This window comes from Phalacrocorax aristotelis, chromosome 11 (assembly GCF_949628215.1).
Source record: "Phalacrocorax aristotelis chromosome 11, bGulAri2.1, whole genome shotgun sequence".
Taxonomy (NCBI): Eukaryota; Metazoa; Chordata; class Aves; order Suliformes; family Phalacrocoracidae; genus Phalacrocorax; species Phalacrocorax aristotelis.
This window is the reverse complement of record NC_134286.1, coordinates 20,668,581-20,812,759: the sequence shown is the minus strand read 5'-3', so window position 1 is coordinate 20,812,759 and position 144,179 is coordinate 20,668,581. Positions and strand designations below refer to the sequence as shown.

At 44.4% G+C, this 144,179-nt stretch overlaps 2 protein-coding genes across 2 annotated transcripts in view; one reads left to right on the top strand and one right to left on the bottom strand.

Moving 5' to 3' along the window:
* The window catches only part of CAPN6 (calpain 6), a 65,225-nt gene extending 14,604 nt beyond the window's left edge, over positions 1-50,621 (top strand). The window contains exons 4-14 of the mRNA XM_075107231.1: positions 25,608-25,739; positions 26,132-26,340; positions 26,724-26,916; positions 30,271-30,464; positions 32,178-32,255; positions 33,493-33,688; positions 36,795-36,917; positions 38,613-38,815; positions 39,486-39,607; positions 48,012-48,148; positions 49,677-50,621. Of these exons, the coding sequence (XP_074963332.1) occupies positions 25,608-25,739; positions 26,132-26,340; positions 26,724-26,916; positions 30,271-30,464; positions 32,178-32,255; positions 33,493-33,688; positions 36,795-36,917; positions 38,613-38,815; positions 39,486-39,607; positions 48,012-48,148; positions 49,677-49,859 (1,770 nt within the window). The 3' untranslated portion in view covers positions 49,860-50,621. The remainder of the gene's footprint in view (positions 1-25,607; positions 25,740-26,131; positions 26,341-26,723; positions 26,917-30,270; positions 30,465-32,177; positions 32,256-33,492; positions 33,689-36,794; positions 36,918-38,612; positions 38,816-39,485; positions 39,608-48,011; positions 48,149-49,676) is intronic.
* A 15,253-nt stretch (positions 50,622-65,874) lies between these two features.
* Positions 65,875-141,838, bottom strand: PAK3 (p21 (RAC1) activated kinase 3). Its single transcript, XM_075107232.1, has 15 exons — positions 141,755-141,838; positions 103,328-103,524; positions 96,990-97,090; positions 92,100-92,253; positions 90,260-90,297; positions 87,543-87,674; positions 86,413-86,575; positions 81,638-81,701; positions 77,841-77,889; positions 75,035-75,147; positions 74,073-74,190; positions 73,143-73,242; positions 72,514-72,710; positions 67,680-67,817; positions 65,875-66,143 (listed from the first exon to the last, which is right to left on the bottom strand). Exons 2-15 carry the CDS (start codon positions 103,500-103,502, stop codon positions 66,054-66,056), a joined length of 1,632 nt encoding a protein of 543 aa, XP_074963333.1. The 5' UTR covers positions 103,503-103,524; positions 141,755-141,838; the 3' UTR covers positions 65,875-66,053.
* Between the last annotated feature and the right edge of the window lie 2,341 nt (positions 141,839-144,179).

Below are 144,179 nucleotides of genomic sequence, written 5' to 3'. Positions count from 1 at the left end.
AGGGGCTGATCAGAACTGTCCCCAGACAGAAGGGCTCAGTCCGTGAGCAAGGATTTATAAATGGCTGATTTTGCACAGCCATTTTTCAAGAAGCACTTCTAGAACCTAACGCAGAGCTGAGGGACTACCTTTTTAGAACTAGCCCCCCACCATTTAGATCAAAAGCAATGATGTAAGACACAAAACACCTGAAATTTTCTGTGGGGACAACCTGCTGGTTTGTTAGAAAAAGGGGAAGGAAGACTCCCCCCCAACCACCACCTGGTGGACATTTTTTCTGCCCATTGTTATCAGTGTCAAAGCTGATCTTGCTCTTTTCCTGTGATTTCCCTGGAGTTTCCATCCCCTCTGCCAGGCTGAAGCAGCGCTAGGGGCAGCTGTCTCCTGCCAAGAGATAGGAGAAGCCTCTTGCCCCCCTGCGATCTCCGATCTCCGCTGGCCCTGGGATGTCCTCTGCCACCTGTCCTGGTTACCACCTTACTGAGGGCAAACACTGCCTCTGTGTGGTGGTCCTGGTCAGCAGAGGCTCTTAGCAGCAAGCAGCTCTAGTGAAAATACCCGGGAGTGACAGTCGCTCTGCTGAAAGGATATTTTGTCTGTCTTATTTTTAACTAAATCTTCTATTTGTCTCAATTTTTTCACTGAGCACTGACCTTGCAAAAAGTATTAAATCCCAAGGACATCTTTGTCAGTGTTAAACAAATAGCAGCGATCCCCTAACCAAGGCAGGCATCCATGTGGGGAAAGAGTGGATAAGCTTGCTTCAGAGATAAGTGATGTTCTTAAGTTATTCATAAAGGAAAATAATAGTCTGATGCTACAGAATGAGAGTCTTATCATGTGTTTTCTTGGTTTCCCTGCTTGACCCTCTGTTTTGTAAGCCCTGTTTTTGCTTTCATTGCATCTTCTCTTTATGAAAGGGCTATGATTGTATCCTTGTGTTCTGGAAAGATGGAGCCAGTTCTTTTTCAGTAAGACAGCACAGAAAGAAACTGTGTGACAGTATTGCTGAACTGCTTCCCAAGAAACCTCTCTTGTGTCCTGGGCCACAGGAGGGACTACTGATGTGTTTGGTTGAATCCCCATTAACTCACTGGTGCCGAAGGTCAGGTACCTGCCTGGAAGTGGAGAATTGGATACTCATGGCCCACTGCCTGCCCCGTGTTCCTAGAAACACTGTGTGCCACGGGCCCAATCCTCCACTCTTCTCACTAATTTTCCAATGCTTTCAGGGGTGGTTATCACCATGCAAGTGAAAAGGATCAGGAAATAAGGCACTGTGTTCTGGAATGATACAGCAATGGGAATAAACAGAACTAGTGTCTCCCCAGTTTCCAAATTGGGGAGTGTGGGATGAGCAGGTTGGTGACTTATCCAGGGCTGTCTGAGGGACCAAGGTGCCAGAGAACTCAGGAGCTCCGACTTCTGCACCTGCACGTATTTCTTGAAGGTGGCACCAGCTTTTGTTTGCTTCTAACTGGTGGCAAACAGTCAGTTGTTTCCGGAGCTAAAACTTCTTCATATTTGCAAGTGCTGATTTGAATCTTGGAAACCTCCCCTGCCTCTATACCTGTATTAGAAGATTTTTGCCCTCCTTTGGAAGGCAGAGAAGGCTCGGGCCATGCCTGCCTGAGCACTTAGCCTGGGCTAGCTTTACGTCTTTTGCACTAATGTTCTTTATTCCACATATGTTCTCAGCAGCAGGATTTATGGTCATGGTAAGCAGTCCTCCAGAATGTTTAACAGTATCCAGTCCTCAGAAATTTTGTGGAATGAGTGTCATGAAAGACTTGGCTATCAGGTGTAAGCACACCTGGGTTAAATGCCCCTGAGAGGTAATGTATGGCTTCATCATTTGATTCCTCTGTCTCTTCTGTAACTGCATTGCTGCAGTCTAACCCTATTTTCCAGTCTGACTGTGAACAAGACCAGAGATGTCTGCTTATGTTTGGGACTACGTATCAGGAGCCCAGTAACGCGTGCAGGAGACGAACTGGAGAAGGAGGTACCCTGGCACTGCATCTGGATTTGAGCAGTTGCCAGATGGTGCACTGCAAGAACAGTTTTGGGACATGGAGCGGAGTGACAGCTCGTTGTACCCTGGGATATTTGCCAGGATGGGCCGGGGATAATCCAGAGCTGGAGGAGAGAGGAGGTCAAAGGGGAATACCATAAACTGGCATGACAAAGTGATGTGAACTCTTAGCAGTACAGTGTAGTTACATTGCTGCCTTCTGCGTGACAAACTGATTTGATGGTAACAGCCCTGTGAATAGCAACACTTCTGTGGTTTGCCAGATTCCCTCCCCACGCCCCCCAGCTCCCTTCTGGAGCATAACTCTTGATTTAATGATCACTTTTTCAGATCTGAACGTGCTTTCTTGTCCCTTCAGCCTCTTCTTTCCAGTTAAAGATATGGGCCAAAGCCAGTGCTCTTGCTTAATCAGAATAGAGGTCCCTCCCCACCCCCCCTCTTCGCCCTCAAGCTTTGCGAGATCTGATTATTGTTCTTCTGTGAAAATATGACTTATTCTGCAATGGCTGCTGACACAGCCTGAAACAGCTGAAGTTTTGGGGTTTGATTCCCTGTCTATGCCCAGAATCGTCCACGTTTCTCTGTGTTGGTGGTTATTGACTCTTGTTGAAGTGCAGGTGAGCACAGGGTGCGAAGCCCTGTGTGCTGTGACATCTGTGTTTGTACTTGAAATACTGGCACATGTGGAATGTGCCTGAATCTGAGAGGTGAGAAAATGTGTTTCCAAGTGTGGTGGTGAGCCTCTGCTGAGCTTTGAGGGAGCTCACAAATCCTTCTATGTGCCTCAAATGTATGGAGGTGTTGATGGGAATACAAAGGTTGTATGTTGTGTGAGCCACACACCAGTGTCTTGCAGCTTATTTGTTGTGCTTCTCCGGAACATGTTTGTAGCAGAAAAGGACTGTGAAAGACTCCGCCTTGTACTAACATGAATTAAATCTTAACTGGCTTCTTTTTCCATTTGCGTCTGTCACGTCCTAGATCATTACACCGTGGGTGTTGTCCTCCGCAGACAGACCAAGCGAGTCTGAGGTACCAACTGTAACCTTCAGTAGGTGACTTTCAGACATTGCTCTCCATTACTGGGGTTGTATGGGGCTACTAGAGGATTACAGGACTTCCCAGATTACACCAGTTATCATTTTAACAAGCACTTTTGTATGCAGTAATTAGCTGTGCTTATACATGACTGCAGTAGCCGGGAGGCTATTTGCCATTGTTACAAATAGTTTTACTTGCCATTAAAAGCAGATTTAGCTTGTGATCTTGAGCTCCAGCTTGTTTTCAGCTATGGAAAACATAAGTCAGATGTTTCTTTGCTAAACATACATGCGTGCATATATAAAGGGAGGGGTTGGAGTTCACCTAAATTTTTATAGAAGAGCGTAAGCCATACAGACACAAAAGGTGTATAAAAGGTAACTGACAAAGAAGGCTCTGACCTGAGTTTACACTGTTCATCTTAAAGAAATAGGAAAGAAACTAAGAGCTAAACTCTGGGAAGCAGTCTTCCCTGGAAGATGATTGGAGAGGTTGATGGGAAGGTTTCTGTACACATTAATCATGTTTTCTAGGTTAAAATTCTGGAGGCGGAGAGAAGACAGTGTAGTCCTCTAGACATGATGCAACCTTCTGTTAGGATGGAGGGGGTGGGTGAGGGGACAACAACAGTAGGCAGGAAGCCACCAGAAGAAAATTATTTTTAAATGATGGTGAATGATTTTTTTCTTTCTTCATCAGCTATGTACACAATGAACTGTGTACCCCACAACCTCCTGCAAATGAAGTCTAGCACCGCTGAATGTTTTATTTGATAAAGTGTCACAGCATCCTCAGTGCTTGGTTATACCGAGCTTGGCTGAAGCCATCTGCCGTTCTCATGCAGGTGCCGATCGGCAGAGAAGTAGCTGCTTGCCAAGGGCTGGCTGCTGTAGCCCCTGCACTGGCAGTAAAGACAGGCTGCTCCTGGGGAGGAAGGTGTTAAATCCATCCCAGCTGTGGGAGCTCAGATGTTGGCACAGCTCCCAAAGATGCATGTGGCAACACAAAAGCATGCTCTTCACACGCGTTGCCCCGGCAACTGCACATTCAAATGGCAGGGATTGGCAGTCGGATGCGCAGAAGATGATGCAGTTGCAATTAAGTTGAATTGTCTTCAGGTTGTTGGATTTAATTTTGAGCTAAGGGGGAAGGGGTGGGGTGATGGGTGAGCATTAGTGGTATTAACAATGAACTGCCACTCATTTGAGAGCCTGGTGTAAGCAGGACTCCATCATGTTGTGTGTTCCTTTAAGGGTAAAAATAGCGCTGGCACTTGGCTTCTGAACCTTGTTTTTTTGGTCGGAGAGGCTAAAAAATCTGCCTCAAGAACTTTATTTGTTTATTGAGGGTAGATTTAGTGGAGTTAGCAATCTTCTGTACATCTCAGCTATTGCTGTTCTTACATCTTGGTGATCCACAGACTGGAACAGTAGGGTTTACAGAGACCCTGTGGAATTGGGCTGCTAGAAGTAGGTGTCCAAAAAGGTCTTTCAAATTCAGGTCAAAACAAGTCTTATCCTTACTGGACAACTGAAATTCTGGATCAGCTGGATTCACAACCTGCTTTCTTGCTGTCTTATTTGGTGAAATCAGTTGATTTGGATCACTTTCACCAGCAGTGGGAAATGTAATGTTGAAATGTTCAGGTGGGGTGGTTGCCACGTGGTTTTGCCCTGGAGTGCTGAGACAGAGGTGGTCAACTATGATTTGGTGCATGAGAGGTACATGTGAATCCACTGAAATTCAAAACATTACAAAGCACTTAGCGGCACCCTGGTATGTCTTCAGGATATTGAGACTTCAGTAGATTGAGTATATAATGTTTCCCATGCTTTTAAAGCCCAGGAACACTTAGGCAAAAGCAAGAACGCTTAAAATCATAGAGTGGTTTGGGTTGGAAGGGACCTTTAGAGGTCATCTAGCCCAAGCCCCCTGCAGCGAGCAGGGACATCTTTAACTAGATCAGGACCAACTTAACCGACATGATCAGTTTAACTTAACCAATCGTTGCTTAAAATGGTTCATGCAACTGGTTTTATTCACTATCAGTTACAAGGTCCTGATCTTGTCTCTAGTTGCACTTCAGAAATGGTTTTCAAGCCAACTGAATGTTTGTGACAAGTCTAGACAGTAAAGTGCCCTCTATTCATGGGGCTTAAGTGATGTGAATGATCAGGTAAACGTGGGGTGCTAAAAACACAAGAGAAATAGCATCAGGAAGTACTGTCTTGGATGCTTTTTCTGCTCCTGGAAAAAGCATAAACACTAAACCCTCTGCTGGTATTTTGAAGGGGATATTGAAATCTAAATGTTAGAGAAATATTTAGGATGGGCTAGATCAATCTTTTAGCCATTGGTTTAGATATTAATAACTTCATCTACTGATTTGCACCTGAAGAGAATTTCAGTTTATGTGTATGAGAATATTTTCAGCTGAAATAGGTACTTTGTGCACACCATACAGTGAAATGCTGTGAAGGGTATGTTGATGTGCTTCCTGTATATGTTCTCTCCCTTATGTGAGTGCATCACATTTAGGTGGGTTGGCTTGGAGACTGAAAACATGCAGTTGTGATGGTGGTTTCTGTTCTGATATGGAATGAAAAGGGACCTGCTGAAAATTTTCAAGGAAGAAAATATGTGGACACAAGCAGACAAGCAATTCTTTGCATTCCATCAAAGTCCAGTGCTTTAAAATGTTGCATGGGATCTTATGGACCAGATCTTCCTTTTGGCGCTTCTCATGCATAGAGACCATTATTTAGTGTAATTCTAAAGAAGCTATTTAAATAAAATACCTCAAGGCTTGTATAATTATGTTGTAGAATAATATAAACTGCTTCTTGCATGCGTGAAGAAAAAAGTGAGATATTACTTTAGAATTTGCTTTCCTGTCCTCTTATATTGTCAGTGGTAACAGTGATAACCGAAATACGGTGATAAACCTAAGTAACAGTGCTAACAACTTAAATACATGTATTATGTACTGATCTACATCAAAACCTAACTGGAATCCATTGGAACTGGAGTTCTTGTTCTAGCAACTGGGAACATATGCTGTCATATAGAGGACCGCAATGTGAAGAACATTGTCATTATTGCTGCTACCCTAATATGATCCTGCAATAATTTTATAATTAATAATAGTCCTGGCTGTTCCAAGTAATTGGTCTTTTTAAGGAGCAAACACTGTTTGAAAAAAAGGGAGGGAGGGAACATTCAGTTGAAGCATTTTTTTTTTAATGTTGCAACTTTCCTCCAAATACAACAATAAAAATTAAATATTTCTTGACATTTTTTCTTGGAGGCAAAGAAACATTTTCTAGCTGTAAAGGGAACTTCCACTGCTGATCTTCTAAGGTACTTGGAACAGCATGTTCTGATGATGTCCGGCCAAGTAATTCTCTGAAAACATCAGGGCTTTGTTTTGTTGCTTTCTTTCTCCCATTATTATTTTCTCCTAAGGTTTTACATTTGGTTTGTGGTTTTTGGGGTTGGGGGTTTTGTGGGTTTTTTTGGTTTGGGTTTTTTTTCTACTGAATGTATTCTGAAAAGAAAATGACTTTTCCCTTTGCAAGGGAACATAGCTTCACATGTTCCTCCCCTCCCTGTCTGTTCTGCGTTGCTGTTCTTCCGCCTTCCTCCGTGTATGACATTTCTTTGCTCATATTATCTGCAGAAATAAAGGAAGCAAACCGTGCAGGCAAGTCATCCAAACTGCTGCTGTTTGTGGTGGTATAGCTGATGATCTAGACATTCTGAGGAGACACACGCTGGGCTTTTCCAGCCCTTTTCTCTGTGCTTCAAGACCTATTTTTAGGACTCAATCATAATTGCCTTGAACAATAAATAGGTCTGGTGTGGTGTGGGTACCAGAGCGTAGCATGCGTGTGTGTTTCTAGCTCTTCTTACAGTGATTTACTTTGAGTTTGAGGGAAAGGGGTGCTTCTCTGAGGAGGAAGGAGGTAAAATACCAAATGAGTGTCATCCGTTTCAGGCAGGAGAGTGCTCAGACTGGGTGTTCACAACTTGTATCGAGATGCTGTTGCTTCTGTATCTAGGATGTGCTCCATCCTGCTGCCTCAGAAACTGGGCAGATGGAGCTGGTAGCCAAAGTGAGTTAAGATCAGAAGGAAAGACCAGAACCAGTGTGATACCCTTTAGCAGCACCCTGGCAGATGAAGGTAGAGCTACATGCAGCTGTTTCATACAGTCCGTTGCCCTTACTTGGCCAAGAAATGGCAAAGGTGGGGTTTTTTTGGGGGGTGCACATGTGTGTTTCACAACTGGGAGGAAGGGTATTTTTTTTCCAGCTGGCTAGAAAAGGAAGAAACAAACAGGAGTGTGTTTGTTACATTAGCCATGTAAAACATGGTTGACAGCTCACATCATCTGAAAGCAGCATGGGGCAACACAAAGACTCCAAAGGAGGCGCTGATGAGCGTACAATTTAGTCTTCTGTGTTTAAGATTAACGTTATTATTCATCTGTTCTTGTTAGCTAATCTTTTACGGTGTCAACTCCTGTAGAGCAAAGGGAAGGGCCTTTACTGCCAGAGTAGAAGGGGCAGCTGCCACAGGATATCGCCCCTCAAGCACTTGAGGGCACATTGGGTTGATCACAGTAAAAGGGCAGAAGCCTGGATGGGAGACCGTCCTGGGTCAAAGTGCCCAGGCCCTGGCGACTGTGCTAGTTTATGTTTGACGTGACACTGATCTTTTCGCAGTGGCCGTGACACGCTCTGCTGCAAGTCCTGCCTCCTCTTCCAGAAGGCACTTTAATTGGCGTTTATTGTCAGAGGTTTGGGTTGGAAAATGCGTGTTGACTTCATCTGCAGATTTGCCCTGTTATTATTCTAAAGTAACCGCAGTAACTAAAACATCAAAGAATAATTAACAGGCTTCTCCCTGGAAGTTTCCTGTGCCTTGAACCCTGCAAGAATCCTGTTAACAGTAAATATTTTGTATTTGATTGCATTTTGCTAGAGAGAGAATTTTAAAGGTGAAGCAATATAAAATTCATATACAACTATAAATTTCACCAATATAAACCCCCAGCAACCTGAAATCTTGGTTCATTTGCAATAGCATTTCCACCTATGACAGCACCAACCTGATTTCTCATATAAATATGAAGCCTATATGATGGGCTGTGTGTGCCAGAGTCACTATGCAGTAAGAGGTTTTGTGTCTGGTCCCAATGACTGTTAAAAACTGCAAGTGCTTCACATTCACAGGTCTCCACCCAGAGCAGGCAGGCATGGATGAACGTACATGGATGTACATACGTGAACATCTGGCAGGGACCTGGGAAGCAGAATGGTGCAGTGGGAAGAAGAATGAAGCAGTGCTTTGGGCTTGAATTGTCACACTGGGGCAAATCTGTGGCATCTTGAAGGCAGAGACCCAGAATTTGTGCTATAACATTTGAGTCGTGTTATCTTTATAAGGGGGATCTAAATTTTTTTTCTCATTGAGGTGAGTCAGTGTTTGCATGTGCTGAATAGCGATGGGAGCACAGTAATACTCCAGATGGGCAGTACAGCCATCTGCTTTTCTGGAAGATGGTTCCAAGAAGCACGGAGAAGTTATTGGGCAGAGCAGTCATCAAATGTAAAGGGCTGTCGCAGATGTGTTGTTAAGCACTTTCTGAATTGTTTTCTTCCTGTAATGAGGAAGAGCTGTGTGGGGTGCCCTGAGGACTCTTCTCACATAGCTGAACAAACAAGTAGGGATCTCTTAACTCCCTTAATCCGTTCTGGCAGTTATTGCTGGCAGTGGCCAGGATTCAAGTCTCGGAGGGGTATGTCCAGCTGTGTGACCTTTGTCTATGTCCCATTTTCCTAGACCAGAATCTGCAGTTCACAACAAGGCTGAGGGGTACGGGGGAGTTCAGTGTGCTGTGGCTCAGCCATGCTCTAAATAAGAAGCCCCAAAAACTTTACAGTATTTCATTCAGATGGGCTCCATTTCTGTGTTTGAGAAGCTTCAGCAGAAACAGGAACAGGAACTCTGCTTTGTTCTAGGTTTTTGTGTTTCTCCTCACCTTTCTGCAGCAGACTGGGGATGCACGGCTCTGGCAGCATGCTTAGCTCTGAAGAGGCCCTGATTGTGCTTCTGGGTGTTAAAAAATCTGAAAAATGAAAACATGGGAGAACTTAGTGCTCCAGAACTTGCGAGGGCACGTCCTCAATTTTTGAGACAGGTGTTTAATATAAGAAGTGTTACTGGGTCTAAAACAGATACTGTTTTATTGTCCTAAGGATGTTATTTTAGAAAGCATCCATTTCTAAACAATAGGAATTTATGAACATAGTTAAATTCACTCTCATTCCCATCAGTGCTGTAAAGTGGTATGCTTCAACATTAATAATGTATTTTGGGGTGAAACCCTGGCCCCTTTCAAAGTCTTGGGATTTTTGCTGTGGTCTGGATTATCACCTTGCCTGTGCCCCAGTGGGTTGAGTATGGGAGGCACTGTGAAAACATTGGCATGTTTCCATCTTGGTTTCTGAGTGGATAAACCGTTCCTCCCAGAATATTTTGTCCTAATGTTTTCATCTGGGGAAGTTGTGACATGTTTCTTCTGGAATTGCCAAAATGTTCCCAGAATATAGCTGTTGCTCACTCACCCTTATTTTATTAATTCCATAATTTTATTTTTATTTTGCCTGTAAAATCTTGTTAAGATGGAGCTTACCCAGAAAAAGATATGAGCAAGGAACTATAATGCCTTCAGCCACCAGCAAATACCCCATATCTAACCTCTCCATTACAGTCTGGTGACTGAGAGGACCCTGTATAACATGAACTTGATGGCTCAATCCTGTTTCTGGTGTAATTTCAGAAAATTCTTTGTTCTTAGTTCTGCTCTTCTGTGTTGGCTGTGTCATGACAAGAAGCAAAACCAACAGTGGCACCTTGCCACCATCGTTGCCCTCCCTCCTCCGGAAAGCTGTGGGAGAGCTGGGAGTTTGGTGAATGCCCTAATACGCAGCCGCACCCTTCTTCCCCCTTGCCTCGCAGGTACCACGGCAGTGAGAGACATGGGTTCCCCTTTTTTGTGGCCATATCCTTATATACACTCACCCTTCAGTGAGTGTTGCATTTACCTCAATATGACGGAGAGGCAGTGTTTTGAAAGTGGCATCTTTCTCAACAGTATTATTCACCCAAGTCTTCCAGGGATATAATTATAAGCAAACATTTGTAAATGAGATGCATGTGTGCCAAGCAGACAGCTCTCCAGATGCCAGTATTTTGTTATCTCCTCTCTTGGCAGTTTTTCCAGTTTATATTTCCCTCCTTCAGATTGGATGGAGGCTTTCTTATGTTGTTGCCTCTAAAGAAAAAATACTAAACGACCTCAGTGGCATTTCTAGAACATAAACAGTACAATTCCAAGGCTCTGAATGTCTCTTTAAAGTTTAAAACGTCAGGTTTTATTTAGTTGGTTCAATCATCATTAGATGAAAATTGGTTTCTCAGAGAGTCAGTTTCTATTTGTCCCGAGGCAATACGATGACGGTAAGAATGACATGGTAAAATTTATTTTGAGCCTGTAAAACAAAAAGCTCACATTCTCAGCTAGCATAAGTCTTCTTACAGTAATTGTTAGTTCATTGATTTAGTCTTCCTAAAGAATTAAATGTCTGGCTTCTCTGAAGGAAAAATTATAGCCCAAACATGCCAGTTGCAAAGAAAATTAAGGTACTGTTCTGTCAGCACTCTTCCTCAACAGTGGAAAGCATCCACATCCAAAAAATACTTTGTATGTTAAGAGCTTTATGCTTTTCTCATTTTATTTCCATATTTAAGAGAATAATTAGGATGAGTAAAGTCCTGGAATTTGAGGTTTTGTAAGCCATTATATCTTAGATTTGCAAAATAATTTGTTTGAATTTAATGCTGTTTCCCTGTGATTTAAATGTATGTTTCCTTCAAGATAAATTCTATTTAAAAATTGAAGATGTATGTTTTCCTGGCTAAAAAGAAGCTTTTAAAAATCCTTCACAGCTGAAAAAACCTTTTAGAACTGCTGCCTTGCCTGTATGTGGCATTGTTTCTAACTTAATAAAAAAGGCTGAAACCTTTTGAATTTGCATCTTTTCAAGTTTGCAGGAAATAAAATATTCTTTCTCAGGAAAGTACACTGTCTTTGTTAAGAGCAAGTGTTATCTTCCAATTTTTATGCGTGAAGTAGAATTTTGCCTTCGCATATTTGAGTTTCAAGCTCAATTAACCGAAACGTGTTGTAGTGCGGGAGTCAGGATCTGAAATTTGGCCGGTGTTGCAGGTGTCAGAAGCCATCTTGACCTACTCGTGCATCAGGAAATGGAATCTCTGTCCTTGGAGATATTCAAAAGCCATCTGGGCGTTGACCTTGGCAGCCTGCTCTAGGTGACCCTGCCGGAGGAGGGGGGTTGGACAAGGTGACTTCCAGAGGCCCCTTCAAACCCAACTATTCTGTGGTCAGGGAAAGGGGAGCTGGGCCGTGGGGGATTTCAGTGCAGAGCCTAATGAGCGTGCACTTAGTGTGGGGTCTGGGACTCCCTTGTTGGGTTGGATGATGAGTGTCCGTATGGTCCGCTTACTTTCATCTCAGTTTTCTCATGTTGAGGCCAATTGGTTCCTGTATGCAGCCATCCACGTGCATGTATTTATATGATACATGTATATACCTACATCTATACATGCTCTTTAAATTGGGAAGGCAGGCCCTACTTATCTTCATTCCTCAAGTGCAGAATACCTTTAGCCTCATTAGAGGCTCACAGAATCCTCAAAAACTCACTCCCTAACTCCCATACCTGTTTCACCAGAAATAATGAAACATACAGCTTTATGTGGATGCTTATGTAATTGGCCGCAACATTTTGGGTGGAAAGCTGGCCCTGGAAAAGAGCAGAACTGGCCTTATTAACTAAAAAGGCTTTCAGGACTGGGCCTGTCTGCTAAAGAGTGTCTATACCATATCAGGCACATTGAGGTCTGATTTTTGCCAGGAGACAGCATTTTCTAGTCTGATACAGCAAGTAAACAATTAAACAGGTTTTTTTTCCTAAGACTGTACCAAGCCTTCAGTCCTGTGATGGTGAGCAAAAAACTAAATCTCATTTAGCAATGACCCAGCATTGGGCTGAGCTTTGGTCTGCAATTTGAGAGTTTTATTGCTGCTTCAACTTTACCACAGGTCCAAGTACTTGTGGGACTGAAGAAGAACGTGAATGCAGAGCTTTGCTGTTCCTGGGCCACTAGGATAACCCTATAGACGACTGGGTCCATTTGTAAAGACTTTGTGCAGAACTCATCTTGCTGCAGTTTTTGTGCTGCAGTTGCACAACTTGTACAACAAACTTGTTGAACAACAAATGCACTGTTGTCCATTTTGTCCTTCCTTCAGATAAAGGGCATTTAAGCCTTTGACATCTAATTTTCCTCCCTAAATGGAGATGTGAATCTAGTACCATTCTCTGGACTCTCCTCCCTTCTCTCTCACTCACTGACTCTGATCTCCACAAATGAAAGTTCTTAGAAGTGAGAGCTGTCTGAAAGCTGCTTTCACATTTGGGCACATAATCTAATCGGTAAACATGTCTAGGCTTTAAGAGGAATAATTCAAATGTAATCCAAACGTTTCAAATGTAATCCAACCATGGCATTTTTCATCCCTGGTCTTAATGGTCTTTCTCTGTCCCTAAAAACGTGATGAATCTCTCGTGAACAAAACCAAAGCAGTATCTGTCTATAGACTGCATGGCCTTGCACCTCTGCTTGTATAAAGCAACATCACCCTTTTGGCTTAGCTAAAGTGATGATGATTTACAGCTGAGAATCTGGCTTGCATCTCTACATTTGAATTGAGTGAAAACTGCAGACACTAAGGGAGGTGGTGTGCTTGGAAGAGACAGGGACACCACACTAAGTTACTTCTGCAGACATTTCAAATCTGCAAAAAATTAAAATTAAAAATCCCCTCTAGCGAACATAATGGCTGCCCTGCAAATACTTAAATTGTAAGACAAGAAGAAAAGCAACATTGGCAAACCTCAGCATTATTAGAAACAGGCCCTTCTCCTTGCCTTTTGAGAGTTAAGATATGTTTCCCTATGTTTTCCACTAACTTTACTTTGACTTTTAGACCCTGACTGAATAAAATAATTAATGTGATTGATAGTGTGGGGGTGGGGTTACAAGGTGACTCATGACTTTCTCTTGGAAGTGGTCTGTGTGTTGAGTACTAGCAGAGAGGTTACATAAATGAGCCAAAATTATTTCAGTGTCCCTGATGGGTTTTAGAGTTCCAGCTGCCTGAGATGGTTTTCCTGGTACATCATAAAGAAATTAAAGCTGACAGGAGAGGAGCAGTGCTGGAACTGGAGTGGTTCTCCAGCACTTAAAGGTGGAGCATGTGCTTTAAGATTAGTTGGAACTTGATGTCTGGTCAAGTTCATGATTGAGTTATCAACACCTCTCAAACTTCTCTTCCTTTGAGACAAGCAGACTATTTCTCACAACAGAAGATCTTGGGAGGTTTCTGTCGTCTCAGATGGTGGGAGGCTTGACGTTCTCACAGCAGTTCCTAGATGTTCATAGAGAATCTCCATCTTTAAAGGAAATTTTATGGTGCTTTGAACACATTGTAATAGGAATGAAAGGTCTGGATCCCTTCTGTTTTACCCAGAATGTAACTTCAGATTCATAACCGCAAATCGAACAGCTTGCGCTCTCTGGAGAAGTGTTATGAGACTGGCCACTGTGAATATTCCTGTGGCTGGTAGTAGTCATTGTAAAAGATAAGTGGGAGCTTACTGGGATTGCCAGGATTTGTAAACTGGTAAATCAGTAGGGTAATTTCTCAGTGATGGCACTGACTCATCTGTTGGACATGACTGATCTTTGTTCAGTTCCTGTTAATTTGATGATTTTCTAAACAGACAGTGCTACAGAGCCTGTTTTTTCTTATATGTGTATATGATCCTCTTCTTGAAGATAAGGAATCCCATGTGATCCTTAATGAAATACCATCCATTCTGATACGCACCCTGGTCTTTGTACTAACTTTATTTGAACTGATGAAGATGCAGCTCCATTAGCAGTGAATTTTGTGATAAAATGATTATGGATCTTCTGTTTGCCATATTGGCTTTATCTTTTCTGATAGGTGAGTAACATCTTTGTCTTAGGCTGGCATCAGGCAAATGTAATTTTAGTGTTTATCAAAGAAATTTGTCTGAAATGAAGTAGTGAATTCAAATCAATATATATCACATCAGGAAAACCAAAAATAAACTCAATAAATTCAATGAAAGTGCTATGTAACGAAACAGCATGATATAAATAAGAAAAAAGGTTTCTCGTTATGTCTTTCCAAGCAAGAGGTCTCTTAAGCATCTAAAAAATTTAAACACAGAGGTGAAACTGACTGCGCTTCAACTGGGATAAAATCATGACCAAGTAAACGTTCTGGCTATACCCAGGCAGAATGACTCCTCCCAAGGAGCCAAAGGCTTTTGTCAATGTATCTGTCTGCCTGAATCTGCTTTAGTCTTTGTTTTGGGTTGAAACAGAAGAAAATCCTGGATCACGATAGGGAAAACCTTGACAGTGATCGTGAGGTTGGAGTCACTCACACTGGATATGAAAGTAAGTAGAGTTACCTCCCAGGCTGAACGTGGCAGGAGGACAGGGTATCTCCAGCCTTGACATTAAGTAGCCAAGTAATTTTGGTCATATTTAGGGGATGCTTTGTGATCTGCAAGACCAACTAGTGTTGATGGAGAATGTTGAGCACTTAGCAACTTGCCATCAGGCTCTTTGTTCCTTTTGGCCTTTCCGCCCTCCGCAGAGGAAGCACAACTACAGTTACGTTGTCTCCAAGTCTGTGTCTCTCTCTTCCCCCAACAATGCTTTACAATTGACCAGTTTCAACCCAGTTTGGTAAATCGATAGATGTCTTGGTGAAACTACATGTGCTATGAAAACAGGAGCTGAGTGGGAGGAGGATACTCTGGGAAAAGTCTTATCGTTTGTTAGACATCAGAGCGCCCACAAGAGAGGGAGGTATCAGAAAGCAAGCTTCCTAAACAGATCTGTGAGATGTGGAAGCAGTTTTCTTATTGATTCCTTCTGAAACGTGTTGAGTTGGTAACAGAATGTGAGGAAGAAAAGCAAATGTGAGAACATAATGAAAGAGGCAGAACTAGAAAGGAGCGTGCCTGGTTAAAGTGTGAAAGCGAATTCATGGGTATAGTGGCACTACTGGCCATCATTTGGCATCAGCAGCTGCAGAGATGGCATATTAGTCACATAATTAATTACCCTTAAAACATTTACCCTTTAGCACCTAATATGGTTAAATTTCAAAAACTTTCTGAAGTTTTGAGATAGAAGGAAAAGGACTTATCCAAAAATGTTTTATTCATTTCAGTCCTCTAGCAGCACTCTATCCCAGGCAAAATAAGAGCTAACCTACATGGAGGGAAAAGCATGTGCTTGATAGCCTGGCAGGTATGACAACTGTGACTTTGCTGAAGTATCTTACTTTGGAAATCACTCTTGTGAGTTTTTCAGTTTCATCGCTCAAAACTGAAGAAACTTAATCTCATGTGCGATAACTTTATTGGTAAATGAACATCTTTCCAAGATAAGGTTTTAAAAGATGTTTTAGCAATAGAAGCTGCTGTTTATTTTCAAGATGTGTAAATAAAATTCATCTGGTAGTTTCTGTGAATTTATGAGAGATGATCTGCTGATTTGGCTGAGTCATAAAAGTGCTTTTAGTATTCAGGAGTAAAACGAATGCTGCTGTGTCATTTTTGATGCAACATTTTTTTATAGCTCGAGTTGGAAGTCTCAGGCAAGCAGCGAAATTCCTTAAAACGAGAAGGTGGTTGGTTGTTCAGACTGTCAAACAGGCATAGCATATTTTGGGTTCTCTCTCTGCACTGGCCTATTTGTTTTCTATTAAAAAAATCAAAATCAAAAATTTTATATATATTCAAGTCATCTAATAGTTTATGATCAGGGTTTTATATGCAAGTTTACAGTTCTTCTTTTTATGTTATGAAGCAAATAACTAGTCCAGAATGGTGTGGCACGTATCATGATTCCAAAAGTGAGCCTGGGAGGTTACAATGGTTACTCTGTGCACTGTTATCCCAGGCATTAAATTTTTTTTGCTTTAAGCAAATAAGTGGGGGAGAACACCTCAGGGTGCTCTGAAAAGAGATGAGGAGACTGGGAGAAGAGGATAAAGGATTTTTATCTTCAGGAAGGTGTCTGAGATAAATGCCACAATGTAGGCTGAAACCAAACCCTGCTGGAAAAGAGACGGGGAAAGGAGGAAATTGTTGCTAAAGAGGTTTATGTTCTTTCATATTGTGGTTTATACTTATGCTTTTTAACCTTTAAAGTCTGTGTATTGCAGTTGGACAAGGAAGAAATATCTCCTTTCAAGTAAAACAAATCATCTACAGCTTAATCTGAATTTTTGCTTCAGACAGTTTGTTTTTGCACACAATGCCCGATGTAATAACGAAAAACATCCACGATGCAATAACAAAACAACAACAAAAAAAGGGTGACTTTGCTGAAATTTGTCTAATACTCTCTTGTAAACAGCATATTCCCTTCCTCCGAAAAGGCAGTGATGAAGAATTTGGTCTGCATTGGTTACCAGCCCCTTGAGACACAGCATAAGGTCAGACTGGACAAGCCTAGAAAGGCCATGGCCACTGAGCCAAAATGAGGCTTGTTATCAGGCAAAGAAAATAGCTGCCTCCCCACCCAGAGATGAGCAGTCAGGCATACAGACCTGGCAATTGTTTATTCCGCGCTGGTCCAGCGCTGAATATTTCAGTGTTGTGAAAAATGGTGTGTGACGTTTTCCAACCTCCTTTTTGTATGGTTTTTATTTCCCATCTTAGGAAACTAGTTCAAGAACTTGACTGGAAAACATGTTTAGAGGAAGCAGTGAAAAAACATAGCTAAATGGTGGGTGGCCTTTTAGTCTGATGAACCGTGAGTGAACTTATAGCCCATGTCTGACCTCCGCCACACTAGTGTGTGCCTTGAAGACATGTCGGGGAGTCACTCTAAACTGACTGTCTTTGAACTTGGCCATCCCTCTGTTACTTGCATTTAATTCAGAGACGTTTCCACTGCTTTGGTAGGTTGCTCTTCACAGAAATAGTTAGGCTGGCTTATGCCGCCTGTTTCTCAAAAGAACTGTACCTTCAGTTTTTCTTGAAAATGCCCTCAATTTCTTTCCTTTCTGCTAGAGAAAAAAGGCCAACTGGTCTGCGGTCCCTGGACTGCTGGGCACCCATATGGAGCAGTTACAACTTGCTAAGTAGCACTCCCAAAAAAACGGTAACCACACGCATGCAGACTAACTGCATAGCTCACGTGCGATGAGCCCGACTTGTCTGGGGCCCATCCCCATATGTGGTGTATCCCCTTGCTGTCACACGCATTCTAATCTCTAATAATGATATTGACCTCATTTATGGTTCATTGTATTAAATACTAGGGAACAGATTTGTAATGTACTTACTCCTGATGGTGGACAGCTCATCCAACAAAAGCTCTTTGGTGCTTACACTTACAGTAGCAAGTGTTGAATATCATCCAGCCCCAAGTAATATATCTACTCTAGCTACCTGTTCTTCATGGAGCATCACCGTCTCAACAACACAGTTAATTCTTGTAAAAGCATTTTACAAGAAATCTTCAGCTTAGTGTCCCCAAAATGGTGGTTTTTCTGATGGAAAACAATTACTTTTTTTCAAGAAATCAAAAGATATAAATTTTTAGCCAATAAAAATGATGCTTTGATTAAATTATTCTCACCAAATTATGTCAAACTTGTAGTAGCTTTGGAATAGCAGGGAATGAAGTTCCATAGAGGTTGGAATCGCGAATGAGTGAGATGTGGAAGAAACAAGATATTTCAGAAAAGGGGGTAACATTAACCAACCAAAAGTGGTCTCAGGCTTTTCAGCATCTGTGTTTGCTAAACCAACTGTAATCTTTGGGAGATTTTAACTTCAGAGCCCCAGTTTTAAAAATCTCATATAAAACAACCTCTGAAATTGTTCTATTCTACATTTTAACCTGTGCTACTTTGGATGCGCTTCCTATAACCAGCTGGGCTGCTTTTGTGATATGTATTACTGGGTTTATTTGATGAGAACCTCATCACAAAGCATAACATTTTGTGTAGCAACTGTTTAAATGAAATATTACTTTGATTTATATGATCAATAGAGAGATAGCCCTCTCTCCAGCAATATCTATCACACTATGAGAGAGGTGGCAAGGTAATGACTGTAAAGTGCCCTTTGCAAGAGCTTGTGTTCTGGTTACAGTGGAGTTTAGACACCTAGGTGAGAGAGCATGACTTTTTCCTGAGGTGAACCCGGTCCTAAGAACAGCATCTCTGCTGCTCATGAGGAAAAGTAAGACAAATTGTAGTACTGAATTTAGAGAAGGGAATAGGTACTAGGGGAAGAAGGCAGGAGAAAAAGGCTGTTGTCTGGTAAGTTCAGCGATGAAAAAAGTGTTATCCTCAAACAAGGCAGCTTTTCTGTAAAAACAAAGTATTATGAATGTGCTGCAGTTCTGTAGAATGTTGACCATTGTAGAATGTAGAAGCTTCACAAACTAAGATAGTGCTCCAAGAGACGGTATGTTATACTTCTGAGAGGGTCCTGGGAGAACAGAAAGTCTTTCATCATAGGCTTCAGAGATTTCTGGGATGAAATGGCAGAGGACTCTAAGAACTGCAGTAAACACTTTGTTATTGAGGTTCAGAAAAAGGTCAGCCCTAAGGCACATCATTTGTACCCTTCCAGCAACCGTCAGCATTCTGGATGAGAGCAGCTTCAGCGCTCCAAGGGTCAGGTGAAACCTACAGGCAGCCAAGATACACACCATGTTGCCCAACGTTTGTTTTTTTTTTTTCTTCCAAAACACTGATTCAGATCCTCCCCAAATACACGTGTCCCATAGGCAGGGCAAGGCTGAAACCCATGGCCTTCACTATTAGTCACCGCTAGCTCCAAACTGAAAATGGAAAAAAAGAACACTATAAAAATGTCTGTGATGCATTTGGTTTTGTAACAGGATTTATTGGAGAGGGAGGAGGGCGAAGAAGCATTTCTCAATCTCCAGATATCTGAGTTTTCTTTTACACAAGGCTGGAACAAACTGGCATACTCTTCCCCTTGCATATGCACAGTTGGGTTTCTTTTTTAAGCAGCATTGGGCATTGTCTTGCTCTCAGGAACTGATGTTGCTGGACAACAGGTATGAAGTCTACAGAGGAATTACACATCCTGAGCTCAGGGTGTACAGGCAGAAACCTGAGGTCTAGATCTTCCTCTTGTTGATTTGCATGGCATACCAGCACTGATGGGAAAGTCACTTCCTGATCTCAGCAAGGGCTGTTTCACTCAGGGTCATATGACCCTGGTTTTCTTTTGATGGAGGTTTTGCTGAGAACTGTCCTCTGAGAAGTTAGAGCTATACCACAGGGCATGATTGTAACTTAAGACTTCTCCTTCTTCAGTCCATAGGCAGAGTTTTTTCAGGCATAACAAGGCTGCAAAAGGCTTTTTGCATGCATTGAAGTATCTAGCACAGCTGGACTCAGTTATTTTTCTTTTTAGGGCTAACTGCAATTGCCTTGGCAAACAGCCTGATCTGGAGAGGGTTTCTATAAACATGCCAGCACAGCTGGGATTTATTATAGGATAGACAATCTCTTCTACCTCTTCAGCTACACAACCGCAAAATAAGTGCTGTCTTTGCTACCTTCCTTTAGATGAGGTTGGGTCATAGTTATCTGTAGCCAAAGCTGAATTTTTGCATCCATATTCAGAAAGAATTGCATTTCCCCTTGCTTCCTTACACTGACCTCACGCTCTGCAGGAGTTGACTCAGTATGGTATCAGGACAGAAGAGAAGAAAATGGAAAGAGTTCTCAGTTCTGACATCATTCAAACTGCTTTTAAAAAATTTAAGGGAATGGCGTACTGGGCTTAAGTAGATAAGTCTGATAGAATCAAGGGAAGTGCCTGTCTCCATAGGTCATTGTGTTCAAGCAAAGGTAAGTTATTTTTTATGTTAGGGCTGGGTTCTTTAAAGTGTGCTGAATAAGCTCTAAATGCTACCAAATCCTTTGAAAAATTTAGTTGCAAACATCATTATTGGTTTTTTTCTTCTTCCCTTTCCCTGAATCTCTGGTTTTCTATCTGAGGCAGCTGACAGACCCTAATCCATTAAAAAATAATCTTTTCCTTTTCTCAGACATCAGAGATCTCTTGTAATGTTTTACAGTGCAGGTTCAGTTAATGTCTGAAGATACACAGCTAATTAATAAACCCTTTGAATGTCCTTCTCCCTATGTATAACCAATACTGCATATTTTTTAGTTCATGGCTATTGGTAACACTTATGCCAAGAGATGCATCTTCAGAGCTAAGGGGAGATTTTTCCTTTAGCTAAATTGCTCTAAGATTCAAAGGAGCCACAGCAACCTGAAGTTAGTGCATATAGTTAATCAGTTATCTCCCATACTTTTCTGTGGTGCGTCTGGTCTCAAATAAAACCCATCCTTTTTTCTTCTTCATATTGGTTTTTTTTTTTTTTGTTAGGGAGTCATGACAGAGCAACATACAAACCATTTCATGGGCCCGGGGAAATGGGTGTCTGTTGTCTCCCATGGTTCACACTGTTCTAAAATTTCCTAAGGAAGATACGTTGGAGCAAAGAAAAGTTGAGTTGCCATCTTTCATATTTGTACTACAGTCCCAACATTTTTGTATCTCAGTGAAGTTCCTGACTGCAGTTTATCACACCTAAGCACACGACTGTTAGTCTGATGGTATAGATTGGTTTATAAAAAGGCATCATGTCAGATACACTAGTATGTACCAGCTTGATTTCCTTCCAGCATATGGAAGGACAGATCTTGTAAATAAGAGAGGAGCAGTAGATATGATATAGTTTGACTTTCATAAGACTTTGGCAATATCTGATATGTCTCTCCAAAGTACGAAAATTTGGATTAATTCGAACTTCTGTAATAGGGATGTATAGCTGATGAAATAAATGACTTGGAGCACTCTCAAGTTGGCGTTGTATCGATGGAGTCCAACCAAAATCTCCCTTAGTCTGGTATTCCTCACTATTTTCATTACTACTTGGATGAGGGGCTAGAAAGGCATGTACGGGAATGCTGTAGGACACAGACGTGGGTAGAATTGCAAGCCAGCTGACAGGGTTGAGAGTTCAAACTTATCTTGATATCTTGGGAAAATAGTGTGGAATAAATAGGGCGGAATTCAGCATCACTTCATCAATGCAACCAAGTACAGTGCTTTGGTATTAAATGACTTCACGGCTCAGTTAGGGGGAAAGAACAACTAGGCAGAAAGTCTATAGAATAGGACCAGAGGGTGGATCACAGTCTGAACACAAGTTAAATATGTGAAGTTCAAGTGAAAAAGAAAAATGGCACCCCAGCTTCAGTAAGCCAGAGCATGGAGCTCTGCTCAGCACTGCTAAAGCTTCGTTTGGAGCATAGCGTCTGGTCACCAGCGATACAAAACACGAAGAACCGGTTATTAAGACTAGAGAAGACAGACTGGTTAGAGGTTTGTAGATTATATGAGGGGTTGCTGTAGAAAGGAAGGGTGACTCTTATCTCCATTCACAGAAGTCTTAGGCTCATAGAGCAGCTCACCAATTCACTTTGCTGACTGGTGGAGGAAGCATGTGGACTTTCCCTCATGGGCTGTGTTAAATGCGGGATAGAGAAGCTTCAGGCACAAGTAGGTTAGGGCTAGCCAATTTGGACTCTCGGCAAGTACTGGGACTGACTAACCTGTCAACCCCTGTTATTTCCTGTGATCCCACACTAACTGAGTTTCTCATCTCCAGACTGCTCAGTGTTCTCCCAGTCTGCTCGTTAACCAGTTCATTTACTTGCTCTATTACAAAGAGATGAACCAATTAAAATTGGAAAAAGGGTTTGTGAGCCACTTTATTTCTCACAGCATCGGTGGCTGAGTAGCACTAAATGTCAGGTATTTCAAGCCTACACAGTGCAGCAAGGATAGGAGGTGACACAAATAGACTTCTGTCATGCAAATGAAAGTCTGGTATGAAAATAAGAGCATCAGGGTTTTCAGCAGAACCATGAGTCCTTGCAACCTCTTACCTCACTTTCAGGCTCTGTACAGCCTAATTATAGTTCTGCAGATGGTGTTTATTTTATTATGCACATGCATAAGGGGAGAACTGGGGAGAGCTCTGCGTCTTGGATGGTGGAATGCTCCCTGTGGGCATAAATAATACAACTGCTTTTATTAGCAGTGTTGTATCGGAAATAGTGTGGCTATTATACATTAATGATGTATAATAAGCCCAGTAACCTTCTTAACTCTTTTTCTTGGAAATGTGCAGATATGTCTCTTTTTTACAGTACAGACGATGCAGGCTGATTCTGAGAAAAGGGATTAGGGTAAACAGCTATGATTGCAAAGGAGATAGATCTAATGGAACTCAGAACCCAAGTGCTGAGGTTGCTTAGGTTGCAAGGGAGAGAAGGCATCAGGTCTCCTGAAATGCCACATCCCACATCAGTCTCTCTTCTTTGTAACTCCTCTGACAGTAGTTGTCTTGGTCCTCAACTATCCTAAGTTATCACTGCTGGGACCATTATTAGAAAAGTGATTTTTTATTTTATTTTTTTATTTTTACATGCTTGGGCCAACCAAAAATGCTTAAAGATCCTCACAAGGACTGCAGAATAATATATTTAAATAGCACGTTTCTAACTGTGTTGTGGCTTAGATAGCTAATTCCGTCTCAAAACTATTCCTTAGAATTTGCTATACTGCAGAAGTGGTGAAAAGCAAAAAGCCCAGAAGAGAGCAAACAGCTGAAATTAGCTATAGCTTGCACCTGAGTATTATTGTGCATCTCATCTGAGCCACGCAGTGAACGGTCATAGAGGCTGTTAAAATGGCTGTAACTAAAGGCTAGAGAAACAGAGCTAATGTCACTTTCTTACACCGTTCTTCAGTCTCAGAAGTTCAGGGCTCCTAGGCAGTTTAATAAGAAAGGGTTTATCAAGCAGGATCCTGAAGAATTTAGTGACTATGGTGGAAACAGGGAGGTGCTGTTTCTAAGTTCTGCTGTTCTATGTTTGCTTTGGACCCCAGTGGTCAGCAAATGCTAATCTCATCCATAAGTTTTGGCAGTTGACACACGCTGCTCTGTTTTTTCTCTGAGGACTGCGCGAGACACGAGATGCACTTCAATTAAAAAATGACAGTTAGTGTGGTTATTTTTAGCAAAGCAATCCAAATAAGAGAAGATATTTGTAATACACAGTAGTGCTTAATTTCTTTCAAAACCAATTAAAGTTTTGGCTTCCTCTAGTGACAGAAAATTTTGGACAATTTTAACCCTGAAGGCTCAATTTATCCCTTGTTTATTACGCCAACAAAATAACATTTTGAAAGGAAAAACAAACTAGGAATTATTACTGCCAGAGGTGCATGGAAATGGGATTTGAAACTTGAGTTTACCCAAACTGGGTGTGGAATTGTGCTACCACCATGAAAGCCAATTAGTCAACTCATGTCAACCCGTGCAACAGGTAACTGGGTTGATTTACATCAGCTGAAGTGCTGGCCCTGAAGTTCCTGTTGCCATTCTGGATCAGAGCATCCAGGCAGATTGAATGAATCTGTCCATGATGCAGATGGGTGTCTTGTGCATGGTCAGTTTTCCTTGTAGGCACCATTTTGTTATCCAGAATTTTATTAAGGTCTGTTAATAAGCTTTGAAAATTTTCTAAGTGAAGACACATGTAAAAAATACTGACAGAACAACAGTGTCATATAATGATCAGTCACTTGTTTCCCAAGAGGCATTTAAAATTTTTACCAATTTAATTTTCTTAAAGAAAACAGCAGTAGCTCCATGCATTGCATACTATGAGCTGACTTCAGGCTGCCATCTGCTAAACCAGCCCAGGAAAACAGGCTTTCAGCTCAGCGCCGAGTTGGTTCTTTTCTCTGAAAATAAGTTCAGCTGGCACTGATTTGTCACAGTCCTGTCAAAGGGAAGACTGAGAGGTTTTGGCATGCCCGTAGTGTGTAGCCAGGCTTGGATTGCACTCTTGGTATTTTGGGATCATCATCTAGGATTATCGAAGGGCAGTGAGAATTCACGAGTAAGGAGCACAGCTCCTTATTCTGCTGCTGCTAACAAACTGGAACGACTGCAGTGAATTTGGAGTCTCCTGCCATTTTGAGGCGAGAGGGAGTTATTTATTCTGCATTTCTAATGCCTGGGTATAAGATAATTTCCCTCCCACAGTGTTGAAATTTAGGGTTATTCTTATACTATGAAAGAGCAGAATTTTTTACCACTGTCTGCTCTTCCATCCTCTCAACCAGTCAGGACTGGTTGAGGATGATTCACAAGAGAGTGTCATGAGCAATCACTGGGTTGAAATCACTAGGTTCTGTAACAGTAATGGGTCAGTCAGATTACCTGTTTTCTGAAGTGTGCTTTGGACGTTCTCTCTGGGACTGTGAGGCCACATATGTATCCATTCAGCAGAACACTGTCTACCAAGGGTTTCTTGGTAATAAAGACAATACTGCTGAAAAATGTACTCCTGTGGTTTTCCCATGTTCAATGTTACTTAGAGGTGCTCCTTTTAGTGCCTTGATCTGCAGGCTACAAAGACACAGCAAGGGACAAGCTAGCGAGGAGCAGGGAGACTTTGCAGGAAGAGCCAGCTATGCTTTGGTAAGAATCTGCATGTAAATAGAGATGGAGCCAGGAAAGCGATGGGAGAGGAGGAATGAGTGGTTCTAATAACAGCCAGATAAATAAGGAAGATGAGACCCAGAGAATGAGGCGTGTTTCACAGATGTGTATTCTCTGCTGCCTTAGATGCTGGGTGGCAGGGGTCACTGCAGCAACTCATGCTGTTGGTGGAGGAGGGTTTCCACTATGTCAGCCAAGGGAGCAGCAACTGAAGGAAGAAGAGCTTAGCGTTCTGGTGTCAGTAGCATAATTTCCTGCTGCTTTTCTTGATTTTTTTTTTTTTTTGGTTAAAGCCTTTGCCTGTGATGCTTCCTTGTTCTCCTTTCACTTACTTTCAGTTCATTAACTGCCCCAAAGCCAAATAAGTCTTCCAAATGTTGCATTCATTCCAGTCTTCAAAGATCACCTTCAGCTGAGAGCAGAACTAGGAACTCTGGCAAAAAAACTGGTAAATCGTGGTGTTTAAATAAGACCTTGTAAGAACTTAAATAGTCCTGTATAACCTGACTTTCAAATATACTCAGTGCCAGAGGGCTTCTGAACCTCCTGGTACAGAAACTCCATGCTTCAATGGGAATGTGATGCAGAACAAGTGTGGAAAAGAATAGCTGGAAGGTTGCTGTGACCATTTCTGGAGTGGAGTCTCCAGTGATCTCTCTGGTTTGCTTTGTTAGGACCTCTGTGAAGACCCCCACCTGTTTGTGAATGGAATCAGCTCCCATGACTTACACCAAGGCACCCTGGGGAACTGCTGGTTTGTGGCTGCATGCTCCTGCTTGGCTCTGAGGAAGGCCCTCTGGCAGCAGGTAGGTGCTTGGGGCAGGAAATAAAGCTAATAAATCTTGGTTGTTTCCCAGCCTATCAGCCAATGTTTTTCCCTCTAGAACTAATGGGGCTCTGATAAGTGGTGAATTTATGTGGATTCAAAGCAAAGAGCTATAGCAAAGCCAGAGAGTCCAATAAGTTCTGTTTATCTTTCTCTGCAGATCAATTTGAATGTTACTTTCCTAAAAGATTCTTTGAAGTGGGATTATATTTGACTTTGTACCAAATTCACTCTCCTTTTTCACTGCTTATATTTAAGGTCAACTGCTTATGAAGCTGAATACCAGCACAGGGCACGCTCCAGGGCAGTCTGCCCTCTGAATAAATCTGAACATAGTCCATTTGGTGAACTTTCCCTTGCATGGTTTCTCAGGTGATTCCAGACTTTAAAGAACAAGAATGGGACCCTAAAAACCCAGAGAAATATGCTGGGATTTTCCGTTTCCGCTTCTGGTGCTTTGGAGAATGGACAGAGGTGGTTGTTGACGATCTGCTGCCAACAATGGACGGGAAGTTGATCTACTGCCATTCCAATGTGAAAAATGAATTCTGGAGCGCATTATTGGAGAAAGCTTATGCAAAGTATGAGCTAGTTCATTGTCCTTTTGGTCCTCAGTGCTGCCCCTTCTACCCGTTTGTTTTGTCTTTCAACTCTATCGTACTTTCCATAGGTAGTAGGTTCGCTGCTAGTAGAGAACCTAAAAAAGATTGAAAACTCCTGTTTTAATCTGCATGGAGGAGGTGAATCATAAAAGAATGCAATGCACTTTACTTCAGCAGCCCAAAGCCTCAAGGATCATTACAGTCCTTTCACAGAAACCCAGCAAAGGTTTATCTGCAAACTGCTTGTTTTTTCTGTTTTGTTTTTTCCTTGGTGAGACACAAATATATTACCTGCATTCAAGCCAAATTAGAGCACTTCTGACAGCCGCTTTGTGACTGAGAATGTTCTGTGTTACCTCCAGGCTGGCTGGATCTTATGAAGCCCTAGATGGAGGCAGCGCTGCAGATGCAATCGTGGATTTCACTGGAGCAGTGGCAGAATCCATTGATTTGGTACAGGGCAAATATGGTGAGATTATTTCTGAGCAGATGAAGCTGTTTGAAGACTTGCTGAAAGTGCACAAAAGAGGCGGGCTGATCAGCTGTTACATTACGGTATGTGTAGAGAGCTCGGTTTTAAGAATTAATTTCAATTTTAAAAATCTGGAAAAAAGACCATTATTAGTATAAGTATATTAAGTATGTCCTTTATTTGTAAGCTTTGGAAAAGCTTTGTATGGAAAAAGCTAGCAAGTTGGCAGTGCTGTCAGCCAAGTACAACTCCATGAGCCACTAAATACAATCTACAAAACCACAAAGCCATTTGTGCTGCCATTTCACTGTGGATCTGAAATGCTATTCTTTCTGAATGGTCACAGTTGTGTATCGACCCAAGGTTAATCCACCTAGAATGCCCTAATTTAGAGACCAGATGGCAGCATTCAATTTCTTTATTTCTTAGGAAAATCTGTTTACAGAAAACAGCTCTGCTGGCACTGAGCTGCCGAGACTTCTTGACTTTGGTTGCGATGATGCAGTTGTATCGTCAGTGTAACACTAGAGCTGAGCTGAAAGGCTGAGCTCACTTGGTTGTTCAGGTAGTACTGCTTGTTAATAAGACTCCCCACTAGAATTAACCAGTAAATCTTGCCTATGCTGGCTAATGTGAGGCAGCTAACTCAGGTGCCTACATTAGGAGGCAATGACCCTGAAGTTCCTGTAGTCAGGAGAGAGGGGATGGCTTCCCCAAGGGTGATACAGGGTTGCCTTCCATGGAAGCTTTACCTCTCTCCATTCACTTGAGGTGCTAGAGGCAGATGAGTAGCAGCTCCCAAAGGGTGCTATATACTTCACAAACCACCGGCAGACAAAGGCCTTGCACAGCCCCTTGCCACAGGAGGGAAACCAGTGACAACTAGGCTTAACTCGCCTTCTATCAAAGTCTGCAATATCAGGCCGTGACTGGGTAGTACTGAAATTCTCACCTTGTCAGAAGCTGTTACCGCACATGGAGGGCTAAGAAACTGCCATGGCACCTGAATATTTCCTAAAAGATTGCTTTGAAACGATTTTTAAAGTGCAGCCTGCAGAAAAGGGATCATTGTCTAGAAGTTGCAGGATTGCATCTAGGTGCACTTCAGCATCTTACTCCCATGCCCTCTGCTTCCAGTTTAAGACCTTAGCTAAGGCTAATCTTACATGGACTTAGTTAAATCACTTAAATGCATTGCTTTAATTTCTCCGTCAGTGAAACAAAGACCATATTACCGTAGCACTTAACTATTTCATACCTGTAGCATAAGCTGGCGGGCCCCGAAGTGTTGGCTTATTCAGAAATTCTTGCGAGTATCATGGTAGTTGTGCAGTTGTCTAGAGCAACAGAAAATGAGCCACGTTTGGAGATGTCTGAGAACATTATCTGTTTAGCTGGCCCTGGCCATGCACTGCCCTGCACCAGTGCTTCTAAACATTGATTAAACAGGGGCTGTTCCTGTTGCTTTGGCTTGACTCATCTGCATTTATCACTTTTTGATAGATATATTATACACACAGTGAAGCTTGTTAGGTATAGAGTATTTAATACTCAGTTGGCTTCATTGGTGACTTACAAACATGTCACCATTTTTCTTGGATTACAAAATAGCCCTGAGCTATTTATTTATTTAGAATATTGATTTAGAAATGTGAACAGACAGTAGATGTTTAAATATCTCATTTAAATAAATAAATAAAGGCCTTCAGAATGAGGTGGGAAATGCAGCCCAGCAGTAGGAAAAGCCTGGGGGATAATAAATGCAGCAGAAGAGGTTACAGACTCCCATGCTGTCAAGGACTCTTGTTTGCTTTTAGTTGTGAAAAATGCAAGTGAAAGTGTTACATTGGAGAAAGCCCAAACCCATTGGAAATGTCAGCCAGTCTTGGTGTAACACATGAGCTGATTCTTTAGGAGCTGTTGTTGGTGAAAGGCAAAGAGGTCTTGGTGAGAGTCTCACAGTTGCCAGACCATCTGTCAGTTCCAATTTAATATAATTTTCTCTTTTCCTCCCCCCCCCCCCCCCCCCCGATTTCTTATCTTTGGGGTCTGAACACTGTTGTGCCAGTGCATCACCTGCCTTAGGAGAAGGACCTTGTCTTTTTAGACCAGAGAAATTTTGAAATGGATAAAAATATCTGAGAAAGTACTATGTGCATTTCGTAACTCTAATAATTCCACCTCTCTCCACCAGAGCAAAGGCTTGCTTGATCATTGAGCTCTTACTTAGGTTATTACAGGTTTACACGCAATGATCTGCACTGAGTCAAATCTTCCTTCCTTGCTGTCCAAGGGAGTGAGTGTCTTAAGGCCCAATGGGCTATAGCCCAATACAGGTGAGAGAGACCTAGATATGGCTCAGTGCAAAAATGGCCATGCTGGCTCCAGCAAGTGTGTGATGAATCCAGAGGCATGACCATTTGGACTGTTTCTGACTCAGAAGATGGGTTACAGCACTGGCGCAGGTTTACTTTTCCCACTGTCCTGGCCGGTATGTGTTGCTCAGAAGCAGCATTGTACTGGCTTTGTAATGGGCCAGTCATTCAAAGCAACTCCAGCATCTTTATATGATACTGCTTTTCTGTTTTTAGATGTACTTAGGAGATTTTGATATGGATGCATTAAATGAAATTGTGGTCTTTTTCAGAGCTTGAAATTTTTTACATATTCTCGGATCAGCATCTGATCAGGCCTAAGTCATCCAGCAGGACAGTTTACTGCCTGATTACTGCTGGAAACTAGGCTTCTTATGTGAAGTCTACGAGGAGCAAACCCATTTCCTAAGAAAGCCTGCAGATCTGCCAGTTGCCACATATGAGAGGCCTGTCAGGTCACGAGTGAGGTACAGGACAGGTTTGACAAATGGCTGGGAAGTTTTCTTGCCCAAGCCCTCTATTTTTACCCACTGCCAGTAGTTCTTCCTGGGTATCAGATTTACCCCAACACAGAAACAGGCGTTGGACTCACCAGCTAAACCCTTAGGCCTTACGAAGTGTCCAGCTGAGGATACCACCAGACAGTGCTATGTCTGAGCACAGTCATCAATATCCAGAAGAGCCATTTTGTAAAGTTGATGAGATTTTGGAAGGGCTGATAATGGTTGTCCATCAGCCTGGTCTTTAACTCTCTGAAGGCAGAAGGAGTATGGATGTAGGAGGTTGTAGGAGAATGGTTGTAGCAGGCAGTATTCTCCTATGCTCTGGGCTTCTGTCTGCTAGGACTTGTCTGGCACTATCGTGCAAAAGACCAGACTAGTGAGCCACTAGTTTTGAGTCCCAGTGCTGCTGTTTTATTGCGTAGTGAAATCATTTGAGGAGGGAACGTATAGCCCTGTGGAAGAGAACAAGCCTTCCCTGTCCTGCCCCTTGAACACACAGCTGTCAGGTCCCTCAGTGATGTGAGGTCTTTTTTTGTAATTGTCATTCTTGGTGCTAAAGGCTTCCTCTGGCGGTACCAATGAAGTGGAAACAGAGATGGGTCTTGTCATCGGCCATGCCTACTCAGTGACTGCAATTCGGAAGCTGCCCCTTGGAGAAAGGCTCATATTCTCTTTTAACACAGAAAAGATGTTCATGATCAGGCTGAGGAATCCCTGGGGAAAAAGAGAGTGGAACGGTGCCTGGAGTGACAAGTAAGTGCTGCAAATCCAGCATCAAGAAATGAAACTGTGATTAGGGCCACTGGATGTTAGATGCATGGTTAAAGACTGTTGAGACACAACGTCAGTCTGCAATACTTAGCGACGGTTGAGTCGTTGTGCCATCTCTTCTCAAGTACAGCATTCTCTCAACAAATGAACACATCCCGGAGGAGCCAGGAGGTTATGGCTTCCTGGACCTTAGTTTACATCATTGTTCTGGCATGCTGGAGCAGGAGTAGAAAAATAGCTTAGGATTAAGGTGATGAGTCAAGAGCATGAGGTTTGTTCCCAGCTTCACCACTGAGCTTGTCTGTGACTCAGTTTCTCATCTGTAATTGCTAGCTTCTGGGGATGGTATAAGTCTTTTATTCTTAGATAATTTAAGTGACTGGTGAAAAAATGCTGTAAAATTGCCACATTTGTGATTTCTTGAATTATTTTCTAATGAATCTTAACGTGGGCCATGAGCTTAGCAGGCACCCCTACAGAGACAGAAATGATTGCTGGAGGAGGTATATCACTGCCAATTTCCACGCAAAAAACATTTAACTAGGATGTTATAGTTCAACATTGTGCTTTACCAGCCACCGTTAGCATTTAATAATGTAATGTTCTTAACAGCATATTAAGTTCTTAACTTCCATACTTTAGCTAGCAAAAATCTATTACTTTCAAAGAGTTTGGTTCAGGTGAAATGCAAAGAATGCGCAGAATAGCTACTGTGTCTGGTATAACTTAAGCCCCTGTGGTTCCCCACTAGCTCTTGTCTTGGCACGGCTGCCACTCATTCCAGTGGAAGCCTTGAGGAGTCTGAGGTTGGCCCATGGTTTTTGGCCTAACAGAATTAAACTGAGAATTTCCAAATAGGTTAAGAAAATGTCTGTTATGGCAAGCAATCTCCGTTCCCTCGTGCCAACCATCTTCAGCTTTATCCTCCAAGCACTTTTGGAAAGGGAGCGAGGAATCATGGCTCTGTTTGTCTGATGTAACGCATTAGGGAAGGGGCTTATGCTGTCTTCTATCATGTTGTCTGATTTAAGCATCAGACTGCTTGCATTTAGGATCCCGTGCTTCCCTGCAGTCAGTGAAAAGAGGCAGTTGCCTCCAGGGGACAATGCAGAGCACCTAAGTTATATGCTAAGCTGGCAATGAAGTGTCTGTGCAGTGCAGTGTTACTCTGGAAACTGGACAGTAGGCTCATGCTGCAGCAGTTTCTTCTCAAGGGCTCTCTGGGGAAATCTCAGACCTCAGGCCTGTTTTATTTAAGGACGCTGAAAGACAAAGAGAGTACTCTGGTCTAAATGAAGTGTTCAGTAAGCTTCTGAGGAAGAAAACCAGGTTTCTTTTGAAAGGCCTTCAGGGAACGGAGTTGATCTCATATGACCTTCCAAGCCAGCTATTTAAGTGTCCTAAGGGAGGGTGTGACAAAAGAAATCAATACAGTTCTGCTCTAGTTGTGCCAATTTCACATTCGTCTCTTTTTTAGTAGATTTCAAATCAATTAATGTTTTAAAAATCCTCCTGTAAACTCCACACTTTCTTGTTGAATAACATCTGTCCTTTCAGTACTCTGATGCTACCTTTATAAGAAGGGACCATGAGGGAATTTTATTTGCTTTTTTTTTTTCCAGGTGAGAGTATTTAATGTAAGTTATTAATAATCTTTGTTGTTATTTTTTCCTCCTCTTTTTTTTTTCCTTTTAGTTCTGAGGAGTGGAAGAAAGTCAGCAATTCAGAACGTAAGAGCTTGGGGCTCACTCTTGAGAATGATGGAGAGTTTTGGTGAGTGGGAATCATGTGAATGGTTTGAAGATACTGGCTGTACTGAGCAATTGTCATTAATTCTGCCACTTAACAGCTTCAAAAACAACTTCCCCAAATGGACAAGATTATCCAGTCCTGGCACAAGGTCTGTTTCTTTTAAACTCTCAAGGGATGACAGAGAAGAGCAGAAAAAATGGATTAAAAACTAGAACAAAATTAGTAGCTCATAGTAAATATAAGTTTCAAACACCCTCAAAATCTGTCACCTATATTTAGGACATTCACTCAGAATCCAAGACAATACATGTGGTGGTTTACATGACAGAATGCCAAGTATTGAACATGCTGTCAATCCTGTTTACTGACTGCTGTGCCTATCTGTAGGATTTCTAGGTCAACCATGGCTGACGTATCTGTAAATGCAATTGCAGCCAATGAATTTTGATATTTGTCAGTGTTTTCCAGCATGGGCACAAGAAGTGTTCATTCTCTTCATAATCTCTAGAACTCTAATAGTTCTGACTTGGCTCAAAGCTTAGATACACTGAGGCAGCCCAGCCACTTCTTCAGTAGATCATCAGTATTGATTCAAGAGTGCTGGTAGGGCTCAGTATGAAAAGTCTTCTGTTTGCTTGGCTTTGTCAGAATCAGCAACTGGAATCCAGCTGTAGGGTTTGGTTCTGGACCTTTAATAAGTCAGGGCGTGATGGTAGTTCAGAGATACCAAGCTGTTAGAGGAGGTGAATGTTTTTTAAATGCTCTGCAGTCTAGTCTGTCACTTTAGCAGGCACAGGCTATAGCACTGCGATGGTGCTAAATAAAAGCTATGCCCAGAGTACAGAGGTTTGAGTCATGCTCAGGGACAGATGTAACAATAAGGACTGTAGTAATGAGGAGTAGACAGTGCTTTGGTTCCACGTAATCTCTTTTGCCTTTGCAAAATATATGTTATCAAATCCAGCCTGGTAGATACAACATATCCTTTAGGCTTAGGTGCTGCAACAGTACAAATCCAGAGCTGACCAAATACCCTGAGGTGGTATTTCTCTAAATTAAGTGCGAAGATAGTGTGATTGTGGCTTCACAAGTATTTCCACATGAAGAGCTTTCCAGTGAATCAGTTTGCCCTCTGGACAGCTGAGCAATGCCTCCTTTTAAATTACTGGAAGATTTTGTGTGTTATTTTGGCTCTTTGTGTGAGTATCACTGTTTATTTTTAAATAAACCATTACTTTCCTGGTATCGCATGGAATAGGATGACGTTTGAGGACTGGTGTAAGAATTTCACTGATGTGGACATCTGCCGGATTGTGAATACCTCCTACTTCAGTATCCACAAGACCTGGGAGAAGGAAATGATGCGTGGGGCTTGGGCAAAGAATTCAGAGCCCCTGCTAAATCGCTCTGGTGGATGCTTTGATAACAGTGAGACCTTCCTTCAGAATCCCCAGGTGGGAATCCCTGTATTTTGTGATGTATTGAAGTGTATCCGCTTTAGCTAGGGCTTCTGAAATACCCGCCCTATTTAGGAGTTGGCAGTGACTGCTTGACAGAAATCTCATTGCCAGTGTCTGTCCTCTGGGAATATGCTGCTTCACTGCATGTTTCAGTGATTTCTGTGAAATTTCTCAGAAGAGTTTAGATATTTGTTTAGCACTGATCATGTTTGGGGCTGATGAGTCAGAGACACCAGGGTTAGTGAAGTCCTGCCTGGACTTCTTTCAGTTTCCCAATTGTAGAAAGGCAGGACTCCCATCCACTTAATACCCTTAAACAGCTGAGGATTTGGTCCACTGTATTTAGTTAGTATCCCTTTACATTAATCTAAGATTCTGAAAGTATCTAGTCTCTTCCCCAAGCTCACCCTCTCATCAGCATTACATAATTTTCCTTGCCTCAACCTACCTGGTAACTTCCAAACTATTCAGTTTATCTCTTCATCCATTCTTACTCTGTTTCTCACTTTGCTGCCCTTGTCAGTGTTGCACGTTTTCATCCCAGTGCAGGTGAATTTAGGCGTAAAACTTCCATTACTGTCAATGAGATCTGGGCACTTGCTGCTTTAGTTATTACTTTGAAAACTGACCTTTCTGTTCTTTTGTAATTCACCGCTTTAGATGGTGAATACTTTAGATTAATTAAAGATGTTCCTGTGTCTGCTTCTCTGCATCTGTATGGGAGGTTTCTGTCTGCGTCCCTCAATTTTCATAGCTGGATATTGGAGAAAAGCAGCGTTTGCTGTTCAGACTAGGAGTGAATCTCAAACTCCTTGCTCATCCCATCATCTAAGTGTAGATGGAGCAGCAGTTCTTCACTGCTCTGTCTTCTGTCAGTGCATTTCCAGAGGGTGACGTTATTCAAATATTACGCTGTATGGTTCTGGATGTATTCCAAGTGCTTGTCTGGGTCTCATTTTTAAGTGTTTAGCTGCCACAGAGAACAAAATACACACGTTACGGTTGAGTGCAATGCCCGATGCAATGGAAGTTCTTTCTATTCCAGTGTTATCTCTGGGTTAGTTGATTAAAAGGCTCTTAATAGCAGCACTGGAACACATTTAGGTTAGCTTAGGGCCATTATAAATTACTGTGGCACATACTACCATAGTCTAGAGATAATCTCTCTCTGTTCTCCCTGAGTGAAATGCCTGACACTGAGACCTCCTGTGAAGTTTATCTGTACCGAGAGGGATTGTGACACTTCCAGTCCCTTTAAAATAAGGGAATTTAAGCCAAGTATAAATGTATTCCTATAGCCACCTGCTGATTTCCAGATTGCTATCCATTAGGACAACTGAAATGTAATCAGATCAAAGATCACCATAGCTGCAAACCTCTCGTCAGACAAGAGAGCTCTCTTGCACTCTCACAGTTCCCCTTCCACACTTCCATTTGCCCTGGAACACTCTAGACTATCTGAAAAGGGATCACTGCATATGGTTCAATAGGGACAAGAATTAAAATGTGCCTTAGTAGGTGTTGCTGCATATTTACATCTCACTTTTTAGATTATCTCTGCAGAGGCTCTTTACAACCCCTAGGACTCTCTTCAGGATCCTGTGCTTTCTCTGCTGGATTGTTGATATAGCATACAAATAAGAGTACAAAGAAGCATTGAATTCATACCCCAAAACAGCCAGCCCAGAATAGCGAGCAGTATTTCTGTAGGAGGCCAATCTGGACCGTAAATACCCTGAACAACTAATGAAGCCCAGAGGCTTGGGAAGGTATTGATTTTTCTTTCGGACTCTGCTGTGCTTCAGCCAGCTCTGCTAGAGGTCGGTGTTTCCTCCATGTGGGTGTGACACTGCCCGAGACAGCGAGGGTCAGGGGTGAGAAATGGGATGGTGCCTTATTCTGCAGAGCTCTAACCACAGAGGGATGTGAAGTCATTACAGGGGATCGTTCCACAACAGTAACCAAGGCAATCTCAGTATCTACCTCAGAGCAAAGCTCAATGAGGACTTGCTTTTTAGCAGCTCTTGGAGGACCAGGGAGGGGAGAATTGAACCACTGATGACATTCCTCTCCATGCCGTCACTGAATTTTGGCTTAAATCAGAACGTGTGGTGCACATAGTACCCAGCTGTGCGCCACTGCATTTTTATGCTTTTACTTGTTTGCTTCACATTTAAAGGTCTTTGAGGATGGAAGAACACATGTCTAAACTTGGCATAATAGTGTCCTCTTCCCCTCCAGTGGTTCTGACAACACAGATTTGCCCTCTGTATGCACGAAAGAAACAAAATTTAAAGGATTCTCCAATAGTGAACGAATTTCAGTGGTTTGGGGTATAAATTCAGTGTTTAATTCTTTGTTGTATAAAGAAACACCTACCTGACCCTTTTTGTCTACTGAAACATATTTTCTTGTGAACTGGTCCGGTAGTGCTACCTAATAATATAAGCAATTCAAGTCTGATTTATTGAGATGGGAGCTGCTGCCTAAACTTGAAATAATTTCCTTTGATTGGTCTTAAACCCAAGGTGATTCAAGTTTACTTTAAACAGTTTGGATAAAAGATTTGCATGTTAAAGATGCAGGAGTCCTCCTTAGCTGTTTTTACTGGGTATTCCTAAGACTTTCAGGAAAACCAAGAAAGTGCAAAATTAGCATTCCTGTCATTCTTATATTAAATAGAAATTGTAGGTGTGGAACAAAGTTGTGGGTTTTGGTTTTTTTTTTAACTCAGATTTGGAAGTTTTCTTCATGTGCAGGCCGTATATAAAGGGCCTTAAACTTAATCTTTTGCCTTTTGCTTTCAGAGGAGATGTTCTCTTCTGCTGTCTCAACAGTTAGTTTGTAAGACTGTCTCACGCTGTCCTGTATGTGAATTACCCGTTTCAGTGTCTGATACTTTTGGTTTAAAGGCCCTTATTATTACTATTAATTTTCAGCTATGAATTGCTGGGAATGTGTATTATATGGAGAACTCTCCTCCTACTCCCAAACGTATTTTCATTTGCCTCCTTTGTATGCATGTATTTCCTTGGTGATGGCTTCAGCCTCAGTATCCTAAGGCATTTCTAACAGCTTACCCTCTTCTCTCTTCTACTAGTACATCTTTGATGTTAAGAAGACTGAGGACAAAGTGTTGGTCTCATTACAACAGGAGGATCGCCGCAAATACAAGAAAGAAGGGAAAGGAGACAGCATCCCAATTGGCTTTGAAATATTGAAGGTAGCCAGCCATCTGCACTCCTGGTGCAGTTTGTTCAGTAGCCCTGCTTCATCCTGGCAACGAGATCCCTGGCAGATAGAGGCATGATTATCATGGTGGGGTCTGGCTCTCCTCTCAACCTGAGCTTTGCATGTGTACTGCATACAGTCACCAGAGCTGGCATTAGACTATTTGAACTAAAATGAATTTAGTTCAGTTCAAACTCTGTTTGAACTAAAGGAACATAAGTAATTTTTTCCTATTGCAAAAGAATTTTAAGTGCTTTTCCTACCCCAAGCTTTGAAGAGAAAAACAAAACAATATTAACGCTTGAAACATTGAGGCTTTTCTTCTCCTTCTCATTGGAGTGTCTTGCCTCCATTTCCTCAGCAAATACAGCCAAGTGAATGAGTTTGGAAAGTCTGCAGTTTTTCTTTGGCCACGTAGCTAAAAAGAGTGAAGAGTGTTTTCAAAACTGGAGTAGTGAGTAGGAAATGAGCATATGTGAAAAGGAACCAAAGGGATCCCAAACAGTAATTTAACTGCACTCCCAGGGCAACTTCAGTAAAATTAAAACATATGATCTGAAAGAATCAGGAGGGAATCAAGAGAAACAGCTATGCATCTGCTTTTTCACTTGAGTATCTTATCGTCTGTTGCTATAACTAGTGGGACTACACTGAGTCTATGGCCATATCCTGAAGAATAGTCAGTTTTTAGCAGTCAATTAGAGCTGCTGACATCTGCATCACACCTATTCATTTGACAATCACCTGTTAAGCACATACATCGAAAAGTGTCATTGTGGAAAGTAGCATAATTTAGCTTGCCTTATTCCTGCCTATATATCTAATTTGGAAAGGCATAGAAAAGAAAATCACACCTTCAGGAAAGTATCAGTGCTTTATATTTCTGTTCAATAATTTTTTTGTTTCGTAAGTGTTCTAACCTACCAGGCTCATTATCATGGCTAAAGGCCTTTGGAAGACCATGGCCTCAATTATCTGAAGACAAAAGAGAACTACCAGAAAAGAATGTAGGGCTGTCTTTGCCCGCAGCAGCTGCTTAAGAAATAGGTTTATATTTTAACTGTGCTGTGGCAAACATCAGTTCCCTGAAGACCATGTTAATAGTTAAGCACAGCTTCAAGGCTTAAAACAAAACATAAACCGTTATTCTGTAGCTTTTGTATTCAGGGAAGGGCAAGGAAAATGCAGCTGTGTGCATCTGGATTGAGAGCCTGCTATATAAGAATGGAATGCCCTCCCTACGTGCTAGAGAAAGGAGGCAGATGAATCTCAGCTTCATCTAGGATGGCAGTGTAGCTCAGCGGGTGGAGTCTTTGGCATGGGCGTGCGTCTCTGAAAGTATTCAAAACTCTGCAGTAGCATTGTGTCTCTGTTAGTGGATGCACGTCTTTGCCAGTGCCAAACCTTCACCTCCACTTAAGAGTATACATGTGTATAACGATGCAGTGAAGTGCAGAACAGCACTGCTTGGAAGGCTGTGTGGGCTAGTGCTTGGAGCACTGGGTTGCCTGTCAGGGCTATCTCTGCCACAGCTTCAGTGGGTGAAAAACCGTTTGGGAAACCATTTGCCTTTATTGCATGTTTTCTTTTCTGCCCATGAAAGGCTGTGTGGTGTGCAGGGGAAATCCTGCCTGTTAGCTCTGGTATCTCTCCTTGCATTAATCCGTATACTGCTCTGTGGCTGTAGGTGGAGGATAACAGAAGCTATCGACTACACAAGCTGACTGTGCAGGAGAGAGTGGCCACATCTCCGTATATCAACACACGCACTGTGTTCTTGAGGAGGATCCTTAAGCAAGGCCGTTACATCCTTATCCCGACCACATATCATCCTGGCATCATTACAAGGTTTATCCTGAGACTCTTCACAGATGTGCCATCAAAACTCAGGTACGTCGCACTCACAGCTACCTGAGATCTTCCCTTACCCACATTGGCTGCACCTCCTTGGAAACGGTTGCCTAGTTGCCCTCAAATATCCCTGACTCACTAGCTCATATCACTCCAGATCTAGGCCCTTATGATGGTCAGGGTCACCTCCAAGAATCTCCAGATGGCTCACTAGGATTTGCCTGTGGTCAGGACTTCTTTACTTAGGAACCTAGCTGACAATTCAGTTTGGGTCTTTCAACCTTTTAGTCTGGCTTTTGTAGTTGCCTCCAGTTCTAGGTCAGAATGCTGAGCACTAGTGCTTGCAGTTACAGTTGATACTGTTTATTTCTTTGACCATCTCCTTTGAAACCAGTAGTTGTCTGCAAGGGCAAAACTAGTGTTCTGTGAAATCAGGCCCACTGAATATTTTTCTTGCTTTGATACCATTTCCCATGATTTGAAGGGTTTTTACCCCGCCAGTTTGTTTGCCACTCAAAGGATAACAGGCATTTAGTTACCTTGCTTTGCTCTAGTCTCATTTCTTGTCTGTCATTTCTGTATCACAAACTTCCAAAATGGTAGATGAGAAAGAGCACAAGTCTTATGTTCTGAAAATGCCAAATTTCCAGAACCATTGATTGTTCACTTGACATTCATTGCTTCAATTGCTTTTCCCATGATTTTTCAGGGAGCTGACGGCAGATAAGCCTAAAATGACATGTTGGAGTCTTCTTTGTGGCTATCCACGCAGAGTCACCCAAATCAAAATTCACTCTGCAGAGGGTTTACAGAAGCAGGACAGATCAGGTGGTAAGTGTAAAGGGAGCCTGGAAGAGAGGAAGGGGCTTCATCAGTCCTCTAAACATGATCTGAGTTGATATGTAAGTTGATAAGTCAGAATTTACCCAAACTGAAGAATTATGGGAATTTTTTCAGCATGTCATAAAATCTGATCAAAAGGAGAGATCAGATGAATAAGGTGGTGCAAAACAGCAAGAGGTATGTGTCATCTATGCTGGTTCGGATGGGCAGTAGTAGCCAGACCCTCCTGAGAAGCTTTTTCTGGGGATTAGTAAGAAATTCACCTTTCAGGGTTATGTGTTTTCTAAATGGAAAATATCCAGGGAGACAGCTGAATCGCACAGACTCATGTAGTGTATTACACTTACATCAGCAATGTCATTCAAGATCTTCAGAGCACTTTGTTCTTCATTACCACAAGCTTAATAGGACTTCACAGAGGAAATTTAGTTTTTCAGACAACCATTTTCAGCTGGATAAACTAGGACAGGGAGAGCTTAAATGAATTGTACAGGACTGTGTATCTGCTTTACTAACCTGATCTCCTTCTGCGACAGCGTGACCCACCTAGTGGATGAGAGAAAGGCTGTGGATGTTGTCTACCTAGACTTTAGTAAAGGCCTTGACACTGTTTCCAACAGCATTCTCCTGCTCATGGCTTGGACAGGCGTACTCTTTGCTGGGTAAAACACTGGCTGGATGGCCTTGCCCAGAGAGTTGTGGTGAATGGAGTGAAATTCAGTTGGTGACCAGTCACAAGTGGTGTTCCCCAAGGCTCAGTTTTGGGGCCAGTTCTGTTCAATATCTTTATCAATGATCTGGATGAGGGAATCAAGTGCGCCTTCAGTAAGTTTACAGACGACACCGAGTTGGGCAGGAGTGTTGATCTCTGTGAGGGCAGGAAGGCTCTGCAGAGGGACCTGGACAGGCTGGATCATTGGGCCGGGGCCAACTGTATTAGGTTTAACAAGGCCAAGTGCCAGGTCCTGCCCTTGGGTCACAACAACCCCAGGCAACACTACAGGCCTGGGGCAGAGTGGCTGGAAAGTGCCCAGCGAAGGACCTGGAGGTGCTGGTTGGCAGCGGCTGAACATGAGCCAGCAGTGCCCAGGTGGCCAAGGAGGCCACCAGCCCCCCGGCTTGTGTCAGCAATGGTGTGGCCAGCAGGAGCCGGGCAGGGATGGGGCCCCTGTGCTCGGCCCTGGGGAGGCCCCACCTCGAATGCTGGGCTCAGGTTTGGGCCCCTCGGGACAAGAAGGGCCTTGAGGGGCTGGAGCGTGTCCAGAGAAGGGCAGCGGGGCTGGGGCAGGGTCTGGAGCACAAGTGTGCTGGGGGGCGGCTGAGGGGGCTGGGGGGGTTTAGCCTGGAGAAGAGGGGGCTGAGGGGAGCCCTTCTCGCTCTCTGCAGCTGCCTGAGAGGGGCTGGAGTGAGGGGGGGGTTGGTCTCTGCTCCCAAGTCACCAGTGACAGGATGAGAGGAAACAGCCTCAAGCTGTGTCAGGGGAAGTTAAGATTGGATAGTAGGAAAAATGTCTTCAGCAAAAGGGTTGTCAAGCATTGGCACAGGCTGCCCAGGGCAGTGGTGGCGTCTCTATCCCTGGAGGTATTTAAAGGATGTGCAGGCGTGGTGCTCAGGGACATGGTTTAGTGGTGGACTTGGCGGTGTTAGGTTTACAATGACTTGATGATCTCAAAGGTCTTTTCCAACCTAAATGATTCTGTGATTCTATGTTCTATACATCAAAGGAAGTGCCCTAAAGGACACTAAAATGTCTTTCTGGCACCTGTTGTTGGCAATTAATTATGAGAGTTGTCCAGTTGTCGTTTGCTTCCTCATTTTCTACTCCTGTTTTCTGTCTATCAGCCTTCATTTTCCATGACCAGTGCAGTAGAAAAAGGTAGACACATCCAGCACTGAGTGGTCAGTAGGGAGAAAGCAAAGGAGCAGAGATACTGCAGTGAAATTGGGATAGGAAACTAAAGAGATTCCTGAAATGTCTGCTGTGGTTGCTCCAACTAACTCTTCAGCTCTCTTCAGTTTAAGACATGGAGCTCAGGTGCATGAACTTCTTGTGGTAGACAAGGCATTAGACTTAGACATGTAGTACAGTTCATCTTCAGTCTCACAAAGCAGCTGTAAAATTTCTCCCATCAGCTGGCTACAATTTTGTTCCAGTCCCTTTGTCATAGTTTTTCCTGGTACCCACTGAGTGGTGACTGAATGTACTTTTCACTATGAAAGCCACTAACAGTTAACTCCGATTGTCTCTTCAGGGGACAGGAATGCTGGAGGGAAGAGAGAAAATTGATTCAGTTCATTTTTACTGGTACTTTTCATGAAAGACAGAGGCCACAAACATCTCAGTCAAAACAAGTGGTATGGCTCCACGTTCTCAGCAAGGCAGAATGGATGGGTGAGACTGAAGGGGCCATATGTGACAAGAGTAGCAGAGCAGTGCATTGAGAAGAGGCAGTATATCTTGTTCTTGCCCTGTGAAGGACATTTTCATTTTTAAGGGTGGGGTTTTTTTTGCTTTTAAAATTCCTTAAACATTTTTCTCTAACATTCCCTGTAGTAAGCTAATAAAAGTCAATTCTCCACCCTTAGCATTTCACAATCCTTAGCCCAATTACAGTCTTGACAAGATCATTAAAAACAATTGCCTGCAGCTGCCAAAGACCAGGCTTCAGCTCAGTGTTGTGGGATTTGGTGCACTGAGACACAGATCCTCAGGAATATTACAGATAGGACTTACAACCGATGTGTAGTAGATATTCTAACTACAACATAGCCCAAATACCTTTAGGACTCAGTACCACCACACATGATCATGTTGAGTTGAAGCATCTTCCACTTTAATTTCAGCATCCAGTGTTGGGCTGATGATTACCCTGACAGAACTGAAGAGGTCACCTGTTGTGGGAAGAACTGTCTCTAGGCTAGGAAATGGACCCTCAGATTTTCCATTTAAACCTAAGCAAAACTTCTGCTTGATTATTTTATCTGCTGAAAAAATTGCAGAATTGGGTCAAGTGATACTATTTGTGAATTAATATCAAATTCATCAAGTGGCTGAAAAAAACCCAGTCTGTCATTGTCAATTCTTTTTCTGAAGTGCTTCCATTTCCCTGTGTGAAACAACATGCCATTTTTAGATTCACCAAAAACCTGAGGGGATTTTAACACAAAACCTAAATGAATCTTATTGTCTGACTTCACCAAAAAAGTTAAAATATTTTCCTTTTGTATCGACATAAAGCTTTCAGTGAAAGCCTTTGTCTCTTTTCAGCCTGTAGTTCCAAATCTCATCCACTCAGGGAGCACTGAGGAAGAGCTGAGTTAGTTCACTCCAGGAGCTTCCCCATTATCTTGAATTCTGCTGTGAAATCCCTGGTTGAGTCTTTCTGTATTAGCCTTTTTTTTTTCCTGTAAGTATCTCCAACTCACAGCGTACATTCACAGACTGTCTTGCAGAATGCCACATCTTATAGCAGCTTCAGACAAATGAAGTAGGGATAGTGTGTAAATAACAATAACAATAATAATAATAACAACAACAACAACAACAAATGTGCACTGCTGACATTTGTGCTACACAATAAAATCAAGCCATGCAATGACAAGGATAACGCCCGTAACTGCCACTCTGCCCTCTAAGGGCACCTTTTTGGGAAATCTGGCAAAGCTCATGATTGATACTAGAGTCCATTTTTTGTAACTTAAAAAGCTGGGTATGGTATATGTTTCTCACATTTGGGATTTTCTTGGTAGATTGAACGAGTGGATATAGAAATTCCCTGAAGCACACTGCCTGGCTAGATTGTAAATTTACACTAGAAAGTAATGTGTCCAGGGACATTAAATATCCCACATTCTAAGATTGCTTCCTAATACTGCCACAAAAGAATGCATCTCGTCGTCATCTTTCGCCTCCTCTCTGGCTTCTCTGGATCCACGCATGGACCCTCTCCCATCCTTATCTCAAGGAGAAATAGCAGCCAGGCATTTGAAAAAGACCAGCTTTCTCAGAAGTGAGTTTAGGCCTCCAAGTGACATGGGCAGTTACGGAAATGCCAGCCTTACCGGGTGCTCCTGGAGCATTTCCTGATGTGAACTAGACTTAAAAGTCAACAGCAGCCTCCTGTCTAATCAATACTGTGAGATGAGGGAAGAGGCCACACAGCAATTGCCATTGGGAGTGAGAATTAGAGGTTTCCTTTCAGGTTAGGCACAGTCAATATGTTTAGTCAAGTAGAAAATAGGCAGATTAAGTGGTTGTGTTTTCCTGCTGCTAATAGGACCTCACACAAAGGTTACTCATTTTCTGGTGCGAAGGTTGATGGCAACTCGTTTCTGTGTGAGCTGCTGCATCTGATTAGCCCCACTGCATTTCCCAGGGTTTTCCTGACTTCACCTTCACCTTCTGGTCTGCAGCATCTCAGCTCTCAAGCGGCTTCTTTTCTTACGCTCAGTCTCTGTCATCTGTCAGCTGTATTCCACCTTGTCCAGCCACCTGCCCGGTTCATCACTGTCATCCCTTAGCATAGAGAGACAAAACCTGTTGATAAAGGAGGAGGTTATGATTCATTCTGAAACTTCTGAGAACTGAGACACATCATTACATCTCCAAGACAAACTGTCCTGAAACCATCAGGCTGTCCTTATACTCTGATACTCAGGTATGCAGTTGCTGAAGGTAAGAGCAGCCTGAACAGAGATACCTTTTTCTGATATAACTTGGATAGAAGGATTTTAGACTTCAGTGCGCTGTTCTTCACCTAAGGCCATCACTGTCATCCAAGAGTTGTGCTTAGCACAAATTTCTGAGCAACTACTTAAACAAAACTGGAAGAGAATAAAAATTGCATAGCAAGTGCACGCCCGACCCGGTGCACGAGCTGGTTGTCATCAGAACCCTGCTCCCTGCCAGAAGAAGGTTGTTTAATTGCTATTTTAAATGTTTATGGGAAAGCTCCTCCTTGCTGCTGTCTTTGATCCATTTGTCCAGTCTGGAAAAAATAACGGATGATTTGCTGTTGTCAAGCATAGTGGATGAATCTAGCTGCCCAGACTCAGTTCTGAATGCACACAGGCTACTTCTCTTGGAAGTGCCTCTCTTCGAGTTTGCTCGTTCTGAAGTTGATCCAGCCATCTGTGAGCCAAGTGCAGTGGCAGGTTTGCAAGATGAGGAAGCGCTATGTGCTTGGAGATTTTCTGTCTCTTGTTCCCAAGTCTCTCTTAAAAATTGCTCTCGCTACTGTCTGTCGCACTTTTTTCCCAAGAGCTTGTCTTTGAGAACAAATCACCTTTTCCATTTTTAAGTCTTCCCACTGAAATTCCGAGTTGAATTTGCATGTTTAATTGCCTTTCACCACTTCTTTTCTAAACTAGGTATTGTAAGCCCCAGTATGTGACTTACCTAGTAAGCAGAGTATCTGGTACCTTTAATGGCAGTTGTCTTGGGAGCAGTCTGAGAAAGAGAAGGAAGGCAAAGGCAAAAAGTAGCTGGTAAATATCCAAGCATGAGAAGGGGAGCAGAGAGAAGATGGAGCAGAAATGGGGGGAGGATTTACTGATGCCAATGGAAAGACTCTCTTTTACTATCTGTATCGTGGGAGAAGCTGAGACATATCACATGAGCAAAGACTCAGCTGCAAAACACCAAACAACCTGTTGTAATTCCCAAGGCAGAGGTTGTATCTCAGTACTGTCTGCTCTGTTTGGCCCATGCCCTTTTCCAGGGACTGAGTTTGTCGTAGCTCTCCATATAGCAGTAAGAGTGGTCTAGCTGAAGAGGAGTGGGAATGTCTCTGAGAACTTCTTCTCAGGAACGTTTTCTAGAAAGCCTTTTGTGGTTGGTAGACTGCTGAAGGATGCAGATGTTAGATCCTCAGTCCAAATCTCAAAAAAAACCCAAACCAACAGTTAGCCTTAGTCTACAGTGCATAGGTTTCTTTAAGCCTTAGAAACATCATTACTGTTCAAGTGTTTCTGGCATTTACAGTTTCCAACATTTTCCTTTGCACTGTTCTTTCATACAACTTCCCAATAGAACAGCATGGCCATAGGACAGAGACGAAACAGTTGCTTGCTTATTCACATTATGGTGTTCAAGGCATAGCTTGAGTCATTTGTGTGCCTGAGAACTGAACCCAGTCCTCCTTCCACTGCCAGCCCAGTTGCCAGAGTAGCGGCTCCAGTTGTTTTCATTCCCAGCTCATGGCGAATACTAAGATGTTGCTTCTCCACGTTCGTAGCCCCTTCTGCATTGACATTGTACTGTAAATAAACCAGGCCCAGAGCTGCAAAGAACTGGGCCAACTGTAGCTGAGACCGTCCCTTGTCTCATCCCACATGTGCAGCTCTCCCATTTCTTTCTTTTGTACTGGAATTGGAGCCAGTCCTCCTAATATAACTGACACTCAGCGATGCCATCCTGAGGTCATGCTGTGCAGTACCCTTCATGTTCCAATTCTACCTTCCTCTTTTCTCCTACCTCTTTCTGAGAATTTGAATCTCTTTCAGTTGTTAGCCTTTCGTTTCCTTTCACCTAGCAAGTCCCTTTATTAACAGCTCCCTCTTCCAGCAGATATGCCTGCTACCTCTTTAAGCTGTGTCCTTTCCCCACCCCTTCTTATGCCCTTTATCTCTTAATTACTGTTAATGATCAGATGTTGCTTTGCTCTTTGCCTTTGGCTAAAGTAGTTGACACCATTTCATGCAAGACCCGATTTCATTCAGATCCATTTTCCAAATCTCTTTGCACAGGGAGGAGCTTTTCCATCACTGATTACACAGCGTGGTGCCGCCCCACACCCCAGAGCTAAATCCACACATTCAGTGACATGGGAAATAATTGCCTATCAGAAAAGCCAATACATTGCTACCTGCTATAGAAAGTGTGAGGTGTTGTCAGGGTAACAGGCCTATCGCATGTCTGGCCAGGTGCAATCATAGTGCAGCACATGGAAAAATCTGTTCTTTCTCGTAAGTGGAAGCAGCTCCTTCTGTTTTGGATGTAGCTGCTACGTGGCTTGTTTGTGTGAGATGTCGGTATCCATTCTTGTAAACGAGTGACGTGTTTGAGGAATATCATCCTGGGTATAAATTGTTAAAAAAACGAAAGCTGCCTTAAAATTATGCTGCCTTATGGCTGTCATTCCAGTGATGGCATTTTCAAGTAGACAGTGATAAAATGTGTCTAAGAAATGATCGTGAGTCTGACTTACACTTACACACATTCAGTGGGTTTATTTAAAATCCAAATCGAAAAAGTAGCAAGGTGTAGAAAAACAGATATGCTGTCCTTAACAATAGGGATGGACAGAAATAGTTGCGTTGAAATACCAAAAAAATTGCAGTGCCTGTGTTTCATTAAAGGTTAATGAGAAAGTGGGATGGTTGATTCTGTTTGAGGGTGAAGACAGGTGTTTCCAAATGGGTTCTTACTCCCTGTTGGAATGGAAAGAAAATATCAACATTTATAACAAAGTAAAAAATATTTAGTGTAAAAACAACAAAGCATTTCTAGAGTGTTGAATAATCTCAGTGGGTTATGTATGATTAAAGTGTAGTTTAAAACATTAATTAGGACCTATAATAGATACAAACACGGTAACATAAACTTTAAAATTACATCGCTCTAAATGATAGAACCGAAGATATTGTCTCAGGTTCATGGGAATTAAATGAGAAACTGGGGAGGATTTGCTTTGACAGTTTCCCACAGAAAACTTCGTTGAAACCAGTGCACTCCTACAAAATGTTTTTTGCATTTTTACAATATTTTACTTTCTGGAAGAGAAACTGCTGCTTGAAAACTACCGCCTAACACTAATACTCATACCAGAATACCGTAGACAGCACTTTAAAGCTAGGCAGTCTAAAGATGGGCACTGAGATGTGCATTCTATGATCTGAAAGCAGTCCTGTGCAGTTCCTGTCCTTGCCCTCCATAGGAATTGTGGATGAGGAACAGTTTTTACCTTCCATTTTGGCCCAGGCACCCAAAACTACATACCAGGTCGCATATGCACAGATGCATTTTGGCTCTCGCATGAAGAGCGGTGTCCGGGAGCTTCGAGTGTCACTTTGAAGACTGTTAGATGAGCCAGGAGGATACCCAGCAAGGGAATGTGGAAAGATCGCAATCCCAGTCTAGGAGTGAGCCGGTTTCACAGCAGATGGTGCTTGCTTTCCAGCTTGGAGCACCCAGTTGTTACAAGAATGAGGTATTTCGCCTCTGCTGGTGGTGGGCAGCTAGCAGTGGACGTGGCATGCTCTGGTGCCCTGAGCCTGTGCTCCGTAGCACTGGTGCTGCCAGGCACAGGAGGGGATTGCTTCTGCTGGGTTTCTGGGCAGGTCTCAGCTGCCATTCTGTGTCCTAAGAGCTGTGCTGCTGACTGTGTTTTAGGAGCAGATCCCTACGTGCTTATCAAGTGCGAGAACCAAAGCACGTGCTCCCCTGTGCAACATGATACGACCAGTGCCATCTTTGACACACAGGCTATTTTCTACAGAAAGAACATCGACAGTCCTATCATTGTCCAGGTAAGATGAGCCTCGCAGGGTGTGCTGCTAAAGGCAGGTAGGGGTCACAACAGCATCACTGGCCTTGACGTGTGCTGACTCTTCCTTCACGTGACTGACAGCCAGGACAGGAGTGTGAGGACCTCTGCTCCCCTTACTGGGCTATGCCTGGAGCTCTTCAGCTGTTCTAGTGATTCTCTAGTCTAGGTCTCGTCCATAAAACAGCAGCTGATGGCACTTAGGGATCAGAAGGTTCATTCCAAGGCTTTGAAGGAATTTACAGTTACCTTTTGCCTCATTTGGTACCTGGAGAAACAGAGACAAAGAAAAGCCAAGTGTTGTCCAGAGACAGTGTTTGAAATAAAACCAAAGCTAAGGCTACTATTAACAAAGAGGTTTTTTAATCTTGTATTCCAGCCCTGTGGGAACTAAACCACATTCTACCTCAGCACTAGCTGGAGAAACAGAGCTTTGCATTTAGATGAGGCAGTCCAGGAAGACTTTGGAGAGTGGAGTGGCATTGTATTTTGATACACACAGTTGTTTAGTATTAGGCAAATACTAAGGACTATGTCATCTTCATCAGGGTAGGGAGATCTTTCAGTGAATCTGTGAATCAATTCACTGTTGCACATAAGTGCCAGAAACAGCTTTATAGCACTGTGTTGCAAGAAGGGATATATTTCGGACTTTTCACTGCCTAATGCAGTACTTGTGCACAGCACTCCTGTGCCATGGTACTCCTCTGAACTAAGAGGGGTATTCTACAAATATTATAAATAGAAGGAGGATGATAGCAATGTTATCCCCAAACCACAGACTGCAGTTATGGATTAGAGAGAGCTGATACAAAAGCTGATGGCACATGGTCTCTGTTCCCGCCACGTGCAGGATTGCCTAATCCTTCGTAAAGATTTGATTTGCACATGGGACCTCACCCCATTTCTCTCTACAGTATGCACTTCGACTTTTCCAGGGTCACTGAAAGTTTGATACTAATGAACTTCACAGGCCAAACAAAGACTGGTGTCTGAGACTAGCAGCAGAACCCACTATTAACACCATTTCAGTCGCTGCTTGCTATATGCCCAACCCCATCCTGAGCAGTGACAAAGGACATGTCCAAGGATGCCAAAGCTGCTGCTGTGCCTTGCCCTAGCAGTGTGGGCCTGGCTCTAGGAAATGCACTAAAGTCACTGCAGAGGTGAGCACAAGCAGGCAGAGTGGCACAGACAGGCTGGTTGCATGTAGGTTTTTACTGCTGATGAGCTCAAATAGGTAATTTTTATTCCTCTTCTAGGCAGGCTGTGACCTAGAAAGTAAAAAGCTGCATTTAGCTCCTTATTTGCATAGTATATGTAAATGAGCATGCAAATCCAGAATCTCCCACATGGTCTCTAGACAATTAGCTAAATTTAGATGTATGCCCCCTCCTCACTGCTTTTTCAAAGGGTTAATGGGGGTGACCCTCCTCCAGCACAGCCCTTTCAGGCGGAGTGTGAGAGAAGCACTGCTTCAGCTGGGTTTCCTTCTGTTCCCTTGTCTCTAGGTCTGGAACAGCAACATCTTGTGTGACCAGTTCCTCGGACAGGCAGTGCTGGCAGCTTCACCCAGTGACCCCAGAGAACAGCAGACTCTGCAGCTCCAAGGGAGAGGCGGCCGAGAAGCAGCCGAGGTGCCAGGTCACATCACTGTCAGGGTTTTTTCCAGCGATGACCTCGTGGAGCTATGAATACCAAAGCCCTGCAGAGCCAGACAGAGCTGTCACCTCGCAGCGGGCGGGCTTGTCTGTGCTTTCTGTGTGAATGACTCGGGAGCAAAGGTTGCACATAATCATAATCGCTTTAAAAAGAAAAAGCCCTCTAATCCTCCCCATTATCATGGATAATGGGGAGAGAGGCTTTTAAAGAGGGAAGAATACATATTTATACATATATATGTTCATGATGCAGCAAATACAGTAGAAGAGGGGCCAAACTAAACATTAGCAGAAAAGCTTGTTAAGACGTGACCATCTTCCCCAGCAGCATCTCTCAGGAGCTCTCAGCACGTAAACTGGAAGCACACGTGACTGTTCTCACAGGTTCTCAGCACATCGTCATCCTCTCTCAGCAGCGGGACTGGTTGCAGGCAGGAATGGCTGCATTGCTGCGGTCACGTCCCAGCAGGTTGGTGGGGTGGCAAGCACAAGGTGGATTCATGTGGCTTAGCCCTTGTCCCCTGCCACGCCCTATTTGGGAGGGGGATTTTTTAAGCTTTGACTGGACTTTTTTCCCCCCCATACAGGCATATAAAATTTTTGATGAATTTCATTGTTATTGCTACAGATCAGATGTTTCTGTTCCTTGGTGAAAATGTCATTACTCAAGGAGTTCAGTTGTATAGGTCATAGCCTTAAAACCAGGCATGCCAGGGCAACATTAAAATAGAAGGGCGGGTCTTGCAGTGCCGAGTGGAACACCACAGCAAATAAGAGCTTTGCCCGCATAAAGGCTCTCAGTTTGACTTTCTTATTCTTCTGTTCTCCACCTCAAGCTGGTGACTCACAAGTTGATACCTCTGGCCAAGAGAAGGGCGCCTCACAATTCAGCTGCGGTTTTGCTCAGAGGACAAATTCTGTTATGGGAGCCTCCTTGCTAAGGAGGGTTTAATCCACACGATGCTAAAAGCAGAATAAGGCTCCTTTTGCTTCGTTAGATGTGATGGGTAGCACCAGGCTGAAAGAGGACAAAATTAGCTCATGACAAGGATGGGTTTGTAAAACAAAGGTGCTGTGCCCCAGCTGGCATCAGGTTTCACTCTCAAAATTTCATGTGGGTTTATTGCTGACAGAGCTGACATCTTTGATGAAGTTTAACTTGGGTATAAGGGAGGACCAGTATTGTTTCACATTTCCTTCAAAGCAGGGTTCTGGGACGAACTTCCTTTTTGACTTTTGCACGTAGCCCGACGGTGGGGTTTCCTCACAGCAGCCATTTCTGTGTTGGCAAGCTGAGCAGTGATTCTGGCAGTGTAAGAGGCTCACCATGTTAGACCTCTAGGAAATGGATTTTACATGGTTGCAAGTTCTGCTCTTGAAAGTGAAGCTAAAGGGTGACTATTGTGCCTTGTGTACAGCCAGAAAATTTGTATTTCTGCGTACCTTATAACCACTTCAGCCATTTTGTGCAATTCTTATAATTTATAAAATGGCCCTCAGCAGAGCTAATGTTTTCACAAAAGGTTTTGAAGCCTCCTCAGGGCTCTAAAGGGATCATTGCTGAGGTAGGAAAATGCTTTCTCTGACATGTTGGAGTTGGAATGTAAGGCTATGAATGATACTGTACTGCCATCAGCTTAGTTGCATGTACCAAGTACCTAAATCCAGCTCTCTTTTTAAATAGCTTGAGCTCAAGCCATTTTGCACACAGAGCATTTGTCAGATGTGAACTACACGCAGTTGACAGCCCCACAGGCAAGTGTAATTCTCTGTAAAGTCATAGCTCCAGAGTTGCTTACTCTCAGGTATGTTTGTAAACTGCAATCTTTTAAAAAAAAGCATGAACTCTCTCATACAGACCAGAGCTCAGGCAAGGCACGCAGGGAACTGCAGCTCAGTCTGGGCTGTCCTATCCCTGCACTAAGACCTCTTTTCCTCACTTTTCCTCACACGCTATTTTATGCCGTGGTAGCTGCATCTCAGCAGCATGGCACGAGGGGGGACTGCAGCCCCTTGGCACACCTTCACCCTGTGGGTGGGGAGCACTGTGGTGGCGTTCCAGCATGGTTAAAGCCCTGCACTTCAGTTTGTAGGGCAGCAAGGCGTGCAGGAGAGCACACTGAGGCAGAGCAGAACAGGTCATGCTGTAAAACCAACCCCCTTTTGAGACAGACTTTCTCCAGGGGCGGTTCCGTATGAGATGGGTGCAGTAAGGAGGGGTTGGCTTGGCCAGCTGATTGATTTAGGTCAGTGTTTAGCCTGAAGAAGGTTCCACTCAGACAGCACCCAGCATGGCCAGGCTGCTCTCCCTTCTGCAAACTGGGGCAGCCAGCAGGAGACCAGAGTCTTATGCCTCCCCGCCCCAGGATTTGCCTGACCTGAGAGCTTGCCTGAGCTCGTTGGGGGCACAAAGCCACCTCGCCTCCCAGCTGGAGGTGGGGGGTGTCCCTTGGCTGTTCCCTCTGAGCCGTGCAGCTCAAGCTGCTGGCCTCCAGCTCCCAGCACCGCCATCCCATTTCAGCGTCTGTGTAAGGGTGGTCCCAGCATCAGTGGGGCAAAGGGAGCTCGACCAGCAGTCCTTTGTCGTGTACAGCCTGACAAAGAGGGAAGTCAGGGTGAAGGGTATAAAGGTGATGATTTTTAGGCCTTGATAGTTATATCAGCTCAAGACATTCCCACCGTTTGTCCCCTTGGTATGAGGACAGGGGGCCCTTGAACACCAGTGCTGGCCAGGCTGGAAATGGAGCTCTGATGCCCTCTCTGTGTCGCCCTGAGGGTATCGCAGTGCGGTGCTGGTAGCTGTGGGAGGCGCAGGCATGCTGAGACCAAGCAGACTGTCTGTACCTCAGCATTTATTGATTTTTGGAAGTAGTTGGAGCAGGCAGGATTTGCCCATCAGCAGGAGCTGATCCAGCCTGGGAACACGACTGGCTGTGCTCATTTACAGAGGCTTCAGGCTTCTCCTCCCACCCAGGCACGTGGGAGATGGAAGCGATCCCAGGTGAAGCCAAGGGAAGAGCAGCTTGAGAGGGGCTTGCTCCGCTGCCTGCTCCTGCAGGAGCGCCCCAGCCGGGCCCGGGACGGTGCCCCCTGCTCTGTGGGTTCTTCCTCCCGTTGTACACCTTGTCATGTGCTGAAAGCAAAGCCAGCTCCCCGGATTTTGGCTTACAGGGGAGGTAGGTGTGATATGTTTCAGGTAAGAGGATTGCCTTTTCACACAGACACAGGAATTTAAGATCAAATGATAGCAGAGCTGGGCAGTGTTTTTTAAGAATTAATGTTAACTTGTGGGAAAATGACAGGGTTTTTTTGGGGGGGATTCCATTTATGTACGCACTTGGGCCACCTTCAGCAGAAAGTTTTGCCCCCACAAAAATTAAACCAGAGGGAAATAGTTTGAAAATGTTTCATTTCAACCTTTCTTTACTTTTCAATATGAAGTGACCTAAATAAAAGGTTTAACAAAAAATAAATGTGTCAAGAAATTTCTGAAAAGATCAGTTGGTTTCAGATAAAGAAATCATTCTGGGATGACCCCAAATTATGTTTTTCAGCTTGTTTGAGAGAAAAAAAAAAAGCATCTCCGCTGTTCACTGAACAGTTCTGCCCCCAGCCTGCCTTTTATTTCACAGCTGCTCCCGGATTCCCCCGATGAGGTCCCAGCTCCTCGTGGTCTCCCTCGTACTGTAGCCTTCTTCACTGTCCCTCACTCTGAGGCAAACAAAGCCCCAGGTCTGGGGACTTGTCCTGCCCGTGCTGCACAGCAGAGGTGTCTCAGGGGTCCTGTTAGGCTTTTTACGTTGTAATTCAGTGCTGTCGGGGCTGGAAGAGCTCCACTCCACCCATGTTTTTGCTGTTTGTCTCAGTAAATCCTCACGGGTTCGAATTCTCACGCTAGGACGGCTGCAGGGTTGGGTATGGCCTGGCTCCCGCAGCATCACCTACCGGTCGGGGTGCAGAGGGTGGTCCCAGGTGTCCATGGTGAGCTGCCAGGGCTGTGGCTTCCAGCCAGCGGTTTGCGGGTGTTGCAGCAGCCGCAGCACGTGCCGCGCCGCCGCTCGCTCCCCGGCCGCCGCGCCCGCGGTGGCTCCCGCGTGACACCTGCGAGGGGGCGGTCCGCGGCTGAGCTGCGGCTTCACGTGGCGCGAGCGGGCAGCGACGGCCGGGGCCGGCGCCCCGCGAGGCCGCCGCCGCTAGGGGGCGCCCCCGCCCCGCTGCCGTCCCGCCGGCGGCCCTGTGGGGGGCGGCGCGCGCGCATTTTGCCCGTGAGGCGGGGGGAGCCGTTAGCGGGGAGCCCCGCCGGAACGGGGTGAGGGTCTTCCCCCCCCCCCCATGGATTTTACATAGGTATGTGTATAAATACATGCCCACAGAGATGGGCCCGGGTGCGCTCTGACCCTCCTGCCACGAGGCTACAGGTATAAATATATATATATAAAGAGTGCTACAGCGTGTTATAGACCAGCCTGGCTATATAAATAGTACATAATAGAGGCGCTAGAGAGGGGGCATTTAAGGACCTGCATATATACGTTAATGTGTGTAGCTAGAGCATATATTACAGTTATAAAGAATCTATCTCTTCTATGTCTCTGTATACACATACATATAAAACATGCATGGAGTGCAAGAGAGAGACGTGTTACATAGGTTGCACACATTATCTTTCCTATATAAAAAGGCTATAACCTACATGTACACACAGAGAGCTATATCCACATATATAGAGTCTATTTAAAAACATATGGATGGTGATTGTTTTATAAGGGTTGCTGTAGAGATACATAGAATGCAGAGTTATGTATTTGAGTTGCTTTCTCTCAGTGTATTACATATACAGATATTAAAATAGTTCATATACTTATCTAAACCTATCTAGGTATAAAATGGAGCTTTACATAGTTACAGAAGAGTGTCTCTCCCCCCCCCCCCGTCCCCTTGTATATAGAGTGTATATATAAAATATTTTTATTTTTAATATATATTTTAATATAGTTTATATGTTTTTAATATATATGGCTAGAGAGAATTATATGAGGGCTCTGTGTGTGCACCTACACACACACACATTATACTATACATGATATGTAGTGTGTGTAACGTTTGTAGATGAGCATCTTGTAGATCTAAAAATATGTACTACATACTATATAGATGGGTGAGAAGGGAGCGTTATATAAGGGGCCAGGGCTTGTGTGAGGTTTTTTTTTTTGGGGGGGGGGAGGGAAATGCATGTACATGTGTGCACATACAAGTATGTACTTATGTAAAAATAGATAACCTATATTATCAGTTGGGTTTTTAATTTTTTTTTATATATATGTAGCCAGGGAGAAAGTGTGTCTTAGCTGGTTATGCAGCTTTCTCTCTCTGGCATATGCGGTCATACACATACTGGTAGGTATGTGGCTAGTGAGTGCTACAGTGTGCCATGGTTGTAGCCTGTGTGCGTGCTTGCTCCCTCTGTTCCACACCCGACCCTACGCCAATATGTACCCACATATAGTGCTGGAGACCTTTCTATAGCTATAGGACACCTGCACACTGGCCACCAGCTTATGTTAAGCGTGCATGCACGTGTGTGTGTGTTTGCACATGCGCGCACACACCCCGCAGCTATTTCCAGTACAGCGTACAGCTACATCTATAGCTCTATAACACACGTGCTATCTAAAAATATAATAATTATATAGTATACTGCATGTCTATATTTGCATATAACCCCCCATATAATGCTCCCTGGTTAGCAATCTTTATAAAGTATATACATATTTTATAACTGTATTTATATATGTATACCATGTTTGTAGTGTGTCGTATAGTTCTATAAGTGCCTCCACATATACATATATAAAATACATAAAAATGTATGTCAATGGAGAGATAATTATATAGTTATACAATGGTCTGTGTATATACAGATATCGTGTGTGTATATATTAAAAAATGTAGAAATATTATACACAGAGTACATAACTGTAACAGTGTCCTCCGCCCCAATATCATATAATTAATATGTAGGTGCATATATTAATAGAGACACACACACACAACCCCCCCCCCCCCCCCCCCCCCCCCCCCCCCCCCCCCATGGATTTTACATAGGTATGTGTATAAATACACACCCTCAGCGATGGGTCCGGGTGCGCTCTGACCCTCCTGCTATGCGGCTACAGGTATAAGTACATATAGTGTAGCTGCAGTGTGTTATAGACCAGTTTCTGTCTATATATAGGGGTACACATGCATATAGAAATACATGCCTATAGTATAAATACTTATAGTGGTATATACTGTATCATGCATATAGACAGCAAGAGAGTGTGTTATAGACATCTAAGGGTATTATTATGTGTATACATATAAAAATGTGTATATAAATAGATCACTAGGGACAGAGTATAAGGGTCTCATATATGTGTGTATATTTATAAAATTATGTATATGTGCTATACTACAGATGATAGCTAGAGTGGAAGACCGGTCTGTTCAGTTATATAAAGATTTCACTGTATCTGTATATCATTTAGAGCTGTTAAGGGCTAGAGTGAGTTATATAGTCACCTAAGACACACTCTCCCCCCCTCCCCCAAATATACACAGACATATATTTGTGTATATCTGTAAGGGACTAGTGTGTTAGTTACATAAGGGTCTCTGTGAGACCCTTTTATAGCCCTATATATGCTGTCTTGCACTGTCTACTTTTATTAGTATTATAGAAGCCTTAGCTCTATCTTATACACATGCACAGTATACATACCAGCATATAATGACATCACTCTCTTGCCATTCATAAGAAATAAATGTGGTGTTTTGGGGTTTTATTTTTTGTTGTTTCCTTTTTTTTTCTTTTAAATATATGGGTGCAAGTATACATAATTTTATGCAGTTATAAAATACATTGTATACTGTAGTGTATATAGCTAATGTGTTTGTTGGTTGCTCGCTGTACGTGCACATATATAGAGAGCGCTAGTGTTACGTAGTTAGATCAGGGGCTCATCCACGTGTGTATATATACACATACATACACAAATTGCTAGTTACATAATGGGAAGTACACTACATATATACGTGGCTAGCACACATAAAGCTAGCTGGGGAGACAGCGGGGTATACAGTTACATGAGGCGACGTCTCCTGCGCGCACCCGTGTATGAGCACACGTGGCTATTTAATTGTCTCTTTTCTGCGGCCAGGGTGCAGCCCTTTGCCAGCGTGTGGTCCGTACTGCGCTGGCAGGGACAGGTGAGCTCCCGCACTGAGCGGCCGCAGCTCGCCTGCCGTTGCCACCCTGCTCCTTCCCCACATCACCCCGACCGCGCAGGAGGAAGGCGTGGGAGCCAAGGGCTTCGGGACCACAGCTGCAAAGGGTGAGCGCTGGGCTGGAGGAGGCATTTGAGGGGGACCGGGATGTAGGACAGCCTCAGCAGCGCTCAGGACTGGTGGTAGCGAGTAGCTGGACTCACACCAGGACACCAAACTGTGTGCGAATCAGAGGCGGGACCTGGCACGGAGGTACGATGGAGCAGGGGCCATATGGTCACCTACACTCTTGCACGAAGGAGCGAACCCCTCAGCGATGGAGCATCTACTCACTAAGCCCGTGGCTATGCAGCCAGTGCAGCAGGTAATGACGGACTCGGCCCGTACAGCGGCATCGAGGTTGCCTACATGCCTCTCACTCCAGCATCACTTCACTTCTGAGCAGGTGGCCAAGTGGATTTATCACTGCTTTGTGATAAAAAGCGCTGAAGTGACTGGTGTTCAATAAGCAGTTTTAAAGATTTCCAGGCAGGAAGCGTGGCAAATCACCATCTGTGTAACTCCCTGGATTCAGCACGAGGGGGTGTTGTTTTTTTTAATAAATATGTTTTAATAAATATGGAACAATGGAGACACGACACACTGGAAAAATCATAGCACTCCGTGGATTTGTGCAGACTGGGGAGCAGCAGAAAGGCCGTCTGTCTGCTTCTGCAGGCACAACATACAAGCAGCTCCAGTGGCAGAGGCTAAATGCAGGGTCGGGGCAGCTCAGTCCTGCTTCATGCCATCATACGCCCGTGGCATTGGACAACACTACGAGCACACACAGCCGTGCCCATGAAGTCTTTCTGACACTGCAGATGGTCGAGGCTGGGGTATCTCCAGCCAGCGTGACACTGTTTTGTCAAACAGCACCAGCCAAGCCTGCAGGAAAAGCTGCAGCCACACACTCCATTGGTATTTATAACTTTTATTTGCAATACTTTAGGTCCAAGTTTCAAACTGCAATATTTTTACACTCAAGACACAGTCATGCACAATCCATATTTCAATTTTCTATTGCTTCAACCACAATTTAAAATAACTTAATATTGGAAACAAAACCCAAAATCTTAAAAAAAAAAGGATGCTGAGGTCAGTAAGATGGATCCATGCCATCAGCACATTTACAAAGTAAATAACTTAGTTCTCTTTTTAAAAAGATCAGTTACCTCTTAATCCAAAGTTACAGAAGATTTTTCACTACACATTTGTTTTTCTTTTATATTTCTTTTTTCTGTTTTTTTCTTTTTTCTTTTTTTTAAACAGATAACACGTCCTAAAAAAGGAATGTACAGCAAAATGAGATACATTTCTGAGAAACAATGAAAATGTAGGCTCCTCCTCTGTTTCCTTTTGTCAGGATACCCTGAAGGAAAAAAAAAAATCTAGCAGACACCAACGTAGGTGTAAACTGGTTGCTTCGGACTAAACTGGAGTTTAGCATTGGTAACATCCTGATCCAGTAAAGAGTTGCAGAATCCTTTTGCGGATCTTCCCGAACCATATGTCTGCACACGCAGCACCTGCAGTGCAGACGTAGCAGCAGTGCACCAGAATAACTCCCAGTTATTATTCCCCTCCTTGAATCTGGGCTCTGCCCAAGGAGGCAGTGTTCTCATCACTGGGGGCTACGGTGCGTGCAGGCTTTTGCTTCTAGTTCCCACCTAGAGCAGCTCCCCTTCCGCTTGCTTGCCTGCTAAGGCAGATACCGGCAGCTTATGAGAGTCGTACCTGAAGAGCTGAGAGGCTTTTTTCCCCCTGTTGCTGTGCTAAAGACTGATTTAGCGGCATTGCTTAACACTAATATAAACAGCGTGAGGAAAAGCAATTGCCTTTGTGCACCTTAAGCTCAAAGGTCAAAAATCTCAGCAGAGATGGATGCAAGAGACTTGCATGCTTCATGTTTGCTACATTGACCCACTTCTGACCTGGGCAGCTTTGCATGATGGAGAATAAGACCAACGGGCAGCTCCTTTCCACCCAGTCAGCCGAGGGACACCTCTGGCCCCTGGTACCTGGGGCATTATCGGCACCTGCTTATTAAGCAGCCAGTGTTGCTGACACTGAAGCTAACATCCAACTCCTCACTGCCTTCAGTGGGAGCAGCAGCAGTGCCTGTATCTGATCCCTAATTCTATGGCTGGGCTGGACAAATGACACACACAACATGAGGCAGCACAAGGATCTGACTTGAGAAACAACAACCTGCCACTGTTCCCTCTTGTTTGCAATAGCATCACACCGGCCTGAGGCATCTGGGACTTCAGATGACAGGCCCTGGGCTCCTGGGGCTTATGCACGAAATGGAGGTGGTAACTCTCACTCCAGACCAAGCTTACAGAGTCAAAAGGCTGCTGTAAAAGGCAGTTCCAAAGGCAGTGAAATGAGGCTCTCAAGCATTTCATCTGAGCCAGTTATGTCTTTGTTAGCAGCCACCAAGCACAGGAAACACAGAGGGCACAGAAAGAAGGACAAAATCAGTCAAGCATAGAGACTGGAAAGAGCAAGACCTGCGAGAGGTAACGCGCTGCTTCATTTCCCTCATTAGGAAAACGCTTGTTTCAGGCCCTTGAAAGGAGCGCAGGACAAAGGTGGTGACACACGAACAATACTTATGTTCTCAGTTCATATACTTCCTCCCTCAGTGTTACAGAAGAAATTTGATTAACTGTATTCTCTCTGAGAAATCACGTTTAGCATTAGCCAGCTTCGCATTAGTAGCTAAAGTAGCTGAAGCCTTAGGCCACAAGAGTTGACCAAGAGTAAACTTTTTGATAAAACTAATCCTGCTAACACAGAACTGGCTGAATCTGGCAGACAGAATCACAGAATCGTTTAGGTTGGAAAGACCGTTAAGATCAAGTCCAATTGTAAACCAAACACCACCAAGTCCACCACTAAACCATGTCCCTGAGCACCACGCCTGCACATCCTTTAAATACCTCCAGGGATAGAGACGCCACCACTGCCCTGGGCAGCCTGTGCCAATGCTTGACAACCCTTTTGCTGAAGACATTTTTCCTACTATCCAATCTAAACTTCCCCTGACACAGCTTGAGGCTGTTTCCTCTCATCCTGTCACTGGTGACTTGGGAGAAGAGACCAACCCCCCCCTCACTCCAGCCCCTCTCAGGCAGCTGCAGAGAGCGAGAAGGGCTCCCCTCAGCCCCCTCTTCTCCAGGCTAAACCCCCCCAGCCCCCTCAGCCGCCCGCCAGCACACTTGTGCTCCAGACCCTGCCCCAGCCCCGCTGCCCTTCTCTGGACACGCTCCAGCACCTCAAGGGCCTTCTTGTCCCGAGGGGCCCAAACCTGAGCCCAGCATTCAAGGTGGGGCCTCCCCAGTGCCGAGCACAGGGGCCCCATCCCTGCCCGGCTCCTGCTGGCCACACCATTGCTGACACAAGCCCGGGGGCTGGTGGCCTCCTTGGCCACCTGGGCACACTGCTGGCTCATGTTCAGCCAGCTGTCAGCCAGCACCCCCCAGGGCCTTTCTTGCCAGATACAAGCAGAATGAAGAAGATAAGGACCAAAGAGATAATTCCAAGAGAATGAAGTAACTTCAAAAGGTGGCCAGCCCAGCAACCATGAAAACCTATAAGAAATCAAGAGACCACCAAGCAGAATCAAGTGACAGGATTTGGGGATTGGGTGATGGTAACTGAGAGGCACGAACTGGGGTAGGGGTCCCTCTCAGGTGACAGCTCAAGGTGGGTGCCTCCAAAGAACTAATAACAGAGGAATTGGAAACCACTCGGACCTTACATTAATCAGCGGGATCCTGGGGTTAGACCCTATTATGGCATGTGTAAACCCGTAATTGATATCAGAGTTGTGATTCAAAGGCATGTACACACGTGCCCAGCATCTCTTCTGACTTGCCTTCACAACTGCCAACTCAGGCCATTGCGCCCAACCGCAGTCCTTTTGGCTTTGTACGTAAGCTGGGTAAGGCAAGCCTTGATAGCAAGCCTTGCAGAAACTGAGCATGATGGCCAAGCAGCTGTGAACATGGTGCCACTCAGTGAGAGCAGTAGGCACCTGGCACACAGATGCTGAAGCTGATGTGTGACCGGCTGGGAAACTGTCCAGTGCAAAGCCACTGTGCTCACAGGTTATTAGCACAATTCGCAATTTTCCATATTATCAACTTTAGCTAATGATATTGCCCCCAGTTTCCTCAGTCAGGGTCAGATTCTAGCGGAAAGCAAGCTTTTCCTTGGGAGATTTGCTAAGTAGCGAGAACAAAGTTTGTAGGCTGCTACCCACATGGCAGACTGAAGAGCACCCATGAAGAGCATGTAAGCATCCCTCCTTCTCTTTCCTATAATACAATTTTTTTTCCTTTTGAGATGGCTGTTGTCACCAAAGGTGCACGTAACCATTGGTAGGCCTCAGGCCAGTGATGGTTTATACACATGATGCATACCTAGGATTATGGCAATTGGCTCTAAACTGCATCCAAAGAGAGGATGTGTAAGCAAGATTCTGCAAGCTTCAGCCAGAAAAAGAAATTACCCTGTCAGCTCAAGGACAGACACAAGCAAAGAGAAGTTTTAAAGATCCCCGAATTGCAAATCACTTGAAGAAACCCCAGATGGTTTCTGTTGAAACACAAAAGGTTGTCCTTTGCCTGCTTCCTGAAAACTGGGGGCTAAAATTAAAGTTATTTACCGGGGGGGTGGGGGTGGGGTGGGAATAAAGAAAAGTTGGACACTTATGAGTCTTCAGTCAGCTTGCCCCATCACCCATCATTAAGTCGCTGCACATCTGCACATGAATGAACAACAGTCCACTGGGAAGGCATGTGGACCACGAACCAGATAACTTTTAGCAAGGCAAAGCTGGCATTAGCGTGCATGCCCTGGATGTCAAGCAAAGAAATACTGGCTCCTGTCTTTATTGGTAGGTGTTACAGAGCTCTGGCTCTTTGCTCACTGGATTTGCTCACGAATAGACTAAGAAACACGTATTTACATGCTCAGTGTGAGGAATATTCAGTAGCCACACCAATGACTAAATACTGGAAATAACTGCCATACAGACAATAGGGTATGGTGACATTTCCTACAACTAGAGGACAGGAGAGGTACTTATTTCCCTTCTTGTGGTGACTGGAATGTGCTTCATTTTTGGTGGCAGTACATGGGGGGGGGAGACTGACTGAAAGACCTGCCGAAGTACAGCCTTTGGCCTCAAAGAAACTCAGCACAAACAGCTAAAAAAATACTCGTGTTCATTTGTGTGTAGCACGAGTCAGCCAACCAGTAGCCAAAGGTGGAGAATAAACATACACATATTTACAGAAGTGCTGGACACAAGAAGTGAGAATGCAACCCTGGCCCGAGTTTGTGATCAAACCCCGAGAGCACTGTAAGATCCACCCCCGTGCAGGCTCCCAGGAAGGCATGCAGGAGCTGTATGGAATTTTCCATAGGTATGGGGGTTTTTTGTGTTGTGGGTTTTTTTTTTTTCTTAAATAAATAAACTTTTCTGTGCTTCTCAAACTTCCCTGACTTTACTGCTGTCGTGCTTCTGTCCCAAAACACATTAAAACCACAGTGAGCTATCGGGTAGTTTTCACACATCTTCATTGCAGGGATGGGGATCATAGTCAAGCTCTGGATAGGGTGTTTTACCATTTAACAAATTTAAAAATGAAGACAATTAACCAATCTTTTAAAACCTTGGAAGGAAAGTGTTTGAAACCTACTTACCTATGCATTTCACAACAGAAACAGCCTATTTCTAATACTTCCAAAAATATATCTAACTAATTGCTTAATCTGAAGATAGCAGTCAGAAAACCCAAGATGGTTCCAGAGATTTTATAGTATTCATCTCTCTCCTTTCTGCAAGGTCAGCGCTATTGCCAATCCCAACATAATATGTGAACCTATAAATAATGTACAAGACTTGCCCCTCTCAGGTCTGGGGTGGGGTATTTTTGTTTGGTTGGTTTTTAATACATTAATATGCCTTTTCCACATTTCCCATCAGAGTTGGGAGGATATAAACGTAGCTGTCATCTTTCAGTATCTACTGGCTGAGAATTTAGAGCCAGAGGCTGTCTCAAGCACAGAGCCACAGGGGTGCTACAGGTGCGTTTCCCTGCACATCAGACAGTCCCAGCTGGGCAATTCTTGTCCATGTTGAAAACAGCCACTAGCAGAGATTGCTTCTGCTGAATCCTGTCTGCCTCCCAGGATTTTTTTTTTTTGTTAGAAGAAAACATCTCTAGATTTGCTGACACAAGGAAAAGTATATATAGCATTTAATAAAATGAAGAGTAAGGCCTCTTATTACAGCAGTTGTCTTTAAAAAGCCAGTGCCAACAATATTCTGTATGCTGGGGCATACACTGGTTTAAAATAATACTAAAAAAAAAATGATGCTACCATATGATTTTCCTATTTTTCCTATGTGTTATCTTCCAGGAAATTGTGGTGGTGGTTTTTTTTTTTTTTTAGAGATGCTGAAATACTTATAGGTAAAGAAACTAAATTGGAAAAACACCAAGTAGTGTAGTCTGACAACATAAGTATTTATATTGTATGTCCAGCAAACACGTGCCATAAAAAAGTGCTTTCCTTTTAAAGGACGGCTGTCTGTTCCTTTCTGGGTAGTTAAAAATAAAAACTATACTGGAAACAGAAACTATCACTTGTTTCTTCACTTCTTACATGGAATACAAACATGTTTCATTCAGATGAATGCTTTACAAATCCAGGGCAGCCCATTTCGGGCCCGAATTACTCTCTTTCTCGAGAAAGGCTCTCCCCCAGATAGCTAGCTTGAGCTGACAAGAGAAAAATGGGACCTTCCAAAAGAAACAGAATCTTTTGTTATTTGGGCATCTGAAAATCAGACCTGTTGTACTCCCCAGGAAACCAGGAAAGGTTAATTCATACTTAGCTGTGGTAACTCAACGAGCATTGCCTCCGTCTGTTGCCTCAGCCAAGGACACTGGGAGGGACAGAGCCAGCGAGGGTAGGTTAGCGGGCAGCATTAACTACAGTTGCAACACAAAGACTGTAACTAAGTAAGAAGCCAAAGTCAAACAAGCTAATGGCCTTATTCAAGAACAGCCCAAGCATCCTTCATTCCTACTGGCAAAACACGAAGCTGGTTAGTACGTTAAAGGCTACCTGCCCCTTTGCAGGACCGGGCCTAAACATCTACAGCAGAAAGCTGTTTTGCTCTTTCTTCCCCCCCACCCCCCCCGCCCTCACTGGGCAGGTGTTGCTTCAATTGCCGTTTTGAAGTTCTTTGATTAGTTGTACTACTAAAATACAGCAACAAATATTCCACGTGAATGTTTTTTCTGAGTGAAGCCACGTTGCATCTTTCTTTCAGAAATGAATAAATAAAACACAAATTGCATACTTAAACTATTCTGCTCCCTTACAAACCAGTTGACTAGTCAAGCACAATCCTCAGTCACATCCAGGATTCCCTCTCTCCCAGCAACTCAGAGCTGCATTCAGCAGTGCTTGCTGTGCGCAGGACAGCAGAAAGCAGGCTGGCTTGATGTCTCTATATATTTCTGCAACCCATTCTGCATTTCACGTTTGCTCTTGCTCAGTGCAAAACTCCAATATCTAATGGAGTTCCAGTGGAGTTCCAACATTAAAGACAGCTTTCTTCCAGAGCTGTCTGGTGCACTGGCTCGTGCATATCTAAACTGCAGAAGCTGTCACTCCCTCACCTTGGCCTCAGTTTCCACAGCAGAACTTGTGTGCCTAAGGCACAGCCTGGCTCCCTCCCCCTCTGCCGAGAGTGGCGCAGACACTACTAACCTTTCCCTGGAGCTACAGGACGACCAGGAGAGTAAGCACCCTCAGAACTGACAACACCACTCAGCTCTGTTTTGCCCTTCTCTACCCCTGCAGAGACTCAAGATGGCTAATCCCACCAGTCCTCGCCTTTCACAGCATGGCTATGATACACCTCGGGAGCAGCCCACTGCCAGTTTGGCTCTGATGTGGGATGACTGGTCCGGTGCCAGGAAGAGGCAAGCACCCAGTGCCGGTCTGCTGCTGCTGGCTGCTACAGGAGCCTTCTTCCAGCCTGGGTCTGCAGATGCTGAGGCCGCTCTGTGCTCTGCAAGGGGTCCGCTGGGGCTCAGCACCAGGCAAGGCTGGGCCCGCTCTCACCTCACATTTCTCTTACAGCTTTGCATCAGACAAGCCCTTTCTGAGTGACTGACCGATCTTTCTGCTTTTTCATTTCAGTAAGACTCTTATCCAGGCAAACAGATTACAATTAGGTATACAAATCAAATTGTCAAGAACCAAACCACTATATATTCACAGTTGAAAGCCTGTATCTCAACAGGCTGTTCTGTCTGTCCCACTCTTGATTCCTTTTGGTTGGAGATGCAATTTCACTTTCTTCCTCATCTAGACGTACCATGACTGGGCAAATACCAGTGAGTGGGCTGTATTTGAAAGGCAGTGCAGTCCGGAGTTTATGAATGGAGACCCTTCTCCAATTCCAAACCATACCCCAAAAAACCCCAACCCCCCACAAAAGGGACCTCCCATCTTTAAGAAACAACTGACAATTTAAAAGTGAATGTACAGCTTATTCACAGGGTGAGAAGGAAGGGAATCTTCCAACTGAATTTGCTTTACCTTGGAAATGGCTGACGCAGCAAAGCATTTTCGGTCATTACCTCTCTGTCTTAAGCCCTGTTTCATCTCAAAAATAAATTAAGGAGCCAGAAAGCAGGAAGAAGACAAATGATAATTTTTTACTCTTTGAGGGACTGGGTTGTTCTCCCTCCTACCACCATGACTGTGACCGTTGGTTTGTTCATCCATCCATCTGTCCTGCAGCACAAGAGTTGAGGTTTTATAGAGTTTTGTTCTCAGTCCTTCTCTGAGCTGGCATGGGAAAGTCGGCCTGAAGCACTAGCGGCTGCTGTTCTTAATCGCTTCCTTTGCTGCAATGATCAGAGGAGTCAGGCTGGAGAGAGGCTTGGCTAATTTTAAAAATGGATGCTGCCCAAAGGAAAAAAAAGAAAAAAACGTTACTTTCCAAACTCAGTTACTCACAGGCTCAAGCAGTATTCCTCTGGTTACCAGGAATACACAGAAATAGGACTGAGGGGACCATCTGCACACACCTGCGTCTTCATGCCCAGTACCTTGCTATCACAGGCAAACATGGCCCATATCCTACAAATCCATTTATCAAGGTGGCCTTCAGCTTGCTGGGATTTTTGCCCTGCCAGTGTTCTGGGAATGCTGCTTGATGTGCCAGGGCCTTGTTCCTTTCAGGAAACTCAAAATACTTAGGTTCCTGTTCTCTAAAGACATGAGCTATTTCAGTTGTCAGAAGAGACAAGGGGCACAAGCCATTCCTCAGGGAACTCCAATACCTCTAGGATACGTTTATCCCACTAGTATTTAGGCTCACGTGTTGTTCTGAAGGCCACTGAGGTATAGGTTTTCAGCACCAAGGCAAGAGCTGGGAGCCAAGTGACAGATCACTGACGGACTCAGCTCTGGGTCACAGTGAGAGCAGTGTCTACCATCCCGTCCCTGCCCCTCCTGTGCTGGCTGGCACCTTCACAGCAGGGACAGCCAAGTGGCACGTGCTGCAACTCCCTGTCTGCCGCAAAACCTGGCAGTAAACCTGTAGTAGTCCTCCTCTACTTGACTGTGCCAGGCAGCTAATGGAGCTGTGACAGGTCCTGCTCAGCTGTCCCTGTTTTGGTGGCAGAAACCTCTGTAAGTGGGGCTCAGTGGCAGAAACCTCTAAGAGTGGGGCAGGATGGACAAGCTGGGGCCCCTCTGATGCTCACAGTTGGCACCTCACAGCCCCTTCCTTCCCACAGCCAAATCTCTGACGTCTTGGCTGTAACTCATTTCATTGGTTTCCTCCCTGGTCACGTCTCTGGACCTGGTCCATTTCAGTTATTTTGCCACCATGTAAAACTGAATATGCTACCAAAATACAAAATAGGGCCACAAAAATGACCAGAGGGCTGAAGCACCACTCCTATGAGGCCAGGCTGAGAGAGTTGGGGTTGTCCAGCCTGGAGAAGAGAAGGCTGCGGGGAGACCTTATTGCAGCCTTTCAGTACTTAAAGGGGACTTGTAAGAAAGATGGGGACAGACTTTTTAGTAGGGCTTGTTACAACAGGAGAAGGGGTAACAGTTTTAAACTAATAGAGGGTAGATTCAGGCTGGATCTAAGGAAGATTTTTACGCTCAGGGTGGTGAAACCCTGGCCCAGGTTGCCCAGAGAGGTGGTTGATGCCCCATCCCTGGAAACATTCAAGGCCAGGTTGGACAGTGCTCTGAGCTCTCATCTAGCTGAAGATGTCCCTGCTCACTGCAGGGGGGTGGACTGGATAAGCTTTAAAAACCTTTCCAACCCAAACCACTCTATGATTCTACTTATTTTTCATCTGAAAAGCAACAAGGCTGGAGACTAATACGAGGGGGTTCTATCTGATGCCTTCGAGTTCAGCTGATGAGAAAGCCGTTACATAGTACAGCTGTTTCACTTGTAGCCACTTCGCATTTTACCTGCAGAAGTTCCTTGGCAGACCCTCGCCTGTCCACGTCCATCTCCAGGCAGCAGTTCAGAAAGTCACGAAACACAGCGGACAGTCGCTCGGGGTTTTGCAGCTCTGGTGTCCCATTCGTAGCTATCAGATACAGCGCCTGGAGAAAAAAGAAACATGAGACTCCGCCTGTTTCTTCCATATCCGTAACTGCTCATATAGACCCCATTTTTTAAGGTCTAGTCTCCAGTGGAAGTTTCTTCCCTGACAGATGGTTAGGGATGATTTTTCTATACCAACAAAAAAAGAAACCCTGATGCAGCCACAGCTATTTCAACATCAAAATGATCTTGCCTTGACAGCTGATTGCATTGGCTGACCTAGTTAGTATGAACTACATCAGCAGAAGCACGTTTTGCTTGTCCAAGTATTGACACTAGCTTTACAGGCTATTTTAAAGAGTGAATTTGGTCTGTCTATATTATTTCAAAGGATTATTACATAAAATGCATCTCTGCAGTGCCCACTGGTCCCTAAAGTACAGCTTCCATAAAGCAAAGGTAGACAGATTTTTTTTCTCTCTGTTCTTGATAAAAATGGTAACCAGACGAAAAAAAGTAAATCCATCAGCTTATTCCCTGGATAAAGAAACAGAAACATTCAGAACCTCAATTTTCAACACAGACACATAAGTTGCCTGCACAAATATATTCTGAAGAAAATGCAAAACTGGGTAGGCAGGAGCCACCTGAAACCACGTCTTTCAGCAGTCTCTGAATTCCAGAGCAGCTTCATTTATGTGGTAAAAGAAAAACTTTTAATGGTCTAATCAGAAAAGTGGGTAATTCAATCCCTATGTAACCCTGCGCTAATTTTGATACTCAAGTAAATACATTAATGGTGCCCCCATCCCAGAAACGGCCAGGGAAGAAATGGGAGGTTTTGGCAGTTGGGTTATTGAAAGCTCAGGCTTGGTGACATGGAGAAACGGGCTTGGACCGTGAAATAAATGTGTTGACTAAATATTTCAGCAAAAACAGACACGAAGCAGAATAGGCTACGTTGCCTATAAATTACAGTCTTCATGTTTCAGGCAAGCTTCCCAGTGAGAACTGGGGGGGTATTTAATCTCTAAAAGCAACTGTTTCAGAAAAGTTTTGTTTATTTTAGAGAGAGATAATGTTAGATCTCTTATGCTTGTTTCATCTTTTCAGGGTCATCTTCACAGACAGAAGAGCTGGAGCAACTTAAAATCCAAAGCAAAGTGTTACCTGAGAATTGGGAGTATTTGTCTTGTGTTAAGGGTTGAGTTCTCTGTCAACTCCCTTCCACGATGTGCATAAATGCCCGGCTGCTCATCTGAACGCACAGTCATTCTGTGCACACAGGCCTGTCCAAACACTTGGAAATTCCAGCCTTTCTCCTCCTCAATAGCATCTAGTCTAAGCTAAGCTTAAGTTTCTTAAGCAAAGCCAAGGATGCTCACTTCCATGCAGCTGACAAAGATCATACAGCTTAGCAAGTCTTCCTGATATTCCTCAGGCCAAGGAATTATAACGTAATTTTGCAAAACACAGGGTGAGCATTATCCAGCGTGGTTCACTTGTAACCAAGGTCTAACATGCTGAGAAGCTAGAGATGCGAGTTCACCCTGCTTTTGCAAGATGTTATTTAGAAACATAAGACAAACACTTTGAGCTATTCAAACTTAAACTTGCAGAATACATCTAAAATATGCAGTAATAATAATAGAAATAGGCCTAGGAGTCTTCCGTAAAATGTCTGCCATAACTGCAGCTCTGCACTACTGGCATTCAAATAGACCATGACCAAATTGACTTTGTTATTATCCTCTTAAATACAGAGGAAAATTTCAAAGCCTAAAAAGGCAAATGAACTGTCCTAGAGTTTCTCTACTTTCCCCACAACATAAATGTCACAAAATCAGTCTTATCCTGTCCATCTGCAGCTGACCTCAGCCACCAGACCCAGTGGTGAGCTGGAGTGCCTGCCTTCACTGCAGTTAAATTGCGCTACCTGAGGGATGTCACTTCTCCTGTGGGATAGGAATACAGCACTGATGTCAACCTTGGAATTTTTATTCCAGCTGACTGTGAAACAGGAGTGACAGGACAAATGGAGCTCTTTTAGTTGCTTGTTTCTTCACAGAACATGAATCATGAGGAAGAGTCATCTTTAGCTAGGTACTGCACCTTTTGAATGTTTCTGCAACAACAGAAAAAGGTCTATGGGAAGCTGAAGTACCCTCCTGTTGTGTATCTTTTGGTTTTCTACGATAAAGTTGGCAAAAACAAGTACTGTACGAAGGAAATGAGTGTTTGCAGTAGCTGTAAAGGGGCAATAAGCTCATTAATTTGTTTAACGTACCAAGAAACAAGAAAGGATTTGGCACACAATTATAGCTGCAGTCTGTGAAAACGATATCCTGAAGTTATCCAGGCCACCCAGATACATGACAGAACAATATACAGATGATTTAGAAGCCTGAAATTGTAGAAGATCCACAGCATTTGGAAAATATGCTACAGTGTTGAGGGAAATTGATGCGCTGTGGTTAATAAATGAAAAAGCAAACAGAAATGCTTAGTGTATGGTTTGTTGGGTTTTTTAAAAATTGAAACTGGGGAGGTCCAACCTTCATTTCAAAGCATATTTATTGCACCAATGTTTGTCCCTCAGGCCCTAGGCATATGCCTGATGGAAAGAAATCACAGTGAGAGAAAACAAATACTATCACAGAAATATCCAGGACACTTATGGCTGGAAAATGGTTCATTCCTCTCAGTTCTGCATAGGCTGGAAAGAACCTAAGCAACATGGGATGCATTTGCTTTACACGTGGAAAACAACAAATGTATCTACATTAAGACTGCTGTTAACTCTATGGTAAATGATCCTTTAATGCCCTTATAATTTATGTATTTAAATTAGTGTCAGTAACTGAAGCTCCTGCATGCCTTCCATTATTAAAACAATCATTCATAAAAATGAAAGAGCATCCTTCTGTTTCCAGGCTTTGCAGAATTCCCTGAATGTGGTCTAAATGTGACTATTAAGCCCAACAACTACTGGGTGCCATTGCTAAAAAAAAAAGCTTAGCTGTAAAAACAGGTCTTGCTTCTAAGCTCTCCTGTTTGGATGCAGCTGAGACCTCTCACTGAAGTCTCTGATCCCACATACAACAGCAGATGGATCCTGTCCCTAGTGGGGTTGATTTACCTTAATAAAACTAGCTGATAACTGGGGAACTCCAGCCAGTCCATCACAAGCTGTTTGCTGTTCCTAGCTCAGAGGCAACAACCTCTGCAAAAGAAAGAGTCCAGGAAGCTAATACAGACGGTACCAACTTCAGATGCCTGATTTTAATCTACTGCCGTTTTACTCAGACACCTGAAGATGCCTTGAAGCTCTAAGTGTTCAAGTTGATCTTAACTCCAGCAGGAGATGAGGCATGTTTGGAGAAAAAGAGCATCTCAAATAATCTGGGCCAGGGCAGGAATAGGGCAGGATGTGAATTTGGTCAGAGATAAGAAATCCAGTGATCTTTCTAACAGTTGACCTGAGGCTTTTTGAGGAGCCCTAATCAACATCTGAGGTTAAGGAAGCAGGGAATTTTCAGCTTCCAGACAAATAATGCAAATGCATTTTTTGCAAGGGTCTTGCACAGAAGTAAGTGGAACAGGGGGTCCTCTCTTTGCACGAAAGCGAAGCAAAACTGGTGATGTGCAAAAGTCTTTGCTGGTAAAACTGGGCTGCAGTGACTTAGGCCTACCGCCCCCCTGCCAGCTAGGGTGCACTCCACCTACTCAGCATCAGTCTGAATCCAAACCTGTTTGTCTCTTATACCCCCTCAGGAGGTGGCAGAGCACATGCTGCTCCACATGTGTGCACTGGAACCAAAAACCCCAGGGCTCCTACAAAACCAAAAGAAGTCTGCCAAGAAAACTCAGGAATCTTTTTTTCAAAAAGGATGGAAGACTAAAATGTATACAATTGTTGTATTCCTTTCTTAAGTAGCACAGCTGGGGGTATTTCCTGACCGTTCTGTTGTTTCTTTCAGTCTGCAGTACACAGGCTGGGTCCCATAGACCACAGAGAGAGCACAGCCTTGCTGCTATGAGAAAAGCTAAAGGTCATGCTCTGTTTTAATTCTATAGCCTTAAAGATTATGGCTGTATACACACAGGTCAAAATTAATTTCCTCATAAATTCCTGCATCTGACCAGGGATTAACTGTGCAGCACTTAACTTTGTTTCAGCTATCAGTCACGAGGTTTCATCTTTGTATACATTCCTCCACTATTACACGCTCATTTGGTATAAGAACTGGTAATTTCTGGTAATTAGGATAAAACTGAGAACTTCAAAACACTAAAAATACATTAGTTTACTACAAGTATCTGTGCTAAAACATACTTTTAGAAATGTATTTGGTAATAAATAATTATGGCATTACTATAACCAATGACACTTCCTGAAAGGCTCAGGTAAGCAATTGGCTCTGATCTGAGTTTGAAAAGACTCCTCTGCCTGCAGATCCAGTTGAAATGCTTTTCACAAAAATTCCCCAATCGAGTTCAAACACCACATGAGAACTTTCAAGCATTGTTGAAGGCAAAAACGGCACATTTCTGAACCAGCTACATGCCGCTTCTGAGGTTCTCCTATGGACATAACCAAGGCTACAGTACGTGCTGGTATGCTCCAGTGACGTGTTTAGCAGCGGACTTTGGTGGAACTAGTTCAAGCTGACAAGGCTGGGATTTTGTCTCATGGGAGACAAAACATGGGACAGATTAGAAAGACAGTGGTATCTGATTTTATTTGCACCTTACCCTGAGAGGATTTTCATTAAGGTAAGGAGGTTCTCCTTCCACCATTTCTATTGCCATGATCCCAAGCGACCAGATGTCCACTTTGGGGCCGTATGCTTTTCTTGTCACCACTTCTGGTGCCATCCAGTAAGGAGTCCCGACCATTGTGCTCCGTTTACTCTGCTCAGGAGTGATCTGAGCACAGAAGCCAAAATCAGCTGAGGATAAAAAACAAACACTGTTAAAGCCAGCTTGGATTATGAAATCAAGAAAAAGAAACCCCCACTATAAGCCTCAGAATGCGTTGCTGAATTTATCTGGAAAAACAGCCATGCTCTGTTTACTCAGTGCTATAGCCAAAGAGATATTGAATTGGCCACTTAAAAAACCCATTAAGTTTCATGCAGTGGCTTTTACTCACTTGAAGCTTTAGATTGTAACTCCCTCCCTCTGGAAGGGACGCACACAAACCAAAGCCACTCTTTACACCTTTTTCCTTTCTATGCCTCTCTGCATGTCGGAACCGTGCTCTTCGCTTGCAGCAGCGGTCAGCGCACTACCACAGGCATCACTTCTGGGTAACTGGCAGTCAGTCAAAAGCAGCCCCACACCACATCCTGGGAACGCTGTGCCTGACCAAGAATACCTACTCAATTTGACAGATCCATCCATTCCGAGAAGAATATTGTCGCTTTTGATGTCTCTGTGAATCACTTGGTTTGAATGAAGGAAATCCAGTGCTTGCAGGCACTGATAGATAAAAAAGAAACATGAGGGTAAAAATTAATGACCTGATTTCATCACACAAGAAAGGAAATGGCTCCAAAAGATTTAATTTCTAGATGAGTTGTGAGTAATGGCAGAATACTGTGCTGTCAAGAGGAATAGCTTGCTGCGTCAACACTCAGAGTAATAACTTTGTAAATGAAGGCATATTAGCTTTTAAAAGAGAAATGTCAATTATTGTTACAGACTATCCCCTGAAAGCACAGACAGAATGACTGTGGCTGCAACGAATATCTTCTCTCCATCCATATGACAAACTATTGTTTGCCAAAAAAGAGAAAGTCCCTTCCTTCGGTATGAAGTGGATCACTTTCGGTGGGAGGTTGCATGACAAAGATTTTATTGTTAGGCTCTACAGCAGGTTTGGAAATAGCACGTTAGTAATTTTTCAGAAGCAAACACCATTTTGGGCAGAATGCTATCCTTTTAACCTGAGGGCTGTGATAAATGAGTTTCTATTTTTCTTTGCTATTATTTTAAAATTCTGCAACCAGCACGTTTGCTTTTACAGGCAAGGAATGCAGTACAGGCGTGCTCCAGGCAAACGTTTACAGAGGCAAAGTTGAGAATAGTTTAAAAAACAAAAAGATAGTACAGTAACAGTATAAACAGTATATAAGAATATAATACATGCAGTGATACTGGCAGGCAGTTTACTTAAGATGCTCTTTCTTCTCCATATTGTAAAAGCAACATAGAAACAAGCTCTGAACATGAAATCGCTCCCGTTCTTACCACCTGTTTAGAAGTACCATCCTGTCCAAGTAATCAGAAGCACAGGTGGGATCCCTTACCTCCCTACAGACAGCTGCTATCTGTCCTTCATCCATACAGGTCTCTGTAACAACATCGGTTAAAGAGCCTCCAGCCAAGTATTCCATAACCACCCAGAGTTCATCACCAACTAGGTAGCTGAAAAAAGAAAACAATGGCATGGAAATGAATGTGCAAAGCTCGATTACCTGAGGAAGAAGACTACAGTGGATTTTTGTTTCCAGGTCATTTTTAAATGAAGACAGAATAAAATGAGTAGACGTTTCTTCTAGGTTATACAGTACTTAGAATCTGTGCAGTCTGAAAAATTGGACATCTTAGATGGCAAGCAAGTGAAAAATGCAATTTAGTAACAGCAAAGATACATCTTGAACCAGGACATATCACATCATCTGGTTCATCATTTTAACGCATAAATTCCATGCTTAACTCCAGGAACAAGGCAACACAACTGTCATAGTTGTCCATGGTAGGAGGGTGTGTACCACTGAGGACAGAAATTGGTCAACAGTTTGGAAAACCTTACATAAAATACGTTCAGAAACAGGAAAAACAATTTAAAAACTGGCAACTTACACGCTTCTGGAAACAAGAACCTAGTCTTCCTGGCATCCACAGCAATGGAAAATAGTAGGAACAGCCCAAGGGAAATAATTTCTATGATGATTTATCAGCACTTATCATAAGACACAGTAAATATGATGAACTTTAAAAAAAAGGAAGGAAAAAAAACCAAAACAGAACACAACGACAAAACAACATGGAGGTAGCGAACTCATAGGCTGTTGCTTTAAGATATGGCTGACCCAGGTTTTTGAAAGATTAATGCAGACAAAATGCAATCTCCTCATATACTCATTGTATATGAGTATATAAATAATAAAGAGGTCAATTTTTTGCCAGTGGCCAAAGGGGATTTTAAAAAATCTTTGGCTTGCAGTATGTAAATGAACATTCACGTGATAATACCAGAACTGCTTACCTGTCTAAATAGTTAACAATGTTGGGGTTCTTATTTTCCCTCATGACCAGGATTTCATTAATAATTAGTTCCTTTTTGGGCTGCTGTTGGAGATTCATTTGCTTTATGGCCACCTACAATGACATTGAAAACCATTACTTGAGTAGTCTGTTGCATGAGATCAGAATGTACATGGAGCGAGTGGTTTTGGAATGACATAGCAGACCTGTGCCAAACTGACCTGTTATGAGAGATAGGAGCTCAGTAACTTACATTACAACACCCTACTTCTCTGCTAGCTTGGGTGCTAGCTACAGGACATGTGGCCATATACGTTTTCCCTTGTAAAATCTGTAAAAATGGTCTTTAAACTGTCAACCGCAGATCTCTAACATTCTTTGGACCTATGTGCTTCTCAAGATGGCCTTAGTTTATCATCACTATTATTATTCATGCATGTTTTGCAAGCAGGAAGTGGTTTTGTTACCGTGAAAATATATAAAACCAGCAGGTAATACTTCAGTAATTATATGATTTATGATCATTATTTCAGCAACTGCTGTTATTCTTGACATGATTGCATAACTGAAAGAACACACATACATACATTATGTATAAAATGCTGTACTAAAAACATCATTACAGTTACACAGAAAAAAAATTACAATCTTAGCACTTCCCAACTTCTTGAATTTTGATTTTGCAACTCTAAATAACACTCACTAACATAGTTTAGATTTGCAATTATTTTCTGGGTTTAAAAGAAATAATCCATTCTATGGTATTTTATGGAGACACCCAGGGTTATAAGCAGAGCTTAAGGCTTTTAGGTCCCTTGCAGACCTCTACCCTAGAGCAGTTATGAAGTACAGCACTGCAGGTGGATGAGAAACTGCCAGTAAGATTCAGATGTATTTGCTGATAGCCAGAAATGATAAGTCAAAAATCTTAAGCCATAGCCCTAAAGAGCCACAGGACTCTCCAAGCCACCACCCTGTCTGTTTATTACTAATACGATCACTTTCGCTCTGAACCACTGTAGCCATCCTGCCTCTCCCTCATCCTGCCTCCTCTGCCCAGTCCCGTCTTCCCCCAGGCAGCCAGTCTCCACTTCAGCTTTTCGTCCTGGCCTCCTTGCTGAGCCGCTTCTGCCAGCCCCGTCCCGCTGGGCTCAGCCCTGCTTCCCTCCCTGCCGTCCAGCTCAGCTCCAGCCAAGGACTGCTACCAATACATCCTCCCCAGTGGTCCCAGAAGAGCCCTCCCACCCAACACACACCTTGTGGGGAGATATGGACCTGTGGCTATTTAAAGGCTGCCTCTTGTTCCCGCCATACGCAGTCTGGCCAGCCTCCCCCTCTGTCTAGTCCTGTTCTTGACACAGCATGAGAGAAAGACCACCCCTCTCTGCTCTTGTTCCTCGTTTTCTGGCCAGATTTTCAGGCAGGGTTTGTATATATTCAAAAACTCTGGCTTGAAAAAGGGAATGAATGTTAAGATGCCTCTTTAAATTGGCCACTACAGGGCCTGTCAGAGTTAACACCGCTTTCCTTCAAGATTTGTTTCTCGCCCCCACTTCCCTGTGACCAGTTCATGGGCTGTAATGGGCTGTCACTGACGCTGGACCTAAACATGACTGTGTTGTTCAGGAGAGATCTTTACTCTTCCTATACATCTTCTCACTTGTCAGTGTGTGTGACAACCAGCTTCAGTATGACTACAACACAAAACTACGGCCTAAACATGATCTCTCCTTAATTAGGTCTTGCATTATACTTTGAAGATGAAACATACAATAGAGAAAATGCTAAATAGTATTACTGTGATTAAGATAAATCAGGACTGAATGATGGCAGCCTCCATCAGCTAGTTGATGCAATAATATATTTAGCAATTAAGACAGAGCTAGTGTGTCCTTCTCTGAAAGATACGGCCTCCCTCCTTGCATTCTTTTGGGTAGTTAATAAAGTATGTCTGAAATTAAGCGACGTAATGAAGCTATTTATTCCTCACAGCAATAGGGCAATCTGTGACCACCCCTAGGGTTCTCCCGAGGCCTCTCATTACAACAGATCTTTAGATTTTTCAATTTGCATTGCTAACCAATACATTGCCAGGTCCACAGGCAGATTTTGTGCTGTAAATGTACAGAGTTAAACTGTATGTATAGACCAACATTCTCTGCAATAGCACAACTTCATGCACGCTGGGGAACAGAGATAAAACAATTTCTAAACCAATACATTTATGATGGTAATAAAAATTATATAGTTTTTATCAGGCCCAAAAGGTCACTGCAATTTCCTTACAGATTTCTCTCCATTAAATACCCATTCAGGGATGGTGTAACACAGTACCAGGCTGGGACCAACAATACTGCGGGGAGCACCAACCTGTCCTGAAGACAGAGTAAATAAAAATATAATTCTCTTACAACTGGCCTTAAAAGCTACAGGTGAAGCATCAGCCCAAGGACAGAGAGCACCAAGGCTCTTACTGGTTTCAGGGGGACCAGGACCTCCCCTCAGGAATTCGCAGGCACCTTTTCAGGCATTAATGAACATTAATCAGTGTAATGGTTGCTGGGAAGCGGATGGCTGTAGTAAGTGTTCAGTTACAGAGGCAGAGAACCACACTGCCCTTAAAGAGATTTCACAGATAAGCTGAAGACAGCAGATGATTTATTTTGCCAGCTGACACTAGTCTGTGCTTCAGAGGAACAGCCTTTGCAGTGAAGATCTGCTGGAGACTCAAAAGCCCCATCCACAGTTCGCACCAGCGGGGAAAGCACTGAACACCAGCAAAATCTGCTGGGACTGTCGACACTTACCTCTTGTCCTGTGGCAATGTCGATTGCTGTATACACAGTTCCTGATGCCCTAGAAACAAAACAGCAGCGAAGAAATGAGAAGCAGTTTAGTCCCTGAGTAAAAGCAAGCCCAGGAGATCGCTGCTGCTTGTAGTGTTTATAGAACACCTTTGCTCGTCCACTCCTTCAGCCAGCAGCGCACAGCGCAGCAGCCCACCAGCCCTCTGCCATGCAGGGTATCCAAGATAAAACTTAGGTCCAACATGAAGAAAAAGGGCTGGTGCAAATCTCAAACATACATACTAGATTATTTTAGTTAGTGGGGTGTGTCTATAAAAACTGGAAAATAATATATTTAAATCTGTTTTCATTTTCTCCAGTTTTGCTTTGTTGGGTTATTTTCCGCTTTTGTGTGCGTGTGTGTGGTGTTTTTCTCCAGGGAATGTAACATACAGGCTAGTTGTGCCTTCTCAGACTTCTTATTCGCATCTGTCTGCAAAATTCAGGCACACCATGCAGTCATTCTGAGAACCCTGAATACATATGACAGCCATTTGAAGAAAGGATCTAGACACAGCTTTCTCCAGCATGCAAGGGAATTATTCTCCAGCCGTCCTGCGAGGTCACAGCTAGAGCAGGTTAAGGCATATGTTGTTTCACACACAAATGGAGAACTACTCAAAACAGATGATCCTTAGACAGCTTCTTTGTGTGTCAAGAGCCATCAGCAGCTGCTGCTGGTTAGGTGCACCAGACACGTGAAGGACTCTTCGTGGTGTCTGTTTTGTTCTGTGGCAGACACAGGTTGTGTTGTAGAGCCACCAGAAATAAATGGCATGCTCACCTGCAGACTAGACAGCGTGGGGTTTTGTTTGCCATCTGCCTCTCGTTAAAAGAGGTTCTTCCCCTGTAATGATGTGAAGGGCCAGAAAGGCCACGATCAGAGGAAATCCCTTTGGGCTTAAGAGCAACTGCAGGCTTGTAAACCCTAATGGGGCTTCCTTCTGAGCTAAACCACAGGTTTACGCTGCCATCGTTTAAAAAGCCAACATCTGCACGGGCAGTGAGGCAAGGGAGATCCAGGGTGGGAATTCCAAGAAGCGGGAACACACATCCAGCAAGTGTCCCACTGACTGAAAATCCCCAAATCAGTCGGCTCATTTTTACACGATCCCCCGGCTTGTTTCTTTACCTGCAGGCTGAAGTGCTTCTGAAGCATTTTAATTCAACAGGCACCAGAGACTGTATGCCTGTGTTGAGAACAATGTTCTCATTGGGCACGCTATGTATTCTTTTAATATAAATGCAAATGCATTTCCTATGACTAGTTGTCAAGATTAATCCAATTTATTTTAATGAAAAGCCAACACCATTTATTCAGACTCACTAATGCTGTGCTGTACCTCCCGAGCAAAGTCCTGTCAGGGTTTATTTAAAAATAGCTATTTAGATTAGGATGCTTTTGGTATGCTCCAGGCCATCTGTGAGAGGTTTAGATAAAGGTGAGTAATTTAAGTGAAGCTGTGAATTAATTGCAAGGCCTCTGCGATTCTGTATTATGAAGTTTTACTTCTAAGCGACTATAATTTCTGATCTGTACCTAACTTTTAAACGCTTCTGTAATGTCTTAGTTTTAATGCAGTTAGGCAAGTACCAGGGCCTGCAAGTAGATCTGTGCCACTGTGATGCAGTGCAGTACAAATTAACTAAACCAACTTGAACCCAGGCTGCCCATGGCTCCATACTAATATGTCTTTCTAGCAAGAGGTAACGCTGCTTGAGCAAACACAGCCTCTTCATCAAGCACGAGTTAACTAAGCTTCCTCCGGTGTCAGCAGTGTTTTCAGTCCTCAGCTGAAGAAAGATGACAGACCAGAGACTCAGCACTGAAGCTGACCTGTTCTTCAGCACAGGCTGACTACTGTTCACTGCAAAGTGGCTGTAAAACCATCACACTGTATTAACTTACCAGCTGTATGAAGCCATGAAGTGCTATGTGCCGGTCAAGTTGCTTTTCCTCACCTAAGAAGTTGCTCTCTACCTGCAGTTCTCTGAGTGGCCACATCTCATTAGCAGCTACCAAAAAACTACTCATTTTCAACACTACTAGTGCCTTTGGCATAACTGTACCCAATCACTGCAAAGGCGGGCAGCTCAGAAACTGGCACCTGCATCAACTAAGCACATCAGCACCATCCGAGGCAGTGCATCTCAGCCCAGCCCTGCTGCAGACAGACACGCTAACCCCAGCCATGCAGCAGTCCGGCTCCTCCTGATCATCCTGTTTGATTACCTTTGTGATGATTTTTTTCTTTAGGATCTTTCCTCATCACTGTAAATTGACCTGCGGCATTACAGTCATGAGCTGGTTACGGCAGCACACTCACTCCTCTGTAAGAAGGGCATGCAATCTTCAGGCTGTACTAAAAGCTGGAGGAAATCAATTTAGATACCCTTTTAGGACAGATATTAGCCACTTTTCTTTCCACCAGTTGTTGAGGCACCTTTTTACAAGCTCACTCCTAGGACTGTCAAAATAAAAGATTGTGAGGGTGACGGTCATATTCTCACGGTGACAGCAATAATCTGCTTCACACGCATGTTTATTCTCTCACTACTTCAGCTGACACTTATCTTTTGAGAGACTGGCACAGCTCTTAAGTGTCCACTGACATTTTACAAATAACAATAAGAACCAAAGCTTCAGGTAGAAAGCAAGCTGCAATGCGATAAAGGGTTTTTTTCAATGAATGGAGCAGAAACACCTTTCCACAAGTGCCCTACCAAACAAGATGTATCTACTATAACGCCTGCCAGAGAAAGAGCATGAGTGTGTCTGGCTTTCTGCAGTCTGTATCAGTTCTAGGTCAGCAACATGTTACCCTGAGTTCAAACCTCAAACAGTTAAGGCAGAAAAATATCCCCTGATGTCAGTAAACAGCTTCTGTCATACACAGACAGCAGTGTGATCCTGGTGTTACACCAATGGCACTGGCCCTCCTGGAATTACAACACAGCCAAGGAAGCTTTGACCGAGCAGGGAGCCTGTCTTTATTTAAAATGCAAGTCAGATACCTAATTTTGGTGTAATTTCTTTTGTTCGTGCCTCCTCACATGAGAAATACTTCAACTCAATCCTATTTACAGAAAGCAAAGTTGGGTTTCAAAAAGGAATAGCTTGGTTCGTTATTTTCACTAGACTCCTAAAACGTGCAGGATCCACCAGTGGTCTGGCATCAGGCAGATGGTGCATTTTCTCATCACACGCTTTGTGCATCAACACTGTGTTTATTACTGAATTCTGGTTTTTACTACCTCTGCTAGAAAAAAGAGCTTATTATCTAATCTCTGGTTTCAGTTTCTAAACTATGTGGTTATAATCCTGATCACTCAATATTTTTTAAGCAAAATACTTGAAAGAAATGTTATTGAGAACTATTATTTATCTATCAACTTTCCGGTGGCAAGTTGCTCTTTTAGGCAATGAAGTTTCTTCTCCTTTCTTTAGCGTGGTCATACTATTTTGAGACATACAAAAATGACTTCTCCTAAGAAAATAAGCAAACAGGTGCCACACATCTGAGGGACAGCAGATCTTCCAGGTCCTGCTCCTTGCTGCAGACAAGACATTGCCAGCATCAGGTTGTCTTTGATGATGCCTTCAGACCACAGTTATAAATTCTGATCAGCACTGCGAGACAGGGGAATCTAATACAGGTGTCTGAACACATTTGGAGGTTGCCCGACTTCACGCTTGATATTATACCAGCAAAATACCTGGCCCTTGTTTTTGTATAAGTAACTGCAATTCGACTTACCCTTGGCCAATTTTTTCAAATCGAGTGTATTTCTTCTTAGGATCTCCCACACTCACAATGCTCCCTGAAAGAAAAAATTAAAGATGCTTACTTAAAAATAGAGATAACACCTTACTGCAGATCAGGAGTGCAGCCCCACTGCCTGGGGTTGTGAGCTGTTTGTAGTCAGTTGGGTGACAACAACAACAACACAGGCAGCTCCGTAGCACAGGTGGCCTCCACGAAGACTGATTTTCTGCAGTCCTTTGGAGAGTTACCTTGGCAGGAAACATGGAAAGAACATGGAGAAACATTCGCAGGAGACAGATATCAGAAAAGAAGTAGTACTAATGCAAGCGTTTATCGTCTATAAACATTAATGAGAGCTGACACAACAGAGCCTTTATTTTCTTAGGAATAAACACTCTGTGTGATTCAACAGAAGGTTTAATACTTCTGAAGATTAAATGCACCTTGGCTTCTGAAATAAATTTTTATGAACAGGTACCATTTTTGGAACAGGAAGAATATTGCAAAGAGTTTCGAGAAGGGGATCTTCTCAGCCTTTCAGCAGTTTGCTGGAAGAATGCCTTTACACTTTTAAAAACAGCGTTTCATGTTATAATCAATAATTATGGGGCTTTAAGAACTATGACCCTCATAATTTATTACCAGGCTAAGCTCTGAAGACGACCTTGCTTGTGCCACTTTAAGAACCACACTGCTTGTCTTCAGCCTGACTCGGATCAGTAACTAGCGTCTGACTCGCGCTCTCAACACCGCACAGATGCTGATCTTCACAAAAAAGCACAGCCATGACGGATAACAAGAACAGCAATATTGCTCAGGCGCTAGTGTTACGCAGCTAGCTGCACAAACGAGGTGCCGGTGAATTCACGAGTACAGGCGATGCGGTGCAGAAGCCAGGCCAGATGGGGTGCTGCCGCCTCCCGGCAGCTCTGCGCTGCAGCTGCGGGAAGGCAGGGCCGGCCAGCCTGGCGCAGGGCACGGGGCAGTCTGCGCCCATCAGCCATTGTGGAGCTCGTGTGCCGCCGAAAGGTAAAATTAAAGCACGCACTGCTTGATGGCTTCTTGCCCACTCGGAGGTGTGGGCAGTCCGAACGGGAAGGAGAGAAAGCAGTAATTAGGATACTGTGTTTGTGTCGAACACAAGAGCCAAAATCGGATAAACTCAGATCTGAAGGAATAATTAAAAAAAATATATTGTTTTTTCTCGTCTGGTAGTTTACTACATAAAATACAAAAAATGAAGCCTAAGGTGACGGCTTAATGCAAATGACTTCTGAAGTTGGAATGTACATCACTGAAACACTTTAAGAAGATTAGTTCAGAAGGAAAGACTTTGAATGTTTTGCAGCACATTTTGTTTGACTGATCTGGCAACATTCCTGTATCACAAACACATACTTAATTGTTCACCTGCGCACCCAAAACAGAACTAGGTGATGCACCATTCGCTCTGCCTAGTAACGAACACCTCTCTCCCCTGTCCAGGCCATTTCTCTGCAGCAGAGGGCTTTAGCATCCGAATGGGCACCTGACTGGATGCCTAGCCAGGAATCCTGCCTGCCAGCATGGCAAGAAGTCGGGGCATCAACACCATCTGGTACACTTCCCGCTAAAACTATTTTGCTGGCCGTGGCAAGATCGCTAACGGGAGCTGCAGAAGAGGTTTCCTTCACCCCGCGGTACCCGGGGCCCTCACCTGGCACTCCAGGAACGCCACCACGCTGCTGATGGCAGTGTGGGCGCCTGCCTGCGGGCCGAGGATGCTGACACAGTCCCACGTAGCCTGAAGTGGCACTGCCCTGCTATGCCAGCCTGCAAGAGTCAAGAGTAACTGGACCGTCTGGAGTCCAAGTCAAGGACAAAATGCTCTCAGGACCTGGTTAACTTTTCGTAGTTTCATCTCACTGAAACGTATAATGTAAGACAAAACTTCTATTCTGCTTCTCTATAGTAAGTCTCCACCACAGAGTAACTCCAGTCAAGAAGAATATGACCAGAGGAGTCGGGGGCTCCCTTTTAACTGACTGGAGGGAGTGATGTGAGATGAGAAAGCATACTCTCCTGCTTACACTGCTGAGCTTAACCATCCCCCAGACAGGGATCCCCATGCGACGCTGCAGTACTAAACCACCCACTGCCCTGATCCTGTGCTGGGCTGGACAACAGGAAACACACTGCGTTGCCAGTGCCTGGCTAGGTGTTATTTTCAGCTAGTTAATGGAACTGGGTATCTATCGGAACAGATATCAGAATTTCATGGAAGTTCACATTAGAAAAGAATACAGAAAAAGACTACAGAACCAATATTTTGAAAATGAATTTTCCAAATTTGCCATGGATTTTGCAGGTCAGATTTCTGTGTTTTCCCTCAACACTAGAGTACCTGCTTTCACAAGTTAGTTGTTTGTGGCTGGTTTCCTGTGCATCAGCTTAAGCACATCAAATATAACAGCACTAAAATCAACAAACTGACTGGCACGTGGCTCCACTTCAGGGAAGCACTCCCTACTCTGGACAAAAGATAAACTTATCAGTTATTTTTATGTCTTTAAGCACCTTCCTTTATCAAGTCCTAAATTAAATGGATAAGAAAGCAGAATTGGGCCACTTCTGTTTTATAATTACAGTGGAACATATTCATGATTTCATTACAGACAGAATTTTGTTTGATCTTATCTCAATATTACAGGCTTTACTCCCTAGTAAAACTTGTAATAAAAGTGGCTCGAAAAAATCTTCAAGTTATTTCAAGCACAAAAGAGTTATGAAAGCAATTGAAGATAAAAGAGGGCAGGGGACATCTTCCTAAAAGAAGCATAAAATCAGTTGTGGGGGAAGTAGGCAAGGTGGAGAAGTCATAGGAGTTAAACCAAAACAAAAAATGGAAAAAACCAACCACCACACAATGCTTAAATATAATTAGCCCAGGACTATAACAAAAAAGCATCACCTCTGTTTACAGATAGCTTCCTGAAAGCACAAAAATATTTTCATTGTCCACATCACAATTTGCCCAAGGCAGACCTTCAGGCCTTGCTCACCTGGTATCAAGTTCTTAAGAAAGAAAAAAGCATGACAGCATGTAACATTTCAAAGATATCACCCACAATAACTCAAGGACTCAGTCCTCATCTGGCATACAGAAAAGCTCAAATAAACCATACACAGAGTTATGCTCATGTATGCGGGGTACCTGCAGATCTCATGGTGGAAGACTGCCTCAAACATTTAGTCTCACCTGAAGAAGCTATAATTCCCCTCTTTATAAGCTGACACACCTGCAGGTAACTATCTGGTCCAGAATTTATTTCCTTGTGCCCTCAGTTGAAGTTGTTGAACTTATTGCTTGGATACTCCCTAGTGGCACCGAGATTCAGTTCTTTATAGTCCCATCAACCTGCTAAGGGTGCAGAAAACTGCACAAGCAGCTGAAATCTCACAGCTAAGGCAGGCTTCAGCCTCTGCAGTCACACCAGCCATCAGTGGCAGGGCAGGTATGACAAAAAGGGTGGTACAGCACAAGAACGAGCATTGACAACCACTGTGAAGAAGCCACAGCCAGACTGCACCCCTTTACAGACAGCTGCCACCATTAAAGACAGAACATTATTGGCTTTGAGAGCAACCACAGGAGGTGTAGACCAATCCACTTTTTGTTCTAACAGTTAATGGTAGGTAAACAGAGTAAATTCGGCTGTGACGTGAACCCAACAATTTATTATCTGAGAACATAGCACTGGCAGCTATTACGTGCAAGAAGCAGATTAAATTGGCTGTACTGCAGAATCATGAAGGGCTTGATGTGCTTTCCTAGAGTATGATCTGCGCAGGGGTTTGGGGCCAATGGTTAGATTTCTAATAGTATTAACTGGCTGGGAATTAGCTGAGACCAAGTGCTGTGTATCTGAGGAATATACAGTGGATGTGCTGGAGGCTGGCTCCTGAGAAATGCTTGCAGTGCAGTTTTACCTGATCACGCCATGCAGATGTGTCTCTTCGATGTATCGTTATAAGCACAGAGCTTAGAAATAAAATAAGGATTGTTATAAAAGTATTTCTTTTTCTTTTGGGGCTCACTGAAAACACCTCTTCCTCTCTATCCATGATGTCAACCAATGTTCTTTCAAAGGAGTTCTCTCTGACAAAAACATAGAATTCTTATAAAAATTAACTCTGACATATTAGTAGAAGTCGTAGTAGTACCATCAATCATAAAAACGACACCAATAGACTGTCTGGGGCAGAAATGTTTCTTGAGGCTGAAGGAATCATCTTAGTGCTCTAGTCGTCTACTGGCAAAACACACCAACAAAAAACCAAAACCAACAAACAAACCAACCCTACGAAACAAACCCAAAACACCAACAGATTTCTGCAAAGTATTTTGGCTCCAATGACTGGTGAGAAGTCAGGAGTCTAAAGAGAATTTAGGAACCTGAATATTCTGTGCAGTTTGGCCATCAGCACACAGGAGCTCACTAGGTCATTCACTAGGTCGCAGCCTTTCGCTCAACCAGAAACAATCTCTGCTTTTGCCTGTAGCGTAGAAGGAAGCTCAGGCAAATCCAACCCAGCCACAGCTGCCCTCAGAGGCAGAAGGAACACCCAGAGTGCGCTCTCGCTTCCTCTAAGCACAGTAACAGTTTGTGTAGGGAGTCTTAAGTGACTTGTGACACTAAACTGATGATGAACGTTTGGTACACATAACCCTGAGACATGCATACAGTACGTCACTTTATCAAACAAAAAAAGTACAGAATACGTACTCAGTTTCTCTAGGATCTCCTCATCTGTCATCTTGGATTTTTTTCGCTGCCGGTCTGTGTTTCTGTACAAAGTGTTTGTGTTTGAGTTTTCAGGCTGGGGAGTGGTGGCTTCTTTAGCTGGTGCTGGTGCAGCGGCCGGTTCAATTACAGAGCGTGTGTAGATCTGTGACAAGAAATTGTTGTGTGTCAGAAAGGTGGCTTGCAGAGATGCCCCTGAGATCACATTTCAAAGGCAAACCCTTAGGAAGACACTGTCTGCCACACCCAGGGCTCTTAGAACATTTGGTTTTGCTGTCCACTTCTCAAACTGAACGGGTGACAGTGGAAGGCTAGCTTTACACACGTTCATGGCAAGTCTAATTTTAAATTTTCATTGACTTTCTGGAAGATGACTGAAACAATGAATTTACTGTCTTGCAAGGATACAGAAATAGATTTGTCCAGGGCCGCAGAGCCTTGCTCCTTGATGCTTGTGCATTTTCATGGGCAACAAAATGACTCTTTAGCTGGTACGTAACTGTCTGAACAGAAGCAGGGAGCATTTCCCTTTTCTGATCATAACTGTTGAACTGACTTCTCATCAGTATTTCAGTCTCCAGGGAGTGGCCATTAGGAACTGCGTGCCAGTCCTTCTGACACCTGCCTTTTCTTTACAGTGCATAGCTGCGGAGGATTCTTCTCAAACTTCAGTCATGTAAAAGTTAAAGGTGTAGTCTAAGCTGTTCCTTTAGCTACTCTGTGGAGAGGGACAGGTACCTCCAGGGAACAGTTTCTCCTATGTGTCCTGCAAAGGTGTGAACCGTGCCTGATGACTGCTCCCACTCCACTGACGACGGAGAGCTCACACGGATACTTGGCCAAAGTTGCTCATTTTTACACCGGTAGCATTAAAAGACACAATGCTACCTCTTGCCTGATAACTAAGATAAATTCACAGACCTTACCAGAATCATGGGGAAACTCATGACTAAATGTGAAAGTTTAAAACAGATTCCCCTGGTGTCCGTGGCCTGGGTGAGCACCGTGTCATGGTAGGACTCCGGCCATCAGAATCCTCATCTGCAAGTCTGATCAGGAACATGCAGCTCTGAATTACACCAAATACAGTGCTAACCAAACCTGGAACTTACTGATTTTGTATGTTCAGGCCGTGGTGCAATAACAGGTGGAGGTTCATTGTCATCTTCCTCCTCTTCATCATCTTCATCCTCTTCTTCAGAAACAGAGGGAGCTAGCGGGGGTTCTGATGCTGTTTTTGTGCTCTGTGGACAGACAGCAACATGAGTGACAGTCACCATTTTGGCATTTGGGAGGTTTGACAATTACACACAACTTTAGTCTGCTTAGACATCAGAAACCAATCTAGGCACGCCTACAGTCCTACAGGCCTCAGTTCTAAGTTCCACACGGCACAATACAATTTAAAGGTTACAAATTACCATGCCATTTTGTTAATTTGTCTTGGTGTTTTTCATTTTTGCTAAAACCAACTAAATCATTCCCATGCTTAGTCAAAGTCTGATTTCACAAAATGTAACGCTTGAATATATCAATAGAAATCACATCTAGTTGCTGGTTAATCGCTTTGGCATTGTGTCTACAGAAATGGTTAACAGTTAATTAAGCTAACAGGTATTTATCTACTGGCCAGGTTAATTAACACAGTTCAAAATGCAAAGCCTCCTTTGTCATCTTGCTGGGAACTTGGTTTTGAGGAAAAAAGCTGTTTATTTCTTTACTATTTACCCATAAGGTAATCATATTGCCTGTTTCCACAGCGCTGAACTTCCCTGTTTAGTAGGTCCTTTTTCATTACCGTTCTCCTCTTTACCTAATCAGAAGTTAGCACATCGATCTCTTCACTCTTTTGCTGTTTCCTATGGCAACAGTAAGCCAGAGCGAAAGCAGCCCTCTCAGCAGCAAGGTGCACCCTGCCGACCCGCCCGGGGCTGCCAGGCAGGCATCCCGACCGCTCGCCCAGGCTCCCGTTACAGGCAGCGGAGAATAAAAGCCACTGCCAGGGTGCAGTCGACCTTCAGGCAGACCCCAGATATGGGGCAGGCAAGGGAAGTCTGGCTGATCAGGTGCCTACACATAAACTGAAGCCTACAGTGCAGATATTTAAAGTTAGGTGAGTTGAACCCCCCACCCCCTCTGTCCCAGCTGCCACTCGGAGAGCGTTAGATCACGTCGCAAAATTGCTGGTGAAACAAAAAACCAAAAAGGTGCCTTGTTAAGTGTTTACCAAGTGCTTTAAAGCTGGCTACGAGAAGCCATTCCGAGAACTGAAGCAAACCAAAGGCCCTATTCTACATATTCACATCGCATTTGTGTTATCTTTAAGATGGCATCAAATTGGTCCAGTATTAACACCAGTAAGGGACGGCCCGCAGGAAACAAGGAGACCTGATCTTCTCGCCTGTGTTTTACTGAACAGATGACTGTATCGCTGCCTTAAGTCACCTGTACTCGAGCACACTGCCATACGGACACACGCACAGAGCATTGTATTTTCTGTGAGACTCGGATCCGTCACCCAACTTTTAAAGGTAAATGGTGAAACAGGCAACTCATCTGGCCAAAGCAGGGAACGATACATCAGGCATTCTGAACCCCAGTTTAAGGGCCAACTCTGTCAAGCCACGGGTGCCCTAATGGGAAGGTGAATGTTACTTTGTCGTACATTAGATGCGCGTATAGTTTTCTACGCATTGTTAGCGTTTTGCTTACATGAGGATAGAAGGTGATTAAGGGAAGAATGAAAAAGGGAACAAACACATTTCTGTTATGTCAAATTCTTGTAACTATTTTTTCCGCTTGGTCTGACAGCACTAAGTTGTGCAGTGAGAGCGCATACAATGTCATATTATTTAATGCCCGACTCCCATTAAGGAGTTAAAGGAAATTAAAGTAATTCCAATGACTGCTCGATCCTGTCAGAGAGTTGTTTTCCCTGTACTATCACATTCAGCCAGCATCCTCTGAGTCAGTAACTCCGAAAGCTGACATCTTGACTGCCTCACCACTGTCTATGTCTGCTAGAACAAAATACCACAGCATCTGCCAGTGTGCCCATACCCATCAGAAAAGATATTGGGAAGGCTTACTATGCTCTGGCGAACCCCAGACTTCCTTTTAAAAGTGTATTTCATTAAAGATAATGAAAGTGGCATCAACTGAAAATCTAAAGTGTGAATATTCAAAGATGATTTTCATTTCATTATACACACTCTCTACTGTATAATCACAAACCTAATATTAAGTTGCTTAACACTTGAAAATAAAGGCCAAATCCCCATCCAGTCATTTGCTATTTAATGCACTAATGTTAACACTAATAAGTCTGGTCAATATTAATGTGGATGTCATGACTACATCTCTGGGATTGCCATGGCAATCCAGTATTAATTAAAAGTGGATGATTATTTAAAACTTTCTTTCAATGGTTCCAGTGAGTTACATATCAATTATAACTTTATTTATATTCAACTACATATCCAGCTGTACTAAGGATAAATCATAAAATTTAATAGAAATGGATTCTAAGTTGTTAAAACTAAATTAAAATGGGCTAATTAGACAGTACTGCATGTTGTTGCAAATTATGCATTCTAGCATGGTTAAGAACAGCAATCTTCTGTTTGCAAAACCAGACTTTCATCTGTTTAAAAGTTCCTAAACAGAAAATTAGAAAACAGCCAGTGATCCCTTTTCTGCTGCCACAAAGACACTAAAATGTACTTTCTTTCAGCCTACAAGGCTGGCACTCTATCACAAACAGCAAAGCTCACAGATTGCTCCACAATTCTTAAATGCCATGAAAGTAAAAGGTTACTTTCACACTCACCGAAGGATGGGCTTCTATGTATCCATGGGCGCTTTTATCTGCAACGTGCAAGGGAAAGTTAACCAGATGCTGTTGTAAAACTGGCTGTTGTGGGGAATCCCACAGAACAAGTCAATCCAAATAGCATTTTTCTTTCACAACACCCTTCCAGTAGCAACAGCTATTTTACATAGCAAGCAAGGTAACGGGACAATATACTAGGTTACTCTTTTTCTACAGTTTCTTGTGTCCGTTTTTTGCCCTGTTTTGCCAGTAAATAAAATAAGTAGAAACTTGGTCAAGAAAATGCAAGTTGTTCTTTAACAGTCAATGCTTCTGTTCCACCCGAGAGCTAAAACAGCTTTGTTTATTTGTTTTTAAATAAATTGCATGCATTTATTCTCTTTAGCTTGCTGAAAATGTTTCCTCATAAAAGCTTCCCCAAAATCCCCCTTAGCCGTGGCAGCGCCCAGCACAGTAACAGCTCCTGAGTTCAGGCACACACACTAACTGTTTTGAATTTTGCATTTCATCACAAAAGTAACTGCTATTCTAGCAAACATTAAGTGTCAAGTTAGACCATCAAACCTTTTAATTCTTGAATTTAAAAAAAAAGAAAAAGATGCTTTCCCTCAGAAGAAGAGAAATGGTAGTACATTCTGGAGATAACTGCACAGTTTTTAGAAGGAATTCTGAGCAGCTCTCCCAGTCTGCATTTTGGAAGTTGTATTGGTTGAACCAGCAAACTGAGGAAATTACAGACTCCACTGCCACAGACTATCACGTGTAGGGAACTGAACCACTGCAGGTTAAATTACAAATGCTGTCCACACCCTGTTGGATAGAGGCACCCCCTTATTAGCTGAAGCTGTTGACATGAGCTTTACCAAAGTAATGGTATCTTAATGGTATTTTTGTTTAAAAATCAATTCAGTTACTAAGGAATAGCAAAAGAACACAATGATAAGCTATAATGATGAGCTAATGGTTATTTTAATGATAAATTCTCTTCTTAAAAAAAAGAACATATTAATAAAGCCAGATAGGCCGCACCTAGTAAAAGCCTCTGCTTACTTGCTAGATGTGTCACCAGCCAGAGTTTGTCTAGCAAAAAAAAAAAGAAAGAATGGGCCAAAGGAAAAAAAAAAACAAACCACAGACGCAGTACAGACTTGCTTTTTCGTTTTTGCAATGCTACACTACAATTTTGCAGACTGTACGCAGCCAAGGGAAAAAATGACACCCCCATCACATTTGCAGGCATTTAGATGGTAATGCCTACGTCATGAAGGTCTTCCTGCACGCTACGGGGATTGCCTGGGACACCGATGCCTTCCTTGCCATCCTCTGTGGCAGCTTCCCTTCTACACCACAACAGCAGCTGTTCCAGGTTAGTTTGTGAACTTGCGCACAACCTCATCACCTCCACAGCTAACGCAAAAAAATCCTTGAAAATTCTCCTCTATCGCAAAGTCTCACAAAGAATTCCGGAACCTATTTTTCAAAGGATCCAAGAGTAATTCAAAAACGCATGGAACAAGTACACCCCGTACCCCAGGTTGAACACTGTGAAGGCACAAGGATGTGAAGAAACAAAACTAAAACTGACATTTGGCCACTAATGCTTCTGACTAAAAATGGTAACGATTGTTCCACCTAGTATCCTATTTAGTTCTAAAACAAGTGAAAAGTCACAGTTTCAATGACATATAGGGGACGAAAGAAGAAATACAGTTTACTTCAGGAGTATTCCACAAAGCGGAATTTTTTTACGGTCGCTTCTTGACCACTTGAACGTTGAACTTCAGTCTGACTCGTTTTGGGGCCTAACACTCCCTTTTTAAGTGATGCGTTGACTTACCTCCTGACGTAAAGCTCATGTATTTCTGGTTGTTAACTGTTTCTTTGGAATCATAAAATTTGAGAACATCTAGAACAGCTTGTGGGTTCTTCTTCTGCTCCAGTTTTGTTATGTTGGAGGTCTGTAGTAGCCTGGCCCATTGCTCTGGAATGCCCTGTAGGTGTCAAGTGGAAAGAACACGGATTTAGAATATTTAACAGCCGCAGCCTCACGGATCTTTACCAAGATCTCATGCTACCTGTAAGATTACTTTCAGAAATTTTGATTGACACCTTAACAATTAAAATTAGTAGCTTATACATTAGATGCAATCATTCTCTTCTCTAACAAATTATAGAGCTAAAACCAGGATCCAACTTCAAAAAAGAAAAGAAAATTATGACTGTGATAGGAAAAAAAGTGCATGAAACTCCTCTTTAAATCAACTCTGCTCTCCCATGGAATAATGATTTAAAGCTTAGCTTGTTTTTCTGGTGATTCAGTGCAAACATAACAAGACTAATCTACATTTGTGGACAACACAGTGTGTTTTAGGAGCTTTACACTGGATTTTTAATGCTTCATAACGCAAATGCATTTTGCTGAAATGAGCACTGCTGTCTGATTAAAAGGTAAACCCCTCCCTGATACAATACATTTTCAGCATGCCAGAGAACACTGCGGGGTTAAGAATCTCAATTAAATTCTCAAAAATTGTAACACTGAGTTGTACCACTGCTACTAAGGATGCCTCTTTTTCGAGCTCCTGTAGCTCTGTAGGTTCTCTGCTGTAAATATACAGAAATACCAGGGACTTGGAAAACAGGCTGAGCGCGCCAAAGCCTTGCATGCATTCTCGGACATGTTACAAGCGAGGGTGGCGTTTGAAAATTGATCCAATCGCTGAAAGCCGCAGCTCTGCATTGAAATTACATTGATGAGAAATTGCTTTAAATATCCAGTATAATTTCCTAAATCTGAAAGCCTGTAATTTTCCCCATTTACTGCACAGCCAACATCTACCAGCAAATTGTAGGGCTTACTGAATGGAAAACTACACCTGAAGTACATTTAAACTTAGCCTTGGTGCCACCCCAACCTAGGTAAACACTTCAATATAGCTTCTTCCTACGAAGTTCTCCACAAAACAATGTGTGACATGGGCCTCCAAAGTTTAGGATTAATGAAAAAAAAGTGGGATAAGCCAAGCAACAAATCTACTGCACACACATCAACCTGCTGCTGCAGTGCTATGACATCTCAAAGAAGCATTTTGATGTAAGATTCTTTTGGGCCTGTGACGCACCTCTGGGAGCTTCCCTGTGCACATCTGTGAGCCATAGAGATCTGGCTGTAATGGACGTAAATAAAGAAAGAAAAGAAAGTTAAAACAGAATGTGGGACAACTTAGAAGGTGGTAGGAGGAAACCAATGAGCCAAAATGGGGAAGTCCCATCTAAAATGGGAGTTACGAGGCAGAAACCAAATAGATTAGGTGGTGGACAGGCTACAGGAAGGCAGGCTTAGGAAAACAGAAAAATCACAACTGTTCCAAAGTTTGGAAGCATCATTCCCCCTCCTCTCTTTTTTAAACCAGTTTTTATCTCCCTCAAAAATATATTACTGAGGATTAATGGCAGTGACTTGAAAAATTACCTGCGATTTCTTTCTTTAGTTAAAAAATAAAAAAAAATAGAGAAAGATCTGGGCTTTTGCTGTTTGTCTAGTTTTGAAAGCCAGGTTATAATTTTTGAATGGCTCTACACCAGATCTCCAGCCCCAAGATCACAACTGGCCAGTGCATGACCCAAAGTGCAGGGCGGAAAGCAGCTGGTCAAACTCAGATTTCACACTGGGAGGTTGTGTATTGTCATAATGCAAATCATCTATGCGTGTCAGACTGAAAATCAGGACAATTCTAAATAAATGCTTGATTAGATTCATAATGTGGAAATTCTTTGGATCTATAGCCACAACTTTCTCCCACTTGCTAATGTCATAATCTTGAAACTTTAGAAGTTTGGTGGGTGACCACATTTTATTCTAGACTGGGGATCAGGAAATTGTTCCAAAAATGCATGCCTTACCAAACGCGCTCCCCAAAGCCCTGCAAACCACACTTCTCCCTCCATTCAGAAATGCAACTGTTTCTTCAAAATAAATCAACATAAAGCTCTAGCAGCATGCTCCCGCCCAACAGTTTCCAACTAATTTTATTTTGAGCTTTAAAAGCCCTACTTCTTAGCAAACGTGGTTGCTCCAAGCACAGTGAAATGGAGATATCACATACGTTCATGAGCAACAACACAGCTTGGCGCTCAAGCCCAGAAGCCAAAACTCAGGAGCCCATGCAACTTTGATTTGAGATGCAACTAACAGCAATCAGGTAATGCAGCTGGGGGTGACCGTTAGGTGTCCGAAAATGGCCCAATGCATTGCACATAACCAGTAGAGCAGACACTATTGGCATGACAACTGTAATAATTCAAAACAGAAACCCCCATATATTTGCACATCTATTGGACGTTCCCATGGCACTTCCAAACTTTTGAAAGAGACAGACAGTGTGATCACTAGACAGTGAGAATATTTTTACATGATAAGGCTAGTGGCAGTCCCTCCAGCAGGACATACTTACCACATGACTACCCAGCTGATACACGGGTTGTATCCAGGTTGGGACAAATCAAACGTGCCTAACATAATGTGTAGCATAATACTTGCATCTGGGATTCACTGGGAGCTGATAGCTGATTCTTAATGGCGCAAAATCCCCTTGCTTTGACCGACATTTTACTCCACTAAGGACTTGCCCTGGGCTGGCAAGCTGCATGGGGCAATTCACCTGCCCCTTTGGTTTGTTCTGAATTGCTTAGAGCCTTCTCAAACTGCAGCGTTGTGCTTCCACGCTTTAGGAAAAAGTATTATTGAGGAAATATTGCATAACTGTAAAACAGCAGCCATCTAATGTCCACTGTTTTGAAAGGGAAAAAGATATGAAAAAGAAATTGTGCTACAGCAGTAAAGCCAGACACGTTTAGCCATGTACAATCGCTTTGTTCTCTAAAAGGCCAGGACCTGGGCTGGTGGCATCTGACACAAAAAACCTCCGATGCTAGAGACTGTTTTGACACACTGGATGATGACAATAGTAACATTCAAACTGATCCAAACCGTGATCTCTGAAGTACTGAGAGAGAGTGCTTGTACTTAGAACTGAAGTGTGTTAACCTCGACGTCCCTCCTTTTTGTTCCAGCTGGCAGGGACATGAAACTAACTGGGATCCTCACCCCCAGTCACTCTACAAGAGAACACGATTGTGACCCATCGTGTTTGCATAGAGCCAGAAGGGAAAAGGCTGAAGCATGGGGCAGAAATGAAGGCAGAAGGCTGAAAGGAAGAACAAATATAGAATAAGAACAGCTGAACGTTCAGTAGGGAGTGAAATGACGAACAAAGAAAGAAAGAAAGACAGGAAGAAGAGATGCAAACACAAAAGGGAGAAAACGAAAGCAGAAAGTAACAGAATATGACACGATACCAAGATAAAGAGAATGGCACTGAAGATTAACCTGATCAATAAAGTGGCTACAGGGAGAGACAGAGAAGAAAAAACAGGAAAACCAGGATAGATAGCAGGAAAAACACACTTTTAAAAGCTTTATGCTAAGCTTCTGATCAAAAATGACCACATCTGGGCTTTTTAAATGAGCATTTAATCAAGCCCTAGGGCTTGACACAGAATAAATTTTGAAGTAAGATTTTATAAGTGACTTCTATTTTAAAAAGGCTAATTAACCAGTCCACATATTTTAAATGTAGCTGTATTTCCTAATTAGTAAGGATAATTCAATTTTACTACTCCTTTGAAGACACACTGTCATTAAATGTATCTCTTTTTTTCTTCTATTGTTGTTGTTATTGCTATTGGTACTGCTGCTGTAGCATACAGAAAGTTTCCAGCTTCCTGAAATGTTTTCTGGGGAAAAAATAAAAAAAGTAAAAATCAAAATAAAAAAATAATGAAGCGATCATATTTAGGGCTCAAATTCTGAAAACTAACCATCCTTTGCCCAGGCAAATGATTTGTCCCATCCTGTTTGGTGTATGCAGCCAGTCAGCACTAGCACGCTTTACAGTGTGACGCACGGTGATAACACAGTCTGACCACTTAGCTCACAGGGTGCTACTGATGGTACGGAGAGTTGCTAATGTTTCCTCTCACCTCCACAGCTCAGCCAAATGTAAGCTTACTGCCGTCTTAGCTTTAAGGGTTAATGGTTTCAGCACTTAACTAGTAGCCTGAGGGAAAATGCTCTGAAGCCCCTTCAAGGAGCTTCTATCAGACTAATTTTTCCCAACACCTCATACACTTCATTGTGATATAAGTAGAAAAAAATCTGACTGCTATTTTATTAATATATAAAGGCTAGAAACGTGTCTGATCACCTAGTCTATGGACATATTTTGAAGGACATTATATTAAAATGAATGGACTTTCACAATGCTGCCGCTTTCCGGGCACCTCCAAGGGCTGTCTGCAGAGCAGCTGGACTTTGCGCTTTGGGGGTCATTGCCTACAGCAAGACATACACTATGCACATGTGGGGGGGCTTTTTATGCTTTTCTAAAGACACTGAATAACCAACCCCTGTAGCAGCTTGTGGGACTGATAAAAGCATACACCTACGTTCTTCCTAGTTTTCATTTTCCACAGACACTCTGCTGACAATCCTTGGAGGAAAAAAAAAGCAGCCTGAATCAGAAGTAAGACACTCCAAATCCTAAGCCCAATAAGACTCTTTCTTCACAGCCTGGCTGCTGTCATCTGACGTTTCTGGCAACAGGAGGTTATTTTACCATCAAGAAACTAGAAGCTCTGGTAAGCATGCAATACAGCAGTTACTTACTGTGAATTCTCCAGTGACGGCATCAAATCCCACATGAATGGTATGTTCAAAGTCTGAAGGAAGAGAGATCTCAGGACGTTCTTTTTCTTTCTTCTTGTTGGCTAGAGGCAAATATTAACACACACTTATCTTCTGCACAGCTTTTCATTCAAAAATTTTCACAATCGCGTGTGCTCAGAATAGTATTTTAAAAGTGGAAAACAAATCAATTAACGTCCATCTTCCTTGACAAATAGACCCAAGCTAATACAGCACCAGCCTAACTCTCAAGCCCTGTTTGGGAAGGTGGTGTTATTTCATTTTTATTTTCTTCCAATCAGTGTTGCAGCTGCCAAAGCAAGCTGTTCATGAAGTAGCCTTCTTAGGCTCTCTCTAGCCAGGGTGCTTTCTATTACCAGTTCTTTTTTCACCAAGTATTCATATCCAGCAACTAACTCCTGTTTGACTTTGCTCTGTGGGCTCCTGCAGAAGCAAAGCACCCACGACACGCATGTGCATGCCCGTTTGCATGTGTGTCTTCTCCAACACGCTTTGAACCTGTTGTCAAACTAAGCCAAATCAGAGAGGAGGGGTTTAAGAAAACCAGGTTCCCACAAGTTCTGTGAAGCCAGGCAGCTCAGGAGAAGACAAAGATCTTATTCCTGCCTCCTGAGTAAAAGGCTGAAGCAGCAGCTCTATATTAGAAACCACAGAATCTGCACAGCAACAAGATCCCATAAATGGTATCGGAAAAGCTTCATTTGAGCTCTCAATTAACTAAGACATATAACTGTAAAACCCAGGCTTTATTAGTCTCCAGCAATTCCTTGTTTTTAAATCACCCCACTGGTATTCACAGAGTGTGCCGTATCTTATTGAAGGAGACAGACTTAAGAAACATGCAGATTGACTGGCTTCTATCTCCCTCCTTTTCTGAGTAACATCCCTTATTGTCATCCATCTCCTGTGCTTTTTACTATTGGCAAATCACACTTCAGCCCAGTTTTATTGACCCTGATAAAGAATGAGTAGAATAAAGGCTGAGAGAAGCTGCCTTCACTGTGATGCGTCAAGAATCCATATTCAGCAGAGATTTCTCTGAAAAATGGTGACAATAATACCAGTTCTGGACGACTCCCAGACACCCAGATAAACATAGCATAACCCACGCTCAAACACCTATCCTGCTGGCAGGTACCTGAAATATTTGGCTTCCCTGGAGAACAAGCCTGCTCCAAGACTAATTACCATGTAGTCGAATAATACAGTACAGAGCTATCTATAGGATCATCTCTAGTGCCAGTGGTATACCTTAAAACAGCTGAGAGGGGAACTGCTGTTCCACCAAATACATCTGTCATTTCAGCAGAAAAATTACATGCTAATGATTAGAAGAGAACAACTATTACAGTGCCCACTTGCAGTATGCCAGCGTTAACAACACAAACTCAGGAAATAAGACACACGTAAAGCGCTCATGCATAATACAAAAAAGTCACATCATCTCCCATCTTTAAAAGAAGCACTCTGCACCCCAGGATCCCACCTCTCCTCTGCTGCCCTTCTCACCAGCTTAATGCATATCTGGTTTACACATCCTTATCGTGGTCCTGAGCAGGCTTGCTCTTTAGATCTGATGTGACATACCTTCACACTAACAGCGGTGAGAAATCCAGAGATACACGAGTGGTTTATACTGTCCCTATCACAATGGGAGTGTATCAGGATCAATAAAGGCCAGTACATCACCATTTATTGATGATAATATGAAAATGAATATACATGCCATAGTTACACCTCAGCAGGAGAGAAAGCAGCAGTTGTTCAGGTCCTGCCTTTACCTTCCACGTTCCCTCGGTGCAGTGCCAGTGACAGCCATGCTATGCACATCAGGAACAGCTGGATGAAGACAATTTTGTGTCTTATTTCAAAAGCCAGTGTCTCCTTCTACCAATAGTCCACATTTCTTTCTTATTTCTTTCTTATTCTACCTTACAGCCTCTTTTAGTTGGAAGATGCTCTGCTCTTCATAATTATAGAATATTTTGGATGTTTCTAATCCTTTCTCTGCATTGTTGTGTTTATGCTTATTAAATAATTAACTGTCACCTTTTGTCTGCACTGCACACCCCTACACTATGTCAACTGACGAATTATTTTCATTTAGCATTCAGTAAAGATGGCAGCAATATATCAAATACAAATGCAAAGGCTTTTCCCTTTCTTTTATCTCTAAGATGATGGTGATGTTTAATTTTCAGGATAGATATTGCCCGTTACAAGATGTCATCTCCGTTCAGCATATATAACTTTCTACTGTAGATAACAAAACTGGCTTCTTCTACCTCATCAACTGCAAGCAAATGCAGTGAAAATTAGATTTAAAGGATCATCAAATTAAGTTCAAAGCAACAGTCAAATCTTGAAGCAAAACAAGGCATTACAGAAAACGTTCCATCAAAAGCAGCACTTGTCCGTTCTAGACCTCTCCTGCCTAGGGGGGCAAGCGTTCCAGCTCATTCCCCAAGATTTGGCTCATCTGCTTCACAAACCTCTGCCTATCAGACTGTGGATGTAGCACCTATGGTCCAAATGCTGATAAACTGTAAACTAAATATAGAATTAAACATCTGCTTGTGACACCCTCACATCCCACCCCCCCAGTCTAAAAACTTTGACACTTCTATCTGTGCCCCGCAACTTAAACCACTTCTGTTCTATGTAAGCTGGCAAAATGATACAAAAAGGCACAACTTCTTTGTAGCAATGACTGACTGGCTGCAAGGGGTTTATGCTGGACATTCTGATTTGATTTTCTTATAAATACCCCTCACAACACACTCCTGCTGCACTGCATTAGCCACGAGGGCCACCCACACCACCTCAGCAACTGTTACAGATTAAAAGAGAACAAGCAAAGAGTTTTCTGTCTTCCAGTCTGCATCATCACCATCATAATTATGTTAAAAGAGCAGTTGTTTGGCAGAAAAACATGACTCAGCTAAGTGGCAGCTTTTCTCCAGAGAGGGAGGAAGGGGTTGACCTCATGCTTACGCCCTCCTGTTCGCTCACCTCCTCTTCATCTCATTCTGTTCTTTCCTCCACCCCCTTTACCATCCGCTGTCACTCTCACTGTCCTCCCATCTTCCTTCCTGCTCTGCTCCTCCTGTCCTACCCCGGCAGCCTTACCCTTTTCTTTCTCCTCCATTAATCTTAACCCCGCTGGGTTTTTCTCCTTTGCTCTTCTCTTGTTTTTCTGTACAGGAAGCAACCAGATGACTAAAGGTCAGACTCTGCTCCCATCCACAGCTAGGTCTAAAGCAGCTTCGATGGAAGTGATATTATTCACCCAGTAGTCTTAACAGAGATCTACCTCTACCACTGCATTTGAGCTGTGGTGGGCCTGCTCCCCTCTCATTTCTTTAGGCCGAGTGCTCTACAGTGCCTTCACGAGCCACCAGTTCACACACAGTGTTGATATATTTCATAAAATCATCATTTCTTTAACAAAAGAAGAACAAGGCTGTATGAAACAATCAGAAGAAGGCAAGTAATTTCCTTCTGCTCTCAATTCTCCTGAGGCAACAGCACTCTGCTGAAAGGAAACACTAATGCTATGAACTCCACCGTGGCTCCCATTACCATCATCACCTCCAAGGAAGGAAGGCCGATATCACAGCTTCAGCACAGGCTATGAGAGAACAGGTTCAGCTCCTTGTTCCACACAGATTGCCCATGTGACACTGGAAACCTATTTCAGTAGTCTGCCTTGGCTTCCTGCCCCCAGGAAATGGGGTGCCTTACCCAGAGACGGGGGCAAGAAGAGTTATACCAAGGAACATAAGGAGGTCAGGTGCTATGGGAAGAAGCAGATCACTAATGCTTAAGTGGCTTGTTTCAACTGTAGAAGCACAGAGGGGCCCCAGAGAGTCATCAGTGGCTTGCCAAAACAAGGTTTTAAACACAGAAGTGCTCAAACCCGAACTGAAAATCCTACACTCCAGCAGAGGAGAGACCATGGAAGATTCCTGGTCCCCGAGTGCAGCAGTCCTGGCACACACCATTGCCTTGGAGAGAACGCACCGTAGCACATACATCCTCGCATCCCTCCTGTCTGGTGAGCAAATGAAAAGACAAAGTTCCTGCACATTCAGGTAGAAACACCCTGCCATGGTGTTTTCTTGATATTCTGTTTAGCAGTACCAGTGATAGACTATTACTATAAATTTGTGATGCTGCAAAGCACTGCACTAGATGAGAGCAACCATATTAATCACCTTCTGTTTTATAAGCAGGACTCTCAAAAATGTGTCACTGAGTCTGTGAAGCATGCACAGGCCAGCTGATACCCTGACCCACAAACCAACCCTGAGATTAAACCACCTCAAGGGGCTTGGCCAGCCAAGCTCAACTTCCTCCATTTATTATTTCACCCAACAAAATTAAGCTATAAATCTTGGCTTACTTTCCCTCACAGTCACTTTAAAAATCATGATACTTGTATGTTTCCTAAGACTGCTCTGACTGGTAGTTAATTACATCTATTTTTAATGTCACTGCTCATTTCCAGGAGGGGTTGTTTCTGGGTCTTCCCGTTTCTGCATGCACTTCACACAGCACCTCCTGCTTAAGAAATGTTCTCTCGGAGAGGGATAACATCATCCTGCCGGGAGTCAGGGGAAGAAGTAACCCGAGTCCATCCAGGAATTAAACAAGCCAGGAGAGATTTTAATTTTGGCCTTTAAAAAGAATTAATTGAAAAATCAGATTTGTTCCCAGAAGGGGACATTTTGGGAAGCACTCTGCAGAGTGAAACGAACAGGTCTGCCTGAGGGATGGCCCCAGCCCATCACAGCCAGCAGGACTGCCCCAACTGAGGGGAGGAATGGGGCTGAAATTGTGCCTTCTACTGCCTGTGAGGAGTTCTGAATGCCAGACTACCTCCAACTGCTCCACATGACCTGTGGAAGAGACTCGTGACTGTGTACCTGCTCTAGGTGTCCCTGTTCAAGCAGGGGGTTGGACAAGATGATCTCCAGAGGGCCCTGCCAACCCCTGCCATTCTGCGATTCTGTGAATGGGGCAGCCAAGCAGCGCAGGTGAGCTGCAGCTCCGAGGGAAGGACGGCAGTTCCATAGTTCTGAGCTCTCCTCAGGGGAACAGCGATGCACATCAAAGGTGGAATCCCTCTCGAAATCCAGCTGGATTTCATGCTGCTCGTTACAACCCTTTGAGCCCAGTGTTTCAGCCAGTTTCCAGTCCACCTTGCTGTCCACTTATCTAGACTGTACTTCATCGGTTTGTCTGGGACGATACTACAGGAGGCTGTATTGAACACGTTACCGAAGTGGAAATGACACCCACGGTTCTCCCTTCACCACCAAGCCTGTGATCTCAAGGCAGAAGGCTGTCAGTTTGGTTCAGCACAAATTCCCCTTCATAAATCCATGCTAACTATTCCTGTTCACATTCTCATCCTTCATTTGTGTGGAAATGGTTCCCAGGAGGCTTTGCTCCACTAGCATCCCAGGGACCAAGGTGAGGCTGACTGGCCCATAGTGCCCGAGATCCTCCTTAAAGACAGAAGTGACATTTGCTTTTTTTACACTCACCAGGTACATCCCTCAGTCACCACAACCTTTCAGAGACAATCAAGAGTGGCCTTGCAGTGACATCAGCCAGCTCCCTCAGCACTTGTGGGTGCAGCCCATCAGTTCCCATGGCATTACAAACAAAGAAGATCCCTTCCCTTAACTCTGTAAATATGCTAACTCAAAACACACTCCTTTCTGCAAATGCATTTCAAAGAATGGAACCGAAACGCTGTTTCCCGCATGTTTAAAAGAGTCTCTTGCTGTAAACACACCTAGCAGGTTTTAAATCAAGCCATTCCGCGTCCACTCTCAGTGCAAAAGCAACAAGCAAGAACAGCCTTGCTCCTGTTCCTGGAATGTAAGCGCATTAAAAAAAACCCAGAAGTGTCAGGCATATTGCCTTCTCACTTCTGCAAATTTATTTTCAAAAGTACACAACCTCATCTCTGTTTTTACTGCAAGTGCAAAGCAAAATCCAAAAGGAAAGGATTCCCCAGCTTAACTATAAAGATATTTTTAAAAGGCAAGTCGCACAGTGTGTGCATGTCTTACTGGCTTTTCAAAGAGAAGAAAGTAACTGACTGAACACCTCCTCCTCTTTTGAAACATGTTACTAGAGTAATTGGAACAGAAGGCTTTGGAAGGACTTTACCATGTTCTGCAACTGAAACAGAAAGAAAACAGCGGCAGAAAGTAAACACGGCAACCAACAACTGACAGAAGACAAACAGATGTAGCCACCCATTCGCACTGCTGATACTTTACTTTTATCCCCTCCTCCTGGGAAGATGGAGCGAAGCCTGGCTTTCTTGTTCTTCTCCTCAGGGGCCATGGGGAGCGGTTTTGAACTGTGGTTTAGTGCTGAAGAATCGCGATTGTTGCTGTTCATTCTCAACGGTGGGGCTGGAGGTTTCTCTTCAACATCCAGACTATCGGACATCTTCAGCAGCCCTCACAGCCTCCTGCAAAAGCAGAACAGAAAGCACGCCTGTCAAGTAAGGATGCCAAGGCTGGTGCCCTGAGGAGGAAAGAGGGCAAGAAAAGCCTTCTGGTGGAATAAGGAAGCCTCTCTATTAGAAGTTTGCTTTGAATAAGGTTACTGCTGGTTGCTATAAGTAGGTGCAGCGGCCAATTCCTAAAAATCACTATTACCATTAAAATAAAGGTTTCTTTATCACTGTTCAAAGGCTTTTTAAATTTTTATATACAACTTTTTTCCTGCAGTTGTTTATAATAAAAATTTTCCTCTAAAACCAAACTTGCAAAGCAAAATGTAAATGATTTACTGAAACTACCTGGTATCATAGTGAATCATTTTTACAATGTAAAAAACACGGTGCACGTTGGGGGGATATGGATAGCAGGCATTAAGGTCTCTGTTCCCTTCCTGCTCTGTGTTTGGAGAGGGTTTAGGCCTGGGAGTGCAGGGCTTCAAAAGGAATCATCTTCCCGAAGGACATTAATTCAGATGTACTAGTTAAAAACTGTCTTACACATAAAAATGAGCAATACATTTGCTTTAAAATCAATCAAAACTTAAGCAGAAAAATGATCACATCTGGAAAACAATTCAAGTCTTCCTCCTTCTGTCCTGCCACCACACAGGTCTGTTACCCTAGGGTGGTTTGTGGCACAGCTCTGAGTAACAGCACATAAAGCACCAAGTACGGTACATCAGCAAGGAGTGGACACGTACGGTCTTTTGTTGACTGCTAAGAACAGGGTTATGGATCTAAGGCAAAAAAACCCCAGAAGTTGTTAGAAAACTTTTGTAAGTTGGGAAAGCACAGGGCAGGTAAGTATTTTCAAATTCCTAATCTCTGTAGTGTATCTTAAATATAAAAATTCAAGTCTGGATTAAGCAGCTGGTTCAACAAACAAGCAATGCTTGGTAAAATTAATTGGTTTAAGACCTGAAGATAGAGTATGATTCAAACAGATCAGATGTGATGTGGGCTACACTGCATATCTTTAAAGGTTACAATTCTACAGGCACCTTGCCTTCCAACCCCTCTGAAATCGGCGTGGCTGCTTTTACAGAAGGCACGTGCAGGCCACTGTGCCTGTGCTATGGATCTCCTGCGCCGATTCACAGGTAACACAAGATACTCCAGTCATCAGCTACTCTTTTAAATTTAATTAAGCAACTTATGTTTTTCATCTGTGGAAGTAGTAGGGTTTCTTCCACAGTATCAGCCAAACACGGTGATTGTCACTTACACAAAGAGATCCTGAAGCGCAACTGGTATCAGTGTTGCTGCTCTCGCTTTGGTCTGGTAAAGCTGCCATGGCTGAGAGGTTATGGGGTCGTCTGGGGTTTTGTTGTCTTGTTGTTTGTTTGTTTTTTAAGAACCAAGGTTAACATTTTCAACAATTGTATTTATTTTGATATAGCTGGAATTTTGCCAGGATTTGCAGGTGATATATTAATAGAGGATAATCAAATCATGCCCTTAACTGACAATACCTTCCACATAAAAACTAAATGACCAACTGAAATATTTAGAGATGTTCACTCCAGGCTGTTTTTCATGACATGGGCATTTTAGCCTTTGTTACCATTTTCAAATTGCCACACATAAAACTATCACTTCTTTTTTTATTACTTGACTTACGTTTTTAATTTCATCTAGATGAGATCCCAAAATGCCGGATCTGAGATTCAAAGCATCTGCCCAGTGATATGAACAATAAATGAAATACACCATCGCATCTCTGTTTTGCACCAGTCCCTGGGTCTACAAAGTGAGGCTCATGAACATCTGGATCCCAAAGGGACCCCAGGGACCTGTCTTGGGGTCACACAGTTGAAAACCCCAGGAACGGCTGGTCCCAGCCCTCTCGCTAGTACATACAGCAGGAAGCCAGGATCCTGGAGAGCTTGATTCACAAACACACACTTTAAGACATTACTGACCCCCGTTGCTCACCTCCATCAGGGGAGCAGTTTGTATGAGCACCCTTCCCAGAGGACTTTATCAACCGGTTTGAGTTAAATTACTGATCTGAGCTATTCCAGTGTATTTTGCCTGCAGCAAATTAGGGAGAGCTCAAACAATTGCGCTGCTGGTAGATCGATATGGTGTTCACCAGCCAGAGAGGATATATACTTATAGGCTCAAGCCCTATATGAGCTGCTAGACCTTCCCTACGCCATGGAGTTGCTCACCCCCACCTGCGCACTGCACAGGTAATACTGAACCACAGGCAGCCACCGACCGGGCGTTGTTCCCTATAGCTTTGCCTTCGGGCCTAGAAGCGTGAAAAAGATCACGCACTCTTAACTAATGAAGTCATGCACTGGAGGCAGCTGTCAGACAGAAAGATGTTTTTGTCATTTGGAACAGACCACCTGGGAAAGCACAGAAGTGATCCTTCACAGAAAGCCGTGGTTGCTGGGACGTGCCCGGTCCCCACGAGAGGGCTCTGCCGACACAGCCCAGCTGCCCAGGTAGAGATCTACTGGGAGAGCTGCTCTGGCGATGAGGGAACATGGCCCACCCTCCTGCGGAAGCACATATGCAGGCAATAATGTGCTTTGTATCACCAAGAAATAGCTATAGTTGTGCCCAGGCTAGGGTTTGTGCTGATCTAACCTTCAAGTACGGACTAGCCTATTTACCTAGAGAACTAAATGCTTTTCTAGATTTAGGTCAAACAGTTAACTTTACTAACCTTTGCGATTTCTATCCTGAAATTCAGAGGGTTTTCCAGTAATGAGGGGGAGGGGAAAAAGAAAAAAACAGAGAGCCAGTAATGAAAACTACTGTAAGGGAACAGGGAGAGCTACATGTGCCATGCGCGTTACCCCAGGGAAGGGGAGGCGCATGATGCCCAGGTATTTCTGCACGGGGAAGCGCGAGGGAGTTCCCACCTTACGAAGCCCAACGGAGACATCTGGACATGGCTTCTGTCCCTCCAGCAATTCTCACAGACCAGCTTACGGCAACAGAGGCTTTTATTTTCTCTTTAACCCACCTACAAATACTTTTCCAGTGCCAAAGATAGCCCTCGCTCCTGGATATCACTGGCGTAAGGCTGGCCACAGAAGCACCAAGGCACATTTTCAGCTTGCTATCAAAAGCAGGACGGTTATTCTGTGAAGTCCATTACAGGGCACAAAGTTTCAGCTGTCCCTCAGAATAGGACAACTGTATCTGCCACTGTATCTATTTGTAAACAATGCCAGTTTGCTGAAATAGGTCCTCCCATGGGATTTCACTCCACAAAGAATACTATTAATGGTTTCTGGCCCAATTTGCCTATGATGTAATTATTTCCAAGATTTTGAAAGGAACACTATATTTTGTTCAGAGCTGTTTCAGGCTCGGTTTCAAGAACTGTACAAAGCTCCTTTATGCACTTCTAAACCAGGGGGGGAAAAAAGGCGGCGGGGCGGGGTGGGGGGAGATAGCCTAAAAGGTTTAACAGTTGATACTAACTTTCTAAAGCTGGTCTAAACGAAAACTAAAGCAAACCACAAGGCAACACACACCAAGAGACTTACAATTTATGGTTTCCCTGATCAGAGCCCATCTGCTCTTCCATTCATTCTAATTTTGAGAATTTCCATGTACCACTGCCTCACGACAACAGAACAGTCGCTGTCACATAAGACTTCAGATTTTAAGTGTTTTGTACTGATTCACTCCAACCTTAACTTGGAGAAAATCTGTAAAGAATAGAGGGCCAACAAGGCAGATTCAGCTCAGAACCTTCTGAGATATATATTGCAGAGAAGTGTCAAGAGCATGAGAGACCAAGTTAAACTCTGTCCTGGGGCCAGTTTTTCCTGTCATAATAATGAGCCCTTGGCCCTGCTAGTCGTCTTCTGTACAGGACAACCCCATCCAAAACCACCTTCTATCTACTGGGAATGATTATGCCATATCCACATAGTCAGCCAAACAGTCAAAATCTGGTATTCTCTCTCCTTTTTTTCTTTTGTGGTTTTTTTTTTTGGTTTTGTTGGTTTGGTTTTTGGGGTTTTCTTGTTTTTTGGTTTTGTGGTTTGTTGGGGATTTTTGTTGTTGTTTGGTTTCGGATTTTTATATTTTAAAAAAAAACAAAACCAAGTATATTGATAAGATTGGAAGGTCACAAGACTGGCCATTAGGAAGCATTTCTTTAACAGAGAAGGTGGTCAGACACTGGAACAGGCTTCCTACAGAGGTGGTCGATGCCCCAAGCCCGTCACTGTTTAAAAGGCATTTGGACAATGCCCTTAATAACATGCTTTAACTTTTGGTCAGCCTTAAGTTGGTCAGACTGTTAGGCTAGATGATTGTTGTAGGTCCCTTCCAAACGAAATAGTCTATTCTAAAAGCTAATTATCTTGATTTCTCATAAATACTAGGTTCGCTGAGAATTTCAATCTTTGGAGACTACAAAACCAAAATGCTTTCTCTGCTCTCATCATCTGACAAACCAGCAAGCATGCAACGAAGCACTCTTAGGGAACGCTTAGTAACTAACAGTGCATTCAGCCTCCTGGTGATAAGATGGAGTTTGTACCCTTTTTTCCCATGCCGAGAAACGGTAACTACTGCCTCACTAATAATCCTTAAGTGTTGCAGCAGCACTAATTCCTGCCTCCCAGAAATAATTTCTGCACCTCATCCCCTTCATACACCTCTTGGTCAGACAGACACAAGACTCTCCACTCAAAATGCCCACTGGTTTCATGAGTTTTCGCTGCACCTCCTGGCAGGCTCCCAGGCAGCCTTGCTCCCTGCAATGCTGTCTCAACTCGACATGCAAGGGGTTGACGATTACATTCTTCCCTGGAAAGAAATGTTCACAAAACTTCCACTTCTTAGGTGCAAGATGAATTCCCAAGTCTCTGACTCCATGCTGACTAAGTTTCTATGCAGTACTCCAAGCAGCACATAACCCACTGAAGAACTTCTCCCAAAGAAGCTATTGAAAGCAAGCCCCTCAACAAGACAAAGAAATCTTCCAATTCCCACCTGTACCAGAATTTCAAATTCTAGCAGAACAATGCTGAAGTAACGTACTCCGTGCCCAGAGGATCGCAAAATCCACAGGACTCTGACTGAAGGGTAGGGAGCAGTTCCAGGGTCTCTGAGCTAGTATTCCATATAGCCCTTGCAAGCTCAGGGAGACAGCGTGGCATTGGTTTACACTTCTGTCACATTTTCAGACTCTTCCTGCAGCTCTGAGTGCTACAGAGTAAATTTTAAAAGAGCAGAACTGAGATTGCAGAATAAATCTGTGGCAGAGATGAGGTCCTGGTAAACCCTGCAAACCTGTGAAACACTGTTCCCCACTTCTGAGCACTGCTGCAGTCCAGCCACCAGAGCACTTTACCACACCAGAGCTGTGAGAGCCACCCAGGTTGTCAGCGGGGCCAGCTTTTGGAAGAGGCCAGCCCGTGCTCGCCAAGAGGATGGAGCGCACAGTCAACAGGATTTTCCCCAGCTCAGTCCTCAGAGACCCCATCAGTGCAACCAAGGCAGTGCTGGTAACCCTTTTAAAAGAAATTAAGATAATAGCATGTGTGCAACAAAGAGGACAGATACCCAATAACTACCTACTTCCAGAGAAAATTCCTTTCAGTGCCCACTGGCTTTAAAGAAGCATTTGAAGAAACAGCCTGTTGTACAAAAACACAGAAGCGTATTGGAGTATGTTAGCTAGGGCTTCACAGCCAAGTGGCAAAAGCTGAAACCAAATTCTCAGCCAGGTTCAGTTGCTTCTACACAACTATGACAGGGTTATAGAGCATGATCCAGTGCCACTCCTCCTCCCCCCACCCCCTTGTCCAATCACCAGATCCGTTAAGTGTAAAGACAAACATTGACTTTAAATATATGGCATTCAAGCTCCTCCATGAGTCAATTCCCACTTTACAAAAGCCTGTCTTATAATATTTTTGCATCTAGTTCTTGCCAAGCTAGGTAGAGGAGAAGGAGGGAGATATTTGAAGCACCCAAATGTCTCCAAAACAACAGAAACAAAAAAAATTGGTTCAATTCAGTTCAAGTTCAGAGCAGAAGCTCATGCTGGGCCTTTATCCCAGTAAGCTCTTCGCGCCTGTGTATCTGAGGAATACTGTTTGTAGATAGATCTTGAATAGCTTTCTTAGGTTAGTCACGTTATTTCGAAGTCTGCAGCATTCAGACATGACTGGTTCCAATTAAAACTCACAAAGAGTATCCTGTTTGCTGAGACACTGGTGTTCATTTTCAAAGCCTCAGAGATACTATTGCAGCTTGTGGTGCAGCAAAACTGTTTCTAAGATCCCCTGACTGGAAGGAGTCATGCCAATTTTCAGGCAGTAGCTTTGCAAATGCAATTTGAAGATGCGATGCTCGCTCTTTGTTTATGAATATACTTCCTGCAAAAAGATATTTTATTACTTAGTTATATGGGCCAAATTCTGCTCCCAGTGATACTGATCCGTTTCCAGAAATCAATGGTAATGTAACTGAGAAGGATTCTCTCTACATATTGAGTACTGAGACACTCTGTTTGTTAAATACTATCTGAGGGTATATACACAGTACTTCCCAGCCCAGTTGCAGAACTGTATCTGCTTTTTTACATCTGCATGTTTACTTGCAATTTTCTTAAAGTTCATTTGAAAGAGCAGCCGGTTAGTCGTACAGAACGGATGCAGTCGTGGTTTCACTACTTAACTGAGAGACGTTTACTGCCTTCTCTGCAGAACTTGGTTAAATTAAAATACAATACTGATGCCTTTTTGATAAAGAAGGGCCATATTCAGCATCAGCTAATGCAGACACAACTCTGCCCAGGCACTCAGGGCCCATAATGCCCCCAGGGCAGACGCAGCCAGGGTGCCTCGGCACCTCTGGGAGTAAAGACATCTTTCTGGGACCTCCCCGACACGCGTGTGCTGCAAAACAACCACTGCATCCCTTCTTTATACCACCCTGAAAAAAGGCAGCATTCACACGAACTACAGAAGGAATTACAACCCTAGAAAAACCACAACAATAACGCTTCACTTTCACACTGCCTTTCATATAACTGTCTCAAAGCACAATACAAACAGTTCCCAATTAAGCCTCCCCATTCCCCTCACAAGCAGGTAAACGTGCTCTGAGCTGAACAAATCATTCAAACTGAGTAATTTCTTTGATGAATGTACTCTCTGTTTCTGTTTGCAAACACCCTGTAAGCAGCTTACGATCTCCCCCAATATATTCATTTATTCAGAAGTTACCCTCTGAAACTTGCCAGAAGTAACTTCTGGCCTCTGAACTAGCTGATCATAAGCGGCTCCCTGTGTGGAGGGGATATTTTGAATTCTGGTTGTATCCAAGCAAAACTACTTGGGTTACAAGGACTTGCAACTCCTTGTTTTCTGAGATGGGATAAACAAGCTTCTGTTAGGAATTGCAACGTTAAGAGTTTTACTAAGTGACTTACTAATACTGGTTTAAAATTCACTCTTGACAGTGCTCTTGCAGCAACAGTGTCTAAAAATGACTACAGAAGGGATGTGAATGCAGCAGCTGTGAATTTAATGGTTTTGACTAAATATTTCTTCACATTTAAATTACTACATCCTTTGTCTGGACCTTGAGAGTCACCCAGCCAAATTGCTAAGAGCTGGGAATGGACTGAAGCAGTGGAGCTTGTCACAACTGATGAAAGTAACCTGCAAACATATTCTCCCCCCACCTTGCTTAATTTACATTTGACAGCATTTTTCAGTAAATGGTCTTCAAATATTTCTCCTCTTCAAACGCTTAGCCTACCTATCTAACTCCATTTCTTTGCACAACTCTCTCTGCAAACTGCCAACGCAACCACAGGCAACACTTTACAAAGTGCATCTGACTTTAATCTCACAACACCCTTCAGCCCACCTGCTCTGAGCACCTCTTCTCACATGGTGGAAACTCACACTGCTCTGCAGACTCCCAATACCAGTACCACTCCCGCTACAAAAGCTTCACAGCTCCTCACACAGGTTCACGTTTTCAAATGCAACAAGTATTGGGTCTTTCCCAGGTTTTAACAGAGCACATCTCACTTTCCCGCTCTATACAAAGCCATGGATCTTCAGGCTGTGGTCCCAAAAAGCAAAATATGGGTTTATTTTAGCATCGCTAAAGCCAGCAATGTTTAAAGCTAGGTGTATATTTAAAAGCTGTGCTTAACCTGTGCTTAACGTATGAGATAACATGAACAAGGACACTGAGGCTTCAGTGTAACTGCAAGACACTGCGCAAGAAAAACTGGAGAGAGTAAGAGTCCCTCTCCACCCCTCTGGGATGGGGCTGAGCCCTAGAGCACCCCCCTAGACCAGCGTATTTTCTTTGTGGCTGTTTCTTAATCACACCAAACCAAAAGCAATCAGTTCAAACGGTGCTCACACCAGCATCTTGGCCACTCACTAGACCACTCAAGCTTTGGTATGGTTACGTGACCTGGGAGGGGAAGTGTGTGGACAGAGCATGCAGGGCAGTGAAACAACTTCCCACATGAAACCTTGTCCAGGCATTCAGTAACTAAACCTCTAACAGCACAGCAAGGCAAGGAAATATGCTCCTACGGGTTGCATTAAGTGAGTACTTCGCAGCACCACAGCATCAGAGGATGGCCTGCAAAGTGGTTGCAAAACCACCTACCGCGCACAGTCACGTAACAGAAACAAGCAAATGAAATGCAGAAAGGGGGAATACGGTTAAGAAGTGCATGTTCAAATCTTGGCTGCCAGGAAAGCCCCTGTGGTAACCCTATGTCAGGCAGCCTCCTGGTCACTATTATTTTAAAAATGTTGACGGTATATGGACTTTCAATCATTAAGAAACACACTTTTAGGTATCTATTTTTGATAGGAAAAGTGACTTAACTTCCTATGACAAAGGTATGGACACAGCGCACCCTGATGATGCAGAAAAGCTAGGTGGGTCCCTAGGACACTTCCGCCACCCAGAGAGAGCAAGCAGAGGGCTTCCACCCTCCTGGCCACCTCGGGAAGAGCCACCAGCACCTCCACCCACTCGTATCCAGTCCCAGACAGCTACATGGGCATGTTTGTCATCTTTTTTTGAATCATGGTTTGGAACAAAAAGGTTGTGCTCTAAGCCACTGAATCTGGAGACATGCTTAGACTGCCAGAGCAATGGGCACTCCAGAATGAGCTAGAAGAGGAAAAAGTGAAGGACACCAAGATGAGGTGGAAGCTCCCAGCACTACCTCCATGGGACCACAGGTTTGTTTGGGTTTTTTTAGATTTCCTTTTTTTTTCTTTTGCTGTAATGGGAAACATTTTTCTGGGATTGATAAGACATAATGAAAAAGTACTTAGAAAAGGCATTCATATGCAAGAGGAAAACCTCAAAAAATCTTAGCACTTTTTCTTTTGCTTTTTATTTACACAGCTGAAGGGCTCCACAAAGCAGAAAAGGATGTCTCAAAATCAACTGTGCCTATTAAATATCCCACATTCCATATGACTGCATCCTGTGCCCCTATCTACACACGAAAGCATCTGTGTGAAATGAAGTGTGGATTTAAACCATTGTAGATAGACTGAAATAATTCTCCATATGGCCTTTGTTATTCCTAGTTCAGAGCTTAAGCCTCAGGTTCACCTTTGTTCTCTACGAGGACTCAAATGTTAACCAAGAAAAGCTACTTATTGGAGACACCAACATTGCAACTGCAGCAATAAAATTTCATTACCTTAATTTGGATTAAAATAGACAAAACAAATTGTTTGAGTTCTAATTAGAGTTAGCAACTTGAAGTCAATCCTGCAGCAGTGCCCAGGATCATGTATGAGAAACCAGCCCCTACTGCAAGCTACGTATGGAGACAGTTGCAAGCAATCCACTTGCTGTGACTTGATGAGTCCTCTGAGCGCAGCAACAAAGCCTGCATGTCCTTCCCTTCTTGCACCCCAAAAATGAGTTAAATGCTTTCTAACTGACAACTAGAACACACCAATCACTGATCCCAACTCAACTGATGAGCAGTAATCCTTCAGCCACAGTAAGGCTCTGTAACCCAAGCTGCTGGATTTTTTGCAGGTTCAAGCTGAACGCTTGTTGGCTCACTTATTTGGCCAGTCAACCCGAGTACAGAGTAAAAGGATTTATGCTCTTCAGACATCATCTTTTTCTGGTACAAAAGAGCATTCATGCTGGGAAGCCTTATAGCAGTGTCTCTGCAGTAGCTTAACCAAAGGTCTGTGATTATGTTAGTTCAGCTGGAGAAAGGCAAGGCCCCGAAGAGTCCAGAGAAACCAAACCTGGGCTTGCTCCTTACAGCAACAGTTAGGGTGCAACAGCACCTGGACACTTGCAACATTAATCTGACAGGGTTTGAACAATATCCATATTTATATGGTAGGGAGCACGGTATCATTTCGTTCAAAGATCACAACTGCTGCAACTCAGCACAAGAATTTCACCTCTTCTCTCATCTTCTCTGGTGAAGATGTGTTAAAGGTGAACCTATACTAGCCTAGTAAGGTACCAGGCTATCACGCATGCTTCACCTATACCCAAGAAATACCCCAGGAAAAATCATGCAAGTGTCTCTTATTTTACACATCATGCACGTGTCTTTCTGCAGAAAAAGATACAAAGCTCCCTTACACCAATTTATTTGGAACCACATAAGGGCGATGTCATCACTTCATACTGGCAGGAAGACACTACTTTCTTCTTTGTTGACACAGCTTCAGGTCATGCAGGTTGAACTGCCAGTTCCTCCACTAGCCTTGGACAGCTTGGGAGTATCTTTACCACATTCTCCTACTTTTTATCCTCTCCTCCTCACTTCCTGTGCCTCTCTAGCGCACGTGCATTTGGGCACAGGGTTTGTCTCCAACATACACGCACAGCACCACACGCTGGTCTCTGTCTACACTCTCAGCAGAGCAACACACGTTTGCCCACCAACCCCACGTTTGCACGTTCCCCAAATGGACTCTGAGCACGCCAACGCAGAGACCTGAGGTCTCTTTCACACAGTCTGCTCTGTCGCAGCAGGGGAAAGGCTGAGAACACCACCAACCATCAGCACAGGAGCTTGAATTTGGCCACTCTGAAGCAGAGTTTTCACCCCCAGCTATACCGAGGCTAAAAACCAGTGATCTGGGCAGAGCATTCACCAGTCACAGGGCTTGGCAGATGTAAGCTTGCTCTCATTACTGTTCTCTCTCTTACCATGTAAACACTATCAGAGAAGCCTCTTCTTGCTTGGACTTCCATAATAAAAATTCTATATATAAAAAAGTCCTTGAGTTCGTATTTTTGGGCACCTTAAACTCCCACTGACCTCCAGTTGGTGCATTAAGACTGCTTTTAATAAACCACTTGGCATCTTGCCTATTATGTTATTTAGTTTACATAAAAAAAAAAAGAATCAAACAAGGCTTGGAAGAAGAAAGAGATGGGAAAAAAGAGAAAAGGACCAACTTCCTTGCTCCTCATTCTCTGCTGGTATTGGTGCTTTCTCTGCTCTTCCACTGTTTATCTCAGCTTGACATACTCAGAGAAGACTTGCCATGATATACACATGACCAGCTGAACCCCCCCAGCCTAGCACTGTTCCAACCCACACTAACAACGTTCACCAAAGAAGTGGCTGTGGCCCTTCCCCCTGCAACAGTCCCCACGGGCAGACCAAGAGCTGGGTTTACCTCAAGGGACTCGTGTGCAGCTCTCCAAGAAGCCAGCAAGAGGGAGGGTATACCGTGCTGACGACAAGTCCGCTCTGCTGAAGCACTGGCCCCACTAGACACACGCAGGCCAAGCCAACAACCACCACACAACCGTGGAAGAGATGGGGAAGCAGCAATACAATGCCAGTAATTGAAAGTTACAGACAGTTGCAATTTTCTAGCACCTTCCAGTCACCTTTTAGCTCATTTTGCCTTTGCAACCCTTAGTCTGCGAGCTGAGAAACTTGTTACAGTAAAAATCACTAAACCCCCGAATCTGACATCTAGGAGACGTAACTCAAGGCCACCCCAGGATTACCAGGCAGAGCTGGGAGGTGAACCCTGCTCCAAGAAGGAAAAATAAGGAACAGGGAGTCCTCTGATTGCCTCCAGCTCTGCTACTGGGGCTGAAGACAAAGACCTCTAATCAGAGCAGCACAGGATGGACTTCAGGCCTCCAACGCCACAGGCGGAGACAGAGACCAACACCCCATGAGAAGATTTGCTGTACTGATCTTCCCAAGACATTATGGTATGTTTGGAAGGACACAGCTCCTGCCTCCAGGTAAGGAAAGGGCGAATCCCAGGCTGCCACACGGCTTTCACCCAGGAGGTGGATGCATTCCAGATTTTGCATCATCTCTTTAGGGCACTAGGGCAGGAAGGCATTCATATCCCCATTTACTTCCTCAGGGACAACGTTTTGCCTTTTATTCTTTGCCAGGCCTTTTATTTACAGCTGACTAGCTTCATATATCTAATATTCACCTGCTATGTTAGTGATCTTATCGTGCGTAATGGCATATCTACCTTGAGGGTATTATGGATCTGGAGCAGTCAGAGGGGGAAATGGAGCTTTTGCTATGTGCACTTATTTCCAGTTGCCAGCTAGACCCTGGCATCAGAGCAGCAGGATGGGAAGACTAGGAGAGCAAACGTACACATGCTATTCCTAAATAGGTCAGGGGAGAAATGGCACTTATATGCAGAGAGCGAAACAAGATCCACACACTAAATCTTATTTTCTCAGCTACCGCAACAGTCTGGTATCTTTAAACTGCTAAAACAGCGATTCAGCAATTAACAGCTCATTGCTCAAAAAATAAAGATAATCTGCTCCAGAGTTGTGCTCTACTACTGCTTCTTGCCTGACACCACATTACAACAGGAAAACAATTCACCATCCTCTTACCACCTAAATGGAAAAATAAAGGGGTTTAGGGAACTAACCACAACTCCTCTGTACTTGTCCATAGCCTTCTGCATAGGGTCCGCGACCACCATGGCTAAGAACACTGGGCCCAGTGCAGGACGAAACCACCCTCCCAAGAGGTGGTGGCATCCAGGAGTAAGGACGTCCCAGCCTCAGACACAGTAAGGGAGAGTACTTGAGCCAGCGGGGACCATTCTAGTTTTGGAAATAGCTTAGTTAGAGCAACTGGTAGGTATCACACACCTCTGTTTTATTCTTGTTTTCTGCAAATTTTCACGAGGACAAACCACTTAGCTTCTCCGTACAACCACAGATTGTACGAAGAACCTGGGAGCACATCTGCAAGTCACTGACACAAAATGACACAAATCTTTTCATATAAGAGATGAGCCAACTCACGTCTGTCCCCAACGCATCAGGGTACCCCTGTCTCTGAAGGTCCAGAAGTGCAGATCGTCTGCACTTGCTCCTTTAAGAGAAAAGGGCCTCTATTGCTCAGTAGGTGCTTCTAAAGCAGCCTGAGGTCCTGATGCAAATCCCTACAAAAGTACAAACTCCCAGAGCAGCAATTGACATTAATGCAATCTTGTGTCAGGTCAAAGAAAGCACCAAAAATAAGGAATCATCAAAAAGAACAGAAACAAGTAAACAAACAAAAAAAAAAAAAGAAAGGGAAGAGGAAAGAGGACAACAACAGGACCCAAAATAGATTCCTTGTGCCAGGCACACATCACATTTATAGCATAAAAGCTTTGCAAAGAAACTTGTTCTTGAAACAGCTCATCAGTATTTACCCTGCTGCTGGCTGAAGCCTACCACCATTTGACACCCTCTACTTTCTATTTACAACAGCTTCAGGCCTTAAAAGAAAACTGAAGTATATTAATTGAAGATTTTGAGGCACAAAATGACAGCTGCATTGTTTTAGATTCTATAAGAAGCAAAGCAGGCTGAGAACTGGGGAGGACAACAGAGAAGAAGTATGCAAGGATAGAAGATGTCCAAGAAAATCTTAAGACCTCCTCTGCCCGCCTCTATCCTCCAGTCATTACAAACAAGGGCCAAGGGTTTGGGGGTGCACTGCTCCCTGGGCATCCATCCACAGCTGGGCACCTGGGCACACAGCCTGGAGAGCTGGGCAAGGGCACCGAGATGGCCAGCAAGGAGGCAGCTCCAGCTGTACCAACACAGCACTGTGCCTGAGCAAACATGCCTGATACACACACAGTACCGAGAGAGAGATGGCTCACAACCAGCCAAGGAGAGGAGACAGAAGATGGTATGTCTCTGTGCCTGCTCTGCATAGAGCTGCAGAGCCTTGCAATTCCCTTCTGGTAGCCTTCAACAGGCCTGCGCCCCACGACACTGAAACTCTGGCTAACTTCTGAAACTGTAAAGGGCATTTCCACATGTACGCAGGCAGCAAACCATGGCTCCTCAGCTCAGCCAGCAGCAACAGCCACCTCATGGGTACCGGGCTACAAGATGCCCGTGGCCATAGAGAGTGATGTAGGCACACTCCTTCCCAGGCCCCATGCCAGGAGGAACAATGGAAGCCATGGGAAGTTGGTGGGATACAATGGAGCTGGCAGCAAACCCCAGCCTCTGGGCTCACAGTACCCCAGCTCTGCCTCGGTACAATCCGGTTGCTGGAGCTGGTCTTCACCAGGGGACAGGCACAGGGCTCTGCCTGTTGTTTTGTTTCCTTGCAGGACATACTGAGAGGCAGAGCCACGTGCTGAGGGTGCAAGCATAGGGCACCTGCCACAGACTTCACAAATGACCTCAGACAAGTAACTCACTGTCTTTGCATGTCTGTTCTTGCTCTGTGAGGAACTCAGCTCTCTCCCTTGCTGTTACTGTAGATGGGAGGTTGCTTCTATTTCACCAGATCTATCAGACTTTAAAGAACCTAATAAACATTCAGTTTAGTTTCAGAAGCCTGACAGCAATCATGTCATTAGCCCGCACACAGTACATGTAACACAGTGTCAACAACCTGCATAGCAAGTGAAGAAGAGTAAAAGACCCACAAAATACCTCCTAGGCACTGAAAACCAGGAATTACTGGGGGGCGGGGGGTAATATCAAACCTCTGGACATGCTGGATTGCTAGGAAAAAAATGTCAACAGAAGCAAGAACAAAGCTTGTGCACTGCTCTGTCCTTGAGGAGGAAAAGACAAGACAAATGGAGGTGAAATTACTTTACTGAGAGGAAGAAAACTACAAGAAATGAGTAAGACACTGTTGCCAGGGAAAGTGTTACAAAAAAAAAACCACCAAAAACACACAAACAAACAAAACCAAATAAACAAAACAAATGAAAACCCACAAAAAACCAAACCCCCCGGAACAGCTGATATATTGTCTGATCTCACACAAAATGAACCTGTCTAAAGGCACTATTGTTTAGGCAAAATCATGAAGCAGAGAAAAGAACAAATGCTTTGGTTACAGAGCTGTGCGTCACCGTGTCTATGCATAACTCTAAGAGATACTAGAGGTCCCCTAGCGAAACAGGTAACAGCCCGAGACACACACACTGTTCCGATTTACAGGGGAGCCTGCGAGGCTCCCGATCCAGCTCTGGAGAAATGCCTCCAAACAGCATGGCCATCTGAACTATCCAGCGAGTGTGGAAGAGTGACAGGCCCAAGAGCAAGAACACTTGCACCAAGTGAATGTGGTTAAAGGAACCCAGGAAGCATGGAGGGACAGACTGCCTGAAAATACAGGCTTTGTGGTCCAGAGTTCGGTACAGAAAGATATGCAAGAAGAAAAATGCTCAGCTCAGAACAACGGGGTAAACACATACAGGAAACAGAATACCTTCATGGCGCAGTTTCTCCAGAAAGTAAATAACATGAGTGAATGCAGTGACTGAGGATGCTCCTGCGAAACGAATGATCTCTGCAGTACAACCTCAGCAGATGAACAGACTCTCAATAGTCAGGCTCCGCAAAAGAAACTGCCAGCCTTTCTACAGCTATGTTTGCTGCTGTGCCATTAAATCAAAGACCAGCTTGATTCCAGCTGGATTGTAGAGCCAGCTGCAATGATAAGAGGCAATCTTCGTTTGGAGAAATGCCAGCAAACACTGGAAACGTAGAATAATAATTAAAAAAAAAATGTTCTGAGGTCAGTGGGCAAATACAAGCTGGTGATAAAAAAAACTTTACAAAACCAGAGGCATTATCACTTTAGCTTGACAGAAGCTGACGGACAGAAGCATCCACTGCTTGGCAGCAGGGCCATGCAAACATTAAGTGATAAACATATTTGATAGAGAAATATCATCATTTTTGTAGAAACTTATGTCCCTAGATGGCCTTAGAAGACAAGAGGCCTTGATTAAGGAACTAGAACAGAAAAAAAAATACCACGGAACACACGAAACCAATTAAAAGCCACACTAACTAACAGGTCACAAAGACTCACCATGATCGAAGAATCCTCATTGAGTGAGCCTGTTCCTAGTGAGGTTAATCCCTGGACCTGCATTTACCCCTGAGGCCTCTAAAGGAATTGTTAGAGCAAAAGATATGATGAGCACCTTGCAGTGTACTGAGCTGGAGAAGCTCTGCAGACTCTGCACCACCACTCTGAAGTCCAGAAACATCCAAGGCCATTGGCCCACACTGTGGTGATCGGCAGCTCTAAGAGACCAGGAACCTCCGTCCTAGGGCTCAAGCGTCCTCAGCAGCAGCAGAGGGTGGGGTCAGGGTCATCTCAGGGAGTACGGCCAGACGACGGGTCCACCCCAGCTGGAAGGGCTGCTCATCAGCCTGCTGTCTCCACTGAGCAGGGCAAGGCTGGAGGCAGTCATGGCCAGGAGCTGGGAACACAGGTAGCACAGCCCCAGCTGCCTGCTACTGAGCTAAAGACCGAGATCCGTCGTCATGTCTTGAGCCACTCAAAGAAGCTGGTATACAAGAAGTTGCTCTGCTACCAGCATGATTTTGTCAGCTCCTCCCTAATTTACAGCCTTAGGCAGACGTTTGTGTTTCCCTGCCCAGTCCCGAGGTACTGAAATCCTACAGAGCAGCTCAGAGCAACACCAAAATGCCCCAGAAGCAAACCTAAGAATAGCAAGTATGAGAAGGCAGTGACCCATCCCATTTACCAGCTGATGCCTAATAGGTCACAAAGTACATTTGCTCAGCCAGAAAAGGAGCCACCAGCTATGCTCCCTGGAATGCAACATTCCCATCCACACCTTACGAGTCACCAGCACCGTCTGGGTCACAAGCCAGGAGAAAGGACCTCGAAAACAACCCTGTGGAGTACATCCAAGGGATAATTGCCCATGTTTTTCAGAGAGCATCAGCATACAGCACTTCTCGGTTGGTCACTAGTGGCAGCAAACACATGCAGGAAGGGAAACTTTACAGAATGCAATGTGCATGTCTCGGTGGAAGAGAAGACAGCAGAATAACACACCAAATTATTGCCTAACTTTAATGGGAGACTCCAAGCGATTTCAGAGTGCTGCAGACACTAATGCAATACTGGCTCCTTGACGGGCCAGATCACAAGAAAAAAAACCTACTACCTTCTCTTTGCAAGACTACATGTCATGACATACCAGCCGGCAGTGTCCTCTGAACTCCCGTTGACAACATGCACCATGGCCAGCCATTCTCACTGGAGTGTCGCTGTCCCCGGTGAAACAAGCTACAGCAACAAAAACCATCTGCTTACGCCCAATCTTTGCTAGCACTGCTTGGCAGCTCAGAGATCCGCCCCACCAGTGAGACACACAGACCCGGGCTAGCAGAAAGCTACAGTGGAAAACTTGCCAAAGATCTACTAGCATAAACATTCAGGGTTTTTTCCACCCTTGTGGTAAATTTTAGAGGGAAACCTAAGAGCAGTCTACCCGAAAAGGCAGTGACCACCTGTCCTGTTTGTTTAGTCTCTATACCTAAATGAAGGCATCCTCCCACTTTTAAGAGATGAAGGTTCTTTTGCAAAATTAATCATTTCTTGCAGCTCAAACAGCCCTTATTTGCCATCAGAAACAAAGTAAGACAATAAAGCCACTGTGTACCAGAGAAGAGAAAATATTTACCTCATATTAAGTAAACTTTTCCCAAGGTGCAGGCACAACTGTAAACAGGAAGAAATGCTACAAAGAGAAGAGAGGGTAAAAGCAGTGTGCAACTACATCCCTCAAAGCCAGAAGGGATACGAAACCAGACCTCTTCTCTTCAGGAGTAAAGAAAATTGTCACAAAGAACCACAAATTATTTATTAAAGAGAGTATGATACCATGGGGAAACAAAACAAAACCTAAAATAATCTAGACGCAGACATTTCTATCAAGAGAAACCAGATAACAGTACAAGGAAGACAGCTCTTTCGTCTATTATCTTTAATTCAATTCTGCTTATCAGCATCATCATTACAGCTAAGAGTGCAAAGACTTTAACACATTTAGAGTCTTATTCAATTCCCACCAAAGTCACCAAATAGACTCCAGTAATGCTGTATCAGGTTTCTATGGGCCCTTCCAATCTGAGGAGCTAAACACGCCTTTAAAAACTAAATGAATCCAGCTTCCTTGCCTTTGTAAGGAAAGCGTCCTGGCTGCTTGCCCTGCCTCTGACTCAGATATACTTGGCCCAGTCCTGCAAAGGACTAAGTTCCCTCTGCTCTGGCTGAAGTCAAGGGCATCTCTAAGGCTCAGCATGCCGAAAACCAGGCTGCCTGCCACACAGGGGCCAAACGCCAAGATGTCAGCTAGCAAATGCACAAACGCTGGGAAGAAAGAAAGTGTGAAGGCAAAGCCCACGGCTCAGAATGGGCAGCCCTGTATCATCTTTTGTGCATGCCATGCACACGAAAGTCCTGCTGTACCAGCGGGCACACTCCTCCACTTCATCTGGGACCTGCAAGTCTAATTCGGGCCAATGCGGAATGGTGCGCACACTTGAACGAGCCTCCACTGGAAAACGTGGACCATCACATCATGGTTTATTACTATTTCATATCTTCAGATTCAATTCAGCCTGCAACAGCTCCTAAATAAATGCAATACTTTACAGATCTTGTTCCTATATTACTTTTGTTTTAAAATATTTTTCTTTCATTATCTAGAAAATATTTATACAGAATGATACCATTTTATGCATCTGAAGAGTCATTTATGTCAAGTTTACAAAGCCCTTCACCAGCTACAATTAATTAAATCCCTTGACACCGTCTAGGTAAATTTCAGTTACAGCCGTCCCTAACTCCAATAATCTCAAAGCACTTCTGGAGTGATCAGTGAATTCATATTAGACCAATCACACACTTGTCTGCAGAGCCAGGGCCAGAATCCTGGACTTTCCACTGCCAAAAGTCTCAGCCTTTCGGCTTAAATGAGAAAAAGCACTAAAGCCAGGCACTGCAGACTGCACACCACATAGCCTGCGCCAGACAAAGCTCACCCTCGGCATCAGAAGCTGAACAGAGCTTACCTGAGCTAGCCACAACACAGGCACCAGTCTGCAAAGAATTACAAATTAGGAAATCAATGCACAGAGATTAAATTACCACTCCAAATTGCCTTAATAAATCTATGGATGTAAAAATTGAGACTAATTAACAAACATGCCACCACCTGTCCCTGATACACACCCCAAGAGCCCAAACTCCTCCTTGTGCTGCCTAGCATTCACCACTAGCAGTTGCAAGCTCTCCAGCCAAGAAAGACAACTGGAATTCCTAGGTTCTGCTCCCTGTACACACAGTATCTAATATACCAAATCTATATTCTGAATTAAATCCTGCAAAGCATCTCCTGTACTCCAGAGAACAGCAATCACTGCCAGTTGAAGACAATGAGAGCAAAATCATCTTTCGCCACAGTGTACCGCTGCACTTCTCAGCTACCCGCCATCCAGAAGAGTCCAGTCCAGACAAAGGTCTGTAGAAAGTCAGCTTTATTGTCCCTCTGCCCCTGAGCCATCAGGTGGTTTGCAGCACTAAGTCTTACCTGCCACACAATTGTCTTGTCCTTGTAAAGGTGCATACCCTCTGCTATGTTGACCTTGATATTTTGACATTCAAACACCTGCCTACAGCTATAGGGGCAGGTGTACCTTACATCACTTACTGAATACTCTTCTGCTAGATCCACTGACCACATCCCCTCTGCATGGTCGCAGCCTCCAATCCCCTTCAGCTACATCCCTTAGTGGCTGATTTCTTTTGAAAAATTGATTAATTCTGCTACTGACATCCCCATAACTTCTGCTGTTCTCAAGGGGAGCTAAGGTCTTTTAAAAATACAGCCTTCAATATCTGAATCAAATAAAAAATCAGAAGGGCTTTTCCCATCCTGCCCCCTGTGCACAGGAGGAAGTGCCAGGAATCTGTTGTTCTCTTCTGCTCTGTATCTGACTTGTCACGGGAACTCCAGCCAATTGCATAATTACAATGTGCCTCAATTCCCCCAGTTCTCAGTGGCTACAATTATGCTGTAACAAATCCCTGGTTACCTGGGACTGATCCTGTGCTTACGATTCTGCCTCCCTGCAGGCACATGGCGATCCGACAGGCACAGGCCATGCTCCTGGGAGAGCCAAGGTCTCCGACTGGAGCTGGTCATGAATTTTTCAGCAAGTTACATGTCAGTGGCTCGAAACAGAATCTTTTCATGGGAATACACCACTGTTCTGGAAGGCTTCATCAGAAGGACATGTCTCTGGATCAAACAGAGAAGAAGCAGCATTTTTGTTCCCTTAGAGAGCAGCTGAAGAATGTGTGGACTTGGGGCTGTTAACAGGAGTGGGAAACCCGGGTTCAATACAGGCACCAGCCTGCCAGGTATCCTGGCAGGGGATGCAGATTCCCCAGGAACAGTTTTTCCACTCCTTTGTGAAAACTTCTAAATAGCATTTCTTCCACTCCCACTCTTTTCTGAAAAGCTTTAAAAGGTCTTAGTGCCAAGGAGATACAGAAGTGAAAACCATTTCCTGCCCGGCCCTATGACAGGGAAAGGGCTCAGGTTCCACTTACCTGTAAGTGGTGCTGTGTCCACACAGTGACCAGGGTATCGCCAGCTGAGCTCCCAAGAGTCCAAGGATGTTAGAATCTCCACTCAACCTCCCTCCAATAAAGACCCAGCCTGCTGGCCACCTCCCAGGGATTCTGTGCAGATTATTAACTAGTTAATGGTTGGAGAGTGCTTGGAAAAGGTAGAAGGTGAGGTATTGCTGTCATTTCCCATTATTATCATGGCTCTCTGGCACACATGCCACAGGCCACTTGGATCTGTCCTTCCCATGAATCTGTGATGCTGGACTCAACACGAATCAGTTCTTCCAAGCACAGCATGTGAGTTGCAGAAAGCGAACAATGATCTTGGCCTAGAACCTTTTAAGAGAGCTCTGTGGATGGGCACAGGGCCACACGCTCTTAACATGCAAATCTAGCCGTGTGACATCGCTCTGCCCTGTGAGACTGAAGAAGTCCTTCTGCCAAAAGCTACTGTTCACCCAGAAAAGCTGGCAGAAAGGAAGATGCGTCTGTACTAAACCATTTGTATGTAGCATCTGCTGACTTAGCCTAGAGTGCCATTGAAGGGATTTGGGCTAACTTTCCAACTCCACAGTGACAAAGGCTGAGGCACACATTCTTGCAACTTGGCTCTAAGACCAGTAACTCCCACCAGAGGAGAGGAGAGGACAACTAGAACTTGGATCTACTGGAACTCATCAGCCTTCCCTTCATTTTTTCACCCAAACTGACAACACTGAAGACACTGCCCAGAATCTCCTTAGAAAATTATTTATTACAATCTAAACTTCAATGCCAACACATTTAAAGCTGGCCCAACTCTTTCAGCAGCCAGTATTTCTTAGGTTGACAATCCAACTGCACAAAATGGATCAAAGCAAAGGCTGGAATTTGCACACGCACGTTTATACTGCATGTCCACACCACTCACAGCAGGTGATTTATAACTGAATCAGTTAAGCTGCTGCCACTTTTCTGACAAGCCCAGAACTTCCTCCCCCCAGACTGACAGGACAGATTACCTTCATTTCTTTGTGAGTCAAAAGACCAAACAAACACCTACTCTGCAGCCAAAGCTGTGCTTGCAGCTCTTAAAGATGCACTGAAGTTTGCTTTTCCAGCAGCCCCCCCAGCAGCAAATGCCTTGTGAGCGACTGGCCCACGTCGACTTCCATGGAGAAGCTACAGGGGAGACGTACTCCCCTCTAGCTGCAGTCTCACCTTATGCTCTGGAAGAGAACACTGCAGTGGTTCTGGTGCCCCAGGAATTACACACCTCTACTCTTTACTTATCTATCCTCAGTAAAAAATCTGCTTTGATAGCTTGCTGGCAACAGCTGTCAAAAATCCAATTTATGTGCACGTGAGTGTTGTGAGTGCACACATCAGAAATTTCTGTTTACCATCCAGCTATCTCACCAAACTCCTTTTTACTAAACTCTGTGGATACAGGGTAACGTCGTATTAAAAGGACTCAACTACATTACCAGTGCAGGCAGTGCACACCACCTCCATTTCTAGGTGTGCAATCACTGCAATTTCAGATAATGCACCCTCCTCGTGGCTTTGGAAAAACATGCATTTGTGTTGCAGAACATCAAGAGACAGAGAGGCGACAGATTCTCCTCTCCATCCTTCCTTCCAAGAGATAAACAACTTGGCAAGTTGATAAAGAACCAATATAATTATGTCATTAAGCTGCAACTAATACTGGTAGAGAATGGATAAGGGCCTGCTTATTAGAAATGCTATCAAGGAAAAAATCTAAGATGTGGCGTTAAGGCATGCATTGAAAACAGAATAAATTTTGAGCTTCTCCTAGAAATAGTCAACTCTATTTCAAGCTGCCACCTCTTGTTTTACTTGGCATGGGCACTTTTCACCATAAAGAATTCTTTCTTCCATCAAGGACTTTATGAAGGAGACAACAAACACCATCTTCCAGTGAAACAGAGAGCCTCCACGTTCTCTGTGGCAAAAAAAAGTTAATCTCAACCTTCATTCAGAAAGAAATACCAGCCTGAGCAGAAAACACTGCACAGCCAGTTTGCTCCTCATGCAAGGCCTCCACCTGAATCCGTACCATTCCTGCCTTTACTCCCTGGACTTCCTTGAAACAAAATTCCTCTGCTGAACACCTTATCCATAAATTTCTTGCCAACCACTAACAAAACTTCGTTCATTTGCTTTCACAGGATATGATGGGATTCAGTAATGCAGCAGAGAAATTACTGTCTGTTTCAGGTGCACACAGAAGGCAGAGCTCAGTTCCCATGAGAATCCAGCTCTGGTTGCATGTGTATCAGCATCCATGTGGACAGCAAATACTTATCTGCCAGGCAGGAGTTACTTAGACTTACTGGGTACATATTCCCGCACATGACCTTCGGGGGCCGGCCAAAGTTAACATCTTCAGTATCAAGAACCCACCTACATGACTGAGACAGCTACTGGTGCTTGTACAGCCCGTTCAGCTCCTGGCCTCTCCCCAGAGATCACCACAGTGGGGGTTAAACAGTGGTTCTGGTATTTGCAATGGAAAAATTGGGAGCTGCTGGAGGATCTGGGTCCACATTCCTTTAAGTCTGAAACAGGATTCATATCAGACAATACAAATCTCTGATGACTTGTGAGCTGAAGAGGGAAGTTTCTCTGTCCCTTTGCCTTTGACTAGTTCCACTGATTTCTATGACAGAGAAGTTTGAGGAAGAAAAGCATAAACCTAATTCTAATCTAACCTGTCTTCTGACCCCACACACATTTACATGCGGCCAGTATGTGACTGGCCACCAGGGCAGATTCTGCGCTTGTACCATTCCCAGCTCAGCGAAGTTTCACAACAGTTGAAAGCTGGGGCCTTTATCAGAAGGTAAGCGTTCAGTGTTCCTGATAGAACTCAGTCACGATTAACCGGGTAGATCATTATACTCTTTCAGCAACTACCATCAGCACTAATATAACTGGCTGCTGCAAACCATAGGAGCGCCTCGATCTGATTCACATTCGGGGCATTATATCATAAAGTGCAACATATGATCCCAGTCTGACAAGCTGATACTGCAGACTGTGTAAATGGAGATGAATCACTTCCTAAGCCTTTGCAGAAGGTTTGTTTGCCCTCAAAGAAACAAGTTTCCACTCTTCTAAAGGCCGCCTGGACAGCAGAACCATGCATTGTTTTCCCTGTCTGTAAGGAAGCACCTCCAGGGTAGAAGCCCTTTTTCTGAGGGACTGGCCTGCGCCTGCAGCCATCTGCAAAATGCCTTTCCCAAGAACTCCGTTTGAGAAAAGAAACCTTGTGAGAGGGAAAGGACTTTGAAAGGGAGCTATAGAAAGGATGAATGTGTGCTGGAAAACAGCAGAAATTTTGAGACAGTGTTCCTGTTGCAAACGGTATTTAGGTGTCACATCAAGATGAGAATTGATGCACTTACTAAACACAGCTATTTTATAAACCTCAATTCAGTAAATTAAATGAAAGCTTGAGGTCAGACCACATAACCAGAGGCAAGATTTGGCCAAAGGCCGTTATTTTTCATACGGACTGGCCTCTGGGGTAGCAGGTGTGTCATGAAACCCCCAGTTGAGATAGTTAGCTCAGACTAAAAGAACACTACTGATAGATTATTTTTTGCTGAAAGTAATCTCACCACTGAGCTCTGAAACAGGTTTGAAAATCCATTCAGATCCCAGAAGCTTGACTGCAAAACAATTCAACATGTGGCAAAACACACATCCTCGATACATAAGACTTACCTGGGATGCTGCTTGGAGTGTGTTTTCCCCTGCTCTCTCAATTCTAACCTGTTTATATCTCCAGGAATTAAAGCTAAAGGGCAGAGTGATACGATTCTTCTAACATCACAGGAAAAAATACAGGAAAACTGGCTTCTCCCCAAAACTATCAGGCCCGAGTTGCAATGCACTTTTCACTTGTTTCACTAGACCCATACAACGACACTTGTGCTGAACAGGTGCAGGGGAAGACATCAAGTTTCAAGTATTGCCCAAATTGTACAAGAGCATCATTTGTTGGTAACTACTTCACAATTAAATGGATTGAAATGGGTGAGTCCCTTGAGCTGAGAGATACCAGCTTTCTGGAATGACAAGAGCATGAGCCCAATGCGGTAATAATTCAGGCCCTACCTTCTGCCTTCAGAGCGTGAGGCATGGACATTAATACACAAATGCAGCTCCACAGGCTGTGTGATCCTGGGTACCAGAAATTCCACTCAACGCAGAGAGTCTCAGGCAAAGCACAGGGAAGGGAGAGCCCAGAGGGACAGTCTCTAAGATGTGGTTCCAGCATCCACAGCTGGCCTAAATTTTACTCCATGCCAGGAAGCAGCTCCTTTCTCACAGATGGCTGCTGTTAGCGAGCGCTGACACCCACCATGGAGCAAGTGGGCATGCAATATTAATAGCATCAATGAGAAAATTATGAGCCCACATCAAAGCACTGGAAGTTGTTTTCATGACATTTGGCTTTAAAACTAAGTGCAAAGGGAAAGGTATTACACTCAGCTAAGCATGTTTAGAGAACTTTTTAAGATGTCATTCTGCAGTTTTCAAACACACACACACACACATATATATATACAGAATGACCCCTTAAGGATGGGGAAAAGCTGCTGTCAGCCAGAACTCCACAAATCACAAGTTACACGAAGAAATAAAAATCAATGCTGCTCTGAAATTTAGCCTGCTAGAAAAGTTACATCTATCAGCTGGGAAGTTCCGCTGCGACCATGTTTTTCCTACAACACGGTCATCCCCTTGGAATCTGAGTCCAAAGATTCTGCCGGAACTAAGCAGAAGCAAACCGGTAATGCAAATGAATAAGTACAAACTCATTTGCTAGAATTTTTCTAGGAACAGGCAATGATAAATGAGCTTAATGAATTAATCTAATTTAGAAATCTCCCCTCCTCCATTAAAACACTCTGCCATTGCACCAAACTACATAAAGCCTATTCTTATAAAGAGGCAGCACAGCTGAAACACGGATGAAGATGCTGTCAGCAATGCAATCTCTACGAGAAGACTCTTGGATTTTGGGATATAAGTCAGGGACATGTACAAAGCATAGAAATATTACCATGAGAATATAGTGGCTGTTACTGGTGTCCCTTTTGACTGCAACAGGGACTCCTCAGCCACGGCCAAGTCTCCACAGCCCAGTCTGAGCTCCTCTGCTTGCACTCCAAGCAACCTCATGCACTTGTCTGTTCTGATCGCTATCAAGGCATGTGAGCGCACAACTGTACCCACGCCAGCATGCCCTGCAAGGTGTCCATCATAGTCCTGTCCTGCTGACAGCTACGGGAGTCTATCACTTCCAGCTCGGAGGACACGTGCTCTATCACTGCAATGCTCTGAACAGCTATGAAGTATAGCATGGCAGTAACAGTGAAGTCTTCATGGGATTCTCAACATGTTTCTTTGATAGCTCTGCCACTTCAAGATCCACCCACAGCAAGGGCCTGACATCTTTTTAAGTAGTTTGTTGAGACACTACAACCTGATGACTCAACTGAGTTATTTGCCTTAATCTGCAACAGACCTTGGAGCCGCACAGTAAAATACGACGGGCTATTTCCTCCTGGAACAGGTGAATGATGGAATCAACCACCAATACATCTGCTCTACTTTCTCTGCTTAGTTAACTGGTTTCATTTTTAATCAAACCCTGCCTATCTTCTACTTGTTATTTGGGCAAAATAGAAAGGATCAAAGCCAATCCTATCCTACACATGTGCAGCCTCCCTGGCTTCACCGGTGTTCAGGCCAGACAGTTTGAAATTACATCACTGGCATCTTCATGCAGCTTAGATGGCATCACCTCAGGTTACACAGGACTGGGAGAGACCTGCCAGGTCACCAAGTACAGTCCCTGCTGGCCAGGCATCCACGTCGCCTAATCCCTTTATAAATGAATCAAAAATAGTTATGAACCATACTTCATCGGGCACACCCCAGGCTGGCCATGAATGACATATTGTGGTGTAAACTGACTCGGGCAAGAGCATACAGACGCATCCAAGACAAATAAACTGCAGTAAGCAGGGAGGCAACTTAATCTAATGGCCAGGCAATGGGACAGGCAGCAAGATGGCTGGGTCCTGCTGCCGGCTCCCATGCTGACTCGTTCCACCCACAGTGGCACTGCTCCATCCCTCAGGTTCCTCTGGGCTGAGACCAGGTTAATGACATTGTCCTTCCTTTGTAGATTGCTTTTAGCTCTACAGACAAAAAGAGGGATATAAGAACTAACTATTTTTATCCATTCAATCTCCCCAGCAGGTTTTTAAAGCCCATTTTTAAGCCCTCCTTTGCAATTCAGTCTGTGGATAATTTGCTACCTGCATCTCCATAAAGTTTAACCTGTCAGAGCCTGGTAAAGATGTAATTTCATCCCCGGGCTCTTCTGACATGAGACTCTGGAGCTTCTCTTTGTGGATAAAGTATCAAAGCAATAGCTCTGTGAGACAACAGCCCTTTGCATCTCGCAACCCATGCATTATTATCTCTAAATATAGTTTAACAGGCCAGAATCAAAACTTTTGCTCCCCCCTCGTTTCTCCTCTCCCCGAGCACACTTTAAGAAAGAACAAACACAAATAAGAGCCGTGGACAGAGAGACAGCCAGAGAGGAGAGTTTATCCCACAGGCAGAGGATTATTGCATCATGATGTAATGACCTTGTTCAGAAAAGAAAAAGGTTACTTACATGACAGCATGAGTTGTAGAAACACCACCTCCTTTCCAGAACAGGGTAAAAAACCGTCCATTTAAAGTTATACTGAAGAAAATGTAAAACACTTGTCCACTGAACTGGAGAGAGAAAGAGCAAACTTCAGCCCAACTGGCCTGGATATAATCTCTCTCCAGATACACGCTGAACCAAACAAGCCGGAGTGTTGTTCAGCTAAGTATGCGTGGAAAGGAGATGCCATTCTGCTTTCTATGTGTTTGCATCTTCAAACATCCAAGAGTCCCCTCCATCCCCTACAAAGGTAGAGGGCAAAAATAGCCACTTTTTTGTTTCATTTCAGGTACAAAATGCTACAGAGCCAACCATTCTATTCACCCCCTGCGAAGACTTTACGATTGTACCTTCTTTGAATATTTTCTACCCCCACAGAACAACTGGAGGGAGGAAGGCCACATGCTGCCTGTATATGAAGCAATCCCATGAAAGAGTAACTCGAGGCCAGGCTTGTTTTCTCTGTTTAGACAGCATTTAGTGAAGCCTCAGCCATAACTAAAACTCCAAGGCTCAGTTAGTCACATTTATGACTACAGGCTCCTCAAAGGGACTTGTTTCTAATGAATTTTCAAATGCTACGAAAATAATAGGTATGATATTTACCATTTAAAACACTGTAAAAGAACACCGATGTTACTACCCCAGTACAGCATGTTTATTTCACTGCTCGACATTCATCCCCACTGTTGTTATTCTGCTAAAGTGAAGCGTATGTTATTACAGCCAATATTTACCAACAGATACTGCAGTTGTGAAAGTAATATAGTCTTTCCATGTAAAACTAGGCTTCCAACAGGAAATAAAAGGCATTTGGCAAGTCTTAGCCTGCCAAGGGCAACTGCTACATGTCCTGTTTCCAGGACAAGAAAGCCCTCCAGTTACTCCAGATACTTCCAGTGGTGAATGCTGAGCTTGTCTGGTAAGTTTTCCGAGTCCAGTGGAAATCCTACAGCAGACACAGAAAGCTCTTAGTCTGAATTGGCACCAGATGCTTTAGAAAACAAGTGAATTTCATTTTGTTACAGGAATACAAGAAGGCCAAAATGTGTTATTTGTCAGCATGGGAACAGTCACTCATCTAAGAACATGAATATTCTGCTAAAGTTGTTATAAAATGAGATTCTTCCAAGGAAACCCTGCACTGAGCCACAGTGCCATGCGCCAGCTTACAGTGCCCTCTACACTTGTATGCAAGAAGAGATGTATTTTCTACAGCAGATGAACACCAACAACAGCCCTCAGACTAGAGTACGGAATATAATTTGCAGCAAATTCCAACATCTCAAGAAAAAGCCTACAACATCTCCCTGCGAGCTCAAAGACTCCATACAAAGGCCAACTCAACATCATGCGCCTACTGCAGTGCTTCTTCTCAATTAACCAAGGAAAAAGTGTATTAGCCATACATCAAAACTGCATTGCAGCTTGAGCTGCCAATTACTTATGGCAAAAAGGGAGGCTGATTCATTTGACTGTATGTGGGCCTTGGCTGGAGTTTTCCCAAAACGCTAGAAGAAAAGAAGAAAACCTCAGTGAACCTCCCCCTCATTCCCACTCCTTCCTCCCCCCCAAATCACGGTCAAGAGGCCCGTGCTTGCAAAAACATTTCCTGAAGGATTCTTTCTCCAAATCATTCCTTTTTCTAAATTCAGACAAGACGCACGGCAACTCAAAATACGTTTGCATATGATACATACACTTACAAGGACACCCCTCCCAAACACGTACAAGTGAAAGGCAAGGCTAAGTGTCTAAAAAAGCCTTTAAATCCCCAGTCCCCAGAGAGTCCCTACATCTTCCATTATGAATCCCGCTGCATTACGTGGCCACCTGCGTAACGGCTACCTTACAACACTCGGCTCAGCAGCCAGCCTGCAACGGTGGCTGAGCCAGGGGTGGGGGGACCTGGTCTTTTTGCTCAAAACAATCACATAACAGAACATTTCTGCTATGCACAAGCACATCCTGAATCCAGATCCTTCCACAAGCTCCTTGCATTGGATGCGTTTAACACCTAATATGTCACAAGTAGCAATTCTTCATCCAGTGTGTCCCTCTTTCAGTGCATATATTTCGAATGAGCCTCCCAGCCTCGGGGTGCTGGGGCTCTTCTCTCCCTAGCACCGCCAGACAGAAGCACCACAGGTCTGCTTTGAAGAAGGACACATGAAGTAACATTCCACCACAAAATGTCCTCGTTAGTCACTACAGACCCAAAATCTATAGAGGCACCCACTAGCCCAGGTTTGCGAGGTCCCTGGCCACACCAACAACACAGCTCCCCACAGAGAGTTCAGGACACAAAAATGGAACCATGTTTGCTTCTGACTGGCATCTTCCATTGCTCTGCCAGCACCCTACTGAGGACCTTGGACATTCGACTTCATCTTTGTGTTTCCAGTGTGTCTGACACAAGTCAGCCTGGCACCCAGACCCTCTCGAGCAGTCAGACCCTCCCTTAACATATCTCTGCTTTTTCTCCAGGCCTGACTTTTAGCCATTTATTGTAAATCTTTAGAACAGTTTTCACAGAAAATATGCGTTGAGATCCTGAGAGTGTGGAAAAACGCTTGAAGCACGCACCTACTGCTCACTGCCTTGTGGCACCAATGCTCAAAATTCAAGCGAGCACACTGGGAGGGAGCCTGGGCCAGCCTGAGCCGCCCCATCTGTGGCAAGGGGGACCGGCGGTCACACACAGCCAGCTCCGTGGACTGCAATGTAGTGTCTCACTAATGCTGCAGGACAGACCCGTGCAAAGCATCTTTTGTCTAGTGACCCCGCCAACAAGAGCCATCAGTCTAATGAGAACTTATGCTTTCGAGGTTGTTTGGAATACGTAAAAGGACAATTTTTTCCTCTCCTTGCCCAAAAGTAACCTCTGGGTTGACTTTGGGCTTACGTTTACCAGACTGCTTCCTGGGGTACATACACAGCTGTAACTCTCAACGTATAATTTCTGTTCTGGTACGTAAGCAATTATGCTCAGGATAACCACTCCAGTAAATTTATTTCTCAAACAGAGAATCACCCATGTTCAGCTGTACCCATGAGGCCAAGCTCTGCCATGCTGCTGGGATCAGCAATGCAAACATACAACTCAAAGAAACACTCAAGAATTAGGCAAATGACGCCTTGCATCATTTGTGGGCCTGGAAACTTCATCCACATGCTGCTACTCACTAAGTAAGAGGAGAGACATCTTACCACACCAAGATCTTAGGACTGGAAAACTACCTCATACCCAGACTCCTAATTGCTTTTTCTTATGTCACGGTTTAACCCCAGCCAACAGCTCAGCCCCACCCAGCCGCTCACTCTCCCCTGTTAGGATGGGAGAGAGAGTCAGAAGGGTAGAAGTGAGAAAACTCCATAGGTTGACATAAAGGCAGTTGAATAGGTAAGGCAAAAGCTGTGCACACAAGCAAAGCAAAGCAAGGAATTCACTCACTCCTTCCCGTGGGCAGGCAGGTGCTCAGCCATCCCCAGGACATCAAGGCTCCGTCACATGTAACGGTGACTTGGGAAGACAAACACCATCGCTCCAAATGTCCCGTCCCTCCCCGGTGTGGGACATCCAGTTGGGGTCACTGTCCCAGCCATCCCCCCTCCCAACCCCTTGTGCACCCCCAGCCCCTTGCTGGTGGGGTGGGATGAGGAGCAGAAAAGACCTTGGCTCTGTGCAAGCCCTGCTCAGCAGTAAGGGAAACACCTCTGTGTTATCAACACTGTTTCCAGCACAACTCCAAAACAGCCCCAGACTGCTACTATGAAGAAAATTAACTCTACCCCAGCCAAAACCAGCACACCTTATTACATGAGGAAGCCTGGCATTCACCCTGAGTGTCCAGAGTGCTCTACAGACCGTAGGAGAAGACAGGGCATGCCGTGAAGAGCAAGATGCTCAAAAGCCCTCACTGTCTACATTATGGATCGTGGCTGTCGGAGGTGCCCCATAACTAGATGCTTTGGAGATCTTTTACTTCAGAAACACACAACGGTACCATGAGTTCCAGCATTTCAGTATCACTATAGCTTTCAAAAAGAAGGGTCCAGGACACAATCTCTGTGTGCGAACTGTCAATATGCTGCAGGAAAGAATAAGGCTCCACTCTCAGCTTATTCCTTCTGAAGTGCTTAATATTATTCATTAATGCCACTAGAGAGGAGGATTCCGCATTCCCCTAGTGAAAGAAGTGGAGAGAGAACAAGAGCACGGAGAGAAGGTGTGGTGCAGGATGTGAGGCAGAAAAAGACGACTGTCCCCACAGACTGCCACTCTAGATACTTCCAAGTATTACCCCACCTCTTTCTGGTCCACACATCCTACGAAGTGCAAAGTGCCTTCTCAAAAGGTAACAAAACAGGGAGCAAATTCTGGCTGCTTTAGGTATTTTTTTCTTGCTAGAAATCTCACCTCTTCCCAACTTGAGTTCCCAGAGCCTCTGGAATTATGAGAGTCATAGCACAGCACAGCTAACAGAGACCGTATCTGTAGGAAATAAATGACCAGGATGCCAACCTGAGCTGGCTAGGCTCACTAAAAAGATCAAACAAGGATGTAAGCAGCTCTTTTCTGGAGCAGGCAGGCATCATTTCAGTTGTTGAAATATTCATGCCCTGATAGGAGCTGTTGGTATCAGTGCCTGTTCTGGATACAAACAAACCTGAGCTCAAAGCATGACAATCTGTCTTGTGCAGAGTAGAATCACAATTAAAGGCATTTTCCAAGCCTCCATTTCTGCATGCACACATTTGACAGCTTTTCTGGTGACACTTCAAGAGCATCCCAAATCCAAGTCCACAGTCTTCTGCCTGTGAAGGTGGGAGACATTAAAAACAGTTTTAGCAAATGCCCAGGATTTTGTGTGACTTCCATTCTCCCCTCTCAGGTTTACCATGCACCAGCAGCCCCATGTTTCATCTGGGGAGTGGCAGGGTGCACCTGATAAATATGAGCTCACATCTGGGCACTGCAGGTTGAATCAAAATTCTCTGCAGGGAAGCAAGTAGAAAATTTCTATCTGGAGGATTTTCTCCTTCACAATAGGGAATAGAGAAGGAGACGACAGAAAATGGAAAACATTAGGCCTTTCACTCCCCTTGAGAGACACACAGAAGTACTTTCCAGTACCCTTCCCAAATAAAGCAAACAGCGATTCACTCCTGCCAGCAAAGGGACAGGGACTAGCGGGCCACACAGCTGCTGCCCCTTCCACAGCACTGTCTGGAGAAAACGAGCACACTCAGGTGACGCGACAAGAAAATGTTTTAGTACTCCCGTAGTCAGGTGCAGCCAACTGTGCACACACCCTGCAAAGCAATGGTGAGCCTGTTAAGGTGCCAGCACATTTTCAGCACTTGAGGGTTAGAAAGAAAATGAGAATGGTCCGGCTCTGGAATGTGTTATACAGGAGATCTAAGGCTGGACAAAAATGACATTGCTATACATTGCCTTGTGGGAAAGCCAAGCACACGCATGTGCAGAAAGCTGGATCAAAGCACGCCTAACACTGGTCCGTGTGCAAGGTATCACTCTCAGAAGTCAAAGAGTCGATCAGAATCTTTGTTTCCATTTCCCTAAGAAAGCATACTTTTGCCCTTAGGATTATAAAGAAGCATGTAAAACTTTCCCAAAGATTCCCTGAACACATTTTGGGATCCAAATTGCCTTAATTTGCTTCTGATGGCAATAAAGAAGTGTGCACAAGGCAGACAGAGTAAAGGAGGCATATCCAACCTTAACTTTGCCATTTCCCACCCTTGCAAGCCTTATACAGTGCTGTATTGGAGCATCCTGCACCCATACTACACAGAGCGCCCCAAAACTAGCATTGGCACATGGAAGCCGTGCAAACTATTCAAACTCTGTAACTGACAGCAAAGACTCCAGGACAGAGAAGTGCTTTGCTCTGCATCAGTCAAGAGCCAGTTGCATCTGTCAATACGCTACTAGATAAGAAACTGACAATAACAAATAATGTTGGGAAATGAGCCCATTGAACATATAAAACACTATTTTACCCTTGAATACTTAATGTGCACAGTTGTGATGATAAGTCATTAGAGTAAGACAAATATCTGCTCATGCTAAGCAACATTCATGGCAGAGCTCTCTGAGCTGAGCAGGACATGCCCCTGTTTTAAGAGGGACATGATTTCTAAGTCTGCCTCTAGAAGTGAAGATATGAGACTGGACATCGGAGTACCCAGAGGTGCACCTAGCCCAGGGCTCTGAGAGCCAGACTTGCAGGTGGGGCTGGTGGCACATGCTGACAAGAAGATGCTGACAAGAAGATCCTCCCAACCCAGGAGCCAGAAGACCTGGAGCACTTGTAGGCCCGCCTGTCCCCTGCCCAGGGCTTCCTGCGGTCAAGAGCTCCAGTAGCTAGGGACTTGAGACCGCATCAGCAAGATCACAGGCTTCTTGGGTGAGTCAAGTGGGACTGACTGGGTGGATGCCATGCTGCTTGCCCAGAGCAAGGGGTACCCCCCGCCATGTCCCACACCGCTTGGCTGAGGAGGTGAGGACCACCTTGCAGCCCAGCCTCCTGCCTCGGGAAACCCAGGAGGCCAACCCATAAACAGGGCACTGCCAGAGCCAAGTTGCACCTGTCCAATTAAACATGCAAAATGAAAAGTCCCTTTGCTATCCCCAACAGAGCACACCCTACATTTGCTGTCAGCTGCACACAAGCCACAGCTGCTGACGTTCACCTGGAAAAGATGTCCAAAACTCAAAGCACTGAGACAAGCCACTAGCAAACCACAGATACGTTTGTTGATTTTTCCATTATAGAATTACTGCTAGGAGCCGGAGACAGACCAGCGACAGCAGGTCTGAGACAAGACATTCACATCAGCATCTCTACCTGTGCTGACCCAGGCCCAGTGAGACCACTCAGCCTAACGCCATTCTTCAAGCATCAGGAAAATCAAAGTAAACATTGAAGAAACAGAAGATACATAAGCTCAGCTATTTGTGTCTGAAAGGTAACAAGCAACATAGAGCTGCAGGGGGAAGATGCTAACTAAACACAAAATAGTGTCAGTGAGTTGAAAGGTTTATTTCTGCCGGTGAAAGTTAATTCATGTTTCTCCCCTTCCTATTGCTGCCCTCCCCACCCACTCACTCTGTTCCCCCTGCCCATGTGGTTCCTGGGAGAAAAGCTTCAAGCACCCTTTGCAGGATCTAAGGCAGGTAATGAAAGAGGAAGATCACAGCGGGCTCCCGCCTGCCCACTGTGTAGTGCAGCAAGGAACAGAAATCAGTACTCAAACCAGCTAGGCACAAACCGACAGCAGTGTTAATGTCCTGAAGTCACAGGGAGCCCAACCAGAGCAGAAGCGGAAGCCGAAGCTAGCAACACCTCCCCTGTGACCAGTTCTGTGCAGACATGGCTAAAATGAAGGAGGAGCTGAAGGCAGATCTGAAAGACCTCCAGCTTACAGGCTGTTTTTTATTCCAGAACACTGGAAGCTCCAGGAATGCTTGGATCCACAGTCACACTGACAGTATTAAAAGAGGAGAAAGCTCCTAGGCAGAGCTAACAGGAACTGAAATGTGACTGTCACCACAAACCAGCTCTCCTCTAGGAGCAAATGCTGCCAGGCCAGGACACGGCTCACACAGGAGCTGGGTTTGTTGTGGTGAGCAAAATGTTGCAGAGCTGAATTTGTCTCACCTATCCCTGAAACCGCATGCACAAAATTTACAAAGAAATATGGGGGGGTGGAAGAAGACAACCTCTTGTGCCAAGTTTTGTTTTTCCACACCCTGTGAGCTGGCTCAGGACACACAATATAATTTGGACTCCAACTTCCACACACTTTTAAGTACTGAGTTTTGGTCATATTCTTACAGAGAAATTGCCCAGTGAACGGTCTGCTTGGAGAGGTGAAGTCCTCTTCACTGTAGTAACAGCAAAATGCTCGCCAACTTCTGTGGGATGCCCTACGCAGTCTCATTGGGCTTATTAGTTTAGAGGGCACAAAGCCCCCATCAGATATTCCCTACGAGAAGGTGGCACTCTCGTGCTAAAGCCCTGAGGTGAACGAGGCCCGAGCACAGGGCCTGTGACACCCAAAGCAGCTCACCCTGGGTATTGCCTCCTGTGGAACTGCTACCACAGCTGCCTCCTGAACTCTTGCTGCTGCAAGCAGTGGCCTATGAGGCCAGAAACTTAATCCTGTAACAGGAGCTCAGGGCTCGCAGGAGCTCCCAACACTTACTTTTAGTTATCCAGTGTCACTCAGTGAAGAAATGTCATCCATGCAGGTCTTGGTTCAGAGCACACAACTCCTCTGCAGCCCAGAGGCAGCTTCCTGCAGCCACCCCACAAACCCAGCCCCCAGCAGCATGTCTGCCACCAGCTCCTCTGCCCAGTCGCATGCTCAAGGAAGGCAGCTCCAACCAGTGCAGCCACAAGCATCACTGTCGCTTGCCACCCCTGTGCTCACGCAGAAGACCCGGGCTCAGGGCAATCCTTCCCCTCAACGTGCATAACCTGTCATGGCAACCTTCACTCCCTGGCCTTGAACAACCCACCAGCCCGTGCCCCAGGCCTAAAACCAGTTATCCCCAATTCCTGATTTACTTTGTTTTCTGCTCACGCCCTTGGGTAACCCGTGACCGAACACCTCTCCTGGAAGCACGAGGCTCCTCCACAGCCACGTGCCACCCTTCCACAAGAGATGGTGCGCAAAGGTGCTTGAAAATCCCCGGGGCCGTTCTGTGCGACGGCCCGCTCCCGGCCAGCAGGCTCTGCCCCAGCTCCTGCTCAGGGCACGGCGCATCCCCTCCGGCATGCGAGCTGCCCTGGCCCCACGCAGTCACCCCGGCCGGGGCTACGGCCTCACCCCCGTTCTCTCGCTGCACTCCCCAATTCCTGCCCTCCACCCGCGGCAGCCACCTCCCCTCAGGGGTCCCGGCCAGCCCCGCTGCCCCCCAGGGCCCTCGGCACAGCGGCCTCCTCGTGGGCTGCTCCTGCTCCCTCGTAGCTGCGCCCGGGCCCCCTCCTCCCCGCCTGACAGGCACGGAGAAGGTGGATTCACACAAGAGGAGGAGCCAGGGGAGAAGATCTCATCTCATCATCCCCTCCGGCCGCAGCATTTCCTTCCCTTTCCCCCTCAGGCAGGCAGGTATTAGCCTGGCTCTGGCCCTGCAGCCTCCCCCAGCCCTCCCGACAGCCCATCCTCCTCCTCCTCCTCCTCGCTCTGGGGTGATTCATGTCAGCCCGAAAGTCACTCAGCAAAGCCCACTTTGATCTCCAGCCTCCTGGTTCCTTGTGCTGAACGTCATCGCTGACTGTGCCCAGAAGGAAAACAAAAAGCGGACTCTCCTCTCCCACAACCTTTGCACGGCGTCCAAATTCAGGCAGGTGGGGGAATCAGGGAGATGGGGGGAGCAGAGCCTTTAGGGGCGCCTGCCAAACTCTCCACACAGACAACCAGCTTGTTCGCTCCTAACGCACGTCGTGCCCACCCCAGCAAATGAAGCCACGTGGGGAGAGACAAAATCCGACCCCTCGACACCCTTTGGGGTTGCAAGTCCAGAAATAGCCCTGCTCGTCCCATCTGGGGCCTGCAGCCTCTTTCAGATGTTGCCCACTTTGAAGCCATGGCTTCTCCTCTTTGCATCCCCTCAACCTTCCATATTAAATACATCACCGTATTTAAAACGGGGTTCATTTCTGGCATCGGCAAAAACTGGATCTGAAAACTGTGTGAATGACCAAAAAGGGGGGCACTGTGCTGAGTGCATCCGCCGCTGGAGGAGGGAAGCCTGAAGCAGCCAGACATCACGCCGGAGCACTTCCTCGGCTGGCTGGTGTACAAGTCTGGGACAAAGGGACAACCCAGCACAGGGACCACATCACTGTGGCATCAGGCACCACCATGCATGTGCAGGGGAGAGACCACCCTTCCCTGAGCCGATGTCAGGAAAAACTTAGCAGGCGCTTTTAAAGGGGTCAATCAGATGCGTGTTGCGAATAAAGAGTATTAAAAAAAAAAAAAAAGAAGACGAAAAAGGCAGAGTTATTTATAGCCCGGGATTTCTCACTCCTCTGCAGAAGCGCAGCCCAGAAGGCTGCATTGTTGGAAGGTGGGGAGCGCACACACACACCACGGCAGCCTTCATGGCCGGTGTCGGCGCTGACATAACTTCAGACCCGACGGGGGGCTCTGCGGCTCGCAGCCACGCCGGGAGCTCCCTCCCGCTGGACACCGGGCTCCATTTACAGCCGCCGCGGAGGCTGCCCGGTAACGCAGGTGTCACTGCCGGGCGAGCAACCGCGGAGAGGCAGGCGGACGGCCCCGGGACACGGAGCAGCTCGGTCCCTCCCCCCCACGGCGCAGCACCCCCAGCCCGGCAGAGCCCCCCCAGCGCGCCCCCACCGTGCCGCGGGGCGGCGTCGGGAGGAGCTGGAGCGCCGCGCACACGGCCACCGGCACCGCATTCCGCAGGCCGCTCCCCGGCCCGCCCTGACACCCGGCGGCGGCGGCGGCGCGGAGCCCGCCGTTACCTGCAGCTCCCGCTGTCATGCTGCACCGGCCGTCCCCCGCCGCCGCCGCCGAGGGCCCCCCCCGGGCGCGGCCCATCTGCCGCGCGCGCCCGCCCGTCCGTCCGCCCGCCCGTCCCCCCCGCGCCGCCGCCGCCGCGCGCCAATCGCCGCGCGCGCCGCCGGGACGCGCCGCCGCGCCCCGAGCCCGTGTCGTCACTCGCCGCCCGCCCATTGGCTGCGGCTGCGGCGGCCCCCTCGGAGCGCCGAGGCGGGCGGGCCCGTGGGGGCAAATCTTGTGTTTTAAAGGCAGCTGAGTGGGGAAAGCGCCGCGCGGGGGGGTCCCGACCCCCGCCACCCCCGGGTCCCCCTCCGGAGTGGCGAGGCCGCGGCAGAGGTGTGCGGGCACCAGCACCCGGCCGGTACCGAAAGGTGTCCCAAAAGGCAATCATAATGCTCCTTGGTCCTCGTCTGCAGGGAATAGGAAATGCACTGTGAAATTTCGGCTTCCCCCCAAAATGACATTCGGCACGTGACAGCCTGTCAGCACCCAACGGTGGGAGAAACCCACCCAAGGCCAGGCTTGAGCAACCAGCTCTGGCTGCTCCAAAGAGCCCCAAACGCACGAGAAGAAAAATCTCCTTCTTTACAGCGTGTGTTTCCCACTTCTCCTTCCTTCACCTGGAATTACGCTTCCCTGGGCAGAGCGTGGTCCCGCTCCGGCTCCTCTGAACCCGTGGGTTCAACTCCTCCATGAAAGGTCTGAAAAGCAGAAACAGACCCTGTTTTGATGAGCACAACCTCACGATCACGATATTTCTCGGGGGGGAAAAAAAAGAAAAAATCCAACCCACAAACATGTCCAATTTTACAGCCTCCCCAGCAGAGCCCCCGGGCTGTGGACACCGCAGCAGTGCCGGCGCTGGGAGCACAAGCCTTGCGCTGAGCTCGCCCCTCGCCTGGCCTGTGCCCGGGGTCCGGGGCTGCCCGTGCGCCACCAGCTGTGGAAAGGGCCATGCTCTTACATCCCAAGATGGGCACATCTTTGACCTTTTTTTTTTCATTTTTTTTTCCTGAGGGAGAGGCACAAGGTTGCGTTTAATAATGCATTATGCAGCAACCATGGGTAAGACATGAAGACAACCTTCTGCTGACTGCTATTGCCAAAGGTGAGGCAGGTCACATGTAATTACCCAACAGGAGATAACAAACCCTCCAAGCCCCACCACATGGCATGTGATCTTCTCTGACCATGAGTGGTCACACTGTCGCCTTACAGCTCGTTGAAAGGACGGATTCTCCAGAAGCAAACGCACACTGAGTCACTCAGTCAACACCGACGTGACAAGCAGCCCCTACTGAATCACAGCTGTCCCTTCCTGCTGTACACTGAGGTCTCACCAAGATTTTCTTCCCCAGTATGAGTCAAATCTATCACTTAGCCAGCTGACTCTGCAGTGATTGAAGTCAAGCCGTGGAGCAAGTTGTCGGTGCTGTTTCCATCCCTGTAGAGAAACAGCCCTGTGGACAGATGACTCTTGGGATCCTCAAAGGTCAGCAGCAGCTCTGCAAGGCTGCTGTGCCTTGACTTTCTGCTGCAAGCAGTGTCCACCCCAGTGACAGCATGGCATGCATCCAAGGGGGCTCAGGGCAAGCAATGGGGTAACGCCTGCAGAGGACGCACTCTCCCTGCTTGAGCTAAGACAGAGTACTTTGCAGAGGGCTTAGGTTTTGGCCCAGCTTCTCACCCGTTAATGCAGGTGCAGAGATTTAGGGGAATGTCCCCCGACTGCAGTGATGAAGGGAACACAGCTGAAGAAGATGTCAGGGGTCCCCGCAGGCTCACCTAGACCTGCAGGGCTGAAGGGCCATACCCTGCAAACCATGCTAGCTGCTGCTGCAAACTGCTGTTTAAAAAGGACTGAGCAGGTGGTGGACAAGCAGTACCCAGCCACCTCCAGAGTAAAAATTATTCCCAATTGCTTCGGACACAGAACAGTACGTTATTTACCAGCCCCATGCCCCAGCACGCCACATGCAGCACGAGTTGTGTATCCCGCTCACGGGCTTCTGAAAGAGGGAGGCAGCTCAAGGAAAAGCTGCAGAGCACCGAGTCAGGCAATTACAAATGTTAGGACTGAATCTGTGGGTGAATCACTTTCATTCATTTTAAAAAGTCCAACTAAAACATAGTTTTAGCATAAACTATCAGCAAAACTGTTCTTATAAGCACTATAAGAAAACTACCGGCTCCCTGAGACACCGAGCCCAGTCCTCGGCTTCTGTCTGACTTTGCCAAAGGCTGGGCGAGAGAGCAGATGAAGGAAGAGTTTCAGTTTTCTTTCCCTTGTGAAAGAGCAGAAACTTGACTCCGTGACTGCACGCAGTGAAAAAGCAAGATCAGATCCCTTACTCTCAGCCTGGTACTATTCTCTTTGGAGCCGAGGAA

Bases quoted from the DNA above. Each gene is read 5' to 3' on its own strand.
- PAK3 (XM_075107232.1), bottom strand. From the start codon at position 103,502: ATGTCCGATAGTCTGGATGTTGAAGAGAAACCTCCAGCCCCACCGTTG. The intron at 90,298-92,099 runs GTAAGTCAACGC...TGCACGTTGCAG, and splicing joins CATGAGCTTTACGTCAGGAG to ATAAAAGCGCCCATGGATAC. The intron at 86,576-87,542 runs GTAAGTTCCAGG...TTCTTGTCACAG, and splicing joins GGCCTGAACATACAAAATCA to ATCTACACACGCTCTGTAAT.